Genomic DNA, 141,495 nt, shown 5'->3' with positions numbered 1-141,495 from the left:
TGACCACGGCGGCAGCGTGGGGGTGGGGGTGGTGGGGGTGGGGGGGTGCCTGGGACTCGTGGGCACTGGGAAGGTGACCCTGCTCAGGTAGGGGCGGTGGGGGGGCGGGGCTGGAGTGGTGGGGGGGGGGGTCGTTCGTGCGGGGTCACCAACTTGGCCTTCGCTTGTTTTGAGTTGTGTTTTGTCGTCGTGTTGGGCGCGTCACGGCGCGGGCCCCGGCGTGGGGCAGCCGACGGGGGTCGAGGTCGAGGGCCAATCGCGGGCCGGGCTCGCGGCAACGCCCCCCTCTGACCTGGCCATGCGAGCCGGGGCCCCGCGCTGCCCACACAGCCCCAACACACACAGCCCCAACACACATACACAGCCCCAACACACACAGCCCCAACACACACAGCCCCAACACACACACACAGCCCCTACACACACAACCCCTACACACACAACCCCTACACACACAGCCCCAACACACACAGCCCCAACACACACACACAGCCCCAACACACACACACAGCCCCTACACACACAACCCCTACACACACAACCCCTACACACACAGCCCCAACACACACAGCCCCAACACACACAGCCCCAACACACATACACAGCCCCAACACACACAGCCCCAACACACACACACAGCCCCAACACACACACACAGCCCCTACACACACAACCCCTACACACACAGCCCCAACACACACAGCCCCAACACACACACACAGCCCCAACACACACACACAGCTCCTACACACACAGCCCCTACACACACAACCCCTACACACACAGCCCCAACACACACAGCCCCAACACACACAGCCCCAACACACACAGCCCCAACACACACAGCCCCTACACAAACACAGCCCCTACATACACACACACAGCCCCTACACACACACACACACAGCCCCTACACACACAACCCCTACACACACACACACACAGCCCCAACACACAGCCCAAACACACACAGCCCCAACACACACACAACCCCTACACACACACACAGCTCCAACACACACACAGCCCCTACACACACACACACACAACCCCTACACACACACACACACAGCCCCAACACACACACACAGCCCCTACACACACACAGTCCCAACACACACACACACACAGCCCCTACACACACACAGCCCCTACACACACAGCCCCTACACACAGCCCCTACACGCACAACCCCTACACACACACATCCCTACACACACACACAGCCCCTACAAACACAGCCCCTACACACACACAGCCCCTACACACACAGCCCCTACACACACACAACCCCAACACACACAACCCCTACACACACAGCCCCTACACACACACAGCCCCTACACACACAACCCCTACACACACACAGCCCCAACACACACAACCCCTACACACACACACAGCCCCTACAAACACAGCCCTACACACACACACACACAGCCCCTACACACACAGCCCCTACACACACAACCCCTACACACACACAGCCCCAACACACACAGCCCCTACACACACAGCCCCTACACACACACAGCCCCTACACACACAGCTCCTATACACACACAGCCCCAACACACACAGCCCTACACACACAACCCCTACACACAGCCCCAACACACACAACCCCTACACACACACAGCCCCTACACATACACAGCCCCTACACACACAGCCCCTACACACACAGCCCCTACACACACAACCCCTACACACAGTCCCAACACACACACACACATCCCCTACACACACACAGCCCCTACACACACACATCCCCTACACACACAGCCCCCCTCCCAACCCCTTCACGTGGCGCTGCCTCAAACCTCGCCTCACCTGCGCGCGTGACACCACCTCACCCACTGCACACTCACCACAGGCATCACACTCACCCACTGCACACTCACCACAGACTGTTGGGCTAAAGTGCCGCTAGCGAGCACCTATTAAGGCCAGCACGACACACAAGGGGGTTGGTGGTCAGCGTGACCCCCAGCCGCCTATGTCTCCCTTGGGGCGACATTGGCACATCACCCAAGGTAAGCATTTAAGGTTGAGTCGACCGAGGCGAGGCGCAAAACCGGTTCAGATAATCGTCACTGGTGTTGGCCGTGCGCGGGGATCTAGTTGGGGTCGCTGGAGACGACGCACCGTGAGCGAGGAGAAGACGATGCACATGCCGCCAAAGCCGTTCAGCGACAGCGCCACGAAGATGAGCACGGACAGAGCTGGGGAGACAGGGTGAGGGCTGGGGTCAGGTCTAGCGTCAAGGTCAGGCTGGGGTCAGGGTCAGGCTGGGGTCAGGGTCAGAGCTGGGGGCAGAGCTGGGGTCAGAGTCAGGCTGGGGTCAGGGCTGGGGTCAGGTCTAGGGTCAGGCTGGGGTCAGGGTCAGGGCTGGGATCAGGGTCAGGGCTAGCATCAGGGTCAGGGCTGGGGTCAGGGCTGGGGTCAGGCTGGGGTCAGGTCTAGCGTCAGGGTCAGGCTGGGGTCAGGGTCAGGCTGGGGTCAGGGCTGGGGTCAGGGCTGGGGTCAGGGTCAGGGCTAGCGTCAGGGTCAGCGCCAGCATCAGGATTACGATGACGCCTGGAGGTTCGAGTCAGGGTCGGGGTTAGAATGTGGCGTAGAGGTCAGAATCAGCGCTTGGGTTAGAGGTGTGGCCTCTACTTGGAGCTCGGGTTGGGGTTGAATCCGGGTGAGGATCATTGCACACGCGCGCACACACTAATAACAATTATAATTGTTAACAAGGATAGTTGTTTGTGTGTGCCCCTGGCTGCGACGTGATCGCTGTATCCCGATCCACCCGCACGCCGCCACGACGCAGCGGCAGCAGCAGCAGCAGAGCGAGGGCCGCCTCGGTCCAGTACGGGGCTGCGTGGGGCTCACGGGGAGGGGGGAGGGGTGTGAGGGGTGAGGGGGGGTGAGGGGGGTGAGGGGGGGTGAGGGGGGTGAGGGGGGGAGCGGGGGATGGGTTCCGGGGTTTGGGGGTCGAGGACAGGACCGCGGTGGTCTGGGCAGATGGGGGGGGGTGGGGGGGTGTGGGCCCTGGGGGTCAGGGGTCAGGTATGAATCCCCGTGGGGTTGTGGTGGCTTCAGGGGACTCACTCTTGGGGTTGCTCGCTCCATACGCGATGAGAAGACACGAGAGCATGAAGCTTGAGCTGCGGGGGTGAGGGGGCGGCAGGGGGTAGCGAGTGACCAATGCCGGGCACGACAGCCACACAGCCGCTTGTGTGCACAGACCCCGTCCCTGGCTCTCTGCCGGGGGCTCGCGGGATCTTTGTCGAGAGCCAAACAACTCCAGAGGGGCCCACGAATAAAACATGCACTTGACATTCCCTGGGCTGTTTGTTCACCATCGACCCGACGGCGCGGCGAGGGGACTGCGAGTGCCTACGGAGGGGTGGTGCGGGTGCCGTGATTCGGCTCTGGTGTCCCGGGTGCAAAGCAAAACTGAACCATCAACTAATCAATGTTTACCAGGTAAGGCCCACTGAGCTGTATTAGCTCCCCAGCCCGCACCCTCCCAGCCCGCACCCTCCCAGCCTGCACCCTCCCCAGCCCGCACCCTCCCCAGCCCGCACCCTCCCCAGCCCGCACCCTCCCAGCCCGCACCCTCCCCAGCCCGCACCCTCCCAGCCCGCACCCTCCCAGCCCGCACCCTCCCCAGCCCGCACCCTCACCTGCCCACGAGGCGGATCTTGCGCGGGCCGTATCTGTCCATGACGATGCCGAGGGGCAGCGTGACGGCGCTGAGCAGGAAGGAGCCCACGGTGAAGGCGAGGTTCAGGACCTCGTCCTGATCGCGGCACACCGCCCACCCCCGGGCGTGCGCGGAGAGCGGGGGAGGAGGAGGAGGCGCGCTCGCGTTCCCGGCCAGCAGTGCCAGCACCGCCGATGACGGCGAGGAGGGCGAGGAGGAGGAGGAGGCGTTGCTGTGGTTCGCTAAGAAATGCAAACAAAGTCGTCGAGCGAAAGTTGAAGAGAGCCCGAGGCTGCAGAGTCACACGGCGGCGGCGGTCACCGTCCCCACGCGCATCATCCAGGAGAGGCGCGCTCAGTCTCAAGACTCACGGAGAGTCCCGCCAAGTGCTGTCTTTGCCCAATCAATCGACAAATTAAGTGACTAATGAATACATGTCAACTAATTAGTTTAAGAGCGAAGCTCTTGCGTGGGGTGGCGCAGGAAGTGGGTGGGGGGAGCACTGCGAGCTGCCTCGTGGACTTGTTGGCGGGTCTCTGTGTGAGTCTGTGGGTCTCTGTGTGAGTCTGTGTGTCTCTGTGTGAGTCTGTGGGTCTCTATGTGAGTCTATGGGTCTCTGTGTGAGTCTGTGGGTCTCTGTGTGAGTCTGTGGGTCTCTGTGTGAGTCTGTGTGTCTCTGTGTGAGTCTGTGGGTCACTGTGTGAGTCTGTGGGTCTCTGTGTGAGTCTGTGGGTCTCTGTGAGTCTATGGGTCTCTGTGTGAGTCTGTGTGTCTCTGTGTGAGTCTGTGGGTCTCTGTGTGAGTCTGTGTGTCTCTGTGTGAGTCTGTGGGTCACTGTGTGAGTCTGTGGGTCTCTGTGTGAGTCTGTGGGTCTCTATGTGAGTCTGTGGGTCTCTGTGAGTCTATGGGTCTCTGTGTGAGTCTGTGTGTCTCTGTGTGAGTCTGTGGGTCTCTGTGTGAGTCTGTGTGTCTCTGTGTGAGTCTGTGGGTCTCTATGTGAGTCTGTGGGTCTCTGTGTGAGTCTATGTGTCTCTGTGTGAGTCTGTGGGTCTCTGTGTGAGTCTGTGGGTCTCTGTGTGAGTCTGTGGGTCTCTATGTGAGTCTATGGGTCTCTGTGAGTCTATGGGTCTCTGTGTGAGTCTGTGGGTCTCTGTGTGAGTCTGTGGGTCACTGTGTGAGTCTGTGGGTCTCTGTGTGAGTCTGTGGGTCTCTGTGTGAGTATGTGGGTCTCTATGTGAGTCTATGGGTCTCTATGTGAGTCTGTGGGTCTCTATGTGAGTCTGTGGGTCTCTATGTGAGTCTGTGAGTCTCTATGTGAGTCTGTGGGTCTCTATGTGAGTCTGTGGATCTCAATGTGAGTCTATGGGTCTCTGTGTGAGTCTGTGGGTCTCTATGTGAGTCTATGGGTCTTTATGTAAGTCTGTGGGTCTCTATGTGACTCTGTGTGTCTCTATGTGAGTATATGGATCTCTGTGTGAATCTGTGTGTCTCAATGTGAGTATATGGATCTCTGTGTGAATCTGTGTGTCTCTATGTGAGTATATGGGTCTCTGTGTGAGTGTGTGTGTCTCTATGTGAGTATATGGGTCTCTGTGTGAGTGTGTGTGTCTCTATGTGAGTATATGGGTCTCTGTGTGAATCTGTGTGTCTCTATGTGAGTATATGGGTCTCTGTGTGAGTGTGTGGTGGTGAGTGTGGAGTGCTGGTGAGTGGTGAGTGTGGTGAGTGGTGCGTGGTGTTGAGGGTGGTGAGTGTGGAGTGCTGGTGAGAGTGGTGAGTGTGGTGAGTGGTGAGTGTGGTGAGTGTGGTGAGTGTGGGGTGCTGGTGAGAGTGGTGAGTGTGGTGAGTGGTGAGTGTGGTGAGTGTGGAGTGCTGGTGAGTGGTGAGTGTGGTGAGTGGTGCGTGGTGTTGAGTGTGGTGAGTGGTGAGTGTGGTGAGTGTGGGGTGTTTAAGGTGACCTCTCCTACTCGTAGCCCGCCTTGAGGGGGAGGGGCTGTCAGGGCGGGGCCCAGCATTGTGTCTTTGTGTCTTGTCCCAGGGGGCTAGGGCAGTGGGGGGCGGCATTGTCTCTTGCACCCTGGCGGGAGCGGTAGGAGGGCACTGGGGAGGGGGCGGCATTGTGTCTGGCAGTGGGCCGGGGGGCCGGGGGTGGAGATGGGGGGCGCTGTTGCGGTTACGGCCCTTGGGAAGATGCGTTCATACAGGGGGTGCGAGTGGGGGGCGGGCAGGGGAGGATGGGGGGACCGGGGAGACATTAGCTCATAGCTCACAGGGAGAGGTTTGCAGGCGGCACTGAAAGTGTGGGGGGGGGGGGCAGGATCCTGACTCGTAGAGTTGCGGTGGGGGGCTCCTTTGTCCTGGGGGGGGGGGGGGTACGGGGCAGTCTTCCTGCACCAAGCACGTCAGGTGGACTCATCCCCTCGCCTCTCTGTACTCACTGGGGTCACTCACCATCAGTGGGGTCACCATCACTGGGGTTACTCACCATCACAGGGGTCACCATCACTGAGGTCACTCACCATCAGTGGGGTCACCATCAGTGGGGTCACTCACTGAGGTCACTCACCATCACAGGGATCACCATCACGGGGGTCACTCACCATCACTGAGGTCACTCACCATCAGTGGAGTTACTCACTGAGGTCACTCACCATCACAGGGGTCACCATCACTGGGGTCACTCACTGGGGTCACTCAACATCAGTGAGGTCACTCACCATCACAGGAGTCACCATTACTGGGGCCACTCACCATCACAGGGGTCACCATCACTGGGGTCACTCACTGGGGTCACTCACCATCATACGTCACAACACTGCACATGAGTCCGGGGCTTCTGGCCACCAGTGGGGGGGGGGGGGGTAGAGTAGGGGGGGGCTAAAGTAGGGGGGGGCTAGAGTAGGGGGGGGGCTAGAGTAGTGGGGGGGGGGGGGCTAAGGGAGGGAGGGGGCGTCTTGAGATCGAACGCGGCGCTGGATCCCGTGAAGGTCGCTAGACCCCCCCCCCCCCTAGAACAAACACCGCCCCCCCTCCTCCTCCTCGCGTCTCCGAGTGGAGGCGTCAGGGCCTCGTGTTTGCAGAACCTGCCGGGGTTCCCGTGGGGGGAGGGGGGGGCGAAAAGGTGTCGAGGTCGTGGAGGTGAACTCGAACTTGAGTCACTCGCGGGCCCTGGGACGAGTCGGGGCAGGAGGCGACAAACAAACTAACAAGACGAGGTCTTTCTCTTGTCAAGAATTCGGCAACAAAATCTGAAGACGCGTGCGGCTCTTTAAAGAGCCGCAGGTTGCCACCCCCTAGGTTAGGGGGTCGGGGGGGGGTCTTCCCCGCCGCCCCCACCTCACCCATGAACCCCGCTCCCTATAGCCGCTCGGTACAGCCACGTGTACACGTGTGTGTGTACATGTGTGTGTACACTTGTGTGTGTACACTTGTGTGTGTACACGTGTGTGTGAGATGACCACCCATCCCCTCGTGTGCCGTGCCGACCTTCAAGGGTGCTCGCTAACAGCACTTGCCCCAACAGTCTGTTAATGCTATACGGGGGGGGGATATTTGTCTTTGTGTGTGTCACTGTGCGTGAGTGTCCGCTGTGTTTGTGCACGTGTCGGTGTGTCCACTGTTGGGGGGGGGTGTGCATTGTGTGTGTGTTCGTTGTGGTTATGTGTGTGAGCGCACGTGTGTGTGAGTGCGCGTGTGTGTGAGCGCGTGGGGGCGGATTCCGCTGAAGTATGCCGCCCTCTCTCTCACATCACCATGCACCCCGGAATGGCCTCTCGCCTCTCACAGATGGTTTCCTTCCGAGACACCGAGGTACAAGAAGAGCCACAGCGAGACTCGGAGACACAGGGAGACGCGGAGACGCAGCGAGACGCGGAGACACGGCGAGACACGGCGAGACACACACACAGATAGACAAGCAAACATGTGCCCGAGCTGAAGTGTGGAGCGCACTGGCCGTGGTTCAGTATTATGTGAAGAGGGGACACGGGGACACAAGAGACACCGGTTGGGACAAGATGAGACGGGATCCGGCAGCCAGGGTCGGGTCTCCACGCCCCTGGAACCCCACACACACCTGTGTCCCTACGCCCTTGGACTCTCATACATCTGGACCCCCGTACACCTGGGCCCCCACGCACCTGGGCTGTCGCTGCACAGGTGCGAGTAGAAGCCCTCCGACTTGAGCATGATGAGCAGGGACCCCCAACCCAGCAGCACGGCGCTCAGCAGCAGATTCTCCAGCACGGCGCTCACGGCCATCCACCAGCGCCTGCTGTGCGCCCGGGCAAGGCTGGGGGGCATGGCTGCCAGCTGCCCTCTCGAATGCCCTCTAACGACGAGCAGCAGGGGGTGCTCGGCCTGGCTCGGAGTAGTCGGGGAAGGAGGTGGGCGCAAGACGGGTTGGAGCGCAATTGAGGGCGCGCACGGATACACGCAGATATTGATACGCACGCACATATACAAAGACCCCCCTGTTTAGACTTACAGACTGTTGGGGCTAGTGCTGTCACCGATCACTTATGAATGACAAGACGGCACACGAGGGGGTGGGTCGCCGGCACTACGCCCGGCCGCCTTTGTCTCCTTGGTGGCGATGATTACACAGCGTACCAGCTACCAATTTGAGGCTGAGTCGACTTAGGGGAGACCCAGGACTCGGTTCAGAAAATCGGTGTTGACCGTGAACGGAAATCGAATTCTGACCGCCGGGTTCGCACGCAGCGTAGCGCCAACCGCACGCACGCGCACGCGCGCGGCACGCACGCGCACGGCACGCACGCGCACGCGCACGGCACGCACGCGCACGCGATCGGGCTTCACCGCCACGGCGCGAACTCTTAGGTAAGAGGCGGTTCCCGAGTTCACACAAAACACGCATTTGTGCCACCACGGCGATGGTACCGGGAGGATGCGTGTGCCCCCTACCCCGCACCCCCACCTCTCCACGCCGAGCCACGGGCACTCATTGCGCCAAATGTTCGAGCCAATCGTCAAGTATCCTTGAGTCGGCGCGCGAGGCGGTCCTAATTATTACCATTAGCGCGAGACCGTGCTCAGTTGTGCCACAATTAGCGCGCGCGGCAGGCCACGTGGACCCTTTAATTAGCGCGCACGCGGCAGGCCGTGGGGAGTGCGGCTCGCTAATTGGCCGGAGCCGGCGTTCTTCGTGGAAAACTGCGCCAATGAACTCGAGCCGGCGTCTTGCGCGGCTTTGATGATCGCGAGCCACGCGGCGCGACGCGCTCGGTGCCAATTGGGGGGCCCGGCGACTCCGTCTCGCCAAGGCAGGCGCGGCGTGGGCCCGCGAGGGGCCCGGGACGGGGGTTCATTCGGCCGCAGCACAGCCGAGAAATCAGGAACCCAGTGGACGATCCCCACCGGGGTCCTCCTCGGGGGCAAGGGGGGTGTCGGGTGGGAGGGCCACGAGACCTCGTTGGAACTCACCTGGATCGCACGAAGACCCCTCTTCAGCACCGCGAGGTGGGGCGGGGAGCAGCCAGAGACACGAGCTACAAAAACTAAAAACGAGAGACTCCGAGAGACGGAGAGAAGACGCAGAGGGACAACGAGACAGGGAGACAGCGGCGGGGAGAGAAGCACCGAGAGGCGGAGACACCGAGAGGCGGAGACAGCGAGAGATGGAGACAGCGAGAGATGGAGACAGCGAGGCGAGTGGCAGAAACAAATGTAGAGACGGAGGGAGAGAGACGGCGTCGCGGATTTCTTGAGGACTCTCCGCTCCCGTCGACTCCGCGCCGAGAAGTTTTGACTGCAACGCTCCTCGCAAAGAGCCGTATTAGGTTTAACGGGAGGGTGGGAGGTGAGGGTTGGGTGGGAGGAGGGGAAGGGGTGCAGGAGGAGGGGAGTGGCCGCACGTCACCCCTACAAGGCCAACTCGATCGAGCGGGGCGTGCGTACGCGGTCGTTAGCAGCCACGACAATTGAATAAAGCCAGAGGGCACCTTCGAATCTTGTCTTAAGACGCCAAATTTTTGGACGGGTTTCGACAACCTGTGTCTCATCAGCAGTCATGCTCGCTCGAACCAATTCCGGTGAATTGCCGGCTGTTGTAGACGAGGACCCTGATTATAAACGTTGCCAATACGACTAAACACACACGGGGACATGCGCAAAAACGCACGGAGAGGCGCGCGTTGGGAATTCCACTGAGGGACAGAGAGAGGGACACACGCATGTTAGAGACATAACCACACCGATTTTCATCCAGCAGTGGATAGATTATGTTTACTAGAAGGGGCGATGGCCACTGGTCGAGACTAACGATGGAGTGGCAGCCCAAGGACAGAACGCGCCCGAGACGACGTCCAGCGGGGAGATGGAGCCACGAATTTGGTAATCGCGCAGGTGTCGGGTCGAATTGTTGCATCGCAGGACGCGTGAGCGGTGGCTGAGGATTTGGTGAGGCCTTCACGCAGCAGTGGATAGATACTGACCGATGACCGATGATGGTGGTGGTGGTGCCGACGACGCGAATAGCGGTAAGAACGACGACTCTCACCTTTGCGGCGCCAGAGTTAGAGTCCAGGGTGTGTGCATATTGAGTCTATGCGTGTGAGTCTATGGGGGTGTGTGTATGTTGAGTCTATGGTGTGAGTCTATGGGGGTGTGTGCATGTTGAGTCTATGCGTGTGAGTCTATGGGGGTGTGTGTATGTTGAGTCTATGGTGTGAGTCTATGGGGGTGTGTGCATGTTGAGTCTATGCGTGTGAGTCTATGGGGGTGTGTGTATGTTGAGTCTATGGTGTGAGTCTATGGGGGTGTGTGCATGTTGAGTCTATGTGTGTGAGTCTATGCGGGTGTGTGCATGTTGAGTCTATGCGTGTGAGTCTATGGGGGTGTGTGTATCTTGAGTCTATGGTGTGAGTCTATGGGGGTGTGTGCATGTTGAGTCTATGCGTGTGAGTCTATGGGGGTGTGTGTATGTTGAGTCTATGGTGTGAGTCTATGGGGGTGTGTGCATGTTGAGTCTATGCGTGTGAGTCTATGGGGGTGTGTGTATGTTGAGTCTATGGTGTGAGTCTATGGGGGTGGGTGCATGTTGAGTCTATGTGTGTGAGTCTATGGGGGTGTGTGCATGTTGAGTCTATGCGTGTGAGTCTATGGGGGTGTGTGTATGTTGAGTCTATGGTGTGAGTGTATGGGGGTGTGTGTATGTTGAGTCTATGGTGTGAGTCTATGGAGGTGTGTGTATGTTGAGTCTATGTGTGTGAGTCTATGGAAGTGTGTCCATGTTGAGTCTATGCGTGTGAGTCTATGGAGGTGTGTGTATGTTGATTCTATGCGTGTGAGTCTATGGGGGTGTGTGTATGTTGAGTCTATGGTGTGAGTCTATGGGGGGGTGTGTATGTTGAGTCTATGGTGTGAATCTATGGAGGTGTGTGTATGTTGAGTCTATGGGTGTGAGTCTATGGGGGTGTGTGTATGTTGAGTCAATGGGTGCGAGTCTATGGAGGTGTGTGTATGTTGAGTCTATGGAGGTGTGTGTATGTTGAGTCTATGGAGGTGTGTGTATGTTGAGTCTATGGGTGTGAGTCTATGGGTGTGAGTCTATGGAGGTGTGTGTATGTTGAGTCTATGGGTGTGAGTCTATGGAGGTGTGTGTATGTTGAGTCTATGGGTGTGAGTCTATGGGGGTGTGTGTATGTGGAGTCTATGGGTGAGTCTATGGAGGTGTGTGTATGTTGAGTCTATGGGTGTGAGTCTATGGAGGTGTGTATGTTGAGTCTATGGTGTGAGTCTATGGAGGTGTGTGTATGTTGAGTCTATGGGTGTGAGTCTATGGAGATGTGTGTATGTTGAATCTATGGGTGTGAGTCTATGGAGGTGTGTGTATGTTGAGTCTATGGTCTGAGTCTATGGAGGTGTGTGTATGTTGAGTCTATGGGTGTGAGTCTATGGAGGTGTGTGTATGTTGAGTCTATAGTGTGAGTCTATGGAGGTGTGTGTATGTTGAGTCTATGGGTGTGAGTCTATGGAGGTGTGTGTATGTTGAGTCTATGGGGTGTGTGTATGTTGAGTCTATTGTGTGAGTCTATGGAGGTGTGTGTATGTTGAGTCTATGGATGTGAGTCTATGGAGGTGTGTGTATGTTGAGTCTATGGGTGTGAGTCTATGGAGGTGTGTGTATGTTGAGTCTATGGGTGTGAGTCTATGGAGGTGTGTGTATGTTGAGTCTATGGGTGTGAGTCTATGGAGGTGTGTGTATGTTGAGTTTATGGGTGTTAGTCTATGGAGGTGTGTGTATGTTGAGTCTATGGTGTGAGTCTATGGAGGTGTATGTTGAGTCTATGGGTGTGAGTCTATGGAGGTGTGTGTACGTTGAGTCTATGGGTGTGAGTCTATGGGGGTGTGTGTATGTTGAGTCTATGGGTGTGAGACTATAGAGGTGTGTGTATGTTGAGTCTATGGGTTTGAGTCTATGGAGGTGTGTGTATGTTGAGTATATGGGTGTGAGTCTATGGAGGTGTGTGTATGTTGAGTCTATGGTGTGAGTCTATGGAGGTGTGTGTATGTTGAGTCTATGGATGTGAGTCTATGGAGGTGTGTGTATGTTGAGTCTATGGGTGTGAGTCTATGGAGGTGTGTGTATGTTGACTCTATGTGTGTGAGTCTATGGAGGTGTGTGTATGTTGATTCTATGGCTGTGAGTCTATGGAGGTGTGTGTATGTTCAGTCTATGGGTGCGAGTCTATGGAGGTGTGTGTATGTTGAGTCTATGGGTGCGAGTCTATGGAGGTGTGTGTATGTTGAGTCTATGGGTGCGAGTCTATGGAGGTGTGTGTATATTGAGTCTATGGGTGTGAGTCTATGGAGGTGTGTGTATGTTGAGTCTATGGGTGTGAGTCTATGGAGTTGTGTGTATGTTGAGTCTATAGGTGCGAGTCTATGGAGGTGTGTGTATGTTGAGTCTATGTGTGTGAGTCTATGGAGGTGTGTGTATGTTGAGTCTATGGGTGAGTCTATGGAGGTGTGTGTATGTTGAGTATATGGAGTGAGTCCATGGAGGTGTGTGTATGTTGAGTATATGGGTGTGAGTCTATGGAGGTGTGTGTATGTTGAGTCTATAGGTGTGAGTCTATGGAGGTGTGTGTATGTTGAGTCTATGGGTGTGAGTCTATGGGGGTGTGTGTATGTTGAGTCTATGGGTGTGAGACTATGGAGGTGTGTGTATGTTGAGTCTATGGGTGTGAGTCTATGTAGGTGTGTGTATGTTGAGTCTATGGGTGTGAGTCTGTGGAGGTGTGTGTATGTTGAGTCTATGGAGGTGTGTGTATGTTGAGTCTATGGGTGTGAGTCTATGGAGTTGTGTGTATGTTGAGTCTATAGGTGCGAGTCTATGGAGGTGTGTGTATGTTGAGTCTATGGGTGAGTCTATGGAGGTGTGTGTATGTTGAGTATATGGGTGTGAGTCTATGGAGGTGTGTGTATGTTGAGTCTATAGGTGTGAGTCTATGGAGGTGTGTGTATGTTGAGTCTATGGGTGTGAGTCTATGGGGGTGTGTGTATGTTGAGTCTATGGGTGTGAGACTATGGAGGTGTGTGTATGTTGAGTCTATGGGTGTGAGTCTATGTAGGTGTGTGTATGTTGAGTCTATGGGTGTGAGTCTGTGGAGGTGTGTGTATGTTGAGCCTATGGAGATGTGTGTATGTTGAGTCTATGGGTGTGAGTCTATGGAGGTGTGTGTATGTTGAGTCTATGGGTGTGAGTCTATGGGGGTGTGTGTATGTTGAGTCTATGGGTGTGAGTCTATGGAGGTGTGTGTATGTTGAGTCTATGGGTGTGAGTCTATGGGGGTGTGTGTATGTTGAGTCTATGGGTGTGAGTCTATGGTGGTGTGTGTATGTTGAGTATATGGGTGCAAGTCTATGGAGGGGTGTGTATGTTGAGTCTATGGGTGTTATTCTATGGGTCTCGAGAGGGACGAACTCCCAGCCCCGTGCACCGGGCGGGCAAACAACCCGGAGCTGCTGCCCCTGCTGCTGCCCCTGCTGCGTTAGCAGGAGGTGGACAAGCAGTCAACACAGCCACGCAGCGCATTCCTCAACCACGCCGTGTGTGTGACCCGAAAAGGGAAACAGAGCATTGCAATGGGCAACGTTCCGGGCAATGGGCCTTCTTCATATCACTTTGGCCCCTGTACGTGTGTGTGCTCTTAAGAAGGGTCATGGCCCGAAACGTCGCCGAGTGTCTGTTTATGTTTTGTTCAATGTCCGCGTCTTCGTCACCGGTGTCGATCCGCGCGCTTCTCGCTCCACCCAGCAGAGGGCGGCAGCGGCCCGGGCCGCGGGGGGCCACGCGGACCGGGGGGGGGGCGAGGAGGTGGACGCGGGGAGGAGCCTCCCCGGAGCGTCTCCGCTCTCCTCGCCACGAGCTGGCCCAGCTGGGACCTCGCTCCCGCGCCTCCTCGATGCCGCCCACGGCAGAAGCTGGAGTCGCGCGACCCCTGCTGCCCCTGCTGCCCCTGCTGCCCCTGCTACCCCTGCTGCCCCTGCTGCCCCTGCTGCCCCTGCTGCTGCCGTCTCCATGTTTAATAGCAGCTTCTGCTGCTATTAAACATGGAGACGGCATCGCGGACACAGCCGATGATGCCTCCACCACCACCACACCTCCTCGCTACCACCACCACACCTCACTGCCACCGCCACCACACCTCGCTACCACCACCACCGCCACTACCATCACCATCACCACCACCACCACACCAAACCTCGTTACCACCACCACCACACCTCCTCGCTACCACCGCGCTCTGGCCTCCGCCAGGTGTCGCAGCTGCTGCGTAGGAGACCCGCAGCTACCACGACAATCTGCCCGGCAGAGGTCGCAAACGGGTTTTGATTCCTTACCCGTACCCGGCCGCACCAGGTCGCAAACGGCCGGGTACGGGGAGCCGGATATCGGGTAGGGTACGGGTATCGGGTACCCGATTGCGACCTCTGCTGCCTGACAGTCTCCCGCATCGTGAACGATGATTGTTGTTGATGACCCGCACCTCCGATTAGCACGTTTGGCTACGTACGGTGCGAAAGAGGTTCAACATACATACTGAGACACAGAGACCCATAGACTCACACAGAAACCCATAGACTCAGACCCATACTCGCACAGGGACCCATAGACTCGCACAGAGACCCATATGCTCACACACGCCCATAGTCTCACAGAAACCCGTAAACTCAAACCCATAGACTCACAGAAACCCATAGACTCGCACAGATACTCATAGACTCAGACCCACAGACTCGCACAGATACCCATACTCGCACAGATCCATATACTCACACAGAAACCCATAGACACAGACCCATAGAGTCACACAGAAACCCATAGACTTGCACAGATACCCATATACTCGCACAGAGACTCATAGACTCGCACAGAAACCCACACACTCGCACAGAGATCCTGAGCTTTGCCCCGAGCCTCCCACCAGTACTGCTGCTGCTGTTGTTGTTCTTTTAGTCGGCGACCAGAGCATGTGTCCGCATCCGGCACACCGCACCCTGTATACCTCAAGGGTTGTGCCAGCTGCTAGTCACGTGTCGTCGACCTGGAACATCTGGTGAGAGATTAGCCCCAGGCAGTCGCTCTCACCCCCACCCCGGCCCCTCCACCTCTTTCACCACCCTTTCATTATCCTCGTCTCGGTTCACTGGGGCCCATCAAGAGGTAATTGCGCGCACGCGGCCACACAGAAGCAGCTGCTAATCCCCCATCGTTCAGTGGCAGGTACGTTCATATATTCTTCGTATTTTAAACTAAAACATTTTTTTTATTTCACCAGGTAAGTCCCACTGAGCTGTGTAGCTCTTCTTCAGAAGCGACCTGCCTAGACATGATAGCTCAACGAAGTGGATTATCGTCACCATCAAGTGGAAATGTATAGCAGCAGCCAAATACTCTAAACGCGTGATGTTCATTCTAACTGGGGAGGGAAAAACGGGAAGATCCGGAGACAAATCCACACGACCACGGGGAGAGAGGCACGCAAACTACAAGTATACAGGTGGAGTGGTGGTGCAGTGGTTAGCGCACTGCGAACTTGAACTCAACCAACATCAGCTGCGAGTGATACATGAACCGGTTCTGGGCGCACACCGCACCGCCAACCCTCACCGGCCAGCACTGTGAAGTGAAACAATCGGCATGACCGACGCGGCGTGGATAGGTCCTCATCTAGCAGTGTATTTGATGAATAGCTGTGAATTATCACTGTAAATTATCTCCATGCATCTCTTAGAACAGAGCCATCAAGTTAAACAGTCCGCTCTGCCCTTCTATGAGGTGGGGAGAAGGAGGGGAGGGGGCAGAAGGGGGGGGGGGGGTCCCCACGAGGGGGGGGGGGGGGGGGGGCACGAGGAGGGTGCGAGGCGCGGTAGACGCAGAGGATGGGGGCATGTAACGATTAATCGATATACGGATAAAAATCGATTATAATCGCTCCGATTTCATGGACCGAAGTAGGCGTAGCCGTGAGTCGACTCGTGCAGCGCGAGCTGCTCTCTGGTTCCCGTGGGGGGGGGGGGGGGGGCAGCAGAGGCAAGGGGGCGGCAGTCACTGGGGGGGGCGGCGTGAGTGGCACATCGGATGTTGACGATGACCGCTGACAATGGGCGTACAGATCTGGCTCTGGATATCATTGACGTTTGGGAAAGGGTCAGGAATATGATTGGGATTGAGTTGGAGAGAGGGTTTGGGTTGGCGTCAGGGTAAACGCTAGGGTTATGACTAGTCCTGGGATCAGGAGGAACGGTGGGGAGAGAGGAGGTGGAGGAGGTGGAGGAACGGGAATGGCGTCGCTTGAGATGTGGGGGCGAGGCAGTGGGACTCGGAGAAACGCAGAGAGACACAACGAGAGACTGAGACAACGAGAGACTGAGACAACGAGAGACTGAGACAGCGAGAGAGGCACTCGCACTGCGTTAGACGGAGGCAGTGTTGGGGATAAACGTCGGGGTGGGGATTTGGGTGTGGCAGTGGATGGAGCAGGACGGGGTTCACCAGCCAGGGATTCGGTGTCCCTTGTGGGATCGCGCCTCCTGAGTCCAGGGGAGGAGAGGCTCGAGAGCGGACCCCGGGGGTGGGACCCTGGGGATGTGAGCCTGGGGGTGTGACCCGTGACATTCGAGACGCACTCGAGTCACTTCTGCGCGTATCCAAGGCCGGCGGGAAGGTGATCACAATACCCCCCAAACTTACCCAACTAACACGTTAACTATCCACCACCTCCACCCACCTCCCCACTCATCCACCACTGCTCAGGAACTCTACACCATCACCCATCAGTCTCAACACCACCAGCGCCGGCCCTCCTTTAGATTCCACTGTCTTCGTGTGGCTCCGCGAGCCTCGCCCGCTCCCCAGGGGTCTCATGACTCAAACACCCCTCCCCCTCTCCCAGGTCCACCAACACAGAACGTTGTTAGCAAAACCTGGACCAGATCACTACATTCCCGCTCCGCGCCCTGCCGAGTTTCCTCTGCAGCAGCGCCCCGCGTGTAAAGTCTCCAGAGCTCACTCGGCGCAGGGAATCCACGATGCAAGAGTTCCAGAAATCCATGTTCCGGGTTTTTGCAGCCGCTGAAATTGGCAAGTGAGACAAAGCCCTCCTCATGTGGGCACAAGGGCGTGTCGATCTGCCGGCTGGGCAGGGCCAGGCGGGGCTCATATAACAGCGCGGAGAGGCGCGCGCCGAGGCTGACTCTGGTGATCGCCGTCTCTTTCTGCGCCACTGCTCGGTGAGTCGCGCGTGCGCCCTGCCGCCCCCGGAGCGAGGCGGGTCCAGGGGGTTCCAGGGAGTTTCTCGGGGTCCCTGCTCCCAGACCGCCCGCCCTGACGCGAGGCGGAGACAGGGACCCACGCGATCGGGGGGCAGGGATAACAGAAGCTCGCAAACTGAGTTGAGGTGTCCGGCTAAGGGCCGGCGCTGCGCTTAAAGTGCCGAGCGCTGCGCGCAAACAGAACGCAGACACCCCCCCCCCTCACCGCTCCCTGCGCCCAGCGGCAGCGGCGGGCGTGGCACTGCGGGCTGGGTGTGCGCTGCGGTGGGGTGAGTCGAAGCGTGGAGCTGCAGCCGGGCGTGGGAGGTTACGGTGGTGGAGCAAGAGGCGCGGAATGTGGAGAGGGGGGCGCGGTGCAGGGGGGGGGGGGGAGGTGCAGGGGGGGAGGTGCAGGGGGGGGGTGCAGGGGGGGAGGGTGTAGGAGAGGGGCGCGCGGGGCTCGTTCACAGAACTTGCCCCGACAGGAACCGTGGGCTACTCGGGGGAGCTTTGCGTCTTTGTTGATACTCTGCGTGAGCCGTGGAAAGGTGAGCGCTCGTTCGGAGTGCTTTCACAACCGTCGGTACACGCCTCGTGACACGGCACAGACCCGGTAACAGAAACCATCTTCACCACAGTACACACAGTACAAACACCACAGTATACACACTACAGTACACACTCCACCTTCACCACTGTACACACACCACAGTACACACTCCATCTTCACCACAGTACACACAGTACACACAGTACACACTCCACCTTCACCACAGTACTCGAGCAAGGCTCGGGGTGGAGGGCCGACGCTTGAGTCGCGGTTACGATTCAAGAATCCATTCTGCGTCTCTGTTCAGTCTCGGTGGGGCGGATGGAGGGAGGGAGCAGAGTACGGGGGGGGGGGTTAGTGGGATGAAAGTTGAGTTTTGGGGAGGGCTGGGAGTGGTCGATGGGAGTTGGGAAGATGAGGGGGTTGGGGGGGAGTTTAGACTCCGGCTCCGCGGAGTCGATCCGTGCCGTGTGTTTTTTTAAATGCACGAAGCGTGGCCGCTGCGTGTGTGGAACAAGGGAGCAGAGTGCAGAGTACAGAGCGGATTGCACACATCCTGTCAGCCACGCGGCCTGCGGGGAGTGCAGAGTTTGCATCAGCATTGGTTCAACATTGGGTGTCTCATCCGCAGTCCGGCTTCGCGTGACCACACACGACGGGAGATCTCTTACCGGGCGCGCGTTTCGGTCATCCTCACCGGCGGAGGGATCCGCTCCGCGTTCTGCGCGTTCGGGTTCGGAAACCAGTTTTGTGTTGCAGGTGCGGCTGGGAGACTGGCAGAAGAGCGCCACCACCCCCACTCCACCCACCACTCCACCCCCCACCACACTCCACCCCCCACCACACTCCACCCCCCCCACCAAACTCCACCCCCCACCACACTCCACCCCCCCACCACACTCCACCCCCCACCACACTCCACCCCTCACCACACTCCACCCCCCACCACACTCCACCCCCCCACCACACTCCACCCCCCCCACCACACTCCCCCCCCACCACACTCCACCCCCACCCGTTTCCATTCCCTCATCGTCGCCTGGCCCAGGGCGTTGAGCGCGATGTTATGAGAGCAGTAACAGTCGTCACGGGCAGTAACAGTCGTCACGGGCAGTAACAGTCGTCACGGGCAGTAACAGTCGTCACGGGCAGTAACAGTCGTCACGGGCAGTAACAGTCGCCACGGGCAGTAACAGTCGTCACGGGCAGTAACAGTCGTCACGGGCAGTAACAGTCGTCACGGGCAGTAACAGTCGTCACGGGCAGTAACAGTCGCCACGGGCAGTAACAGTCGTCACGGGCAGTAACAGTCGTCACGGGCAGTAACAGTCGCCACGGGCAGTAACAGTCGCCACGGGCAGTAACAGTCGCCACGGGCAGTAACAGTCGTCACGGGCAGTAACAGTCGTCACGGGCAGTAACAGTCGTCACGGGCAGTAACAGTCGTCACGGGCAGTAACAGTCGCCACGGGCAGTAACAGTCGTCACGGGCAGTAACAGTCGTCACGGGCAGTAACAGTCGTCACGGGCAGTAACAGTCGTCACGGGCAGTAACAGTCGCCACGGGCAGTAACAGTCGTCACGGGCAGTAACAGTCGTCACGGGCAGTAACAGTCGTCACGGGCAGTAACAGTCGTCACGGGCAGTAACAGTCGTCACGGGCAGTAACAGTCGCCACGGGCAGTAACAGTCGCCACGGGCAGTAACAGTCGCCACGGGCAGTAACAGTCGTCACGGGCAGTAACAGTCGTCACGGGCAGTAACAGTCGTCACGGGCAGTAACAGTCGTCACGGGCAGTAACAGTCGTCACGGGCAGTAACAGTCGCCACGGGCAGTAACAGTCGCCACGGGCAGTAACAGTCGCCACGGGCAGTAACAGTCGCCACGGGCAGTAACAGTCGCCACGGGCAGTAACAGTCGCCACGGGCAGTAACAGTCGCCACGGGCAGTAACAGTCGTCACGGGCAGTAACAGTCGTCACGGGCAGTAACAGTCGTCACGGGCAGTAACAGTCGTCACGGGCAGTAACAGTCGTCACGGGCAGTAACAGTCGTCACGGGCAGTAACAGTCGTCACGGGCAGTAACAGTCGTCACGGGCAGTAACAGTCGTCACGGGCAGTAACAGTCGCCACGGGCAGTAACAGTCGCCACGGGCAGTAACAGTCGCCACGGGCAGTAACAGTCGCCACGGGCAGTAACAGTCGCCACGGGCAGTAACAGTCGCCACGGGCAGTAACAGTCGCCACGGGCAGTAACAGTCGTCACGGGCAGTAACAGTCGTCACGGGCAGTAACAGTCGTCACGGGCAGTAACAGTCGTCACGGGCAGTAACAGTCGTCACGGGCAGTAACAGTCGCCACGGGCAGTAACAGTCGCCACGGGCAGTAACAGTCGCCACGGGCAGTAACAGTCGCCACGGGCAGTAACAGTCGCCACGGGCAGTAACAGTCGCCACGGGCAGTAACAGTCGCCACGGGCAGTAACAGTCGCCACGGGCAGTAACAGTCGCCACGGGCAGTAACAGTCGCCACGGGCAGTAACAGTCGCCACGGGCAGTAACAGTCGCCACGGGCAGTAACAGTCGTCACGGGCAGTAACAGTCGTCCCGGGCAGTAACAGTCGTCACGGGCAGTAACAGTCGCACGGGCAGTAACAGTCGCCACGGGCAGTAACAGTCGCCACGGGCAGTAACAGTCGCCACGGGCAGTAACAGTCGCCACGGGCAGTAACAGTCGCCACGGGCAGTAACAGTCGCCACGGGCAGTAACAGTCGTCACGGGCAGTAACAGTCGTCACGGGCAGTAACAGTCGTCACGGGCAGTAACAGTCGTCACGGGCAGTAACAGTCGTCACGGGGCAGTAACAGTCGTCACGGGCAGTAACAGTCGCCACGGGCAGTAACAGTCGCCACGGGCAGTAACAGTCGCCACGGGCAGTAACAGTCGCCACGGGCAGTAACAGCGCCACGGGCAGTAACAGTCGCCACGGGCAGTAACAGTCGCCACGGGCAGTAACAGTCGCCACGGGCAGTAACAGTCGCCACGGGCAGTAACAGTCGCCACGGGCAGTAACAGTCGCCACGGGCAGTAACAGTCGCCACGGGCAGTAACAGTCGCCACGGGCAGTAACAGTCGCCACGGGCAGTAACAGTCGCCACGGGCAGTAACAGTCGCCACGGGCAGTAACAGTCGTCCACGGGCAGTAACAGTCGTCACGGGCAGTAACAGTCGTCACGGGCAGTAACAGTCGTCACGGGCAGTAACAGTCGTCACGGGCAGTAACAGTCGTCACGGGCAGTAACAGTCGCCACGGGCAGTAACAGTCGCCACGGGCAGTAACAGTCGCCACGGGCAGTAACAGTCGCCACGGGCAGTAACAGTCGCCACGGGCAGTAACAGTCGCCACGGGCAGTAACAGTCGCCACGGGCAGTAACAGTCGTCACGGGCAGTAACAGTCGTCACGGGACGGGCAGTAACAGTCGTCACGGGCAGTAACAGTCGTCACGGGCAGTAACAGTCGTCACGGGCAGTAACAGTCGTCACGGGCAGTAACAGTCGTCACGGGCAGTAACAGTCGTCACGGGCAGTAACAGTCGTCACGGGCAGTAACAGTCGTCACGGGCAGTAACAGTCGCCACGGGCAGTAACAGTCGCCACGGGCAGTAACAGTCGCCACGGGCAGTAACAGTCGCCACGGGCAGTAACAGTCGCCACGGGCAGTAACAGTCGCCACGGGCAGTAACAGTCGCCACGGGCAGTAACAGTCGTCACGGGCAGTAACAGTCGTCACGGGCAGTAACAGTCGTCACGGGCAGTAACAGTCGTCACGGGCAGTAACAGTCGTCACGGGCAGTAACAGTCGTCACGGGCAGTAACAGTCGTCACGGGCAGTAACAGTCGTCACGGGCAGTAACAGTCGCCACGGGCAGTAACAGTCGCCACGGGCAGTAACAGTCGCCACGGGCAGTAACAGTCGCCACGGGCAGTAACAGTCGCCACGGGCAGTAACAGTCGTCACGGGCAGTAACAGTCGTCACGGGCAGTAACAGTCGTCACGGGCAGTAACAGTCGCCACGGGCAGTAACAGTCGCCACGGGCAGTAACAGTCGCCACGGGCAGTAACAGTCGCCACGGGCAGTAACAGTCGCCACGGGCAGTAACAGTCGCCACGGGCAGTAACAGTCGTCCACGGGCAGTAACAGTCGTCACGGGCAGTAACAGTCGTCACGGGCAGTAACAGTCGTCACGGGCAGTAACAGTCGTCACGGGCAGTAACAGTCGTCACGGGCAGTAACAGTCGTCACGGGCAGTAACAGTCGTCACGGGCAGTAACAGTCGTCACGGGCAGTAACAGTCGTCACGGGCAGTAACAGTCGTCACGGGCAGTAACAGTCGTCACGGGCAGTAACAGTCGTCACGGGCAGTAACAGTCGTCACGGGCAGTAACAGTCGTCACGGGCAGTAACAGTCGTCACGGGCAGTAACAGTCGTCACGGGCAGTAACAGTCGTCACGGGCAGTAACAGTCGTCACGGGCAGTAACAGTCGTCACCTGCGACTGTTACCAACGCGACTCGCCAGCGTCGCCATTCGACTACTCGAGTCAGCTACGGCCACCTGGTCTGGTAGCTGCACGTCCCGCCCACCCCCCCCCCCCCCCCCAGAGTTATTCTCGAGCCGAGACACTCACTGCTCTATCCACTGCTGGATGAGGTCGTCTCGAGCCGAAACACTTCTGACCCAGAGGGCACGAAGTGTGGGCTCGAGACAATTAGAGTTCATTTTACAACAACACGGAACTGTGGCTGCTGCTGCATTGGCAGTGGTGCACAAACAACAACGCGTCCCTTGTCAATAACACCGCGTGTGGCCTTAAAATAAAATATATGATCGGTGACGTTTCGGGCAACGATCCTCCACAGCAGAGCGGTGACGTGTCGTCAGGCGACAGAGCGACATCACGCGCCAGTTGCTGGCGACAATGTCGCCTGGAACCACTGCGGCGCATCGCGTGCTCGGGGTGCGGGCAGTCGATATTCCGGCAAACAGGGGTCTGGGAAAGGGGGAGGAGACCCCCTTAGAGGCTCACAGGGGTCTGGGCAAGGGGGACGCAGACCCCCTTAGTCGCTCACAGGGGGACGAGGGGGCGGTTTGGAGACGGGGAACTGCGAGCGCGTGAGCTGCTCCGACTCCACATCCCGGGGAACGGGGTCGGCATCGGCCCGAGCAGCCCCGGGGGATCGCGGGGGTAGTCTGCGGGGGTAGTCTGCGGGGGTAGTCTGCGGGAGTAGTCTGCGGGGGTAGTCTGCGGGGGTAGTCTGCGGGGGTAGTCTGCGGGCGTAGTCTGCGGGAGTAGTCTGCGGGAGTAGTCTGCGGGAGTAGTCTGCGGGGTAGTCTGCGGGGGTAGTCTGCGGGGGGAGTCTGCGGGGGTAGTCTGCGGGGGTAGTCTGCGGGAGTAGTCTGCGGGAGTAGTCTGCGGGAGTAGTCTGCGGGGTAGTCTGCGGGGGTAGTCTGCGGGGGTAGTCTGCGGGAGTAGTCTGCGGGAGTAGTCTGCGGGAGTAGTCTGCGGGGGTAGTCTGCGGGGGTAGTCTGCGGGGGTAGTCTGCGGGGGTAGTCTGCGGGGGTAGTCTGCGGGGGTAGTCTGCGGGGGTAGTCTGCGGGGGTAGTCTGCGGGGGTAGTCTGCGGGGGTAGTCTGCGGGAGTAGTCTGCGGGAGTAGTCTGCGGGGGTAGTCTGCGGGGGTAGTCTGCGGGGGTAGTCTGCGGGGGTAGTCTGCGGGAGTAGTCTGCGGGAGTTGTCTGCGGGAGTAGTCTGCGGGGGTAGTCTGCGGGGGTAGTCTGCGGGAGTAGTCTGCGGGAGTAGTCTGCGGGAGTAGTCTGCGGGGGTAGTCTGCGGGGGTAGTCTGCGGGGGTAGTCTGCGGGAGTAGTCTGCGGGAGTAGTCTGCGGGAGTAGTCTGCGGGAGTAGTCTGCGGGAGTAGTCTGCGGGAGTAGTCTGCGGGAGTAGTCTGCGGGAGTAGTCTGCGGGGGTAGTCTGCGGGAATAGTCTGCGGGAGTAGTCTGCGGGGGTAGTCTGCGGGGGTAGTCTGCGGGAGTAGTCTGCGGGAGTAGTCTGCGGGAGTAGTCTGCGGGAGTAGTCTGCGGGGGTAGTCTGCGGGAGTAGTCTGCGGGAGTAGTCTGCGGGAGTAGTCTGCAGGGGTAGTCTGCGGGGGTAGTCTGCGGGAGTAGTCTGCGGGAGTAGTCTGCGGGAGTAGTCTGCGGGGGTAGTCTGCGGGGGTAGTCTGCGGGAGTAGTCTGCGGGAGTAGTCTGCGGGAGTAGTCTGCGGGGGTAGTCTGCGGGGGTAGTCTGCGGGGGTAGTCTGCGGGAGTAGTCTGCGGGAGTAGTCTGCGGAGTAGTCTGCGGGAGTAGTCTGCGGGGGTAGTCTGCGGGGGTAGTCTGCGAGTCTGCGGGGTAGTCTGCGGGAGTAGTCTGCTGCGGGGGTAGTCTGCGGGGGTAGTCTGCGGGAGTAGTCTGCGGGGGTAGTCTGCGGGAGTAGTCTGCGGGAGTAGTCTGCGGGAGTAGTCTGCGGGAGTAGTCTGCGGGAGTAGTCTGCGGGGTAGTCTGCGGGGGTAGTCTGCGGGGGTAGTCTGCGGGGGTAGTCTGCGGGGGTAGTCTGCGGGGGTAGTCTGCGGGGGTAGTCTGCGGGGGTAGTCTGCGGGGGTAGTCTGCGGGGGTAGTCTGCGGGGGGGGGGTCTATCTTTTTAGACGCTGCGATGGCGAGGAGATGTTAGCTTCCTCGCCTGCGACGAAGGAGGTGATGGGTTCGTTCGGGGACCCTCCCGACGCCTGTGCGCGGTGTCGTTGCGTCGTTCTCTCTCTCCACGTGGAGGACGCGTCGGTTCTTGTCCCGGGTTCCTCCGGTGTTGCCCTCCACATTGAGAAGAGGCGTTTGGATTGTTTGGCTGCTCCTATAAATGATCACAAATGAAGGTAACGTCACTGGATGACCTATCACAATGTGTGGCCAGATCCCTAGGTAAAGTGTTGCTTTACCTGGTAACATCGTTTCGTTATTATGTTGACGCAGTGTTCCAAATGCCTCTGTGATATATACAAGACACTCACCCTGTCTCTCGACGTGTCCGTGTGTGTGTGTACGTGTGTGTGTGTGTGTGCGTCTCATATCACCGTGTTTTGTATCCCCAAGTGTCAGAGCGCAGTGTTTATTTATGAGTTTGTGTGTGTGTGAGTGGGTGTCATGTATCCGGGCGTCTGAATGATCCGTGTATTACGGAGCGAGCGTGTGTTAATGCGTCTCAGCTATTGCTGTTTCTCTGTTTTCGTGTCTTTTGTGTGCGAGCTCATTAGCAATGCTGTCTGTGGCTCTGTGTGCACACATCGATCTGCCTCTGTGCAAGCGCGTGTGCATCTATTTGTAGATCTGTGTCTCTCTACACGTATCACTGCGTGTCTCGATGTATCCGAGTGTGGGTCTCCACACGTATCGAAGTGTCTCTCTCCACGTATCGAAGTGTCTCTCTCTCTCCCCATCCCCTGGCTGCATCCCAGACCTCAGTGAAGACCCCCCACCCCTCCCCCTACCCCCCTCCCCCAATCCCCCCTCCCCCAATCCCCCCTCCCCCTCTTGGCTTCTCCTCCTTCGCGAGCCCCGCGGCGCCCCGGGCGGGATGGGTAGGGGGGGGGCTCGTCACGTGCCCCCCGTGCCGTTTGGCTCGGACGAGACGCGGATTCGCGTTCGTGTTGTTCCTGCTCCTGCCAGGCCGCCGAGTCGTTTCATAATCGCGCGATTGTTCCCAGACCTCGTCCGGACCCCCGTGGCCGAGTGGGGATGAGTGCTGTCACACTCGGGGTGCGGCTGGGGGGGGGGGCGCTCCTGTCTCCCCCCCGCGCCTTCTCCTCCGCACCGGTGTCCGACTCGTGTCGCCGTGTCCCTGTGCGCGGCTGCTCAGGTCCCACTGCACGCTGCCAAGATGATGGTCCACGAGCTGATGAAGCACATGAACCGCGGCGAGGGGGACACCGAGCTCCCGGTGAGTCCCCTCGCAGGGGTCCCCCGGGACGGGGGGGGGGGGACTGCTTATCCTCGTCGGGTAAAAGGCGCAGCCCTGCAATTGCTCGCTCGCGCTACTGCTGGGGAAGTGGCCTCCGCGAGAGGGAGCTGCCGAGGGTATTTGGCCTACTCTTCCCACGCTGGCCAGACGTGTGGGAAGTACCCCCACACTTTAACCCACCGGCCACACGCGAACTGTGCCTCTGAACTTCTTTCGCACCCTACGTAGCCGACCGTGCCCATCGGAGGTGCGGGGCTAATCGCGGGCAACCCGTTTATAGTTTACCCCTCTCTCACCGCCACGCCGCAGATTCCCTTCACCTCGTTCCGCGGGGTGGAGAAGACCCAGCCCAACTCCAACGCCAAATCCGATGCCGAGGCCATCGAAGCCGCCATCAAGACCAAGGGTGCGCACCACTCGCCACAGCTCGCCACAGCTCGCCCCCACCCACACCTCCACTCACTCACTCACACCGCCACTCACTCGCTCACCCACACCCCCACTCACTCACTCACACCGCCACTCACTCGCACCTCCACTCACTCACCCACGCAGCCACTCACACCGCCACTCACTCACACCGCCACTCACCCACACTGCCACTCACTCACCCACACCGCCACTCACTCACCCACACCGCCACTTATCCACACCGCCACTCACTCACACAGCCACTCACTCACACTGCCACTCACTCGCACCTCCACTCACCCGCACCGCCACTCACTCGCACCTCCACTCACTCACACCGCCACTCACCCACACCGCCACTCACCCACACCGCCACTCACTCACCCACACCGCCACTTACCCACACCGCCACTCACTCACACAGCCACTCACTCACTCACACCGCCACTCACTCACACTGCCACTCACTCGCACCTCCACTCACCCGCACCGCCACTCACTCGCACCTCCACTCACTCACTCCGCCACTTACTCACCTCCACTCACTCACACCGCCACTCGCCACTGCTCACCCAGCACTCGCCCCTCCCCCGCGACCGACAGGAGTGGACGAGCTGAAGATCATCGACGTCCTCACCGACCGCAGCAACGTGCAGCGGCGCGCCATCGCGCAGTCCTACCAGCAGCTCTACGGCAAGGTGAGGGGGGGAGGTGAGGAGGGGGGGGGGGGTGAGGAGGGGTGAGGAGGAGGGGGGTGAGGAGGGGGGTGAGAAGGGGGGGGGAAGTGAGATCCTCTTCTTCAAAATCCAAATACGGGGCCCAAGCTGGGACGGGGAGTGGAGGCGCCGTGGCCTCGGGCGAGGAGCGACGCGGAGCCCCACGAGGAGCCCCCTCCACCTCTTCACGGGGAGTTCCTGACCCCTCACGGGCCCCCCCTCTCCCCCACCGCATCCCCGTCCCCCCCTGCCCCGCCCCCAGGACCTGCCGAGTGCCCTCAAGGCGGCGCTGTCGGGACGCCTCGAGTCCGTGGTGCTCGGACTCCTCAAGAGCCCCGCCGAGTTCGACGCTGACGAACTCAACTGGTCCATGAAGGTGAGGGGTGAGGAGGGTGAGGAGGGTGAGGAGGGTGAGGAGGGTGAGGGGGAGTGAGATGTTAAAGGGTGAGTGGAGGATGGATTGGGGTGGAGGGGGCGAGTGGAGAGGTGAGTGGAGGGGGTGAGGCGTGGGGTGCGGGTGTGAGGAGTAGAGGTGAGTGGCTGGGGGGGGTGAGGAGGGCGAGGGGTTTGCGTGGAGGTGAGCGGATGAGGTGGTGAGCGGGGGGTGGGGGTAAGGAGGTGAAAGGGGGGTGAGTGGGGGGGGGGGTGCAGGCGGTGAGGATTTGAGTGGTGGAGCAGGGTGAGGTGTCGTGAGAGAGAGTCGAGGGGGTGAGTGGACGGGCTGAGGAGTTAATGGCGAGGGTGGGTACGTGGAGGTGAGTGGAGGTGAGTGGAGGTGGATCAGGAGCCGTCGTCTCTGCTGGAGTCGCGGCTCTGGGTGGACCGCGTCACGCCCGCTTGGCAGCGCCGTGGGACCGTCGGTGCGATGTCGCCCTGTGCGGTGACTCCTCGATCCCAGCAGCCGCGCCCTCCACGAGGCCTCCTCACGGCATCGCAGCAGCAGCGGCGGCATCGCCGTGCCTCCTTCACTCGCCCAGACTCGCCTCTCGGAGTCACAAGACTCGTTATCAGGAGGGTTGGGATGTTGGCTATGAGCTCCACCATTGTTGAGAGGTTGGCTTCGTGTGGGAGGGAGCCCGATAACCCCTGGAGAGAACCCAGCACGCACAAGAAGTAGGGGTGGAGAGCGACGACCCTCAATGCTCCGCACAGATAGATGCAACGATCCATTGCGGTGCTGCCGTCCGCTGGCCTGTCAACGCTTACAGGACGAGCTGTGAAACCGGCCCGGGCAGTCTCTCCCATCGCAGCGCGTTCCGCGAGTCGCTGCCAGCGCATTGCGGTCACTGGCGAAGACCATAGGATGTAAATACCGTGGGAGCACACTGTACCATCAATCAGACTGTACCATCAGTCACACTGTACCATCAATCAGACTGTAGCATCAGCCAGACTGTAGCATCAGCCAGACTGTAGCATCAGTCAGACTGTACCATCAATCAGACTGTAGCATCAATCAGACTGTAGCATCAATCAGACTGTAGCATCAGCCAGACTGTAGCATCAATCAGACTGAGCATCAGTCAGACTGTAGCATCAGTCAGACTGTAGCATCAGCCAGACTGTAGCATCAGCCAGACTGTAGCATCAATCAGACTGTAGCATCAGCCAGACTGTACCATCAGTCAGACTGTACCATCAGTCAGACTGTACCATCAGTCAGACTGTAGCATCAGTCAGACTGTAGCATCAGTCAGACTGTAGCATCAGTCAGACTGTAGCATCAGTCAGACTGTAGCATCAGTCAGACTGTACCATCAGTCAGACTGTACCATCAGCCAGACTGCACCATCAGTCAGACTGTAGCATCAATCAGACTGTACCATCAGTCAGACTGTACCATCAGTCAGACTGTGTAAGATCAGAGAGACTGTGACATTCCGTGTTCAGTGTGTGCGTGGGTGGCGCACAACACCTGTCCCGTCACCTCCTGCCAGCGAGCCTCCGACGCCTCGTGGCCTCAAGGTGCACCCAGCCTGGCACAAACGCCGTGGTGACGTCACCACTTACTAGTTGAGTGCGTGGCGCGCGTGTGTGTGACGAAGAAGAAGACCTGGGTTCGACTCCCGCCTGCGAACATCTGAAGGGGTCCTGGGGTCGACTGAGCCCTGAACGAGAACCTGGTGGACGTCGCCACTGGGGAGACGCGGTGCTGGTCACGTGGGCCGGTCCGGCCGTGACCGCACTTGCCCGAACAGCGTCGTGTGGGCTACACGGGGGACGTTTGTCTTTGTCTTTGGGTGTGCCGCGCGTGCGGGTTGGGCGGGTGTGGGGGTCCGCGTCTGGGATGTCTCGACGAAAGACTGCGAACGCGACTCCGCGCGTGTGTGTGTGTACGGGACTAGTGTGTGTGTACGGGAGCCGTGGCACAGCGGTTACCGCACTGCACTACGAACCCGGCGACCCGAGTTGGATTCCAACATCAGTGTCGAATATTTTAAACGGTCCTCGATCTCCCTCGGTCTTCAACGAGTACCTGGTGCGATGCATACACACACAGGCACTGGGGAGACAAAGGCGGCTGGGCGTGTTGTTGTGCCGTGCGGGCCTTTGTAGGCGCTCGCTTAACAGCACCTGCCCCAACAGTCTGCTGGAGGCTATACGGATGGCCTTTGCCTGTATTTGTGGGTGCGAGTCGAGAGAGAGCGCGCGCGTGTGGATGTGCGTGCGCGTAAAAGGGTTTACGAACCCTTTCAACAGTGAATGGGTGTGCCCGCTCGCCCCACCGGTCGCCCCACCGCTCGCTCCACCACCTCGCCCCAACTTCCACACCCCCAGCCCCGCCACCGCTTATTCTGGACCCGACCCAGTCCAGCGCCTGGCTCAGCCCGGGCTCCCCGCGCCACGGAACAGAGCCCCCCCCGTCTCTCTCTCCCCGCGCCACGAGCAAAGCTGCCCGAGCGCGCCATCTCACAGCGCTCATCGCGGCAGGGTCGATGCCGCTTCACGTTCTACTTAAACACGAGACCGCCTCCAAGTCGGTCACTCTGTCCGCTGCTGACCCTCGACATTCCTATGCCGAGAGCAAGTCCATCCCCGACGTCTGGCTAACGTTCACCGCAAGTGGTGCCAAATAGCGGGGTGGGAATCGATTTGCTCTGTCGATGGTTTCCTCCAAGTTGCAAACATTCACCGCAATGTTAAACGCAACAGACCCCGCTCACAAGTCAACAGTTAATCGAATCGCCAGTCGGGGGGGGGGGGGGTGGTGGGAGTGGGCCGGGGGGGGGCAGGAAGGGAAGAGTCGAAGCACCTCGCACGATGCCCGCCTGCGTAGGGACGCAGATCAGACGCTGATGTAGTTCTGGCTGTAGCTGCTGTAGCTGCTGTAGCTGCTGTAGCTGTAGCTGCTGTAGCTGCTGCTGTAGCTGTAGCTGCTGTAGCTGCTGTAGCTGTTTCACATCTGTGTTGGCGCCACTGTACGCGGCCTCGCTCCGTTTCCTGGCAGTGAGATCACTGCCTGGGCAGCGGCGGCCCGACAGCCCGCGGAGGAAGCCCGGGGGGGGGGGGGGGGGTCGGATGGGTGGGGTGGGGGGGTCCCGCTCTGTGAAATTCCACTCCGGTCCCGTCCAGATTTAGTGGTTGGGACGAGAGTGGGGGTGGAGCGTTGCTCAAGCTGTAGAGAAACATTCCTACCCTCTCCCCTGCCTGCCCTCAATCCCTCCAACCCTCTCAATCCCTCCTCGCACTCGCAGCAGTGACGAGAGCAGCGAGACATTGCAGGGCTCAGAGGCGTAGCTGGGGGGGGGGGGGGGGGGGCAGGGGGGTACATATGTCCCCGGGCGCCAAGGTAAAGGGGCGCCAAAATGAGGCTTACAACGTCACATTATAACTTATTGCGGCGGGCGCGGCAGCCTGAAACTACTGCTGCACAAATCTAAACCTCAACCTAAAAAATTATATATCCCACCACACAGCCTACATGTCATGTAATTACATTTTGGTATGTGATTAAACGGGGGGGGGGGGGGGCGCCAATTTTATAGTTCGTCCCCGGGCGCAAAATATCCTAGCTACGCCACTGGCAGGGCTGCCCCTTCACCTTCGTAATTGACGTTAACCTCATCCCCCCCCCTCTGTCTCTAGGGCCTTGGCACGGACGAGGAGACGCTCATCGAGATCCTCGTGTCCCGCTCCAATGCGCAGCTGCGCGAGATCGGCAAGGTCTACAAGGCCGGTGGGTGCCGAGTGTTGCCCTGCGGCGGTTTGTCGCGGACTCGCGATCGTACTGGGACCCTCCGCACGCTCCCCGTTCCAATATTCGGTTTCCCTTTTGGAGTCCCCTCGCATCGTCTCGCTCCCTGGCTTCTCCGAGCAACATTTCGCGGTCTGCACTCACGACGTCGGTGCTCTTTGTTGCTGGCCGCTGGGCGCTTTGAGTTCCTGGCCTCTCGGTAACCGTGATAAATAAATATGCCCCGAGTCGGTTCTGATCTCGCGCTCTCCCTCGTTGTTCCCCCTGCCGCGTCCGCTCACGAAGTGAACAAGGTTGAGCTCGAGAAGGACATCAGCTCGGACACGTCCGGAGACTTCCAGAAGTTGCTGCTGGCGCTCGCCAAGGTGGGAAGCCTCGGCCACGCGGCCCTGCCGCCAACAACCTCCAGCTGCTGGGGGCCCCCCCAAGAGGCCCCCTGTTCCCCATCGTTCCCTCCTCTGATCTGTGCTCCTCTACCCCCCCCCCTCCCCCCTCCTCTCCAGGGGAACCGAGATGAGAGCAGCAACATCGACGAGGAGCTCGTGGAGCAGGACGCGCGGGTGAGACTCACACAGCGCCACACCCCCACACCACCACACCGCCCACAGCGCCACACCCCCACACCACCACCACAGCACAGCGCCACACCCCCAATACCACCACCACAGCACACCGCCACACCACCACAGCGCCACTCCCCCACACCACCACCACAGCACACCCCCACACCACCACAGCACACCCGGGTTCGCCGTTCCCTGCCAAGGCCTCTTTAACTGCGGACACGTGGTCAATGCTGCCGCTCTACCAAGGTGGACATCACCTGCCGCTATCAATACCCGGGATGGAGCACCCGTTACGCGTTACACGTTACCCGTTGCGTGCTGCGCGTTGCTGGCCGCTTGGCGTCGCGAGGCCTGCGAGGGCCGTGCCGGGCGCGCGAGTGATTGAGTGGAACCCCCCCCTCCCCCCCCCCTGCGCAGGATCTGTTTGCGGGCGGCCTGCAGAGGAAGGGCACCGACGTCCCCAAGTTCATCAGCATCTTCACCTCGCGGAGCCTCCCCCACCTCAACAGAGGTGCGTGGCCGCCAGTGGTCACCGCGACCTTGCGCGGGGATTGGGTCCCCCCCCGCCTTGTGATACGTCCTCTGACCACCTCCCCCCACCCCCGTGTGTACGTGTGCAGTGTTTATTGTCTACAAGAACTTCAGCGAGATCGACATGGAGGGCACCATCAACAAGGAGATGAAGGGAGACGTCAGGGACACGTTCCAGGCGCTGGGTGAGTGGGTGCCGTAGAAGCCAGACACACAAGGGAGCCTCCAGCCACCCACACAGCAGCACACTCACCTTGCCAACCCTCACCCTCACCCACCCACACAGCAGCACACTCACCTTGCCAACCCTCACTCTCACCCACCCACACAGCAGCACCACTCACCTTGCCAACCCTCACCCTCACCCACCCACACAGCAGCACACTCACCTTGCCAACCCTCACCCACCCACACAGCAGCACAGTCACCTTGCCAATCCCAACCCTCACCCACCCACACAGCAGCACACTCACCTTGCCAACCCTCACCCTCACCCACCCACACAGCAGCACACTCACCTTGGCAACCCTCACCCTCACCCACAGTAGCACACTCACCTTGCCAACCCTCACCCTCACCCACCCACACAGCAGCACACTCACCTTGGCAACCCTCACCCTCACCCACAGTAGCACACTCACCTTGCCAATCCCAACCCTCACCCACCCACACAGCAGCACACTCACCTTGCCAACCCTCACCCTCACCCACCCACACTGCAGTACACTTACCTTGCCAATCCTCACCCTCACCCACCGACACTCGCCTTGCCACCGACCCGAACCCAGTGACCCGAGCGGTGCGTGTTGTTGTTGTTGTTGCAGTGAAGTACATCCAGAGCCCGCCCGGCTTCTTCGCTGACAAACTCTACGAGTCCTTGAAGGTGAGGGAGGGCGGGGAGGCGTCTCAGGGGTCATCGCGTGCCTCCAGTGGCCAGGCACACGGACACGCTCGCGCACAAAGACAAAGATCCCCCGTGTAGCCTTAACAGACTCTTGCGGCAAGTGCTGTTAGCGAGCACCTAATGAGGCCGGCACTGCACACAAGGGGCTGGGTGACCAGCACTATACCCGGCCGCCTTTGTCTCCCTCGTGGTGGTATTTACACACTGCACCGGGTACTCAGTTGAGTCTGAGTCGACCTAGGGTAGGCCCAGGACCAGTTCAGAGGATCGTGACCCCGTGTGTGCGTGGCAGGGTGGACTCAAGGAGAAGGTGCTGACGCGTGTGATGGTGTCGCGCTGCGAGGTCGACATGATGGACATCCGCAAGCTGTTCAAGGACAAGTACGGGAAGTCGCTGTACTCCTTCCTCACCGTGAGTCCCACTCGGCAGCCCGATAGCCCCCCCCCCCCCCACCTTACAACGCGACCTCGCGGTGAGCCCCGACGGGCGACGATTGTGGCAATGGGCAGTCTCCGGAGCAGGGAAGGAAGCGACTGTCTCTCAGTGCAATGCCCCCAATGGTGAAGCAGCTGCTGGCGCAGTAGTGACTCCTCCTATCTGCTCTGTGGAGTGAGTGGTACTGTCGTTAAATGTCGCCTATTACATACACACGGTGCACGGATATTGTCACTGGTTAGCTGCAGTGTTGGCGAATCTGAGGCCTCATGATGTCCTGCACCACTACAGCTCCACGGAGTTGTTCCAGACTGATCGGCGAGTGACCCCTCCCCTCCCCCCCTGATGGGCGAGTGACCCCCCCCCCTCCCCGCCTGATGGGCGAGCGTGTGTCTGTGTCGGGGCAGGCAAAGACCAAGGGCGACTACCAGAAGATCCTGTTGGCCATGTGCGGCGGGGATGACCTGTGATCCTCCACGAGGGTCCAAGCTGCGGGGGCGGCCGTGGGGGTTCACGGAGCAGAGTTCGAAGAGGAGATGCACGGATCAAGATTCCCCCCTCCCGCACGCATACATACACGGGGCTCCGAGTCGCGCCCATGTCAATATTCAATTGTGTTCTTAGACTCGCCATCGACACCATCATCATCGCCATCATTGCCATCACCACCGCCGCTCTGCACCGTGGAGGCCACGTGGGTCAGGGCTCCAAGTCGCCGGGTGCTTTTTTTTTCGCCGATTATCCCAGCGATGCCGTCCTCGTCACCGCGTGGACTAACCGCGTGGCATCACCGCGCGGCCAGTCTGTGCGGTGATGCCATGCGGAGTCACCGTGGAGTTCCACAGCTTCCTTTGCCAAGACGCGAACAGGGGTCGTGGGGTCGCGAGGTTGCGGCTTGGGGTCTGGAGGGCGCCCACCGTCCGGTTGGCACCCTCTGTGGGTCGACGGCCACCGGGTAACCGACGCGCGGGTTCGCTCACAATCGCCACGTGGTCCCCGCGCGACGTCGTGAACCAGGCCACGGCGCCGTCTCGCTCACCGCTCCACGGAGACGGGAGCGTTGTCCGCGGACCAGAGGAGAGCACGTACCACGTGACGCGCCCGATTACAATAGCAGTCGTCACTCGCAACTCGCGTCACCGCTTCGCGGAACCTCTTGTCGCTGGCAACTGCCCCGTCGCGCAGACTCGATAGTGCCTCAATAAATCCTGTAACCTCCTCCTCCTCGCTCCAGTCTCGTGATGTCTCCACTGGACGGGACCAGCGGCCCCGCAAGTCGAGGGGGATTGGTGGGGGGACAGAGCAAGGAGGTGAGGGCAGCGCTCCCCAACCTTCTTGGCACCAGGGACCCGTTTCGTGGAAGACAATTTTTTCACGGACCGGGGGGGGTTCTTCATTGGGTCTTTCCCCCTTTTCAAAGAAGCTCTCCAGCGACGTTTGTTTTTAACTCCTTGTGGCTACTCGGGGTTAGAGCTTGTGGGCTCACCAACACTGTGACTGAGACGAGTGCGCCGTGTGGGAAAAAGGCGCGGATGGAAGTGGTGAATAATAAAACAATGGGGGGGGGGGGGGGGGCACGCGCGGACTCACCGCTCGCCTCCTGCTGTGCGGCCCGGTTCCCAACAGGCCACGGACTGGTACCGGTCCACGGGGTCTGTGTTTAAACTGCTTTTTACTTTAGCAGGGAAGGCCCACTGAGCTATGTAGCTCTTTTTGCTAGCACAACGAAGTGGCTCGTGTAAATGCATAGCAGCCAAATACTCTAAACACGTGTTTCTAAAAAGAGGGAAAACCCGGAGGACCCGGATAAAAATCCACGTAACAACCACAGGGAGAACATGCAAACTCCAAATATACAGCAGGCGTCCGGGTCGGGATCTAACTCACGATCTCCTGCATACCATGCGAGGGAGTCAACATCTCGCCACCGCGGCAGGCCGCACTGGCATCTAGCCCCTAACCTCAACCTAACCCCCAACTCCAGATCTAACCCCCAGCCCGACATCCGCACGTGTCTCCACCTCGCCATATATGAATCGTATACGATCCTTCCTCTATCCTTCCTCTATCCGAACCCTGAAACCCCCACAACTCTCACCCTGACGCAAGCTGCAGCCCTAACGAGTGGCGCAGCCATCGGGTTGCGGGCGCTGCAACTGCTCCGGGGCCCATGGGGCGAAGGGGCCCCGACCCCGGGCTACGAGAAGGGAGAGGGGTGCATGGGGCGCTCGGACTCTGTCGGGGTGGTGGACCACATTCCATGGCTCGCAGCAGGGCCCGTGGCCACCACGCGACGCCACTAACCCAGAGCCCAACTCCCGCACCTCCACCGGGTCACGCGAGTCCGTCCCTCGCCCCGTCTCTCGCTCCCTCCCCCGAGCACGAACCCCGCCGTGTCTCTGCGCCAGGAGGGAGGGGGGGCGAGCGAATCCCAGAGGCTGCGCCGCTCGCTGTGGACTTCCCGGAGAGGGATCGGTGGCCCCAGCGAACACGTGGGCTGCGGGGCACCGTGACGCCCGGTGCGGGAACCGACCCACGACTAAATTTAATATCTCATCGGCTTCGTGGCCTCGTGAGGCCGGAGACATCAAACGGCCCCTGCCAACTATATTTACCCCGTCAATCGCAAGAAGCCCCTTCGCGGCACTAATTGGATACCAGAAGGGAATTCCTCTCGACCGGGGTGGGGGGGGGGGTACAAAACGCACCACCTTGTTTGTGTCTGCTGCTGGCGCGCTCGGCACCAAGTTGCTCCCCCGCCCCCCGACTCGCAACTCCCCATCGCCCGCGGGGTCTGGTGACGCGCGGCGGTAGCGCACCACCTTGGCTCTGTGCGCGGGGTCGCACTCGGTGAGACTCCATATCAAGATTCTAGAAAAGGACTCCCGATCAGGTGCTCCCCGTAATCGCTGGAAGTCACGCAAAGCTCGTTCAGCACCCATGCGCTTAACCTTCCACAATGAGAGTTCGACTCCGAACACGTTTGGAGAGCTGAACGGAGTTCAACATAACTCACAAAAACCAGCTTGTTGTGATGGACCCAAAGCACAAGTTCCCTGGGTTTGATCTTCCACGAAGCTCATGGTCCACTTCAAACGACATCTACTGCACAAACAATGGCAGTAGATGGGGATAACTCATGTACAGTCGTGGTGCGACTGTGGTCATCCAGAACAGAGACCGTACAACGTATAACGACGACGCAATGCCACGATCCACAAATACGAAGGAGACATCACAGCGATGACGATGATGATGATACACTACGACCACTCCGCTGCTCCTGACGCTGTTGTCTGGGCTTGACCAGCTTGCATGTGAAATTGTAGTCGTTGCTCTGCGTGTATGTCAGCCATACAACATAAAAGATAAAGTTATCTCCCTATACGACTCTATAGTATAAAGACTCTCCATCAGACTCTCTGAGACTCTCCTCAATGAGACTCGCAATGAGGGGAGCCTCCACTGCGTGTGAGAGGCCGCGTGGAGCAGCGCAAACGCTCGCGTGCTGCCCGCTCCACGTGGCGCCCAACCGCGGCCACGTGGGCGGAGCGGACATCACGCGGCGGCAGGGCTCGAGATCGCGCCGGAGGTCACCGACTCCTCGCCTTGATCGAGAGCGCCACCGCGCGTCGCCACGGGGAAGAGGCCGAGCCGCAGCGCGCGACCGGTAAACACGGGGGATCGGCGGACCCAGGGAAAGGAGGGGCCCAAAGGGGGTCTCCAGGGTCAGGAGGTCACGGTGCCTCCGGTCCACGGTGGCAACTCACGGCGCATCCTTGACCCTGATAATGAATGCGGATGATGGTGATGATGACGATGAGAAAGAATGATGAGGATGAGGCAATGGTGATGATGATAGTCGTCGTGAGGATGATTTGTTGAAATCAAGGTGGGCAGCATAGACGTGGGAGCACAGTACAGTACAATATTTACCATTAAGCCCGCACCTGCCAAATCCCAGTGGCTCCGGACCCCAGCGCGCATTCCGCTCGAACTCACGCAAGGGGCTTTAACGCGCCGTGAATAATTGCGCAGATCACGGCGGACTGAGCGCAGCGGGCGGAGACGATCGATCGATGGCCACGGCCTCGTGGCGACCCCGTGGAGCCGCCTCGCCGCTCGGCATGCGCGCTCCGCACAAGCGGCGCTTGGGGACGGCGGCTGCGGTGGTGCTGGATTGGTGGAGGGCGGGGCGATAGAGACAGGGAGACGGGAAGCGGGGGGGGGGGGGGGGGAGGCCCCCGAATGAATTATGCAGCACCGGGGATTCCACGTCACTCTCCGGGAGATCCTGAGACGACCCAGCCGTGGGCTGGGGCCCTCGTCTCGGTCCTGTCCACGCGACCCTCGGTGGTTGTCACCTTTCTCGATTCACCGAGAATCGTTCTTTGTTTTTAGTGCGTCAGCTGTTCTGGGAAGTCTGCAAATCTTCTGGGGACAAGTCAAAGTCCCGCTTATTGACCGTTGCGCAATAATAACAACGCAACATTCAAGGCCGCGTCTTCCCGGCAGCAACTTCTCCCCTCTATTTCCCGTGGGATGCGTCGGCGTTTTGTACCTCGCTCGAGGCGGGGCCGCCTCTGCTGCCCCCTCGCTGGGCCCCGGGGTGCCGTGAAGCGCCCCGCGCCGCGCGCGCCGCAAGTGGCGGCGGTTCCACTCGACCCCACCTCGTCAGGGCGGCGGAGACGACTCCAATCGACTCGCGCCTCGTTCACGAGGAAGGCGTGCGCGTGTGCACGGCGCGTGGACGAGTTCACGCGCCGCGCGAGGTGCGGTCGCCGCCTCCCCGGAGCGCGACGCGAGCCGCGGGGCGGACCCTGAGAGGCAGAGGCAGTGGCCGCGTTGCGCAACGCGTTCCCCAAACATTGCGGTGCATCCGACGGGAATTTAAGAAACATTTTTTCCAACGAAATCGATTCATGCAACCCGGGCCACGGTTTCCGCTCTGCGATGCACGAGGGCCCAGCAACCCGATAGGCGCAAGGCGAAGAGCAGGAATCGGTACAGCCCAACCGATGTAGTCACACGGCCAATTCACGGCTTGATTCATTGGCCGTGTATCACGTGGACCGTGGTCACTTAATTCACCGTCAATTGGCCACAGAGAGAAACTGGATCCAGAATCGCAGACGAGTGAAATATCTCGTCTGGGCTCATCGACTTCCGGTTCAAAAACAAACGAAGTCGCGTCAGACGCTGCACGCGCCTGATGATTCAGGCGAGTGACTAAACCCAGATTCAGTCACGTGGCATGCGCACAGCGCGTCCTTGTCGAGCAGGCTTGTTGAGGCTTTCATCCAGCAGTGGAGTGGCCATGGCTGAAGAAAAAGAGTATTACTGTTAGTATTCACGTGCTTGTACCTTGGCCCGCGCTCTCTGCCCACCGCGTCTCGGCGCCACGAGTTCTATCTTGCTGGTGGCAGCAGCAGCAGCGCTGTGGTTCAAGAGCCAATGTCGAGGTCAGCTGCTCGCCACGACGAGAGGGCTTCAGCAGAGAGAGGGAGAGATAGTTCGTGTCGTTCTGCTATTCCACCTCCTCAGTTCAAATAGCGCTACTTTGGCTCGTCTCTTAAATGTTCCATTTATGAAAGAGATGCGCGTATCGACATGCTGCGGATGTCCTCATGCGGTCAATGCTTCCACCACCGGTGTCTTCGCAGAGGAATGCCGGGAGGTGCGATGATTTGTGGGTCTCGAAGGAGCTGTTTAATTCTACACGTCCGCGTTGTTCCACTCTGTTCACCAGCGTTCTTCACGGTTCCGTGTGACGGACCGAGCCGTGCTCCCTCGTGTCGCCTATCGCGTGCCACGTCCCACCGCGGAGGGGATTCACTCCACACGCGCTCGCGATGTGCGAATCCCCACCTCGCCGCGATAAGCCTGGAACTCCGGTTTGACATAAATCACGCATTTGTAGATGTATCAACGTGAATATCTGCATAAAGGGATGCGTTATAAGATCGCCTACAGCCTCTATGTAACCAGAAACTCACTGAACATGAAATACGTATAAGAGCCACTCGTTTGAATCGGGGATTTAATGAATTCACACCGCCTTGCCAAGAAGCTACGACTGAGTTGAGGGGTTTCACGGCCTTTCGGTCGCGGGGTTGTTTGACCATACTTCACCACGCTGGTCAAAACGATTTCGTGACTTGCCGGACCCAACAGCCCGGTCGGATAGCACTCATCACAGATTTTAGCCGTCGTCGGAAATCTAACTCAGGATCGCCGGGTTCGTTACCTCGCCCGGCGTGCGAACCAGTGCACCACCGCGTCCCACACTAAACTGGATTGTGTCGATTCAAACTTTCGTTGTCCAAGTCAACGAGCGCCGTGGACGCCGGCGTCTAATTGATGCCCTGGCGCTGAGGCTGCTCCGCTGCGGTCATAAAACGAGAGCCAGGCAGCGCCGCCACAAAGTGTGGGCGTCAGCAGCGGTGAGACAAAGACGACCGGGATTGGTGCTGGCCCCATCACCACCCTAATGGGTGCTCGCTAACAGCACTTTGCTCACTCTGCCCGGGCTAAGAGGGCACGCGATGATAAACAGCGACGACTTCAGAGCCCGGCAGGTTGTTTCCACGCGGGCCTTAATGGGCACAATCCAAAAATAATCCTCACATCACTATCATCCTCATCCCACGCGCGTGGCTCTCACGCCCAATTAATAATGAATCGCGAAGTTTCGCGTGGGCTGGGGGCTGGAGGGAGAGCGCAGCGCCTCGAGCCGTAAATCCCTCGAGAGCTCAACTCTTCCAAGGCGCCCCGGGTAGCCTGCGCAGACTGGTGGGGCAAGTGCTGAGGGCCGTCACAGAGCGTGCATCGATTAAGGTCGGCGCGAGGCACCAGGTGGTGTGGCCTGTACCACGTGTCTCCCCAGTGTTGAGCATATCTGATGATTACACACCGCACTCATTTCAGGTCGAGTCGTCCTAGAAGAAGTTCAGAACCAGGTTCGTATATTCGCAACATGTTCACTGTGGCTGGAGCGCAGTGCGCTAACCACCGCGCCACCGCTCCCAAGAAACACGACAACCCGTCATGACGTCACCACGCTCGAGGTCCTCACCGGCGCCTCTCGACGATGTATTGTTATTACTGCCACTCCGCTTGGTCACCCTGACAAGCCTGGCCGAGCCCAGAGACTCCCTTTCAAGAGGGCCCTGCTACGAGAGGTACGTGTTGTCCATTTCCGTTCTAATGAGCGTGTTGCGTGACGGATGACATCGTCGGAGCTGGAGAAAACCACCGCCACCCACGAGGAGATGCCACTCAAAAGATGTCCAAAGAAGGGTTCATCAACCTATTTGCCGACATTCCCTTCAGAGTTTAACTTCTCTTCAACAATGCCCATCACGTGGCCCCATCGCCTTATATCTCCCCCACCCGTCTAAACGAGGTTACGCGGCTACAGAGCTGGCTTCTTGTCCTCACAACAACCAAGCACAACCACAACAACATCCACGACCACCACTCGCCGTGGAAAGCAGGGAATGAGAATCAGTCAAGCCCGGTCCCGTGATAGCCTCCGCGAGGAGTGGGTTTTATTGCGCGCGGAGACACGGGGACACACGGGGGACACGCGGGGGACACGCGGGGGACACGGGAGAGACACGGGAGAGACACGCGGGGACATGGGAGAGACACGGAGAGGCGGGGCGCAGCGCCCTCTGCCGGAGGCGCGGGAAACAGCGGCGAGGCGAGGAGACGCGGGCGGAACCGGAGGCCGGGGTGAACTCGGGGTCACAGACGGGATCGGGATTAAGGGTGTGGTTAGCGGGCATCGGATCAGGATCGAGGATGGGATCAGGATCGAGAATGGGATCAGAGTTAGGGCTGAGGTCAGGGCCAGCATTCGGGGATATGATCGGGGTCAGGACTGGGGTCAGAGTGTAGGTTGGGCTTGGAGTCAGAAGTGGAGACTGGGGCAGGTCCAAGATGCGATTATTGAGGGGCATCAGGACAGGTGAATGGGCGGGATCTGAGTCAGAGAGACACCCCGGTCACGATTCTGCCCCTTCACGGCCATGCCGGAACGAGGCCAACGTCGTCGCGTGCGCCTCCCTCCACGCCGCGCGCGTCTCCCCGCCTCCGTTTCATCGCCAGCTTCACATCTCCACCTAACGGCCAAAACGCAGCGGTGCGCGCAGTCCACGGCGGAGCCGCCGGTGCATTTTCGGCAACAAGCGGACGAGAGGTGAACGTTCGCCGAGATGCGGCCCCAAAGTCTCCCCGGCGGAAGCCGCCCCCCGGCACGGTCGCCAAGCCCCGCGGGGGGAGTGCGACATCCGTCACGACGATAACTTAGCAAAGCGAGCGTGAGTCGGTGCAGGATATACAACCCAGCGGGCGGCGCGGGCAGCACCACCGCCCAAACGCCGCCCGCACGCATATACGTGTCAACGTGAGCTATGCACACACATTTATATATATACACACACACGCACGCACACGGAGTGTGACGCCCCTTGCAAGCGCCGTGTGCATGTGCGTTAAGACACCGTGAAACCGCAACTACGCCCACCGAGATCCTGGTGTCACCGAGGGCCCCACGGGGTCACCGAGCGAGAGGTCAGGATGCCCCTCGTAGCCGCCGCGGCCGCTCACTTGGCACGAGAGGCGCGGGGTGGAGAGACCGTGGGGCGGCGCGAGGGCTCTCGTGGTCGCCGGAGGCCCTACGGCCGGGAACCGGAACCCCAAACTCTCCCTGAGTGGCGTCGCCCATCCAGGAATCAAGTCACGGTGGCGCCCGATTGCTCACTCACGGCCAACTGGCGACAGCAGCAGCTGCAGCCGCAGGAGGCAGCGGTGCCAGAGCTGTGCTGCCAGGTCCTTCATGCGGCCGGGACGAGGAGCGGCTCGCAAAGTGGAGCACCACTTTTGGGTGAGAATGACGATCGTAGCATCATACCAAGCATATGGCTGCGTGTACGCACAACAACAACACTGCGGTACCGTAACTAGGATGGCTTTTGGCTTCAGTGCTTTGGCTTAAGAGTGACCTGGCTAAGAGTGACCTGGCTTAGAGTGACTTGGAGGTAGCGGGGGGGTGGGGGGCACCAGCGGCGGGGGCCGTGACGTCGGTGGCGGCGGCGGCGCCCCTCGCCGCCTGCACCTTCTTGAGGTGCTGGCAGAGCCACTGCACGTAGGTGAACACGCACTTGGGGTCGGGTCGCGGCCCCATCCTCAGCATGTCGTCCACCTCCAGCAGGGGGTCGCACGCCGCCAGCTTCCTGGGGAAGGGGAGGGAGGTGCGACGGGCCAAGGGGAGGGGGGGGGGCGAAGAGCGGAAGGGGAGGGAGGAGCGGGTAGGCATGGACAGAGACGGGGGGAGGGGAGCGAGGGGGATCAGCTTTGCTGAAGAGCTGCCCTGAGCCGTGGCTCGCGCGCTGACGAGAGCACTTCCGACTGCCAGACATTTGGGGTCGTGATTTAATGCCCTTAATTTGCGCTTTCCCAGGCTGCACCCCCGCGGGAGGAGGCGGTGGCGGCGCCCGGCCCCGCCGGTTCCCGGGAGACGCCGCGACGGCGTCACCGCGGAGGGCGGGTGGCCCGGGCCGCGGGGGACCGCACGACGAGGCGACGCGTTGCGAGTCGCGGCGGGAGCCAACGCGACCTGACAAACGGCCCCCCCCCCCCCCTAACTCGCGCCCCCCCGACTCGACCCCAAGCAGAAACGTCTGCTGGTAACGAGCGGCGAGTAGGGGGGGGGGGGGTTGAAGAAGGAGGCCGCCGCTTACAAATCGGCTCGAGATGGATGAGACGGGACGTGGGCACAGGGACCGGGTCCAAAGCGATCACAGTCTGGAGACTTTAGCAGGACACGCACGCACCTCGATCTGGCCGCCCCCCCCTCTCGGCAGCCCCACCCACTCAGCAGCTGTCCACGTCCACCGAGAGACTGGATTCGCTCGTTCTGACCCTGGCCCTGCCCACTGCTCGTGTAGCACCGCCCACTACTCGAGTTGCCCTGCCTACTGCACGAAGACAAGTCGAGCGTGAAGCCAGCACAATTTAAACCGGTGACAAAACAAACAGATTCGGGGGCAGAGGGGGTGGGGTGGAATCTGGGGCTGTCCTAGCCAAACCAGGACGTTTGGCCCATCCGGGCAAAAATCCAGGGACAATATTCACCTCTGACAGAGCTGAAAGGGACCCTCCCCCCCCACCTCCCCTTTTGAAGTCTCGCTGTGGATTGAGCCTGGCTGCCGATGGCGTAGGGGGTTGCTGTGCGAGGGCTTGGAGGCTCCGGCCGCGTGAGGGAGGAGCGAGTTGATTCAACTATTGATGCATTTTCGTCTCGTTTTCACCATCTCATTCGCATTGCTTCAAATCGGAAGGTTTGTTCCCAAGCGTTGGCCTAAACGCGTCTCACTCGCACGTTTCGCTCGTCGCGGGCAGCTCTAGAGTCGCGGAAACCGGCGAACCGCCGTCTCGTGAGCAGCGATCGCGGCGCCATGGCCGGCAGCGGAGGAGCCGGCGGTCGGGGTTAGAGACTGAAGAGCCGAGACGCAGGAGACCAAGCGAGGGGGCAGCTTCCCCCTCTGGCTGGCGAGGGGCGGCGCCCCTCACGGCCGCGCGCGGTGGCCGAGGGGCGCCCGTCTTGCGCGCTCGCCGTCCTCACCGTGTGCGCGCGCGTGCGTGGGCGCGCGTGCCCGCCCGCTAGGAGCGGCTCTTGGTCTTGACGAGGCCCTTCTCGACGAGCGAGCGGTACAGCTCCTGCACGTACGTGTACACGCACTTCCAGTCGGGCTCGCGCAGCAGCACCATATCCTCCGTGTCCAGTAGCTGAGGGCAGCCGACCTGCTTCCTGCTCCGGGCAGCGCCCGGATGCGGTGGCGCGCGAGGTGGCGCGCACGTGGGGGCAGCGTGTTCACGCACGCACGAGTGCGACACGCAACACGCAGCACGCAAAACACACACGTGCAGCACGCAAAACACACACGTGCAGCACGCAAAACACACAGTGCAACATATTAGTAAGACGCGCGCAACACACCCACGCACCCCGAACATACGGCCCATCGAGAAAACACGCGTAACATGCACACACAAATGCAGTTCATTAGTAGTAAACGCATGCGACACACGCGTGCTAATACACGAGCGCGCGCGTAACCACAGGCGGCACGCAGACGCGTGGCGAGACGGACGCACGCGCTCAACCCTGCGGCCACGCAGGCGCACACATACGCACGAGTCGCTTCCACTCGGTGGCACAGAGGGAAGACTCCGATCCAAAGTGAAACTTAATCCGCGGCAATTAGAAATGAACCCTGGCGGGGGGTGACCCCGCCGCACCCCTCCCGAGGGCTCCTCCTCGGAAGCGTCAAGCGCAATATGTCCCACCCGCCCCCCGCTGCCCCCCATCACAGACGACGTAGGGGGGCTGCGACGGCAGTGATGGCGAGGAGGGGGGTGGGTGGGCGTACTCGCCCAGTAGTTTTGCGCTGTTCCAGCAACTGGGCGGACGCGGCACGAGGTGGCGCTCGTCCCCGTGAGCCTTTAATGAAACCCGTTGAAGGCAACCTGCAGCTTTGTCTCTTTTGCAAGTGCGGCCACCAGGACGAGCGAAGGGCCCAGGGCAGCGGAGGACGTGGGGCACGGGAGATTGTGACATTCAGTGCCGCTGGTGGCATTGGTCAAACGTCCCAACGCAGGACCCTCCTGAAAAGGAGTGTCGGGACTCCGCGTGGCTCTCCTCTGCGAGCTCCGCCATGAGTCCCAGTGGCTGGGCCCCGACACGCGGCGTGACCGCGGCTCCGACTCCTCCGTTTGCTCTTCCTTTTACAGCCACGTTTGAGCCGTGTTTGAGCCGTGTTTGTGAGCCTTGACGTGCGTGCTCGAGGCGTGCGTGCCCGAGCGTGCGTGCCCGTGCGTGCGCGAGCCTCACTCGGCGGTGGTGAACGCCAGGTCAAAGTTGTGCCGGCGGTTGCGCGGTTCCAGCTCGGAGAAGTCGAAGGCCTCCGGGAAGAAGTGGTGGATGAGGGCGCAGAAGGCCAGCCCGTCGCTCCAGCTCGTCGAGAAGTTCTGGATGTCCACATGCTTCACCACGCAGGGCGGGGGACAGGGTGGCACACACACACACGGGACACGTGGCTTCGTCTGTTCGGTGCGTACAGGGAGTCAGTCAACCCAGAACACCCGGGTCTGTCCCGCGACCTCCTCCTGCCGAGGGCGAGCCCTCCGCACTCTATGCGATGGCCTTGAAGCCTGGAACGAGCGCCGTCACTCTGCGGCTATCGGCTATCGTTGTCGTCGTCGTGCCGTGCGCGCGTGCAGCACTGGGTGCGTGCACGGTGCCGCGCCGGCGCCCTACCTCGTATCCGCGAGTCTTGGCGCGGCACCACTCCAGCAGCATCTGCTTGATGGTCGTGGCCCCAAAGCTCCCGGCCCTCTGCAGCTTGACCGGCGACGCCGTCTTCTGCTGCCTGCAGGCCCGGCAAAGCGCACGCACACACGCGCGACTCGGCAGTCGCTCAGAACGAACGCCATCGGGGCGGCGGGGTCGCGCTGGGCGGCACCGTTCGAGTCACTCCACGCTGGGGGCGTAGGTTCCTTACGGCGCCGCTGGGAGCAGCAAGTGCCGGCCATCACGATTCTTTTATAGATGATTTGTTTAACACTGTGGTAAATGTAGAGCCCTCTACTGGCTGGAGGGGTCACGTGATATCGCAGACACCATTACGATCAATTCACTCCTGGATGAAGGCCTCCCAAAGCTGTCACCGTCACCCATCGGCACAAGCCAATTCCAGAATCGATCGTTCCGTCTCCCACAGTGGAGCGTCGTCCCGGGCGTGTTCCCTCGACGTTCTTGTACCACACACACGCAAAATCAAAAGACATCGATTCTAACGCACGGGATTTGAGGCAGGTTTCGGATGGAACGATCATAAATTCCATCCCCACGCTGGACGAAGACGCCCCCTGGTGGTGCAGGAGCGTGGCGCTCGCACGCCGAGCCGGCACTGCTCCGCGAATCGCCGCGATTCAATCCGAGCGCCCGTTATTTTGACGTCAACGTTGTACCGACCCGTCTCATTCGCGCCGTCTCACTCACCCGCCGCTCTGCCGCTCCAGTCGCTCCACGATGGCTCGGCGGCTCGGAGCCTGCGACCCCCCGGATCCGCGCGACCCCGCGAGACCCCGCGGCGTGGCCTCGCGGCTCCGGATTCCGGCGTGGGCCACCGGCGACGAGTCCTCGCGGTCGAAGATGCTGATGACAGCGGAACGGGCGGCACTCAAGTCGACCTCTCCTTGACACGCACTGCCCTAGCTCGCCCGACCTCCACCCCTGAGAGAACCAGCTCCCGCCCAGCTACAATTGGGTGCCTCGACCAGGCTGCTAGCGGTCCTTTCACGAGCTCAAGTCAAAATGTGGGAGCATCCAGCCTCCAGCGCCAACCCAGAGCGGTCCCTCCCGGCAAAGTCTCCACACTGAGCCCCCTTTCTATCCCCGAGTCTCGACAGGAGCGGTCAATCAGACGCAGCCACGAGCCCCCTCGGCCTCCTCCTCCACCCACGAGGTGCTCCAGCTCAGGGGGCCCGTTGGACGGGGTCAGACCGATGGGTAGCCCAACGTGGCTACCTGCAGCATTCCCCTATCACGCCAGAAGCAAAAGCCCCATCTTAGTTTCCTGCAGTAGCAGCTCGTACAGCTAGACGACCCGCACAGGCGAATCATTAACATTGACGATGAAGAGCGACCGACTGTCAAAACCCAGACAGGGCCTAGGGCTGTGCCCCCCCCCTCGCCCACCCCCCGTCACTCACCTCCCCACGCGGGGCCCGGAGCTGGGCGGGGTGGGCTGGATGCGCGCCGTCTGGCCCGTCGGTGGCGTCCGTGCGGTCTGCACCGTTGTGGCGCCGTCTGTTCCGCGTCAAAGGCGAGGACAACATCGAGAACGCAGAGTCGTCACGGCGGGCAGCACTCAGCTCACTCTACTCCCCTCCATGCACTCCCCTACCTTTCCCTCCCATCTCACTCTACTCCCCTCCATGCACTCTCCTACCTCTCCCTCCCATCTCACGGCACAGCTGTCACAGCGAGCGTCTCGCACTATCCGGAGCTTCCGGTTCGAGCGGGTGGCGGTGGCGTTTGCGCTGTGGACGTACTCAGGGCGGCCTTGGCCTTGTCTGCCGCAGTGGTGCCGGCCGTGGAGGTCGTGGCGGCGCTGCTGCTGCTGCGCCCTGCAATGTCGCGGACACAGAAAGAGAAACGCCGCTCGCTCGCCTGCGGCTTTCCTGTGCGGACACGAACGCTGCTGTCGATGCGATTCAAGAGCCGAATGGCTCACAGGGCTATACCTGATAAATTAACTGAACTGTGTCGATCCGCTGCTGGATAAGCATCTCTGCACTCCGTGTAGCACTCGGAGGTTTTCTGGCCAACTTTTCCCAGGCTGGGCAATGCGGGATGATGACGGTGGGAAGCGTAGATGGTGGAACATAGTGCAGTATAACAATTATATTGATTTTAGATCTGCTGCCTGCTGACGATGTCACGCCGCAGCAGCCCGTGACGCCGGTGTCATTCACGGCGGTTGCTAATCCGAGCAACGGGCAGTCACAACCCTGCCTAGCTTCCGAGATCTGGTGAGCTTTTGTCAAAGGCAAGCAGGTGTCAGCAAGCACTTATTAGGGTGCTAAGGGCCGGTTCAGATAATCACCACCGGTGTTGACCGTGGCCAGGAATCGAAACCGGGCCGTTGGGTTCGTAGCGCCACGCGCTAACCACTATGCTACCGCTCCCCACAATTACGTGCTTACATAAACACACACACATACCTGCGAATTCCACGAATTGCATCATCGGTCTCACAACCACGCTAGCTCGCACGCACGCTCACACATACGGTCACGAGGCGTGCACACAAGCACATGCATTCCAGTCTCACCGGACGTGGCGGCGGGGCTGCGTGCCACCCCCTGCCCGCCGGTACCCGGGGCAGCGCCGTCCCGCTTCCCCCCCCGTGCCTCCGGCGTCTTCGCTACGATCGCCGAACCCGGCGGCCGCGCCGTCCCCTTCTGTATTTGCTCTTTGACCGCGGACGGAGGAAACAAAAACAAGCGAGTGAGGTGACGTGACACGGCTCGCGCACAAAGCCTCGCGCTCGGCTACAGCCGTCGCGTGGCAAAGCAACCAGAACATAGCGCACGCCATAGATCACGGCACACGGTAGCTCAGCGCACACACATCACTGGCACAGCACACGGCAACACGGAATGGAACCCGCCAGTGACACGGAAACTCACAACGGCACAGGCCTCTGGCACGGTGACACAGCAACTGAACAGTGGCGCAGGCCGCTGACACGGCACACAGGAACTAAAGGACAACACATGCCACGGGCACAGCACACAGCAGCTGTACAGCAGCCAGGGTTAAGAACAGGGCCACCGGGCATTTACCCAATAAACCGGTTCTACTGTGGCTCAACTTACAAATCGTTTTCCAGCCGACGAGAGGTGAGATTTATGTCGTGGCGAGCAATTGACACCGCCACCTGCAGCGCCGGCTACGCTGCCGGGTCCTGCATTCCCGGTGGCCCGATCCGACCCCGCACCCCGCAGCTCCCCACCGGCTCCACGGCTCGAGCCCAACAATGAGAGAGCCCCCAGAAAAAGGATCAACGCCGACCCTCGAGGTCTCAAGAAAGAACGGAGGACAGAAAACGTGCACGGCAAGCGAGAGAACGAGAGAGGAGCAGACCGCTCTTCGCGTTACCTTCACTCTCCCCCTCCTCCTCCTCCGAGTCAGGAACATCGCAGCCTATGAGAAAGCAGGGGGCAGCAGAGGGTAGCGGTGAGACGAGGGGTGGCGGTGAAGCAGAGGCAGCGGCGGTGGAGGATTAGTGAAATCGTAATGAGCGGAGGAGGGTTTAGTGGCGTTGGCAGAAGACAGCATTCGGTCGGTTGGGGACCCCCACGGCGTCGGCTGGCGCACGGTATCGTCGGTACCCGGGGTGACAAACGGTAACCGTTTTCAGAATCGGTTAGCGGTTACGAAGGTCAGGAGCCGGTAACCGTTTTCCAGTGGAATGCAAGTGATGAAATGCGCCAAACGGTTCATTTCCCCTCGCGTCTCAACCAAAAGCCTTGCATGCGCCGCTGCTGGCAGAAGGGTCTCCCCGCTCGAAGGAACCAGACGTCGTGGAAGAGGTGGGGCGTACCCACGCTTTACCCCAGCACATGCCACGTGCCTATCGACTAACCGTGGTGTGCCCTTTTACACCGCTGTGTGGACGCACGTGCGGCGGGAGGGCGATTTAATAAACTCGCCCCATTGTGTAAACTGCCGAGCCGGTGGATGGAATGGAACTGGCGATCTCTGGACTGCAAGGTCAGCAGTGCGCTGCTGACCACTCCACCACCCTGGCAGCTCTCTTCGTTTCTCAGTTTAAACGCTAAACACGCCGTGTTTGTTGCTAGACACGTGTCCGTGTTTGCGTGTGCGCAAAACCAATGACCGGTTCGTTTACCGTTTGTTCCACGCGATTCTAACAACGCTCGTCAGCAGTGACCCCCCACTGTGTCGGCTGCCAGGGAAGTGCCGCCCCTGCTCAGTGGAGAGCGACCTTTTCGCGACCCCACGGCCGCTCCCCCCCCCCCCCCATCCCTGGCTCGTGAAAACGAGGTGCCTCACCTCGTTTCTTCTTCCGCAGCTCCCGCCGGGCGGCGCGAATCCGGCTGCGGACGTCGGCGTCGCGCTCCTCGTTCAACTGGGGGGGGGGGTATAGGTGGACACGAATGGGAGTAGGAGCAGTGTCATGTGACATGGGATTACCGATGCAATAATCCCAACCGTCTCTTCTGCAGTCCGTAAATCACCTTGTTGTTGTATTATTGTTATTATTACAACACCGGTGGTTCGCGCCACCAGTGCCATGCCGCTCTCCACACTCACCATCTTATCCAGCACCTCCTCGTCCTCGATGTCTCCCAGCTCCAGCTGCACGGTAGAGCCTGCGTCGGGAGTCTCACCACGCCCATTCACCTCCGTAGCGGCGGCGGCGGAGGCGGCGGTGGCATCGCCCCCGTCGGGAGACCGGGGCCTCGTCAACATCGCGCCGTCAGCCTCGTCTGCCCCGGCGTCGCCCTGCGCCACCGCCGTCACCGCTGGGTGAACGGGATCCTCTCCGGGAGCGGGGGGGTCGTCCTTCTTCGTCCCAAGCGCGGCCTCCCGTCCGTCGGCGGGGTCGGCCGTGCCCTCGTCCTCCTCCCCCTTCCCCGCCCGTTCGTCGCGAGCTCCCGCGGCGTCGCCATCTCGGCCTCCGTCCACCCCGTCGTTGGCCTGCGGAAGAGAGCAGCGTGGAATGAGACGAGCGGGAGGCGTGCGTCACGATGGCCTCACGCCTTCGAGCCGGGCACCCTAGAAGAGTCGCGAGTCCCAGGCCCGAGCGGCGGCATGAGCAGCGACGCGGGGCGCCCGTTTACGCGCCGCCTGTTGACGTGGCGCAGGAATGTTCCGCTGCGTTCAATTCCCCGGCGAGGCACGAAGGCTCCTGCCTCCCCCAGGGCGGTCGGATAAAAGGTCTGGGCTTTACAGAGGGGGACACGAGGCGCCGTCCTGCCCGCTTTGGGCCCCGTGCCAGCTCATCCTCTCGATTTACGGGGACGATGAGGCAGAGCGCTCCACCAGCCCACTCCCTGCACTCACTCAGCCCGAAGTTTTTACTGCGGCCGCTCCCAAAAGAGAGGGGGTCTCTACTCCAGCCGCCAAGGCAAACACAGCCATAAATATAACGGGGAATTTCCTACAAACGTTCAGGGTTTTCTGGCAAACGAACTCTTCAAAATGATCGCTCGCAGAAAATATTCCGGAATGTTGAGCCGGAGAGAGAGATAAAGAGACGGGGGCAGAGGGTTAATCTAAGCCGCAGCGGACACCAACCCATGCCCGTCCCCGTCCACCATGGTCGGCGACTGGTCCTGGTGACGGGACGTGGTGAGCGCGGCCGCGCTGCACTCGTCGTCCCGTCACGCTGGAGGTGGCTGGGTTGAGCCAACGTCGTCCAGCAGCGAGCGTGACCTCCCGCACCGACGTCGCCACCGCCCGTCAACATCGCCGCCGTCACGGCTATTCCGGGCCGTGTTGTGACGACGCCCACGTTGCCTGGTGCCACTCAGCTAAACGGCGCTATTTTTAATCAAAACAAGGGGACCTGAAACGAGAATCCCTGCATCACCGTCGCGTCCCGAGCGCCGTCGGTGGAGCGATTTGGTATCCGAGCGCCAATGAGCGGCGCGGCGCCTTGGAAAGATGCCGCAGGGCGTAGACGCAAAGCTGTCGGCCGCAAACGAGACGCGACCACGACAATTCCACGAAAGCGGTTAGTGGCGGCCGCTGGAAATGACAGCGGTTTACGACCACGGCACTTGAGCAGCCAAACGCGCTCGACTTTGACGGACGCGAGTCACGAAGGTGGCGCGAGACACTGCGCGGGATTGGGAGCGAGGGTCTGGAATCGCTGCCCGGAGCTCAGAACGAACGTGGGAACGTGGGAATGCATGCACGCGCTGTGTAAGTGCGCGTGTCAGGAAGGAAATTCCTCATAAATGCCAAGGGCAGTGCACGGCAGCGCAGGGGCAGGGCCGCTCGGGGAATCTACGCCCCGCAGTTACCGCACAGACGCGTAATTACCCCACGTGTGGCATGGCCACCGTGCCACCGTGCCACCGCGCCACCGCGCCACCGCGCCACCGCGCCACCACCACGCCACCACGCCACCACGCCACCACGCAACCACTACGCCACCGCGCCACCACCCAGGGCTTGCGCGGAGGGGCAAGTGCAGTGGAGGGCGAGCGTGGGGGACTCGGAGAAGCGGAGCTCCCCCCGTGGTCCCACGGCCGTGCTGGGGAGAGGGCGGCCCTGCTGACAAGCAGGAGATGAGCGGCGATCGCGCCGTCGCTAAACTCCCACGGCCACCACCTCTACCACGCCCCCCCCGTATGGTGGCGGAGGCGGTGGCCGTGGCCTTGAGCCACAGACGCGCGGCTGTGCCGGGTGTTTGCGAAAAACAAGGGGGCGACTTTTATAAAACAAAAGGCGAGGCTTAGTGAGAGGCAGTCGAGTGACCTTCTGCGTTTGTTTGGCTCAAAGAGGGGCTCTGTGAGTGGCCTTTCCCAAATCCGCCAGCGCCACCATCAGCGCCGCCAAGCTTGTCTGCGTGCAACCCCACTGGGGTGATGGGGTTGTTGATGGAGTGAGATGAGCTGTGATGATGCAGGGGTGATGGTCTGTGATGGGGGACGATGGGGGAGGTGGGGTGTTAGGGTGTGATGGGAGGTGATGCTATGTCATGGGAGAATAACAATAGGTGCTGGTAGACGATGAGAAGGGAAAAGTAGGACTGGTGAAGTTGAAGGAGCGAGTGTGGACGGAGGAGTGAGTGATTCAAGTTTATTTTGTTGAATCAAGTGAGAACTCAAGAGATCAGGGGATGAGTCTCCTTTGCAGGAGTAACCAGGGGCATGAGTCTGCAAGTAGGGGGGGGCGACAATGGCTGCTGTCTGCGGAACCCAATTAAGGAACTTGCGCTGTCATTTTCAAAGTCAGAAAAATTGGGTATCTGACGCCGACAGCAGTGAGACAAGGGAGCCGCAATGTCCACCTCCACCGCGCGTTCTCTGTACGTCCCGCGTGCACGTGTGTGCGCGTGTGTTTGGGCACGCATGTGTGTACGTGCAGGTGTATTTTTGGCAGGTGTTAGCGCGGTGACGGCGCGGCTTATTCGGAGAGACAGCGCCGGGCTTAGCGTGTTCCACGGGAGAGCCGCACTCTAACGCATTGTCGTTTCACATTACAAAGCACTGCAGATGTTTCACGTCCACAAAGCCGGGAGGGTGGGGGGGTTCCCCCTCCCCACAGGCCCCTTCCTCGGCCCAGGGTCACATTCACCGCTCCTAACAAATGCACATTGAACGTAAAATGAAATTCCTGCTCCTCTCCTGCTGTTGACTCAGTGGGAAAATACGAGAGTCCCAGTGGGCGGTGAGCCACGGAGTCCTAATAAATAAATTACACACCCGCGCTCTCTCTCTCTCTCTGGAAACACATCTGATGGGGGTTTGTGCGCACGCACAACTGCACATGCCGCCCTCTGCTCATGCCGCACGTACCAGCATGTATAAAAAGACAAAGATCCCCCATACAGCCTGAAAAAGACTGCTGGGGAAAGTGCTGGGAGCGAGCACCTATGAAGGCTGCATGGCACACAAGGGGGTGGGTGGCCAGTACCACTCCCCAGTGCCGATGCTTACACACTACTCACTTGAGGCCGAGTCGACCTAGGGGACGCCCAGGACCGGTTCCAATATTCGCCAATGTTATTATTGGAGCACGAGGTAGTGCTAACCACTGTGCCACGATCCCCACGTGTACATGTGGCACTATGCACAAGAAGGTCCTACTCTCTGGGAATGTTAGGCCAGTGAATGAAGTGTTGTACATGTGGGAAGAAAACTGGATGTGGAGAAAACCCCGCAGATTCAAGGCGACAACATTGAAAGCTTGACACGGACGGCTTCACGAACCCCCCTGCCGCAACGACCATTTCCCAACCGCCACGAAGAAGCCTGAGCGACTTTGGGAACCTCGCAAATCTGTGTGTGATCCACCAACCCTCGTCGGCAAACGTAGGATTCACAGGCGTGCATCGCCACCACGGCGGCTGGCTCAGCCGACCCCCCACTCCCGCCTCTTGCTCGCGCAACACCCCACCCCCGTCCCTGCCGTGGGCGGTAGAACCTTGGCACCGGCTACTCCGGCATCCGGCACAATTTCACTGCCGGGCAGCGAATGTGTTCCGACACCGCTTTCTCGGGGACGTTATGCAATGAGAGGCGTTTTCCAGTTTTTTTTTTCTCCCAGAGAGGGGCGCTCGGTCACGCGCTCCGTGCCGCACGCGCACCGCGGTTTGTTCCTGCAGCTGAGCCACCTCCCCCCCCCCACCCTGGCTGCTGCCCATCTCCGATCTCGAGGACCCAGAAAATATTTACGCAGCCCGGCATACCACAATCGGTATACCCCCTCTGATAGTCACGTGTCTACTACTGTCTATCAGCCACCCACAAACTCGTGAGTGCGAAATTAAGCCCTGGATGCGCCGATTCATCGGTAGAACTCGACTCTGGCGTTGACAATAAATGTGATGAATCTTGCCAATGAGAATAATCTTTTGCTATGAACTATACACATTATTTACTCACGATATGTCAATGTTTCCGCTCACGGAGGGGACAAGAGCTTACAAACAAGACGGGACCAAGGAGAAGGTGGCCCGTTCTCCTCCGCTGTCACTGTCGTCTGGAACTGCTTCCCCCGTGCCAGCCATGCCGTCAACTCCCAACCAAGTCCAGGCCCTTCTCTACCGCCTGTGACTCACGACCTCTCTCGCTCTCTGTACTGTATTAAATAAACACGCACGTCGTTTCTGCGCATCGTCTTGAGACGCGGTCTCAAGCGTTCTGTACAGATCCAAGAAATAAAAAAGGGGACCTTGACAAACGAGGCGAGAAACAAATCGATTGCCGAACCAAATCGCGGCCGAGAGCGGCGACGATTCACCGCGTCGCCGGAGAAATGGGAACACGGGCGGCACGTCACACCGTTCGCGAGCCGCGCGGATCATTCTGGGCATCCCCGAGGTGCCACGGGGGAGCCCGGGTGGGAGCGCCCGGACCCCGCGTGCCGGCGGCATTCCTGCCTCCTGCCGGAAAACTCATCGGCCCAGGCTCGGAAAAAGGCGTTCCTCCCAAGAGAGCGAGAAAAGTTCCACGAAGGGGTTCCGTCTTCCCCACGTGGGAGGTGGGAGCGGGCGGGCGAGCACGGGTGGAGGTGGTCACACGCTTCTCCTCCGAAGAATGCATCCGACCCGATCCTTCGGGTGATGCTCCCCCCACCCTTGCGTAGCACCCCCCCTCCTTCCCAACCTGGGGTGCGCGTCTGTGTTTGGCGGAGCTGTGTGCGTGTGTATATCCCCGCGTGTTTGCACTTGCCCCAAGAGTGTATTAAGGCTACACGGGGGATCTTTGCATAGCCGCGTGTTGAGGTTGGGAGCACACGTGTGCATCGGTGCGTCTTGTTGAGACTGCGTGCGTGTAGCTTCGTGTAAGCTGGGTGTGCATCGGAATGGGTAGTGGTGGTGTCGTAGCGGTGAGCAGCACGCTGCGCTATGAACCCAGGGACCAGAGTTCGATTCCCGCCCATGGTCAACACCAGTGATGATCATCTGAACCAGTGCTGGGCCTCCCCTAGGTCGATTCAGCCTCAAATGAGTACCTGGTGCTGTGTGTAAAATTATCGCCACTGGGGAGACAAAGGCAGTCCGGCGTGGTGTTGGCTACCCACCCCTTTGTGTGCCGTGCCAGCCTTCATAGACGCTCGCTAACAGCACTTGCCGTAAGAGTCTGTTCAGGCTCTACGGGGTCTTTGTCTTTTCGGTAAAGTCACGTAGGTGAAAATAAAAGAAATTATAAAAATAATAGAAATAATAATAGAAATAAAAGAATAAATCTTTGTCTTTGTTTTGTGCACTGGAATGGGGGGTGTTGATGCGCGGTGGCGTCAGGATGTGTGACTAGGCGGTACACTGGCTGTACGGTGGCGTCCGTCCGTGCTTGTGTGTTCATATGTGAGCGTGTTAGGGTGCGAGTATGCTGTTGTTTGTCAATGTGGGTTTGTGTTCGTTAAAGTGGTCGTTTTTTGGTACAAGTATGCGCTGCTGTATGTTAGTATTAGTGTGTGAGAGTGCTAGCCAGGAAGGGCATGCGTGTACTTTATGAATGTGTCGGTGTGTTTGTGTGGATGTCGTTTAGCGTATTGGTTAGTGTGGGTGTCAGTGTACATGCTAGTGTTAGTGTGCATGTGTGACAGCGTGTGCGTGTGTCTTAATGTGCGAGTGTGTGTGAGTGTTTTAGTACGGGCAGTGTGTGTGTGTGCGTGGCTCCGCGTGTCGCTGCGCTGACACGCCGCCTTATAAGGAGCCCTCTCCCCTCGCGTCTCTCCGTGGCGTCCAACTCATTTATCTACGTTTCGCTCACAACTCTCGATACCAAAACGGGCGAGCGACGCGGGCGCTTTATCTGCAAAAAACACTGCCGATCCGCATACCAGCGCTTATTTCATTATTATCCGCGACACCACGCGGACCCGCACGGCCCTCCTGCCTTCCGACGGCACCTCCCTGGGGACGGGACATCTCGAGGTGGGCTCCGAGGGGAAACTGTTGACGCGCGGGCCCCGTCGGTCCCCCTCGGCTGGCATCCACCCTACGACCCGCTGGCTCGCTCGCTCGCTCACCGTCTTTCTTGAAAGCAGAAAAGCATTTCTCACTTTGTCAGTAGTCTGAAGCCAAGATGCACCACCACCCCCCCCCCCCGGTCCAAAGGGAGGCGCGCTAGCCACCCGCGCCCCGAGTCTCTCCCCCCCCCCCCCCCCCGTCGCATCACACAGAGAGCCCGTCCCTGGCACGCGTCTCTCCGCCATTTACCGATTGAAAGGGGAATCAATGAATGGAAAGCACCACGCCGTGCCGCTGGGTTTGAAGGGCAATTGCGGGCAGTGGCGGCCACCCAGGGGCACCGCACACACACGGGGAGGGGGGGGCGATGACATCGCGCGCACGGATGGACCCAGGTGAACGCGCCGACTGTCACCTTGCACGCACGGGTACACATGCCTGTGCTGGGTATTTGTGTCTAGTGCATTTGTGTGTGCGTGTGTGTGAGTATTTGTGTGAGGGGTATGTGTGTGTAGAGTATTTGTATGTAGGATATTTGTGTGTGTGTGTGTGTGGAGATATTTGTGCGCGAGGTATTTTTGTGCGGGGTATTTGTGTGTGCGTGTTATTTGCACGTGTGATATTCAGAGAGTGCGTGCCCACCCCGTGACCTCTGGCTGCCCCCGACAGCCCAGGGTCACGTGGGGACCGTGCCACTAAGCCCTCTCGCTCGGCCACCGCGTTTGATCCGAGGCTAAACGCGGAACGACGCTCGCCTCCAAAGTGGATCTGGTGGGGAGGGGTGGGTGGGGAGGTAAGCCAGCAGGACACTGGGGGCACACAGGCAACTGGGCACCAGCCCGGGCACCAGCGGGTGACCCCGTAGCTCAGTGAGAGCCGATTTCTCTCGACAAAGTCGCGTTCAGCCGCTACGCAGTCAAACAATCAAAATGGTATCCTACTCGAATGACATTGAGGCATTGGTGCTCATCTCCTGCTTACAGCCCTGCCGAGCCAGTGGTGGAAATTCCACATTCCTATAGCGGGGACGAGCCTCTCGCTCTACCGCTTGAGCCACCCGGACGGCTCCAGGTAAAATGTACAGAGCTGCAGATTCTTGCTCGCAAAACTACTGGCGAAAAGGTCCACGTTGTTGACAGTTGTTGTTATTAGGCAACCGATCTGGGTGGAGTCCTGGCCAGACGCGCTACGATAAGTGTTCAGCGGTAGTCGTAGCGGAGACAAATATTATTGCGGCAGCCTTGTCTGTGTTGTGATAGCGCGCGATTCCCCGCACAGCTACAGGAACAACGCCAGACGGAGAGCGATGAGCCAGACAGACCCCCCCGTAGAGAGACAAAGCCGACCCCCACCCCGGCCATTAACAGGAAGAGCCGCTATGGTGCTGGGTGACAACCACGGCGTGTGAGTCACACCAGGTGCGCCGAGCGGACCGCGGGAAGGTGGGCGGTGGAGAGCTGGAGGTGGCCGGCCAGACACCACGTCGAGAGCGGTACTACCCACCCTTGCGGATCTATGCCAGACTGTTGGGGCAAGTGCTGTTGACGAGCCCGTATTAAAGTGGGCAAGGCACATGAAAGTGTGGTAGAACCAACGCCACGCCTGGCTGCCTTTGTCTCCCCAATGCTGATGTTTACACACCAGACCAGGTACTCATTTAACACTGAGTCGACCTAAGGGATGCCCAGTATCACTGTTTCTGGTCGTGAGTGGGAAACGAAGTCGGGTCGCCGGGTTGTTAACGCAGCGCGCTAACCGCGACTCGACCGCTCTCCCAAAGACGCATACACTCGCTGCCACAACCTCACGGGACAGATAACAACGGTGCGACATGAGGGGCTCCGAGGGGGAGGAGGAGGAGAGAGGGGAAGGGGCCGCATCTCTGTCTAAAGTTCACGGCGAGCACGGACAGTGGAGGACACGAGCCCACCGACGGTGACAGCATCCGCTCGGTGCGGGTTTGGTCACGAGCGGCACCGCACGGCTGCCTGAAGTCCGATCTTCACTACTGCAGCGCCCTCACCCCCCAGCCCCCGAAACAAGTGTGGGATCTCACCTCAGTCTCGCTCGCCGGTAACAGCCCCGGCACGGACTCTGTCTCCAACTTCGCCTGCACTGCCGTCTCCACCCCTGTCTCCGTTGTTGCCTCCATCCTCACCTCTCCCGTGCTCCCCTTCCTGACCCGGCGCGGCTCCAGCGGAGAGTGCGCCCGCCGTCACAGCTGCCCACACCGTTAGGTCTCCGCTCCCATCCCACTCCCGCCCTCGGCTGGCCCCGCCTGCCCTCCCTCCCTCCCTCTCTTCTTCTCGACTCCCACTTTCCATCCTCGGCTCCCACATCTCTGTGACTCCTCCCAAAATCACTCCTCCCCCACCTCTCCCCGTCACTCCGCTCTCTAAATCCGGCCGCGCGCTCCGATTGGCCGAGTGTGGGTAAGTGCATCACTTTGTCAAGTTTTATCTCCGCTGCTGATTTCCAGGGTCCCGAGCGCCGCTGACGCACGGGGTCACCTGTTGCTGCTGCTGCATCGCGTGTGCGTGCATGGGTGAGTGCGTGATTCGTGCCAACACACGGGAGGGCACCAACACCCTCAAGCAAGCACTCGTACGAGATCACACACTCACTCGGGATTACACATACAGCATCACACGCGCCCGCGCACACTCACTCACACGTGCTCACATATCACACAAAGGGATTACACACAAGCACATGCCCATACAAAGACAAATTTCACACGAAAAGCCTGAACAGACTGCTGGGGGAAGTGTGTTAGCGAGCATCTACGAAGGCTGACACGACGCATGACAGGGTGGGTCGTCACCACCACGCCCGGCTGCCTTTGTCTCCCCAGTGCGGATGTTGTTTACACACCACACCAGGCACTCAATTGAGCCAAATATTTACAACTATCACTGGTCGTAAGTGTGAATATAACTCGGGTCGCCATATTTGTAGCGCAGCGGGCAAACCACTGCACCCACCAGCGGGGCGTACTGCTGGCCACCCAGCCCCTCGTGTGCCGTGCCGGCCTCCATAGGTGCTACTCGCTAACAGCACTTGCCTCGAAATTCTGTGAAAGGCTATCCGGAGAAGATCTGACACGCAAAAACAACAACCGCTGTGCAATACGAAGTGGCGGTGACGTCACCATGGCACTTGTGCCAAGCTAAGTGCACACACACACACACACTCACGCACTACTCAAGCGTATGACACACGCACTCGCACGCACGCTCGCTCAGGCCGCCACCGTGCCCAGAGCTCGCTGCTTTGAATCACTTGGCGCGGAGGAGGAGGAATGCAGCGGGCTCTTGATTACTTAAGGCCTCTATGGTCCCTCGTGGAATTACGGGGCTTTGCCTCCACATACCAGACATTCTCAATCTGCCGGCAACTCGTCAGTGTGCCGAGTCCTGTGCGGACCACCGCTATGACATCACACGGCCTCTGAGCTTCTCACCTGCGCAGCCCCCACACCTGTGCCGGCCCAGTGCGGGGTCCCGCCATCGGTCCCCACAGGTAGCTACCGTCTCTCCAGGGCTCGGCTGCATCCCGTCTTACCCGCTCTGCTCTGGGTCCAAAGGCTTCCGCTCACAAAATCCCCGGAGTCCAGCTGCATTTGCCACGCATCCTTGTTGCACTTCAGGGCCCGATCATCTCTCTCACGTGTTCCAGTTAGACACTGGGGCCCAGCCGCCCCTCAACGCCGTCCCCGCTCACATTTGGTCGCAGCGTGTCCGACGTTCCGGTCCACGCGTTGGGGCTTCTTTGAAGAGTCTTGAAGAAGCTGTATCGTTCAGCTCCTTCGTAATTGTAAAAAGTCCCAGCAAAATTAAAGAAGCTCCCAGCATTTGGAGCGAAACGTCAGACTTCGTGCCGAACAAACCGTGGTACAACCCGAGCACGTGCTGCAGAGATGTATCAGCGTAGATATCAACCCCCACGGCACACACATTGGTGAACAACACCGAGGCCTGGACCCCCCCCCCCCCCACCTTCTTCCCGAGCCTGGAACCCCTCAATCCCCTGGGCTCCCTCTGCGGCACTTTGCCATCGCGTGGGACGGAATCCCTCTCGGTGCGGGAACGCTGCCAACTCTCGATTCCCTCCCCCCCCACCCCCACTTTAATCTACAAAAATAATATACCGTAATAATAACGTCATTTATTAATGCGGGAAAGCCTCGGTAAAGTCTCCAGGCTTCTTGGGGAGGGTTTCATGCCGCAACGTTTGGCCAATTGCTTCATAACTAAGGAGCGTTTTGTGTGGGAGGGAACGGGAGTGGCGGGACAGGAACCCCTGCACCACGCTGGCACGAGGAACTACTACAAGCGCCACGCAACCCTCCAGGTACAGCGCTGCCACCATCTCCAAAGCCACCACCGCCCAGCCCTCGGTGGGTGGCCCTCGCGCACGCTCCCTTATTTGGTAGCGAGTCCAATCGGCGTGAGGAGGGAGTCTTCGGAGGGGCAGGAGTTATCGGCTCATCGGCCGCTCCCCCCCCACGCCATTCCCGCACGCGACACCTGCGGCTCGCGCCGTCCCAGGACCGCTTCACGTCCCAATACGGCTCATCGCAGCCAGCTTGTGTCAATCTCGCCTGTGAGTCCACTTAGCATCGGCGCCAATTGCAAACGATTGTATCTTAAAATAATAAATTGATACGTGGTAGAATTACATTTTGAGCTGACTTGTCACGAATGTAATGTTTCGTATATTTTTGTGCCTTTTGTCATTTTCATAACAAAGGTTATTTTGGGTTAGATCGCGTAAATATAAATGTGTCATTAACCCATCACCACGCGACACAGCCAATTACTAAGGCTTGTGACGTAAACAAAATGTGCCAATTCGTTATTACTTCAGCACACCGTTGGAGAGTACACCAACAATATTGACAATTTGAGTACAACGTTTCGCTGGTGATTACAATCAGCAGCATACGGTCGTGATAAAGATACCTTCATTAAAAATGCTCATAGACAATAGTGCACCAACCTTGTACTAGAGGATGACCACTCGAAGTTAGCATGACAGGACAATGTACGAGGTGTCTGCAATCGCCTCTTGTCTACGTCAGATGGTGCCAACTTCTGGCGTGCCCTGCTACGGAGGCATTCATCACGTGGCAATCAAATGGAAATGTTTATATTTTTTCTTAGAGCTGGAATTCGCCAAATTAGGTGATAACCGAGTGAGCCATGATGGTTCCTTTGTGTGGACTTTGGTGAGTGGCCAGAGAACAGGATCCCGCTGCACTCGAGCGCCCGGTCTACTCACGAGTGACTCGGAGCGCAAACGCCGACGTTGACTGGTGGCAGCTGTGCCGGCTCGGCACCCTTGCCCGGGGTGAATCTTTGAGCCGTACAGCTTCGCACGGATCGTAGTCAAATGTTTTTTACCATAAACTCTGTGGAATCGCCCCTGCCGATCACTCCCCTCTCATCTCACTCAACTCCACCTCCACTGATTCTCCTATCTCTCCCCTCTCATCTCACCACACTCCCCACCTCCAAGCACTCTCCGCTCCAGCAGCCAAAGATCTCTGTCGAAGCCCCCAGTCAAACTCCACTCAGTGGGAGGCCGCTCATGCCACTCGGCGGGAATTTGCTTTCCCCAAACATCCATGCTGTCGACACCCTGCCCCTGTTCATGTCCTGCCTGAAGAACTTCATTTTTTCCTTCTGCCTATGGACTCACTGCCTCTTTCTTAGTCACTATAAACAAAACACGCTCACCGTTGCCACACGGCCTCTTGAGATGTGGTGGCATTTAGACACCGCACCCGGACTGCGACAGTTTTGTAGGTGAGCTGAATGTTATCACAGCTTCATGGCTCCCCTCCCCCCGGGCCGTGGGGTAGCGGTGGAGAGGAGGACGCGGGAATGTGGGCCGCGGCGGGACGCGGCGGCGAGAGACACGGGGGAGCCTTTAAGGGTGCGTAATGCAGACCCGCACCGAGCACACAAACCAACGCAGCGGCTGGGCTGCCGGGCGCTAGGCCACCGAGACGGCGGAATTGAGCTCCTCCCGCCCGGCGTGCCCCACGGGGTCTAGCGCGACGTGCTGCGCAAAACTCGACTTCTGAATCCCCGCGGCTGCCGCGTCTCGGTCAGCGTGTCCGTTGGCAGAAAAGTGGCCATGCGCCTATCGCGTAAACACGTGAGGGTACACGTTATATATATATAAACTAGGTCGTGTAACTGGGGCCTGCGAGCGCAGACCTCGAGCCCCTTATATAGGAACACTGTAGCCCGTCTCCAGATGATATCGGTCGGGTTTGTTTACGCACTTCACAGCAGTCAACGGCAACGCCCAGCGCGAGCAAACTCACGCTATCGCACCCCCCCCACCTCTCTCTCATCGCCCCACGTGCCCCCCACCACTAGAGGGAGTAACGATGCAAAACCACCAATTCATATGGTTCTTCCATACGATGCATGTGTCAAACGGCGTCGGAAGGTTTCCCCGACTCCCATAGCCAACCCAAGGCTGCTACGTTCACGTCACGACTCTTTAAGGGAATCGTGACAATTTATCGAAGATAATTGTTACGCCGCTATCCGTGACAGCTGCCACCTACCACAGGCGTGATCTACACTAGCTGCTGTCTGCCACAGCACCCGGTCAACCATGAACACAGCTTGCCACACACTCGATCTGCCACTGTACGGGCAAGGGGAGTGTGGCGGAATGGTATTACCGGGAATCGCAACTTACCCACGAATCTCTCGCCGGTCGGGACTCCCACCGGCGCACACCGCCACCTCCTCGCTGGTGCTGGAAGATCGTCTCGTCGCTTCGAGCGACACCGTCAGACCTGCTGGCACCGTCCATGCCGTCGCCGGTGTCGGCGGCTGGTACCGCCTGCTGTCGTCGCTTTGGCAGCTTTCGCCGCAAGTAAATCGCCTTACGCCGGCTCAGGTGCGAAGTGCCGGTGCGATCCAAGTTCGTCATATTCATACCCAGGGCCCAGGTCCTCTCGCCGTCCCGTGCATCACTCGGCTCCTCCGTGTCGTCGTCCTCCTCCACAGCACGATGAGGAGGACGCTCCACCTTGTCGGGAGGCTCCGACCGCCCGGGATCGCTACCCTCAGTGTCATCAGCGTTGTCCGTACGGCCTCTCGTCGCTTTCACATCCAGGTAGATGCAGCGTTTGGGGACGGAGCCCTGCGGCTGCGCCGACACCAGCTCAGCCTCCTCCTTCTCCTCCGCATTCTCCTCCTCCGCCTCCTTCGCTTTCTCCATCTGTGTCTCGGTGAGGAAGGAGCACCACGACTTGGGCCTGCAAATGCGAATTATCCGGGGCCCTCCTTTCCGGCGGAAAAAGTTGGCCGAGTTGGCGGCATCTGGCGGCGCACTGGCCGGTGGCGCGTCGGCCGGCGGCGCGCCTCCCGGTGGCCCCGTGACGGGTGGCACAATGAATGGTGGCTGCCGTCTGCTCGGCGCGGTTGTCCCCACTTCCCCTCGGCGCGGGGAAGCCGACTCTGGCGGTGCAGCAATGCGATCGCCGCTCGAGCCGTCTAGGCCGCCGGCGGCGGCGGCGGCGACCCCACGCTGCACGTCGTGGCTGCTCGTGCCGCCGCCGGGTGCGGCCAGGCCGAAGGTGGCCTTGCCGTGGCCGAGGGCCCCGTCGGGCCGGGCGTGGGGCTTGCCGGATGCGTAGAGTGAGTCGCCGTCGCTCAGCTTCTCCATCGCGTGGAGCGAGACGGGCCGGCGCAGGGTGGCGGCGTCGGAGGCCTCGCCCTCCTTCTCCTTGCGCAGCGCGTACTGGGACGCACTCCTCCTCAGCGCCGTCGAAAACTCGAGCCTCTTCCTGCAGGGCGAGTCCGCTCCACGGTCGCCCCACACGCGGCTGCCCCTCACTGAGGAGTTCCGCGTCAACGGTCTCGGCACCGGGACGGCCGTCGCCGTCGCGGAGTCTCCGACGGCCTCCGCGGCGACGACGGCCGCCTCCCGGCTGGGAGAGCTGGCACCTTGGATGCCATGCAGCAGCGACGAGGAGAGCAGGTCGTCCACGGTGAAGGTCGGGGAGACGTCTCGGACGCCGCGCGCGGTCGTACCGTTCCCTAAATGCTCACTGTAAAACCCGTGGAAGACCGCGCGAGCGGAGTGCGCGGCGGTGGCGTCGCGGGCGGACTGGGCGGCGCCGCCCGCGTCTCTACCGCTCGCGCCGCGCGCGATGGCGAGCTCGGAAGGGCGCACGCATCGTGCCTCCTCCACGTACCCCGATCCGATCGGGGTAGTGGCCGGTGCCGGACGAACAGCGGAGCGCGCGTCTCCGGGCCGCGTGCCGCAAGCGGGGGGCCGCGTCCGGGTTTCGGTCTCGCCCTCATCCGGGGCCAGGCGAACTTTAAACCCCCTCCGCGGGCTTTGCGAGAGGTCAGCGGTGGGCGGCTCTAGCTTCTGCGTTTCCATCTCCCCGAGCGACAGCCTCTCGCCGAGCACTCCCACACAAGCGCCCTCCTGTGGCAGCTGGGCAGAGGCCCTGGTCTGCCAATGCTGACGTGCACCGGCATCCCCATCCGGATGCGGCTGCAATTCACTTTGTACCTGCTGGAAACCGCCGCCGCCGGACGACTGCAATGTATTCTGGGGTTGCGGCAGCAAAGCACCGTGGGTTGAGGATTTCCATTGGTCACTGGAGAGGAGCGATGACTTGGTGGTCTCTCTGGAGGGAGGTAGAGATGATTTGTGGCTCGCTTTCGAGAGCGGTGGTGAAGGCTTCCAAGTCGCTCTGAACGATGATGGCGGAGATGATTTCCGGTCCTCCTTCAATGAGGATGGTGGTGGTGATTTCTGGCTGTCTCTGTATGAGGATGGTGGTGATGAGATCTGACTGTCTCTGTATGAGGATGGTGGTGATGACTTCTGGCTGTCTTCGTATGAGGATGGTGATGATGATTTCTGGCTGTCTCTGTATGAGGATGGTGGTGGTGATGAGTTCCGGCTGTCTCTATTTGAGGATGGTGGTGATGATGATTTCTGGCTTTCTCTGTATGAGGATGGTGGTGATGATGAGTTCCGGCTGTCTCTATTTGAGGATGGTGGTGATGATGATTTCTGGCTTTCTCTGTATGAGGATGGTGGTGATGATGAGTTCCGGCTGTCTCTATTTGAGGATGGTGGTGATGATGATTTCTGGCTTTCTCTGTATGAGGATGGTGGTGATGATGAGTTCCGGCTGTCTCTATTTGAGGATGGTGGTGGTGATGATTTCCAGCTGTCTTCGTATGAGGATGGTGGTGATGATTTCCGGCTGCCTTTGTATGAGGATGGTGGTGATGACTTCCGGCTGTCTTCGTATGAGGATGGTGGTGGTGATGATTTCCGGTTGTCTTTGGATGAGGACCGTGGTGGTGATGAGTTCCGGCTGTCTCTATTTGAGGATGGTGGTGGTGATGAGTTCCGGCTGTCTCTATTTGAGGATGGTGGTGGTGGTGATGAATTCTGGATATTTCTGTTTGATGATAACGATGGTGATGATTTCTGTCTGTCTTTGTATGAGGATTGTGGTGGTGATGATTTCCTGTTGCCTCTCAACCAGTTTGGAGTTGCTCGGTGCTCTGAGCCGCTCGGTGCGATCTTCTGCGATTGGGATCGAGCCAGGCCCAGTCGCTCCTTGTGCTCCAGAGTGTAGTCAGTGCCAAACTGGAAGGGCAATGATTCGTTCGCCTGGAACTTCTGCGCACGCTCACGCACGGAGCTGCTCCTGCCCAGAGTCCCCGACATGAGCACGGAGTCTGGGGGGCCAAAGCATCATCATTAGCAACATCATTCATTCGCATCATAATCATCACCACCATCGACCAAACATCCACATCAAAACAATCATCTGGGTGGGTTGAAATGCTTGTGAGGTGCTGGCAAAAGTCTAGAAATTCAGAATTTGTTCGGTGAATAATTGATATTAGTTAGAAATAAAAGAATAACTTCCAGGCCTTTGTCAATTCGTTGGTGAATGAAGGCATGGCGTGTGAGTCATGCAAGTCGACGTGACCTTACTTCACCGTACTTAATTCACCGCTTTGATCAATGTGGAGTGTCGAGGGACTCGGAACCGGCTAAGATATCATTCGCACCTGATGCAGGAATTGAACTCATGTTGGCGGGTTTACAGTACAGCATGCTAGAAACTGCACTATTGTTCATAATCACTTCCAAAATCACAATACCAAGTAATCAATTAGAAACGAGATCAAAATGTATGGGCAAAATGATCAGATTGTTACACTCGGTGCAGAACACTTGGCGATGTTAATAAACGAATTCTCAAGTCAGGCGGCTTCAAGGAAGAGTGTGTGGCTTCGCAATCGGAAGGTCTTGAGTTAAAATCCTGGTCGGAAGATGACTTAGCCAATAATTCCTCTAACTACCACTTTGTGGGGAAGTGAAGAGTGCTTGTCCTATGGTTAGACTTGGCACAACCACAGGAATTCGGAATCTCCACCACGAGCTCACTGCTATAAACAAGGACATTACTTTTGACTTTGAATGTTACAAGTGAGTAACCTGACAAACAAAATCCAAGGTGATGATGATGATGGTGGTGGACATGACTGATGACCTCATTACCTGTGTAGATGTTTCTTTTGCCAAGATAGGAGCTCATGGATGACTTGTCGTGACTCGCCTGGCCCATGTCTATCTGCAACACACACACACCACCAAGCCATGTGACACCACACCACTGCACACCACCCCATGCCACACACATACACCAAGCCACATCACATGACACCACCCCATACCAAGGCAAGTAAAACCAATAGATGTTATTACAAAAAACCTTGGAAACAAGATGTTTCATCTCAAGTTTTAATCCAAGTAAAATCATTTAATGATATAAAATGTACGCACCGAAACACGCGGAACCACACCAAATACTTGTAGGCGAATGGGAAAGTGTGCAACGTAGCACCAAGTACAATTATACACGAGTTCTTAATCTCCGTCCGGATGGATCCCTCCACTTCTGGGTAGCAAGCCCAGCTTCTTGTATCTTACATCGCTACTCCACTGCTCCACTGTCCAATACATCGATGCTTGGGGGGGGGGGGGGGTGCCGAGCCAGCCCGGCGTGGCTCAGGGAGGCTAGGGGCGCACGCAATGAACAAATCGAGACGCCTGTAGACAATGCGGTGACACTGCGCTTGAGTTGTATTGACTGACATCGCACGTAAGGAACACCAGTCGTTAGCCTCACCCTTGCCCTGCTTGGCCCAGAGCTAGATTCAGGTGCCTTGTGGGGCCAGCGTATCAGGGTTTGGTTGTGGCTCCGCATGGCAACGAGCCAGTGGAAAACAACCTGTACTGGAATGGCCCTGCGATGGCTCAGCTAGGATGTGCCAGTGGAAGAGGGGTGAGAACTCCCTAGAATCACTCACTCCACTACTAGCACCACCATAGCAGCAGCTATCGTTTTCGCGTCGAGACATGAACCACGACAGGTCCGGCGGAGACAGCCTCCCGGTCCGCGGACTCACCTGTGCACCGTGGTCCGTGGCCCGGGACCCTCCCTCCCTGCGACTCGCCACTCCGCCGCTGCGAGCCACGGAGGTGAGGAGCCACGTGTCGCCGTACCGCGAGCGGCCGCGGTGGGTCCTGGCGTCCCACCGCCCGACTGGCTCCTCGTCCTCGCTGGAGCCCCCGTCCATGGCCCTGGGCAAGTCGGTACCGCCGCTGTAAGCGTGGGAAAGTCCCAGCCCGTGGCTGGGAGCAGCGTACGCACCGCAATCTGGCTCCAACTGCGCGTCAGAGCACACGGTCTCCCGCTGCACGGCTCTAGATGGCATTTCTAGAGGACGAAATAATGGGGACAAAGAGGCACATTTATACACACGTGTGGCATCGACAGCTACCACCATCACCGTGACCATATCACCACCGCCGTGACTAAAAAAGCCGCCCCCCGTGACCTGATAAGCATGACTGCATCACCACCACCGTAACCAAATAACCCCTACTGTGACCGTATCGCGACAACCGTGACCACAACTCCACTACGGCTGTATCGCTGCCCTTGGTACAGAGGGGTGAGACACGAATACACAAGCTCATGCTGCAGAAACACTCCTCACAGCGCAGAAACACGCGGCGCATCAACCAGCCAGACGATACCTCCATACAACAACCTAGACAAAACCTCGACACAACACCCATCCGGTATGATCAGGACCGAACACAGCGAGTGGGAAAAAACCCTGTTTTGCTGGAGAGTATGGCTGTAAGTTTGTAAAAACTTTGTTAAATTGGTTGAACAGATTCTTCTGAAAAACTAATCTCACTCAAGACCAGGACTCGGATTTAAACATCATGTTTTTTTTTACGATGCAATAGATTAAAAACAGAAGACAAATTTTCATTTGTATAAGTATGTAGCGAGTTTTGCTACTTCTAATTTTAGCTTATTCGAGGACATTTACAGGCCAAGCGGTGGCACAGCGGTTAGCTCAGAGCGTTCTGAACCCCGCGACCAGAGTTCCCGTCCCGGCCATGGCTTGCAGCCATGGGGATTTTTATTTTAACCGGCCCTGGGCCCCCCCCACCTCATTCACCAACTTCCACTGAAAAGCACGGTGGAACATGGTCAACCACCACGACTGACACAGCAAGGGGCCTTCATCCAGTCGTGTTGTGATTCAAATTTGCTCCATTGTGGTGACCAAAGACACGCTTACAAATGAGGCTATTATCTTGGACTCTTGAATTCACACCCGGTTAAACAAAATAAACTTTTAATTAAAAGGGCCGTGAACTATTGTTGATGGCCTTCATATTAACCTGGTAAGAGTCCAGAGGTCACACGTGTCTTTTTAAGACCTGGGTTTAAGAAAATCCAACAACAGAAAAATACACATGTACCACCAAAGCATAGAAAATACACCATTCGATACATTATTATTATATGCTGATGTGAAATTCAGTCATTCGAAGTCTTAAGCCACAGGTGAGGAGAAACTTGTTACGGATTCATTGGCAGCATCAGGCAGCAGGGTGGCGCCGTGGCAAAGCTCGTGCCTCACAGCACGAAGGACCTGGGTTCGATTCCCGACTTGGGCTCCTTTCTGTGTGCAGTTTGTATTCTCTCTGCCTGTTCTGCATGAGTTTCCTCCCATAGATAAAAAAAAACATACTACCATGTAATAAGGTTGGAAAAAAACGTACCACATGGACAAACCCAAACCATAAACACGGTTGAATTCCAAACAAATAAACTGAAAAAGAGACGTTTAATTATGCGTGTCACCTTATGAAACGGCTGCATTTCTGCTTGGCAAATAATGAATTGAAACCTGAACGAGACGCAACACGAACGCGCAGAAAGGACAGACGCAAGAGCATTCCAGGTGTGGGTGGGGAGGGAGGTATCATCTACCGATGTACTAGCATTTGACAAATTTAGCCCTCTAATTACTTTTGGCCAAATTTATCGTTAAGTAAATTGTCACTGGGGACTCCCCCACCCACTGCTAACATCAGTGGGGAATTAGGCTGCCACCTTTTCCCACAATACCAACGCAGACACATTACTCAGTGGGCCCAGGTCTGTTCTCAAGGCTGTGCAGTCTCCTGTAGTAAATGTCACACGCCAAAACCGGTGCCAGGTCCCCCAAGCGCACATGCTGATGCCAGGACTATCCGTGTCAAACCCGGACAGGTGGCAACCCGTGGTAAAGTGATATCTAAACCGGTCTTGCCCCGCCTTCACCCCAAGCCCCCCAACTTCACCTACTCGCACTGACCAATGTGGTGAAGTATGGTCAAACAAGTCCCATGACTAATACAGTGGGGAGAGGCCTTCATCCAGCAGTGGACTTAAAAACGGTTGTAATTGATTATTACTACTAAGTGTACATCTGGTGAATACGGCTGTACACGGCGCGTGTGGTGCGTGTTTAATGGGGGACAGACACAAGAGACGGGCAGGACAAAGTGAATGGTGCCCCCTCGTGAAGCGATTCCAAGCTGCCGCTAGTGCAAGGTGCGAGAGACGCGGTCGGGGCTGGCGACGTTTGGCGACCTCTGTCCGGGGTTGCCAATTGGCAACCCTCGACTCACAATGTGACAATCGCCTCCGCCATCAGCGGGAACCCAAGGTGCAGCAGCATCGCTACCGAAGGGACATGACAAGAACAATGATGTCGGCAGGGGGGTTACGGGAGGATAGACGATCCTGCCATTGTGTGGTTAGTGTTGAGCCAGTGTAATGTGTGTAGTGTGTGTGTGTGCAATGTGTGTGTGTAATGTGTGTAGTGTGTGTGTGTAGTGTGTGTGTAGTGTGTGTGTGGTGTGTGTGTAATGTGTGTGTGTGTAATGTGTGTAATGTGTGTAGTGTGTGTAATGTGTGTGTGTAATGTGTGTAGTGTGTGTGTAGTGTGTGTGTGGTGTGTGTGTAATGTGTGTGTGCCACAGAACCGGTAACACAGCGGGCGTGACGGGTGTACAACAATGCGTGGCACGGGAGGGAATGTGGTGACGGCGGTGTGGGGGGTGATGGTGGCGGTGTGTGGGGGTGATGGTGGCGGTGTGGGGGGTGATGGTGGCGGTGTGTGGGGGTGATGGTGGCGGTGTGTGGGGGTGATGGTGGCGGTGTGTGGGGGTGATGGTGGCGGTGTGTGGGGGGTGATGGTGGCAGTGTGGGGGGTGATGGTGGCGGTGTGGGGGGTTATGGTGGCGGTAGTGTGGGGGGTGATGGTGGCACTGTGTGGGGGTGATGGTGGCGGTGTGGGGGGTGATGGTGGCGGTGTGTGGGGGGTGATGGTGGCGGTGTGTGGGGGGTGATGGTGGCAGTGTGGGGGGTGATGGTGGCGGTGTGTGGGGTGATGGTGGCGGTGTGGGGGGTGATGGTGGCGGTGTGTGGGGTGATGGTGGCGGTGTGGGGGGTGATGGTGGCGGTGTGTGGGGGGTGATGGTGGCGGTGTGTGGGGGGTGATGGTGGCGGTGTGGGGGGTGATGGTGGCGGTGTGGGGGGTGATGGTGGCGGTGTGTGGGGGAGATGGTGGCGGTGTGTGGGGTGATGGTGGCGGTGTGATGGTGGCGCTGTGGGGGGTGATGGTGGCGGTGTGTAGGGGTGATGGTGGCGGTGTGTGGGGGGTGATGGTGGCGGTGTGTGGGGGGTGATGGTGGCGGTGTGGGGGGTGATGGTGGCGGTGTGATGGTGGCGCTGTGGGGGGTGATGGTGGCGGTGTGTGGGGGTGATGGTGGCGGTGTGTGGGGGGTGATGGTGCCGGTGTGGGGGGTGATGGTGGCGGTGTGGGGGGTGATGGTGGCGGTGTGGGGGGTGATGGTGGCGGTGTGATGGTGGCGCTGTGGGGGGTGATGGTGGCGGTGTGTGGGGGGTGATGGTGGCGGTGTGTGGGGGGTGATGGTGGCGGTGTGTGGGTGGTGATGGTGGCGGTGTGGGGGGGTGATGGTGGCGGTGTGATGGTGGCGCTGTGGGGGGTGATGGTGGCGGTGTGTGGGGGTGATGGTGGCAGTGTGGGGGGGTGATGGTGGCGGTGTGTGGGGGTGATGGTGGCGGTGTGTGGGGGTGTGGGGGTGATGGTGGCGGTGTGGGGGGTGATGGTGGCGGTGTGGGGGGTGATGGTGGCGGTGTGGGGGGGTGATGGTGGCGGTGTGGGGGGGTGATGGTGGCGGTGTGGGGGGTGATGGTGGCGGTGTGGGGGGTGATGGTGGCGGTGTGGGGGGTGATGGTGGCGGTGTGGGGGGTGATGGTGGCGGTGTGGGGGGTGATGGTGGCGGTGTGGGGGGTGATGGTGGCAGTGTGGGGGGGGGGGGGGGGCGCTGCCTCGCGTGTGGATCAGAGAGGACTCCGGTCGATGCTGTTGCCCCACAGCTGAAACTACCAATGCCCACGGCTACCGCTAAACTTACCCAGCGTCAACATAAAAGATTGTGTTGTGCCCCCGGGTGGGTTTTAATTAAAACAAGGCGTTAGAATGTGATCTCAAGGGCCTTGAGTGATAACAAGAAGCTCAACAATAAACCACGACCAAGACTACGGCAGTGTGACAAACACTGTCGCCTCAGAATCAGAACACTCGACCTGCAAGTGCCCCAACAACCACGACCAACACAGTCACCAACAACATGAACACGGCAACAACTTCTAAACCAACAACCACCAACACAGCAACCACCATTACAACAACCACCACCATTACAACAACCACCACCACCACCATTACAACAACCACCACCACCACCATTACAACAACCACCACCACCACCATTACAACAACCACCACCATTACAACAACCACCACCACTGGACCCGTGCACCGAACCCGGCCGCGCTTTTGTTTCCTCGGCAGAGGCCCCGTCGCCATGGAGACGCCCGCGCTGCGCCGCTGCTCTGAGCCCCAAACTCCCCACGCACCCCCCCCCCACGCACCCCCCCCCCCCACGCACCCCCGCCACGCACCCCCCCCACGCACCCCCGCCACGCACCCCCTCCACGCACCCCCTCCACGCACCCCCGCCACGCACCCCCCCCCCCGCACCCCCTCCACGCACCCCCGCCACGCACCCCCTCCACGCACCCCCGCCACGCACCCCCTCCACGCACCCCCCCACGCACCCCCGCCACGCACCCCCTCCACGCACCCCCCTCCACGCACCCCCCCCACGCACCCCCGCCACGCACCCCCGCCACGCACCCCCGCCACGCACCCCCGCCACGCACCCCCCCCCCGCACCCCCCCCGCACCCCCCCCCGCACCCCCCCCGCACCCCCCCCCACGCACCCCCTCCACGCACCCCCCCCACGCACCCCCCCCACTACCCCCCCCCCACTACCTCCGCCACCCCCTCCACTACCCCCCCCCCACCACCCCCTCTACTACCCCCGCCACCCCCTCCACTACCCCCACCACCCCCTCCACTACCCCAGCCACTACCCCTACCACCTCCTGTTATACAAACACAGACATAACTTCAACCGTGTTGATGGGTACAAACTGAGTAATCATTGGAAAGATGTTATTAACCATGTAAAAAAGACTTAACTACACATATTTGGACCATCTTATTTGACAGGCACTATTTTACTTTACCGAGTGTTGACATCCCCAGCGTTTAACAGCACTCTCCCTTTTTGTATTTGGATTGTCAACCAACACCGGGTACGACTTGTACTACTGTTGTTCTCTTTTAGCCCCTCCCCCAACACGTTCCATTCATTGGCTACCACATTCAGATAAGCCCCTCCCCCCTTAACTTGTATTTAAGAGCTCGTCTCTTAGAATTTTGCCTCACTGGTTACAGTAAATCTAGCTGTGACGGTCCCAGTTGATGACGGAGACTTGTGTTGCCTCCGAAACGTCGTGATTTATAATTTTTTTTTTTTTTTTCTATTATTATTTCTATTATTTTTATTATTTATTTTTACCTACGTGATTTTACCGAAAAAACCTAAGAGCATGAATCCTTGCAGTCACGAAAGCTTCAAATCTAGAACCACTTCATCAAACGCAACTCTTTTAGAACTACCGCCACTTCCTCCTCCACTTATACAGCCCCCTCCAAACAAAGATCCCCCCTGTAGCCTTCACAGACTGCTGGGGCAAGTGCTGTTCGCGAGCAGCGCCTATGAAGGCCGGCACGGCACCACCACCACCTCTTAGTTAGTAGCCTCTACGACGTAGACACAGGCAGGAGGGGTCCTGTAGACGCACGGCGAGACACGATACGAGGGACAGGTGGCAGGCAATGAGACACACAGAGACAGGGAGACAGAGACAGGGAGACAGAGACAGGGAGACAGAGACAGGGAGACACACAGAGACAGGGAGACACAGAGACAGGGAGACACACCGAGACAGGGAGACACACACAGACAGGGAGACACACAGAGATAGGGAGACACACAGAGACAGGGAGACAGAGACAAGGAGACACACAGAGACAGGGAGACACACAGAGACAGGGAGACAGAGACAGGGAGACACAGAGACAGGGAGACACACAGAGACAGGGAGACACACAGAGCCAGGGAGACAGAGACAGGGAGACCGAGAGACACACAGAGACAGGGAGACACACGGAGACAGGGAGACAGAGAGACAGGGAAACACAGAGACAGAGACACACAGAGACAGAGAGACACAGAGACAGGGAGACACACAGAGACAGGGAGACACACAGAGACAGGGAGACACAGAGATAGGGAGACACACAGAGATAGGGAGACACACAGAGACAGGGAGACAGAGACAGGGAGACCGAGAGACACACAGAGACAGGGAGACACACGGAGACAGGGAAACACAGAGACAGAGACACACAGAGACAGAGAGACACACAGAGACAGGGGGGCACGGACGCTGGGGAACACGTGGAGATTGGCGCAGACAGTAAGGGGGGGGGGGTGCGAGGGGGGCACTGTTACGCGCACTTTGTCGCACGCGTTCGAGACGGCACCGTCTACAGCAACTCTCTCCACCTCCTCCATAACCTTCACCATCTCCTCGGGCCACAACGACACCACCACCACAGCAATATCCTCAATCATCTCCGATAGCGACGTCTACACCGCCGCAATCACACACCTGTAACCATGGGAGCGCGGCTGCCACGACACAAAGTCTATCATCTCGCTCTGCAGATAACAACAACAATGGCAACAGCAGCAGCAGCGGCGGCAGCGACTTCCCTCAAACCCTCCCGTGGCCCCAGGGAGCAAGGCGCCGCCTTACCTGGGGGCCTGCAGCCACCACCACCACCACCAGCTCCTTCTCGCGGAGCACGAAACGGAGAGCTCCGGGGGTCGGGGGGGGGGGGGCACAACTAGACACGGGGGGCCCGAACCCCCTGGACGGAACCCGTCTGGGCCCCCGAGTCGCACACGCGGACAGCGGCGCGGCCCGGGGCGACGGGGGGAGGAGGAGGAGGGAAGCGGCGTCGCCTCTCGGCCTCCCGCGGGGCCCTTTTGTGCGAGCCCCCCTCGGCCCCTCCCCCACACCCCCAGCCAGAGCGAGAGGCTCCGCGGCGCCTACAGCAGCAACACAAAGACGATGGGTCCCCCCCTCCTCTCTCTCTCTCTCTCTCCCCGCTCCCCCTCCTCCTCCTGCCCGCCGCGCCTCCGGGACCCCGAGGCCCCGAGGCCCCAGCACGGCCCAGCGGGGCCCGGCCCCCGTCGCCGAAGGAGCGAGGGATTCGGTCGTCCAGGGGAGCCCATCACACATCCTGGTTTGCCCAAGAGACGTCGTGCTTTTGAATTCGCGGTCCTGGACAATCCGGAAGTCGTCTCCCAACACAAACAACCACGAAAAGTCGAGACGCGTGTCAAGTTAACCCCGTGGGGACTCGAGGGACCGGAGTCGGTCACATGGCGTGCTCCCTTCTTCCCACGTAATGCCCCCCGCACTTTCATCTCAGCAGTGGCAGCCACCAGCGGGCAGTGCGGCACTGGGGGCCCATGGCCGCAGGGCAACCTTAAGCCGATTTGTGCTCCCCCCCCTCCCTCGAGCCTGCGGCCACTCTCTAAGGTGGACGGGATTCAGTACCGAACGTCCCAAGCCTCGAGACTCAGCGAGGCTTGCCTGGAACAACACCAGCGGCACCGTCAATAAACACCAGCGGCACCGTCAATAAACACCAGCGGCACCTTCATTGCCGAATGGGGGGGGGCCTGCGGCTCTCGGTGGCGAAGTGTGGCCGCTGAGTGCCGTGAAGTTCGCTACCAGACACGGGGGGGCGGGGGGGGGGCAGCTGAGCACACCGACACAACGCGGCGGCGGTGTCACCAGCTATGTCAACAGCTATGTCAACAGCTATGTCAACAGCCAAGACGACGGCGACTGCTGCTGTAGGGCCACTGCGGCCGAACCCGACACCGGAGAGGAAGCACACAGCCCACACACCCAGCCCACACACCCAGCCCACACACACACACAGCCCACACAGCCCACACACCCAGTAACTCACACACACAGCCCACACACCCAGCCCACACACCCAGTAACTCACACACACAGCCCACACACCCAGTGACTCACACACACAGCCCACACACCCAGTAACTCACACACACAGCCCACACACAGCCCACACACCCAGTAACACACACACACAGCCCACACAGCCCACACACCCAGTAGCTCACACACACAGCCCACACCCAGTAGCTCACACACACACAGCCCACACAGCCCACACACCCAGTAACACACACATAGCCCACACCCACACACCCAGCCCACACACCCAGTAACACACACACCCAGTAGCTCACACACACAGCCCACACACCCAGTAGCTCACACACACAGCCCACACACACAGCCCACACCCAGTAGCTCACACACACAGCCCACACACCCAGTAGCTCACACACACAGCCCACACACCCAGTAGCTCACACACACAGCCCACACACACAGTGACTCACACACACAGCCCACCCAGCCCACACACCCAGTAACACACAGCCCACACCCACACACCCAGCCCACACACACAGCCCACACACCCAGTAGCTCACACACACAGCCCACACACCCAGTAGCTCACACACACAGCCCACACCCAGTAGCTCACACACACAGCCCACACACACAGTGACTCACACACACAGCCCACACACCCTGTGACTCACACACACAGCCCACACACAGCCCACACACCCAGTAACACACACACAGCCCACACACCCAGTAGCTCACACACACAGCCCACACACCCTGTGACTCACACACACAGCCCACACACCCAGTAGCTCACACACAGCCCACACACCCAGTAGCTCACACACACAGCCCACACACCCAGTAGCTCACACACACAGCCCACACACCCTGTGACTCACACACACAGCCCACACACCCAGTAACACACACACAGCCCACACACCCAGTAGCTCACACACACAGCCCACACACCCTGTGACTCACACACACAGCCCACACACCCAGTAGCTCACACACAGCCCACACACCCAGTAGCTCACACACAGCCTGTGAAAGGGCTTCGGTCTTTACCTCCCTCTCTCTGCTAGGGAGCGAGGATCCCGGCGAGGTAAGACGGGATGAGACACCCGTGAGCCTCACCTGGTGAGCGAGGCGAGCGAGGTGAGCCTCACCTGGCGAGCGAGGCGAGCCTCACCTGGCGAGCGAGGCGAGTAAGGTGAGCCTCACCTGGCGAGCGAGGCGAGTAAGGTGAGCCTCACCTGCGACTCGCGGCCTGGGGAGAAGCAGCGTGCGGCGGTGACAGCGCCTCCAGCGGCTGTGATTGGCGGCTGTGACGTCACCACTCGCCTCCCTGTCGCCTCCCTGCTCACCTGCCCCCCCCCCCCCCCCTGTCTCGTCTCACTCTCCTGCCCCCCTGCCCCCCTCTGTCTCGTCTCACTCTCCTGCCCCCCTGCCCCCCTCTGTCTCGTCTCACTCTCCTGCCCCCCTGCCCCCCTCTGTCTCGTCTCACTCTCCTGCCCCCCTGCCCCCCTCTGTCTCGTCTCACTCTCCTGCCCCCCTGCCCCCCTCTGTCTCGTCTCACTCTCCTGCCCCCCTGCCCCCCTCTGTCTCGTCTCACTCTCCTGCCCCCCTCTGTCTCGTCTCACTCTCCTGCCCTGACTCCCTGCCCCCCTGCCCCCCTCTGTCTCATCTCACTCTCCTGCCCCCCTGCCCCCCTCTGTCTCGTCTCACTCTCCCGCCCTGACTCCCTGCCCCCCTCTGTCTCGCCTCACTCTCCTGCCCCCCTGCCCCCCTCTGTCTCGTCTCACTCTCCTGCCCTGACTCCCTGCCCCCCTCTGTCTCGTCTCACTCTCCTGCCCCCCTGCCCCCCTCTGTCTCGTCTCACTCTCTGCGAGGTTCCGTGGACGCGCGCGCTCACGGACTCGGGGGAGTCACGGGGCCACTCGACTCCCCGCAGGTGAACAAGACAAAGGTCGCCCGTATAGGCTGTTGGGGCAAGTACTCCAAGCGAGAACCTATTACGGCCCGGAGGTCAATAAGACAAATACACACGCGTGTGCATAACTCGTGTACCAACACACGTGTACAAAACAAGACAAAGATCCCCCGTATAGCCTTAATAGACTGTTGGGGCAAGTGCTGTTAGCGAGTACACAGAACGCATGTACACACACCTATATACATTGCACACACGAGTACGCTCCGCACATACACGTGTACAGTACACAACATACCCACTCGTGTGTGTATATATCCATACACATACGCCGGTGTATACAAAGACAAAACACGACCTGTTTACACCTGTACAAACACGCAAGTGGACTGTACACACAAAGACAGAGACATCCCGTGCAACTGGTGGGGCAAGTGCTGTGTGCGAGACCACCTGAGGTCGGGGCGACGCACGAGGGAGTGGTGCGACCGATGTCATGGTCGGCCGTCTTTGTCTCCCGCGTGCCGACGTTTACACACCGCACCAGGAACTCATTTAAGGCTGAGTCGACCTCGCGGAGGTTCACAGGATCCCTCGTCTCGTCACTGACGCTAGCCGTGGTTGCGAAGAGAACAGATGGCGAGGTTCACAGGGGGTGCTGATGGTGATGATGATGAAAGTTGTGATGGTGTGAGTTGTGATGCTGGTGGTGGTGGTGATGTGTGTCGTGTGGAGTCAGTGATGTTGACTCAGGTTTCGCTGTTTGTTCAGCGGCAGCCGTGACGTCACCCTGACAGCTGACGGGTCCACGACTGAGGCTGGACTCAGGAAGGGAGCAGGGGACGACCCCTCAACACCACAAGCCAGACTCGAACCACTGCTGGATGAAGGCCTCTCCACGCTGCAACGACAACTGCTCACACGGGCTGCCCGTGTGAGTTCGGGTTGTGATGGGCTAAAGCGTGGCGACTCCCGTCTCTTCCAAGCCGTGGAAGAAGAGACTAAAAATAGCCTCCAGAGCTCCCTCTAGTGGAGCCTCTTCGGCCAGCAGCGGCGCGAGCACGTTCATTGCTGGCCTGCGCCTTCACCACAACGGGGACGACAAAGGGCGACTGACTGCCTGAGCGAGGCCACGCTGACACGCGTGGCGCGGGCGGCTCCCCCCGCATTCCTGGAGCCTCCCTCTCTCTCGCCTCCAGCCTCGGCAGCAGCAGCAGCTGCTGCTGGAGTCGAGTTTAAAGTTGGCTTCAGCTCAGCGGCTGGCGGAGAAACAAAATAGAAGCACGTGACGCGACGCCACGAGGCCATAACCTCCCCCGGGCCCCGCACCCACGGGTGCCGGGGTGGTGAAGGTGACGCCGGCACACAGACAAAGGTGCCCCATGTAGACTCGTAACAGGCTGCTGTTGGGGCAAGTGCTGTTAGCGAGCACCTAAAGAAGCCGAAATGGAACATTTGGGTGGGATGGGGGGGCGAGCACGATAACCCAGCCGCCTTCGTCTCCCCAGGTGGTGAGTGGCCAACACCATGACCGGTCGACTCCGTCTGATGTTTTCACACCACACCAGGTACTCATTTAAGGCTGAGTGGACCTATGGGATAGAGGTGTAGGACCGGTTAAAGTATACGTCACCGATGTCGGTTGTAGACGAAAAATTAACTCGAGTAACAGAGTCCGGAGCGCAGCGCGCTAACACGCGCGTGTTTGTGTGTGCGGGGCATAGCACAGGCAGACTCATCTTCACGCGAGTACCAAATTCGGTCTGTTAACAATGAGCACTGGGGGAGACAAAGGCGGCCGGGCGTGGTGTGAGCCACCCACCGCCTCGTGTGCCGTGCCGGCCTTCATGGGTACTGCTCGCTCGCGGCTCTGTCTCTAGCAGCTCTGTCTCTAGCAGGCAGTTACAGGTTATGGGGGGCGGGGGGGGGGCACCGTTGAAGTGGGCCAGGGGTCGGCGACCTTTCAAAGCAGAAGAAGTAGCAGAGCACGCAGAGATACTTGTGCACGAACACAGCAGCTGGTGTACAGCAAGATGACAACAACAACAACGCACATTCTCACTTAAATAAACTAGATAGGTGATGGGATAAACTGCGTCCATTTAGTTTGTCCCCCCCCCCTTAGTTATGCGTTAACAACACAGTTTGTACAAATTGTTGTCACCAAGACATGCCATCGTCATCCATTCCCTGCCACAATGAATACATTATCTTTACGTTAAATTATCTTTAAGATTTCAGTTTCATAACAAAGGCTGCTCATAAGGGGCAGCCAAAGAGCTGCAGGTTGCCGACCGCTGAACTCGGGACCCCCCCCCCCCGTGTCCGTCGCTCGGCTACAGCCCCTGCACCGCTCCTCCGCATCTCCGCGGGGTCAGCTACCGCCCGACCTCGCACGCGGGAAGTGCTTGGGGTCACTCAGGACCCTAACCCGCACCGGGGGTCTGCTTTGGGGTTAGGTTAGGTTTGGGGGTAGAGTTTGAGTCAGGGCGTTGTTCTTCTCTCGTACGGATATGGATTGAGTAGCAACTTGAAATCGGAGTCCGGGTCTTGAGTCATGCAGCTACTGCCTCGGGAGCCCAGCCAGTGCGGTGGACACCGCTCGCCGTGGCCGTGAGTCCACCACGAGTTCACCACGACTCCACCACGAATTAACGAATTCACCACGAGTTCACCACGAGTTCACCACGAATTCACAAGTTCACCACGAGTTCACCACGACTCCACCACGACTCCACCACGAATTAACGAATTCACCACGAGTTCACCACGAGTTCACCACGACTCCACCACGACTCCACCACGAATTAACGAATTCACCACGAGTTCACCACGAGTTCACCACGAATTCACAAGTTCACCACGAGTTCACCACGACTCCACCACGACTCCACCACGAATTAACGAATTCACCACGAGTTCACGACTCCACCACGAATTAACTAATTCACCACGAGTTCACCACGAGTTCACAAGTTCACCACGAATTCACAAGTTCACCACGAATTCACAAGTTTACCACGAATTCAGCACGATTTCACGAATTCACCACGAGTCCACGAATTCACCACGAGTCTACGAATTCACCACGAGTTCACCACGAATTCACCACGAGTTCACAAATTCACCACGAGTTCACAAATTCACCACGAATTCACCACGAGTTCACCACAAATTCACCACAAGTTCACCACGAGTTCCACTGTTGCGGTGCGCTGTCTCCTCGTTTGCTGCCACATCTGATCAACAACCTCTTCTGCCCCCCCCTTCTCTCCACCCCCCTCGCCTGCAGCGGATGTATCTATAATGAGTCGCTCTTTATGGCTCCGCGCGTTACTCATTAGCGAAGGGCGCCGGACTCGACCGCACGGGTCAATTGTGAGGATCGGGAGACCCCCCCCCCCCCCCCCCGCAGAGAGGGGCCGTACAAAGGGAGATCCGCACTACTCAGCGGGGGTCCCAGCCCCCCCCCCCCCCCGAGGCTTGACACGGAACGCGCTCAAATATTTGTGATGGTGGTGGTAACAGTGATAACGATGGCCATGATTAATGTTGGTGATGGTCGTGGTGATGATGATGCTGTTGATGTTCATGACATTGATGATGATGGAGATGACCCGTCCCAGCGTCGTCATCTTTGTGTTGCATCAGACATCACCAACCACGACCGCCACCACCGCACACCCCGGCGCGTAATTGAGACTGACAGCTCCTCCATCATCGCGGCAGCGCAACGGCACGGGCGGTGAGACGGCGCGAGAAACAGTACTTACAGCACGTCAGTTCGTGTACAGCACGGAGTCAGCACGGAGCAGTTCGTTGAGATCACAGGGCAGGTTGCGGGCAGCACAGGAGTCGGCACGGCGCGTCTCTTCGCGTGTCGCCGACAGGTGAACGCGGCGGTGTGATTGGTTTTACCTTGACTCATGCGCACCCCACGCCCCCATCACGCAGGTATCACGCCCTCCACCCCCCCCCCCACTGCCCACACCGCGATGGTTTTCACCCCGGAGCCTCGGGGTTCAGCACTGGGGCGTCTGGTCTGGCAGCCTCGCGCACATTAACTCTGTGCCTGTGCACTCAGAGTGAGACAAAGATCCCCCGTAAAACCTGAGCATACTGTAGGGGCAAGTGCTGTTAGCGAGCACCTATGAAGGCCGGCACGGCACCTGTGGGGGTGGGTGGTCACACAACACCTTTGTCTCCCGAGTACTGATATTTACACACCGCACCAGGTTTCAAGTTTCAAGTTTCCTTTTATTAGGTGGAGCCCTGTGAGCCATGCGGCTCTTGAGTCGGGTGCAACCGCAACAAACAGAATAAGAACAGAGAAACATCTTAAAGCGACGACGCGCAACAGAAACATCCTGGATAAACCAGCAAATCTTCCATAAAAACAAACCACCGTATTACAACGCTGTGTGCAAAAATCCCAGTGTGATGCAAGTCAAACAATAACAACCATGAGACAATTTAGATTAAAGTTATCAGGCCAACTCCGCACTTCCGCAAGAAATATGGCTTAACCATATGTTTTCGGAATCACCAAATTAAAGCTATAAAAACAATGTAACAACAGTAATCATAGGAACTGTGATTCAAATGTAACAATAAACGATATACATAACATGTACGACCAAACTTGCAGCCATAGCTGGCAGCATGACACTCCCAGTGTATGATATGTGAGTGAGTCAGTGGTAGTGTGAGTGAGTGTATGATGTGAGTCAGCGTATGATAAGTTAGTCAGTGTATGATGTGTGAGTGTATGATGAGTGAGTGAGTCAGTGGTAGTGTGAGTATGATGTGTGAGTGAGTCAGTGTATGATGCCTGAGTGAGTCAGTGTATGATGTGTGAGTGAGTCAGTGTAAGATGAGTGAGTGTATCACGGCCTCCTCCACGCCATCGCGGCCTGTGCAGCTCAAGAAAGCGATTACTCTCGCACGTGCCACCGCTCCACGCAGCAATGGGCTCTTACAAGGTACTCGCTTTAAGCTTAGTCGACTTAGGGGAGGCCCAGGACTTTTTCAGATATTCGTTCCTGGTTGTTGGCCGTAAGCGGGACTCGAACTCGGCGTAGTGCAGTGCGCTGACCGCTACACTACCGCTCCCCACGGAAGCACGAGACGCGCACACACGACACCACGACACCACGACACCCACAGTGCGACACAGTGCGGGCGCAGACACACTCACGCCTCACAGCCAGAAGCGCCCGAGTTCGATTCCCGACTCGTGCGCCTTGCTGTGTGGGGTCTGTATGGATGCATGGGGGTTTCTCCGGGTGCTCCAGTTTCCTCCCATAGCTAATAGACGCACACACACACAATGCAACTGGTATTGAACAAACATCCTAATGCTGAAAAGTTACCTGTAAATTACTCAATTGGGATCACAGAGCAGCAGCATCGCCCCCTAATGCCAAAACTTGGCAGGACCCTCCTGAAAAATAACCTTGAGACTCGGTGAGGCTTTCCAGGGTTAACGCACCTAAATACAATACATAAAATGTTGAAAATATTGACCAGCACATACAAATACAGATACCAATATCCATACACAAACATACAGAACCACACAAAAGAGTGGCATAATATTCTGCGCATCTCCCGTTTACAGCCCTGAGCCAGTGGTAGGGATGCCACACGCCTATGGTGGGGAGCGAATCTCTGATAGAACCACCACTGTTGACTTCCCCAAAGAGCAGTACGAGTTCTATCGACCCCCGAGCGATTTGGACTCGCAACCTTCCAATCGCGATCAGCTCGCCCTCCCACTGAGTCACCTGGCGGGTTCACACGCACACAGACAAAGATCCCCCGTATAGCCTGAACAGACTTTCGAGGTAAGTGTTGTTGGCGAGCACTGATGTTCACAAGCACGCAAGCACAATTTCACACGCAAATGACGCACCGACACACGCGCTCGCCCACACGTCCACACTCAAATAGACACGCGCGCGCACACCTATTAATAGTAAGGTTACGCGTGTTTACCCAGGAGAGCGTCGCCGAGTCTCAAGAATGTCTCAGGAGGGTCCTGCCAGGTCTTCGCAGGCTTTCCTCTGTGAGGCACGGCGTGAGTAGCCACTGAGCGGCCCTGCCGCCCACTACCTGGGCCAGGCAGCCGCACCTGGCTGGCCTGGTGAGTCGCGTAAACTCGCCCCATTTGCTTGTTGCAGGTCGCTGTGATTGCAACGCACGCGTGAGCCTTGAACCACACAGACGCAATCACACACGCGGGCATTAACACGCACCGGATAAGTGGCGGTGACATCACCACGGCGCTCGTGCCAGGCCACGTGCACTTAACTGCTCTCTCACACACAAACGCAATCTAAACAGCTAACGAGGATCTCTCGCACTGGCATGCAAACCCATGTGGCAGGCTCTGTAGCGAGCACCTATGAAGGCCGGCGCGGCACACACACCAACACCTACACAACTCTCACGAACGTCAATATTTTCCGTATAGCTTTAACAGGCGGTGGAGGCAAGTGCTGTTGAAGAGCAACGATAATAATCCCCCACATGACGGCCGGTGCGGCACACGAAGGGGGTGAGTGGCCAACACTATGATCGGCCGCCTTTGTCTGATGCTTACACGCCGCACCAAGTACGCATTTAAGGCTGAGTCGAGCTAGGGGAGGCCCAAAACAAGTTTATATATTTGCCACTGATTATTTGTCTTGAGCGGGAATTGAACCCTGGTTCGTAGCGCAGTACGCCAACAACGACACTACCGCTGAACAGACAAAACAAAGCCACACGTCCACATACACGCGCACAGACACCCACAGCGACACACACACCTCCCCCACGCGGCACAGGCGTGTCGGGTCGCTAATGGGTAATTGCCGGTGACGGCTTCGCGATGAGCTCATTCCGATCTCGCGTGGAAACGGAACCAAAGTGCAGCAGCTCGCGGGGCGCCCCGGCGTGCTGTGCGGCCCAGGTGTGCTGGTTGCCGAGCCCTGCCCCCCCCCCGGTGTGCGGGTTGCCGGGCCCTGCCCCCCCCCAGGTGTGCGGGTTGCCTGGCCCTGCCCCCCCCCAGGTGTGCGGGTTGCCATGCCCTGCCCCCCCCCAGGTGTGTGGGTTGCCTGGCCCTGCCCCCCCCCAGGTGTGCGGGTTGCCTGGCCCTGCCCCCCCCCCCCAGGTGTGCGGGTTGCCGGGCCCTGCCCCCCCCCAGGTGTGCGGGTTGCCTGGCCCTGCCCCCCCCCCAGGTGTGCAGGCTGCCGGACCCTGCCCCCCCCCCAGGTGTGCGGGTTGCCTGGCCCTGCCCCCCCCAGGTGTGCGGGCTGCCGGACCCTGCCCCCCCCCCAGGTGTGCGGGTTGCCGGGCCCTGCCCCCCCCCCCAGGTGTGCGGGCTGCCGGGCCCTGCCCCCCCCCCCCCAGGTGTGCGGGTTGCCTGGCCCTGCCCCCCCCCCAGGTGTGCGGGTTGCCGGGGCCTACCCCCCCCCCCCCAGGTGTGCGGGCTGCCGGGCCCTGCCCCCCCCCAGGTGTGCGGGTTGCCGGGGCCTACCCCCCCCCCCCCAGGTGTGCGGGCTGCCGGGCCCTGCCCCCCCCCCAGGTGTGCGGGCTGCCGGGCCCTGCCCCCCCCCAGGTGTGCGGGTTGCCTGGCCCTGCCCCCCCCCCAGGTGTGCGGGCTGCCGGGCCCTGCCCCGCCCCAGGTGTGCGGGTTGCCGGGCCCTGCCCCCCCCCCCAGGTGTGCGGGTTGCCTGGCCCTGCCCCCCCCCCCAGGTGTGCGGGTTGCCGGGCCCTGCCCCCCCCCCCCAGGTGTGCGGGTTGCCGGGCCCTGCCCCCCCCCAGGTGTGCGGGTTGCCTGGCCCTGCCCCCCCCCCCAGGTGTGCGGGTTGCCTGGCCCTGCCCCCCCCCCAGGTGTGCGGGCTGCCGGGCCCTGCCCCCCCCCCCCCCCAGGTGTGCGGGTTGCCGGGCCCTGCCCCCCCCCCAGGTGTGCGGGCTGCCGGGCCCTGCCCCCCCCCCAGGTGTGCGGGTTGCCTGGCCCTGCCCCCCCCCCCCAGGTGTGTGGGTTGCCTGGCCCTGCCCCCCCCCCAGGTGTGCGGGTTGCCTGGCCCTGCCCCCCCCCCAGGTGTGTGGGTTGCCTGGCCCTGCCCCCCCCAGGTGTGCGGGTTGCCTGGCCTTGCCCCCCCCCCAGGTGTGCGGGCTGCCGGGCCCTGCCCCCCCCCAGGTGTGCGGGTTGCCATGCCCTGCCCCCCCCCCAGGTGTGTGGGTTGCCTGGCCCTGCCCCCCCCCAGGTGTGCGGGTTGCCTGGCCCTGCCCCCCCCCCCCAGGTGTGCGGGTTGCCGGGCCCTGCCCCCCCCCCCAGGTGTGCGGGTTGCCTGGCCCTGCCCCCCCCCCCCCAGGTGTGCAGGCTGCCGGACCCTGCCCCCCCCCCCCAGGTGTGCGGGTTGCCTGGCCCTGCCCCCCCCCCCAGGTGTGCGGGCTGCCGGACCCTGCCCCCCCCCCAGGTGTGCGGGTTGCCGGGCCCTGCCCCCCCCCCCCCAGGTGTGCGGGCTGCCGGGCCCTGCCCCCCCCAGGTGTGCGGGTTGCCGGGTCCTGCCCCCCAAGCCACCACCAGGAGCTCTGCCCCCCCTCCGCTTCCTATTCAGTCAGCTCATTCCGCATGCTTGGGGGGTAGGGGCACCCAGCCGTGCCGCGCGCACAGTGTGCCCGGGTGCGAGTTGGGGGAGCCGAACCCCCCACTCCTGTGTCCGCCCTCGCGTGGCCCCGCACCTGTGAGCGAGCGACTCGGGCGCGGTTGCGGAGGCGTTGGGAGCCGGAGTTCAGTCGGGTCCGCGACCGCGACCATGGACACGCCCGGCACACAGCGACCCCAGTCGCCTCACCCCCACCCCACTCGTGGTTTGGTCTCTTCGTGTGACTCCGAGCCATCGCGCGACACCGTTGCGATTGTTGTGATTTCACTTTCGTTGCTGTAACGTTTTATCCGTCTTTGCTTTTGTAAATGATGGTGACCCACATCGCTCTTGCAAACGAGACCCAGATTTCCTGTTCCGCTCTCTCTCTCTCTCTGGGGTCTCACGCTGGTTACACAAAATCACTGTGCCACGTGAACCCACTGCGGTCTCCCAGCGACCCGCATAACATTCAGTGGGGAATTCAACTGCGGGGTTTTTCTCTCTCAAGGTCAACTGGAAGAGGTGACCAGGGTTTGTGCTGTTGATGACAACACCACGACCACCAACAGCACCACGGCTATCACCGTCCCCGTACCTCGCCATCGGTCCCTTCCCTCTGCCAGAACCTGCAACAGCTGCGCAGTTCGGAACTCGTGACTTCCAGGTTCTACTCTGACGGCCTCATCAGCATCAATGAGCCGAATATCAAACCCCTCGGAACGCGTCCGACCTCGGCACATCTCGGGAGCTAAGCAGGCCTTGAGCCTAGACGGGTCACCAACAGGCATAGCAGGTGTTATAGGCTGCTGCGACTTAACGCTCGTCATCAGAATGCATGGCGTGAGGAGGCCTTCATCCAGCAGTGGAACTCGAGCGTGACGTAGCACCTGCTCAAGGCGGCCCCCAGCAGCCCTGCTGCTGTTGTGGGGTCTCGTGACCGAGAGCGCGTGGGGCGAGATGTGAATGATTGACTTCAACCACCAGAGCCAGAACAAGGATCCCCGTGTAGCCTGAACAGAATGTCGGGGCAAGTGCTGCTAGCGAACACCTGCAAAGGCCGGCGCAGGGCACGAAGCGGTGGGTGGCTAGCACCACGCTCGACCGCCTTTGTCTCCCTCATGGAAATGTTTACACATCCCAGCATGTACTCATTTGAGGCTGAGTAGACCTAGAGGACGCCCAGGACCGGTGCAGATATTCGTCAAAGGTGTCTGTGGCCGTGAGCGAGAATCGATTCGTAGTGCAACGCGCTATGTACTGTATATTGAAGTTCTTTCGCACCGTACGTAGCCAACCGTGCTAATTGGAGGTGAGCTAGCCGCTACACTACCGCTCCCCACAACTATACATCACACCTACACACACACATGCACAGTCTCACACACATTCTTATGCATGCAAACTAACGCACACGGAAACTGCACACATATACACATTCTCACACACCCTCACGCACATTCTCAAAGACAAAAGACGAAGATAAAGATCCCCCGTATAGCCTCAGTAGACTGTTGGGGCAAGTGCCGTTAGCGCGCACCTATTAAGGCCGGAATTGCACACGAGCCGATGGATGACAATAACCACTACCAGCCGTCTTTGTCTCCCTAGTGGCGATGTTTACACATCGCACCAGGTACTCATTTGAGACCGAGTCGACCTAGGGGAGGATCAGTACCGGTCGAGATAATCGTCACCGGTGTTGGGCGTGAACGGAAGTCGAACTTGGGTCGCTTGGTTCGGAGTACAGTGCGCAAACCACTGCGTCACCGCTCCCCACACTCTCACGAACTCGCATCGATGGCCACACGCCACTTAGTGGCGGTGACGTTACCATAGTGCTTGTGCCAGACTAGGTGCACTTTGAGGTCACGTGATGTGTCGGAGGCTCGCTGCTGACAGGCCACGTTGCAGATCCGGGTGCTGTGGGTTGACCGACACGCTCGCACGCGGGCTCATACACTCACACACACTCTCACACACTGTCACACACTCACGCAAACACACACTGTCACTCACACACACACTCACACACATTGTCACACAACAACCGCCATTCGCCACTAAGTGGCGGTGACGTCACTACGACGCTTAGGCCAGGCCATGTGCACCTTGAGGCCACGTGAAGTGTCGAACGCCCGCTGGCAGGAGGCCACGGGGCAGACCCAGGTGCCACGGGTCGACTGACCGAGATGACCGAGATGACTGACTGATGTACCACCTGTGCCCCCTACTGTACCAACTTGCTGTGCTTTAGCCACCCGGCGCTCCACTCATTGTTGTGAGCGTCGCTCCTCCGCCGTCCGTTGTTGTTGGAGGGCGACTGCCTCCAACTGCCCAGTAGCAGCGTCCTTCACGAGCCTCCTCCACAGAGGCCGATCTTGACACCGCTGGTACCAGTCATCGGCAAGTCCACTCAGCTCCACGTCCTCCTGTACCACATCACTTCATCTCTTCTCTAGCCCGTGCCGCGCCCGTTTAGCCCCCTCGATCCGGCCGAACAAAAGCTGTTGAGGCATGCGGTGGCTGGGCATGCGGGCTACATGACCCAGCCAACGCAGCCTTGCCTGCCGGAGGAGCTCACCGATGGGACCTTGCCCAGATCTTTCAAGGATTTGTGAGCTCCTCACACAATCCAGCCTGGTTAAACCCAGGATGGATCGTAGGCAGGCCAGCCTAAATGTTTCCAACCGGCGAAAATGCTCCATTAGGGGGTCCACGATGAAACAATATTGCCGATCGACTGATTCGGAGTGAGACCTCTGCTGTTAAACCGGAGCTGGTCATAAGCACACTGCCCAGGTATGGGAAACTCTCCACTCTCTCCACTACTGCCCCATCACCGATTGGGAGTTGTGGGGGTGGAGTGTCCGATGGTACAAAATACCCAGGCAGGTGCCGAGTTTTGGTGGAGCTGATGGTAAGGCCCCACCTCTTAGTAGCACGCTCCAGTTTTAGCAGCAGCGTCTCCAAGCTGGATACAAGCGACTGCGAGAAGCCTCACTGGGGTCCGACCCCGGGCGAGAGGGGGGGGGGGCATGCGGGGACCCTCAGGTCCGTGCCCCCCACTGCCCCCCCCCCGTGTGCTCCAAGACCCCAAGTTCAAATCCGGTTTGGGGAAAGGGGGTCGACTCGGCCCATCATCCCTGGGGGGGGGGAGGAGAAAATAGGTACCTATTGCTTTGTGGGGGAAGTCAGCAGCGGATGTCATATGAAAAGACTCGCCTCCGCCATACCAACGTGGAATCTCTCATCACTGGCTCAGGGCCGTGACCGAGAGTTGAACACGAATGCCTCGAAGCTCGCTGCCACGCTTCACGGAGGAGCCGCGTGGGGACGCGAACTGTGCCGCCCCCTGGTGGACGGCCACGGCTCGGGGAGGGGGGGCACGGGCGCTGAGGGAGGCGATTCCGTCGGCTCCGTCATGATTCGTATCACCCAGAAAAGCCTTGCCGAGTCAGGTGCCACCCCCAGGCTCATGGATAAAGTGGGTGGGGGTCGAGCGGCTGAACGGGACACGCGACACGAGGCCGCCGCGTCCGGTCCCGACGTCCGGGGCAGCGACGCGGCCGAGCGAGCGGAGGGGCACCATCACCCGCTCGTCCCGCAGGTTTGCAGTTCGAACCCAGTGGCCGCCCTGGTTAATGCTGCAGTTGTGTATTAACGATAGAACGCTACGTGCCGTCTGCCTCACAGCGGGCTCGGCTTGACAGATCATGTGATGGCGTTTGCCAGCGTCACCGTCGCTCTGTGTTTCTCACCTGGTGCACAGAAAATAGATTTGAACAGTCCCAACATCCCAAATGTGAAAGATTGACAGCGCGCTACTCAATTGGGCAACACCCCACAGCGGCAACACCTCCACCGTGGGGCAGGCTGCCTCGCGCTCCACCACGATGGCCCCAACACCAAACGAAGCCCAGAACGTTTTGACGAGAGGCGCAGATAGAGGGGACGCGACGGGGGATCCTCGGACTGAGCCGGCGGACGAAGACAACGCGGAGATTGCAGCGGAGACGACACACGGGACGGATTACACGGGAGCCGGAACCAAAAAACAGAAGACGCCGGGCCGTTGGACCGCACGGAGAGCCGTGGTCGCACGGCCCACGCAGTGGTCACGCTCGCGCCTCACAGCAACAAGCGCCTGGATTCGAGAGAGACAAAGGCGGCTGATAGTGGTGCTAGCCACCCACCCCCTCATGTGCTGTGCCGGCCTTCATAGGTGCTCGCTAACAGCACTTGCCCCAACAGTCTGTTCAGGCTATATAGGAATCCGTTTTTTTTCTCCAGTGATCGGGAGTCAATCGTTCTCTCTCCCCCCGGTCTGCATGGGGATTCCTCGGAGTTCTCCGGTTTCCTCCGGAAGCTAGAAATAAAAACCAAACCCTTTACAATGTAACCCGTACTGGACAAAACATCCCACTGCTGACAAATGACTCAACTCGAATCACCTGCAGCAGCAACGTGGCCCATGACTGCGAAAAATTGGCAGGATCCTCCTGAAAAGCAGCCGAGACTCGTTGAGGCTTTGCTGGGTGAACAAGCGGAACGACGACAACGGGGCGACGCGGGAAAGGCCGTGCCGCTCCGATGCGATTCTGCGTCGTGCCGAGCAACGCCAAGTTTCACTCCACGTGTCGGCAGCTTCTTTAGGAACGAAACTCAAAAACGCACGAGGGTGCTGAGAAAAGGACGGACGAGAGAATTCTGAACAGGAGAACTTCTGGATGGCACGCGATGCTGCAGAACGAGGTCGGTCGGTCGGCCGCGTGCGGGCCCCTCGTGGCGCGGGGCTCACACGCGGCCTCACCGCCGTACCTCCTCGGGAAGGGCGAGGGAGACAAAGACGGACGTGGTAGGTGACATCGACGAGTGAGTGCTTGTGTCAAGAGGCAGCGCTGGAACCGGCTTACGGGAGCCGACGTGGCCTAGAAGACGGCACACGAGAGCACGACGGCGTCTCAACACGCCGGACACAGATGATGGGCGGAGCTCTCCTGCGGAGGAGAGGCCTTCAGCCAGAGTGAAGTCTGACGTATGGACTTGGAACAGGGACAGCCGACTCCATTCCACCGTCCAGGCCCAAGGCCGTCTCCCACCCACACGGCGTCTTGGCGTGCCATCCCGGTGCGCGGTGGCTCGTTGCTCCGAGGGAGCGGCGCTCCCACAGGCTCCATGGATCCACGCCAGCCAGAGGTGGCTCGGCGGTTGAGCGAGCGGCTCGCAAGACGCACGTTGGGAGTTCAAATCCTGTTTGGGCTCGACTCATCCCATCGTCGCGCTGGCAGTAGATACGAGTACCACCTTATAGGGAAGCCTAGTGTGTTCCTTCTCGACGGACTCGTCCCCGCCGTAGGAATGGGAAGGGTTGAGAGCTGCAAACAGGAGACGAACACCACCTCAGTGCTTATTTGAGTGAGGAAATTGCCGAGCTAATCCGACGGTGTTGCGCTCATAGCACTGGTGTAGCGAGCTTGGGCCCCTCTCGCAGTGGCCCCCTCCGGGACCTGCCAAGTCCCAGTTGCACCGCCTGCACACGACGGCTCCGCCGCCGCCAGGTTGCATCGCATCCCACACGCCGACCCAAGGCCCGGGTCCTGCCTCGATGCAGCCCCAGGGCCCCCTTCACAAAGCACCAGCAGCCAGCATCAGATCAGCTCTTTATTTGCATTTATTATTTTAACGTACTTATTAACGTAGTATTCTTATTATTCTTATTATTATATATTCTCGTGTTCACGATGTCTCGATTTGGTTCCGATTATTGGGAATTTCACGGCCGCCGCGTGAAGCAGGGCGCCAGCAGTGGCACCGCGGGCGTCCCGGCGAGGGCCCCTCCGCTCCACGTGGGGGTGGTGCTGCCGCTGAGCCGGCGCCCTCAACAGAAACACGAGTTGTAAACACGACGAGGAGATGCATTTGCACGATTCAAGCATTGATCAACAGCCTCCATCCTCCTCCTCCCCCCCAACCCCCCCAGGCAACTACAGCGGTACTCCAAGAGCGGTGGCAGCGGCGCGCGACGGCGTCTCCCGTTTGGTCAAAAAAATTAAACGATTAACTTAACGATCACAACTTAAAGATCACATTTTAATTAATGCACCTACGAGTAGTAGCTTACGCTAATAAGCCGGTCACAGCATGAAAAGTACAGGATTAAGGCTAAATCTTCATAACAAAAAGAGACGATCCAATCAAGTGTTAATAACTGCTGTCGCGAGGGCAGCTCTGCTTCCCGCGCGCACCTGGGGGGGCAGGGGGTGGGAAGCAAGTGAGTGAGCAGCAGGGAAATGCGCGCTAGGCAGCACGGGGCAGCAGGGAGAGGTATTGCTGCACCCGGCGGCAGCAGCAGCAGCACATGCAGGAAGCTGCGTGGGCGCGCTGCAGCGAGAGGGCGAGGCGGGAGGTGCGGAGGAGATGGGAGAGGTGCGGGGTGGGGGGAGGGTATTGAGGGAGTGGCGGGAGGGCTTGGGGTAGGCGACGGGGAGCAGTGTGACAGGGTGGAGCGAGGAGAAGGGGGGGGGCGGTTCGGGCATGGTGGGGGGGTGACGAGGGATGGTGGGGGGGGAAGGGGGACGCCGCGGCACGCCCGCCCGCGCTCGCGTTCAAGTGTGCAGGATGCTGGAGTGATATGTCGTCGTACTGGCAACGAGTGCAAAGCGCTCTACATTCAGCACGGGCCGGCGGCTGCTGGCTCCTTGCTCTGCCCTCACGCTGCTGCCCCCCCCCCCCCCTTCCTGCCCCCCCACGTGGCTCTCCACACCGCAAGGCCGGTCCCAGTATCCCCCCTCCCCCGCCCACTACCGCACCACCGTGTCCCGTCTCGCTCCGGCACGACGCCGCGCATTAGGATCGAACGTGAGGTAACGTTCACGTCGGAGCGCCAGCCCCACCGCCGCCTTCGCCACCTTCGCCACGTGGCCACGGGCGAGGGCGCAGGCAACCAAACCTAAATCGCGCAACTCGAGGGCCCTTGAGCCCGGCCCGCGTGTGCGGAGGCGCCGGCCCCGTTGGCTTCCTCGACCGGGACCTCCGGGTCGTCCCGACGTTACAGCGAGCGCACGCGCGGCGGGAGCGGATGGGCGTCGGACACCGCGGCGTGACCCCCAGACTATCGCGAAGCCCACGCTGACGGGCCGGGTCTAGCTGGGCCCGGGCCACCCCCCGTAGCTTTCGGAGAGGCTCTGTGTGGGCACCCCCATGTGTTCCATCCTCTCGGGGCCCGACAGCCCCCCCACGTGCATGCCGCTGGGAAGGCCGTCCCTCCCCGTCGGCCCGCCGGCCTTGCCCCTGCCCGCGACGCCCTGCGCGGAGGAGGGCAGGCCCGGTCCCCCGTACGTAGTCGGCATGGGCATGCCGGTGCAGGTGGGAAGGGACAGGTGCGAGACCTGCCCCGGCATGCCCAGGGAAGGGTGGGACATCTGCGCGGCGGGGTGCAGGGACAGGGCGTTCTGCGACGCCAGCGAGTGGGCGTGCAGGGCCACGCTGGACCCGGCTGCCGAGCCGGGGCAGTGGTGCAGCTGGCGGTGGTGGTGCTGGTGGTTGTGGTGACCCTGTGCTGCGGCGGACGCCACCTTGCTCCCGACGGAAGACGGCGGCATGAACGAGTGCTGCACGTGGTGGTGGTGGTGGGAGGGGTGCAGGAAGCCCTGAGCGGATGCGGCGCCGAGGCCGGCGTCGGTGAGCTGCGCCGGGCCGTGGCCCAGCGACAGGGCCAGAGGTAGACTCGTGCTGGGCTGTGCGTTCACATCCCGGCAGCTCTGCCCCAAGGGCCCCACGCTGTTTGTGTGCAGCTGCTGCTGCTGCTGCTGTTGCTGCTGTTGCTGGTGCTGCTGTTGGTGCTGCTGGACCATGGTACCGCCGCATGAGTGGCCCGCGTGGTGGTGGTGGTGTTGGTGGTGGTGGCCGTGGTTGTGGTGGTGGAAGGCGGAGCCCACCGCCGCCCCCCGGCTGGGCCCCGGCTGGTTGCCGCCGCCGTGCGCCGACATGAAGCCGTTGCTCATGCCGACGGACTGAGGCACGCTGGAAGGGGGGGGCGGGAAGCCGGAGCCGCCCGTTTGTTGCTGGTAGCCCTGAGCCGAGGAGGGGGCGGCGGGGAGGGGGGGCATCCCCCCGTGCCAGTGCGGGGACGGGAAGTGGAAGCCAACGCCCGCCGGCACGTTGCCCATCTCCGTGGAGAAGGACAGGAGTCTCTCGACGATCGACTCGTCGCCTTGCGCGTCCGATGTCGCGCCGAATTGGGGGGCGCCCCCCCGCGAGGACGGGTCTCCGGAGCCGAGCTCGGGACCCATCAGCGAGCCCAGCGGCCCGCCCAGGCAGTCCACGGCGCTGGGACGCCCCCCCTTCTGCTGGTCGTGGCCCTTGAGCCGCATGTCGTCGATCTGGCACACAGAGGTCTCGCCCTGCTGCGAGGCCTGCGCCAGGCTCTGCGCCGTGATCTGCTTCACGACGGCGTCGATGGAGGGGAGGTTTGCGTAGAAGGGGTGCGGCGTGTTGCGCGGCAGCGCCGAGATGGTCACATTGGGCGGCATCAGCGCCGGGTCGAAAGGCTTCCCGCCGCCGACCGCCCCGTACGCCGAGTAGAAGACGGCGCGCGGCTTCTGCGCATCGTACGCCATGCCCGCCCCCCCCGCCGCTTGCCCCCCCGCGCCCAGGTGCGGGAAAGGCAGAACGTGCGCGGGCAGCGCCGACTGGCACAGCGGGGGGAGGTGGATCGCCTTGAGACCGCCGCTGCCGCTCGCCTCGGGAGGCTTGGCAAAGTGTCCGCCGGGGTTGTAGGAGACCGTGCTGGACTTGCCGGCGTAGGCCCCCGGCAGGCCGCCCTCGCACAGGGCCGACACGCCGTGGGACGCGACGGCGGGCGGCGCGGCCACGGCGCGCGGTACTCTGATGGGCGCCACCTCTTTGGCGTCCATTTTGGGGAAGGCGTTATTGTGCAGCGTCTGCACGGCGCCCGACTGCAGCGAGCCGCCGGCCACGGCGGCAGGGTGGCGGCCGGCGCAAGGCAGCGCCAGCGAGGCCGCCGCCGCCGCCGCTTCGCGCGTCCTGGCCTCGGCACTCGCCTTGTCCCTCCCGCCGACCCCGCCGGCACCAGAAGTCGGCATCGTGAAACCCGACGACGGAACGTTACCCGCTCCGGGCAGTGACATGTCTCGGACTCTCCTGCCGTGCGACGACGAAGACTTGGGTGCGGAGGCTTGCGGAACGGCGGTCACCAGCGCCAGCAGGCCCTGGTAGCGGCTCCCAGGCGCCGGGTAGGGGCTGTAGCGCTGCGCGCTGGCGGATGCGCTGGGCACCTCGAGGCCGTTGACGCGGCGGCGCGTCACCTTGCGCTGGGGCACCTTCACGTTCCCTGAGAATATCTTGACGGTGAGCGGGCGGTCGGCGACCTTGCGTGCGTACGCGTCGAGCTCTGCGGGGCTTGGCAGACGGCAAGTGCCCATCTCCACCGCGCGCTCACCTGCACGGCAACAGGCACAGACGCGCACAAACAAACACATACGCACACACAGAGATGCACATCACCACGGGCAATATCAGTTATAACCAAACTCATCCTCAGCCATGGTCAGCGACAATGCTCAATGAAGGCCCTGCCCAAGTTTCCGCCATCCTTCAAGGTTCCACGATACGAGAATCCACCCAGCACCTGTGCAGGAGCCGTTCCCATCGCTCAGGGGCGCTTCCTCTCCCGTAAGGGCCCATCCCAAGCACTATCCAGACTCAAATCTGCTTAGCTTACGACGACAAAATCACGCGGCATTTTAAAGTAAACTTTGGTTGTGCACCTGATAAGCTAGTATGTACGCATGTACGTGTGGGTGTCAAGAATTGTCTACTTTATTGACACTGGGCACAGGTATGGCCTGTGTCTCCAGCGAATGTGGTATACCCAGTAGTTGTTTTGTAAAGAGCCAGGAAGTCTCTTTTAAATAATCCAACTGCACCAACTCACTCCGTGGTGATCACTCTGCAGCTGTTCTGAGCGATGACATATAGAAGCCCTGTGTAACCCAATTCCTTGATGAATACTAGGGCTAAATTTCTGGCCGCATATTTTTCTGGGTTGCCTGTTGACGGGAGGAGGTGGCACGAGACGAACAGTGGCCACGGCTGGAGTGAGATTTCCGGTCACCACCCCGGACCACCCCGACCAAAATGAACGTTGGGATAGAATCCCTTCTCTCCCTGCGGCCACTGCGAGCGAGGGTGGGCGCTGGCTCCCCTGCCCTCCGCTCTGCTCGCCGCACCTCTCTGAACTCCGACTGAACTCGGCGCTTTGTGCCGACACATAAAAGCTTTTTTGTTCCCGTTTCCCAATTCATCACAACTGGCCCCTCAAGAAGCACGTCACACCCGCTCTCCCGCCTGCCCGCCGCACAAAATGCATCCTTTGGCACGGTGACAAAAAAAACCCGAGAGGCCGTGGTGGGTCCGGCGCAGTGAGTGGCGCGGAGACGGTGCGAGTCTGTGAGCGGCCTCTCCCTCCAGCGCGCTCGCACCGAGGCCACACGAACCAAGCGAGCGGGCCCACCACAGCTGAACCTCGTCATAAACCCAGCGCACTGCGGCTGTGTGGAGGAAGCCCTTGCCTAGGGAGATGTCGATCCTGGCCAAATAGCAGTGGAAAAATAATCAACGTTGGTTCTTACGCTCACGACACGCGAGGGCACGGATCCGGATTATTTACTCTTGGCCTCTTTTTTTGAAAAGACAAAACGCGCGGATACTCGAAGAGTGTGAATACGCGTACATTCCGTGCTCAAGTCACAACACATAACCCGAACCCAGAGGGGCGCGGTGTGTGCTTCCCGTTGTTCGTCGTTGGCCGGGAAGACTCGGGGAGTGGTGGGGGGGGGTCCCCTCACTCCCACGAGCGCTCGTCATTATTCTCACGAACAATCGCGTTGCATTGTCCCCGGAGAGACGAGGGCGGAACGAGACTTACCGCCGGGTCACTCCTCTATCAGGTGACTGGGAAACCGGTGTCGTCGCGCGGCAGGACGAGCGCGCGCGTGCACACGAGTGACGGGGCCCGTCAGGGCTGCCCGCAGCGTGGCACGGGCCTCTGCCGACCTACGCTGTCGCCACCTCTAATTAAACATTTCATCAATCGTTAGCGCCGGCGAGTTTCACGGGTGTTAATTACTAGCGCCGCTCGGCTTCTTTTGCCGCAGCGAGCCTGACATGTCGGGAACCTAATTACATCCTTTTATCTTTTCTCTGACTAAGCGGCTTTTAAGGCCAACGTATTTGCATTTCATTCATCTTCCTCAAGCCGACTCGGGGCTTCCTGTAAAAATCACGAGTTGTGCTCTCTGTAGAATGGAAGGTCATTATCTATTCCACTACGCACGGTTGCGCCCTCCCACATCTCCGCTCTTGATGTACATGCGCTATTCGCGTCTCGCTGTAAATAATTCCTCTCTGGCACTGTACACACGCCCGCTCGCTCGCCCGCCCGCCCGCCCGCATCTCCGCGTTCTCTCACCGGGGCCGATAGCTGCTGCCGTTACAACAGCAGCGGCTGTTAATGCACAACAGAGCGGCGCGCGGTGGTGATGGCATGCCAACGAGTCGCAGCGACAGAGCCCTGGGTATTGCAGGTCACACCAAACGGAGTCGCGGCCGTACCGTGCTCGTTGTGCATGGCCAGCTCGACCGCTGCTACCATCGCTGTCATCACCATCGCTAATACTATCACAGTTACCATCACCGCCACCACCACAGCTACTACCATCACCATCGCTAACACTATCACGGTTACCATCACTATCACTACCACCACTACCATCACCATCGCTAACACTATCACGGTTACCATCAGTGCCACCACCACAGCTACTACCATCACCATCGCTAACACTATCACGGTTACTATCACTGTCGTCACCACCACAACTACTACCATCACCATAAACAATATCACTACCACACCGCTTTCATCATTGTCATTATAAAAACCATAGTAATAAATACCACAATCACCACTACGGTTAAAATTACTATGACCACCACCAATATCATTATAACCATAGACACTATCACCTATACCACCACTATCTGTCTCTTATTACAGAAAGCACCCAATGGCATCCCTCCCTTTAAAGGCCCTTCCTTTTTCGATTTAAAGCTTTCGTGACTGCAGAGATTCATCTTCTTGGTTCTTTCGGTAAAGTCACGTAGAAGGAAAATAATAAAATAATAAAAATAAAACATAATAAAATAATTCTCACGACGTTTCGGCCACAACGCAAGCAGCCGTCTTCAGGTGGAGAACAGGGCTGTCAAGTAGACAGAGTCTGTCTACAGAGTCTGTCTACAGAGTCTGTCTACTTGACAGACCTGTTCTCCACCTGAAGAGTCTGTCTACAGAGTCTGTCTACTTGACAGACCTGTTCTCCACCTGAAGACGGCTGCTTGCGTTGTGGCCGAAACGTCGTGAGAATTATTTTATTATGTTTAATTTTATTATTTTCCTTCTACGTGACTTTACCGAAAGAACCAAGAAGATGAGGCCCTTCCTTGTACCATATCTCACTGGGTCCACGCGGGCCCAGGTGCCTCTGCACACCGAGCCAGGCGCTTGTGCAATGGCCAACGTGGCATGCCTGCAACACTCACTCCAACCTCGTAGTGGCACGGTAGCTGGGCATACTTCGCCCCACGGCGCAGCCAACTCGGCCGTGCCTGCTCAAAAGGCCCACTCGGTGGAAATGGGTGGGGCGGAGGGGGGAGTGGTGGGGGAGTTAGGGTTTAAGTTTACACAGAGTCTGCGAGATTCCCAGCCTCGGCAGAAAATCAGGAGGAAAAACAAAGTCCGGTCGAAACAATTTGCCAAGGTCCAAGTGTCTTTAAAGGAGGGATCGCATTCCGCAGGCTGCAGCAGACAGAGCGACCCGGGGCTTAGTGGAGGAGATGGGCGAGGTGTCGCGCACAGCATTACGCGGTCAGGGGTAGACTCCACCGCCACTGGCCATCCCATTCATACCGCGTCTCGGATGACAGCCGATCACGCACACATGTATGCACGCACACACTGCCAGGGAACAGAGCTTCCTCCAGGCTTTACATCACGGCCCACTCTGTCACGCAGAGTGAGGGAAGCGGGGTGGTGGAGGGGGCGGGGAAGAGGAGGAGGCCTGCGGCGTTTCTCGGCAGTGTAGACCTGGGAAGTTACTTTGTTTAGACAGGGAGCAGGGTCAGGCTTCACAGCTCCAATCCCGACTGTTTCCGCTCACCCCTGCTCGCCTGAGCAGTGCTCCGCGGCTAATCTGCGCACAGTGTGGCTAAGCGGTTCGCAGCGACAACGCGCGGCCATCAGACAGCCTGGATAAACACATTTGTCAGGCACGGGAAGGCCCTGAATGGCCACGTACAGCCTCAAATAATGAATGCAAATGTTTGAATAGTAACCGAGTACATTCTTATTGCGCAAGGCCATCGAGAAGGAAGGCGCCGTTCACACAGTCTGCAGTTGCTTCACAGTAGGGGGCAATGTTGCCACGTAATCTTAATTGAGCAACATGCAGGCACTGTTTCAAATTTGGAGTATGACGCCAGCACACAATGGCCTTCTCTTTTCGAATGACGTCACGGGGCCTATAACAGCGAGGCAGAAGGCAGGTCGTACATTACGGTCCGTGTACCCGCAGTGATAACCAGGGTGGCCTATCGACTGAGAACTGAAAATTTCTGCAAACATGTGGCGAACGCGCTGCAGCTGGGCCATGTTACCGCGTTGCAAGAAGTTCGACAAAGCACCGCTTGTGCACCACTCGCACACTATACACATGCGACATCTAAACGACGACAACAAAGACGGGCAAAGAACGTCGGTGACCGTGTGGCATGGGGGAGATAGCGCTAACCCTCGATCGTAGCGAACCTCCGCTGCTATCAGAGGGACGGTTCTGGCTAAAATCGTAATTAAGCGAACATGTGATGTGCGGCCCCTAAATCACGACGGCTGCTGTCTGTGTGACAGCGACAACAAGAGCCACATTTAGGTGGCATCTTGGGTGTTAAACAGGTCATGGTAATGCACGCACATGCATGCTTTTAAATGCATGCGCTTGAGTGTTCAAGCCAAGCGTTAGGTTAATTTCGCACAAGGTGATTTATCAGTCTAAATAAAATAATCCTGCATCTGCCATCGCTGCACCACCATGCATCAAATCCGAGCCAAAATCAATGTTTTCTGAAACCTGTTTTTTTTCTTATTCAAATGCCGCATTAATTATTTCTGCTGCTTTGCCTGGAAGGTAGAATGGGCGGGCGAGGTGGTGGGAGGGGGGGCGTTGTGCAGTGCCAGGCGGTCATGGGGCCTGCGCCCCGCGGGGCACCGTGGCACTGGCAGTCCCCTCGCCCCCCCCACCCTCAACTACCTCCCCCCCCTCCACTACCCAGCCAGCCGGCCGGCCATCCCAACAGCAACGGCTACTCTCAGGTCCCTCTCCGCATTCCTCGGGCCTCTCGTGCGGTCACACTCGTGATGTCACTTCAAGGGCACCCACTTCACCCGTCAACCACCACCCTGGCTCCCGCCACCTCCCCACACGCCGCCATCAACACCGCAACCCCCTGCCGGCTGCACCACCTGGGAGCACCTGCTTTGTGCCCATCGGTTGCGCTGTCTCTTAGTCCCCCCCCACCGCCTACACACGCAGATTTTGCTTCGGAAAAAACAAGCTGTGGCCTCTCTCTTGTTTTGAGCGCACGCGTGTGCGTGCGCGATCTGTCTTCTCTCGGTCTATCCCGACTGCGCGAGTCGCCGTGCTCCCAAAGAATATACTCGGAACACTCGGAACTTTCGACCCTCGTCGAGTCACAAGACGAAGGGGGCCTGTTTGGAAACCTCACGAAGCGGTGAGCCCCTGGGTGTCCGCTCTTTGCGGTGTGCCGACACACGAGTGAAACACTGAGCCCCGCGCAGGAGAGTAAACTACCCTCGTAACGGATTATTACCGGAAAGCCAAACGACCTTAAGGATGCTCCTCAAGGGCCAACTCCGCGGCGAGCACGCAGGCAGGACGTGGCGCCGTGTTCTCTCTGCCAAGCGGCATTTTCTAACTGTAAGCTTCAATCTGCGCAGCTGTTGCCTGTAGCTCAAGGCTTCGGGGCCTGTGGGACGAGGGGTATAACTTACAAACTCTTTTGGCCATTGTTAGCGAGGTGGGGAGAGAGGCCGCAACATCCGACGCACAAGGACATCCTCTCCCCCTCCGCATCTCAGTGTCGTAAAGGAAAATACATTGGTACACACCCACGTACACAACAGTACATTTACACTCACGCCCACATACCCTCACACACAAACACAGCCGCGCACCGACACACCCACACAATTAGAAACACACCCACACACAAAAACCATGTCTCAGTCATCGTCAATCCAACTTGATAGCCAACAACGATCACAAAAACACCCACACAGACACCCGCACACCTCTACACACAAAAGGCTGCACACCAAAACACTCACCAACGATTGCACACAACCACACGTGCAGCTGTCCGCTTCTCGCATTGTGATTGTATCAGCAACGCAGTGAACTGCAAACACATTCCATTGGGATGTTGCTGTGTGTGTGACTTCAGACCATGACAGGGCACGGCTGTAGTGGTTCACCACCATGGAATGTGGTTAGAGCATCGTGCTGCATGGTTCTAGATCAGGATTTTGTACGATTGTAATCGTGCTCTGTGGCTGTGCGATTGTAATCGTGCTGTCTGCAGTTGTCCGCCATGGTGGTAGGCAGTTGCAGAGCACGCGTGTGGCTTTAGACCGTTTTGTGTGTAGTTGTGTGCTGATGTGTAACTGTGGTCGTAAACCTTCGGTGTGTAGTTGTAGTCGGTGATGTCGTGTTGCCGTAGATTATGATGGTGTGCGGTTGTCGGCCACGTGTGGTATTAAAGAAAAGGAGACTAACAAACTGCGGGTACTGCACACTCCACGCTCGTCAATTCACACTCAAGCGCAACCCTCCACAAACACGCACACACACCCAACCACTCACTCAACTCGCACGCAACACCAACACACGAACTTAGGCGCACACCAAGCGGTCATCGTTACACACGCGACACGCAGTCCCTGCGCTCACTCATCCACAGACCACTCAGAAAACTTACTTTGCAATCATCGTTGTTTTGTCTTGGCCGGGAACAAAGTGGGGGGGTTCCCTTCCTGCAAAAAGCAAGAGGCATGGTAATTTCTCGCAGATCCAACAGAGCCCCCGTCTCATCTCATACCTGCCCGACAAGGAACCCCAACTTGTTTAAAGGGGACCTTAATCACAGTGGCTAGATCACTGCCACCGAGACGTCTCCCGAAACCACCAGAGTGGGGGTCTCTCCTTGGCCCCATCTCCCACCATCTTCCACCGACAGGAGCTGGGCTCCCCTGTCTCGCCTCCCCCATCATCTACAGGTGCCCGGAGAACTCCTGGGCACCTGTTTGTGTTTGCAGCCCAGGAGACCGGGTGCCTCGAGGACATCGGCAGGCAGCAGTTTGTGGTCGCGGCTCGGGCAGAGCAGCACGACAAAGCCATCGCCAACACGTGACGGTGGTGCGATGGTGATGATGGTGATGTCATTGATGACTACGATACTCAAGGTGCGCTGATTGTTGTAATGGTAGTGTAGATGATGATGATAATGGTGGAGTAGTTGATGGTGGTGTAGTTGATGATTGTAATGGGGTTGAGGTGAATGATAAAGATGGTGGTAATGACGGCGGTGATTATAATGGTGTGATTATGGAGAGCACACGTACAGTAACATAACCACCGACACAATTACTAACACAAAGCAGTTAGCACCACAACAGGCACAGTGACACAACAACCGCGCACACAGCAACATCAGCACACAGCAGAACACACCCGACTCACATCCACAAACACCAGGCACACACACTGCAAACACGCACACACAGAGCAGAACCGCACTCACCCTGCAATCACCGAATCATCGCTCGCCCACGACGCAGAAGCCGACACGCACCCGCACCCCCGGCGGCTTCCACCGCCCATCACTCACTCCAGAGGGGGGGTGGGGGGGCATCCACCTGCTTTGCGGGGACCGGAGGGTCAAGAGGGGGGTTTAGAGGCCCAGGGCGACACTGGAAAGTGGAAGAAGGGGATCTATGGGGTCCCCCGGATCCCGTATGATCCGCTGGATGAACCCTTGCAACCCCCGATCCCATGAACTGCGTGATCCCTCATCTCCTAGAGCCCCAAATTTTCGGAATCCCTTATCTCCTCAATCTCCTGGACCCCGTAATCGCCTCACCCCCTGGATACCACAATCCCCCGATGCCACGAACCAACCCTTGATACCCTGAATCCAGCTACCCCCCTGAATCCCTTATCCCTGACACCCCTGTACCCCGTGAATCCCTGATGCCCCGATCTGGTGAATTCCTCACACCACTTATCCTCTAAACCCCGCGACCCCCCCTCCATGCCCTAATTACCTAAAACCCCTGATGCCAGGGACCCCCTCTCTGATCCCCTTGTACACCGTGAACCTCTGATCCCCTAGATTCATAATCCCAAAGACCCCACTGTTACCCCGCGATTCTCCGAACCCCTGATGCCATGGACTCCCGATTACCCGACATCCCTTAAACCCCTATACCCCACGAATCCCTGGTACTCCTATAGAGTACCCCCGAACCCCCTGATCCCACAAATCCCCGCATCCCCTGTGACCCCATAAACCCATAATCCCTATTTCCCCTAAATCCCCGAACCTCCCCTCATGCCAGGGATGCCCTGACCCCCTGCAGCCTCATAAACCCCTGTACCCCCGCGATTCCCCGAACCCCCCTGACCCCCCTGGACCCCAGTGCGCCTCCTCTCCCCTCTCCCCTCTTCCTCTCGGGGGGCCGAGGCCGCGCGTCGCGGGGTCCGGAGCGAGGGCCCCAACTCACCGGGCCGACGAGATCCCGCACCACGACGGGTCGGGGCCGAGGCGAGGAGGCCTCTCCCGTCTCTCGTGCCGCTCTCCTCTCTATCCCCTCCGCTACCCCCTCGCTACCCCCTCGCTATCCTCTCTCGCTATCCCCTCTCCTCCTCCTCCTCTCGCTCAGCCTCTCCGCGCCGCCATGGCGCCGCGCTCCGCCTCGCCCTCGCCGCGTCACGTGACCGCGGCCGCCAGGACCCCGGGGGCTGCCCGAGCAGCGTCGCCATGGCACCCCCTCCGCCTGTTAAAACTGGCACTAATTAATGACGCTCAGATTAATTGATGCAAATGTGCACTATTGCAATCGAGCAGAAGATACAACTCATTAGGATACATCTGTCCCTAAGCATAAAAATAAGTGTTTTGTACTTTTCCAATCAGCCACACAATTTCAGCAACATTGATTCAATACAAGCAAATCTCTTGATTGGTTTCGACATGCAGCGTCTCATCAGCAGGGCTGGTCGCCACGATGGTGAGATGTTAACTCCCTCGCCTGGCACGCACCAGGGGACGGGTTCGATCCCGACCCTGTCGTGTATTTGGAGTTTGCGTCTCTCTCCCCGTGGTCGCGTGGATTATTCTCTGGGTTACCCCCTCCACATTTAGAAACATGCCTTCAGCGAATTTGTCTGCTATAAATGTTCACGTGATAAGCCACTTCGTTGAGGTATCACTTGTGGCCAGGTCGCTTCTGAAAAAGAGCCTTGCCCGGTGAAATAAAAAAAAGTTTCAATTTTTTTTTAATCTTCTCGGTACTTTCGGTAAAGTCACGTAGAAGGGAAATAATAAAATAATAAAAATAAAACATAATAAAACACAATCCTCACGACGTTTCGGCCACAACGCAAGCAGCCGTCCTCAGGTGAAGAACAGGGCTGTCGGAAAGACAGCGTCCGAATTAACTATTTTTGTTATTTCCCTTCTACGTGACTTTACCGAAAGAGCCAAGAAGATGAATCCCTGCAGTCACGAACGCTTTAAATCGAAATTCAATATGTTTTAGTTGATGTGCGTGTTAACTCGAGCTGCACACACACGCACATACAACGGAGTGGCCCCGTGTTGTCTGAGATTGCACGCGTGTGGACCACGCGTCTGTGTTGTATTGAGCCGCTTCGCATGGGACGAGCAGTCGCTGGAGGCCGGGCCAGGTGCCCCGCCAGCGGCCAGCGAGAGCGAGGAGCCACGTGCCCTCCCGTGAACCTGGGCCAGGTGTCTCACCCGCCGGTGCCACCTGATGTGGCATCGCTTTAATGGTCCCACTTTAGAGTATTCACTAAAATAAACCCATTTTTTATTTTACCAGGTAAGGCCCGCAGAGCTATAGAGCTAAATTTCGATTTAAAGCTTTCGTGACTGCAGGGATTCATCTTCTTGGTTCTTTCGAAAGAACCAAGAAGAGCTATAGAGCTCTTTCTCAGAAGCGACCTGGCCACAAATGATAGCTCAACGAAGTGGCTTATCATCACGTGGAAATGTATAGCAGCCAAATATTATAAACGAGTGAAGTTGATTCTAAATGTGGAGGGGAAAACCGGAGGACCCGGAGAAAACCATACGCGACCACGGGGAAAGAGAGAACATGCAAACTCCAAATATACGGGCGTCAGGACCACGACTTCCCGCGTACCAGGCGAGGCAGTTCGCATTCGCCACCGCGGGGCCCCAGGGAACTTTCCGGGCAACAACAGTGAATAGAGTGATTGCCATTTCAAAAGAGCGAGGCTCTCAAGCCAGTCCCTCTCATCAGCCGCGGAGATAAATCACTGCGAGTTCTGCTCCATTAAGTGCCAACAACTTCTGCCGTGGTGGCGCAATTCAATTTTAATGGGATCGCCACCACCCACCGTGCCAATCGAATAATCAGGGCACCATTCGTTACCCGCACGGATTCACAACTTCTCGTTGGAAATTATTGTTGTTGTTTTTTTTACAGGCGGTCTGTGGCCTGCAAATAGGGGACGACTCGTAGAGCCATGGCGAGGGGCGGCATTGTGGATGTGAGATGCCGGCCGCTGGGACATTTCTGGCTGTCGCGCGCGCGGATTGGCACGGAAATGAAAGTATCGATTACCAGCGGTCCCACACTCGTGTCGTGGATTCTTCGCATCGATTACCCTCAGTTACATTACTAATCAGTACACCCCCCCATGAACAGGAGTGCACCCCCACCCCACCTGCCTTGCTCCACCTTCATTCATAAGCAGCTCCTAGGGGGGTGGGGGGCTGAGGAGAAACTACATTTATTTTCTTCATGAGCCGCCCCCCCCCCCACTAAATTAAAATACATATAAGCCCCCGAATGCATATCTTAAAGACCCCCCCTTATTATTCATGAGATATCAATATCATGACCCGCTCCGACTGGACCTCTGTGAAAAAACCTTCATAGCTCATCGGGTTCCTTTAGCCTAAACACAGATTCTGTTTCTGATATCTCTGTGAGCTCCCCTCAAATAATAGCATCATTGATGCCGTAATGTTTCTCTACCCTGTCCCACCGGCTCGACCTATTGACCGGTACATAAACACGAGCGCCTGAATGAGCAACACGTTCAGCAGGGCACATCTTCTGGATGCCACGGCTGAGTTTTAAAACGCGGATTATTGCTTTAAGCACTTACGTAATGGCCTAGCAATGAATCAAATTGGACGGTACATTTTCAAGCCATTCGCTACATAATGAAAACCCTTCGAAGAATATGAGCATCGGCAGGTCGTGTACGGTGGGGTAAAGTGTGGGTATTCGCACCGTCCTCTGAAGACGTCTGGCCTGCGTAGAAGAATATGCCAAACTCGCCTTTTGCCCATCCAAGGACGGGTGCATTGCAGTAAATCTGAAACCTGCAAGCGAAAAGCAGAGCGCGACGTGATATCCATCGCATCAATGCGTGTGCACTTTGTCAGGGCGCCGTGACACAGACCTATGTCATTTAAAGGTTATAATCCTTGTTCATCATGACGTCCTTTTTACTTCGATGTCTCAACAACAGCGTGACGGAGATCGCGTGATGACGTGAGGGTGCTGCCTTTGAAGTGAGGGTTCTAAGTTGACGCCGAGGAGGGGGGAGGAGGCGCCTCGGCCCCCCATGTGGAGTGACGTCACCTGCTCATGATTAATAATGAGTTAATGAGGCGGGGTCCATGTGGAGGACGTAATCTGTTCATGATTATTAATGAGGGGGGCTGGTCGACGTGGAGTGACGTCACGAACGTTGCACACAGACATTCTTGGCTAATTATAGTCGCTAATAATAATGGGGGGGTCCATTTGGAGGACGTCACATGCTCATGATTTAGGGTGGGCTGTTCGATGTGCAGTGACGTCACTTGCTCATGATTATTAGTGAGGGGGGGGGAGTACTCCATATTGAGTAACGTCACCTGCTCATGCATATTAATGAGGGGGGCTGATCGATGCGTAGTGACGTCACGAGCGTTAAGGACATCCCTGGGTGATTAGGTAGACCCTCCAAAGGAGCTGTCGAGTGGAGGCAACTTCCGTAGACTGAGACTCTCCCTTGACATTGACTCTGCAGACGCCAATCGGCAGGCGTGGTGGCGTCTCCCGCTGGGAGAGACGAGAGGACCCAATCTGTGGAGGGGACAATGGTTTCTTGCGGGTGTCATGGGTGTCCATCGTCGCCACCCAGGCTCTATCCACCGCACGAGGAAGGGCTCTCCAACGCCGTTGCCATCTCTCGCGCTGTTGCATTGCTCTTCAACGTCCCCTCCAGCTCGCCACATAACACGTTTCACAATCACAAGTCGCATGCAGCTTGTAACCCTACAGTTCCCGTGGTAGACCGCGAGGACTGCAGTTTGAGAAACACCTCGAACTTGGACAGAGTGGCAGCAAAGGATTGGAACGCGTTGGAGAAGTACGTCCCACTGTGGAGATGGAGCAATGTCATTTGCTCGTGTGCTGGTTGGATCGATGGATTTTAAACCGCGAGATGGCGACGATTCCACTTGGAGGCCTGATCATGACTGGTCATGGCTGATGGTGAGCTCGAGCCATCCCTGATCTCGGCTCCCCAGGAGAGGGTCTCATCCCCACGGCCGCCAGCAGAGGGCAGCCGCGTGTCGGCGTCGAGGCCGGGGGCTCGTGGCTGGGCTCTCGGCTTGCGTTTGCAGTCCTTGTTGGGATGGGTCACCACCGAGCATAACAGGTGTTACAGGTCGCGGGGCTACGTGGAGGGCAGCAGAGGGCAGTGCAGCAGAATATCCCCTCGTGCTGGACTTCCTTGGTCTCGTGCGACTGCTCCCGGTTTCACTGACCAGCGTGGTGAAGTATGGTCAATTAGCCTCCATGACATGCACAAAGTGAAGAGGCCCTCATCCAGCAGTGGACTAATCGAGGGCTGTGCAAGTTTACGTATGCACGTTGTATGTTGAACCTCTTTCGCACCGTACGTAGCCAAACGTGCTAACCGGAGGTGCACGTTGCTATACATTGTGCAGATGGTGCTAATGCTCCCATCAGCCGTGATTACTCAACTGCTGGATGAGCACCTCCACAAGCCGCCGCCATCCCCTTGCGGTCCTGCGATGCAACAATCCAGCCGGCGCCTCGTGCACGCGGGCCCACCTCATCGCTCCATCTCCCCGGAGGACGTGCCTCTCGCACACCGGTCATCGTCCCTTTCCCAGGGCGGTGGATATCAGTTGTTAGGCTCACGGTGAATGGGATTGCGATATCTCACTCTGTCCCATCCCGTGCTCTATGCTCTGAATCGCTCCTATTCTTATTTGTCTGACTCGCCCTGCGCCCAGTCTCGCTCTTCCTTTCTTGCGCCCCTTCACTGGAACAAACTCCCACTGCACATACAACAATCATCCTCACTGTCACCTGCTTCCCTTCCTCCCTTAAAACAACCCCCATCTCTTCTACCTTACCCATCCTGCTGATACTGCCTGCCCCCGCCCCCCAGCTGCGACCAGCCCTACCCAAACCCTTGTCCCTACCCCTATCACTACCCCAACCCCTATCCATGCCCCTATCATTACCCCAGCCCATATCACTACCCCTACTTCAACCCCTCATGAACCACTCCCACCTATTCTCCTATCACCATAACGACACCACCACTGTAAATAACCCCACGCTTTATTGTAATCACTATCGCCTTATGTACAATTTTATAGTTGTTCCAAAGCGCATTGAATTGAGGCGCTATATAAACCTAAATAAGATTGATGGCCACTTGTGCGGTGGGTGCATGCGACTGTTTCTGGCGGAATGCAAAACCTCAAGGTCCAGGATATCGAGCTAATTTTGGGCGTTGGTGGAGGCCCCGAGTAGCTCCTCCCCTTCTCCGTTGGGCGATCTGATCGGGCTGTGGGTTAGGATGTTGGTCCACGTTGGCACTAAGGTGTCCTATTATAATAATTATGTATCGGCTACTCTATTCGTGCGGCCCCCTGCAGGGTTGACTGCGTGCGACTTGCAGCGACTCGGAAGTGGGGAGCGCTGAGCCGGCAACGCCCAGACCCTGGGTTCAGATCCACGTTTCAGCCACTGTCCGTGATTGAACCGGGTTCTTTGAGTGTAGCGAGTTGAGTGCACAAACAAAAACCCGTCGCATTAAATATGCGTCTGCACTTAATTTGGCCACTAAATTTGCTTCTTTGAATCGAGGGCTCTGGCTGCCGCCTGGCGGGAGAGTTGGGTAATGACCATCGGCACGCGTGCCGCCTCCAGATGGGCTGCCTGACAGGCAGGAAGACGGCAGTGAATAGAACATGTCCTCGCAATTCCCTCTATTAACCATGGTGGCTCTCGAAAAAAAAGTACCCAATGTGAGCCAAACTATAGTCAGCAGCTGTGTTGCTGTCGAAAACTCACATCACGATATTTTGCTAAACTAAAAGTTGCAATTGTCGCTCATTACATTCGCACAATGTATCGCAGAATAGAGGCATTCCCAATGTTTATTCGGCTTTGGGGAGCGGTGACGCATTGGCTTGCACGATGCACTGCAACCCCGGAGAACAGAGTTCGACTCCCGGCCATGGCTAAAATGAGTGGCGAGTGACACGGGAACCGGTTCAAGGCCTCCCGAAGGTCAACTTGGTTCCAAACAATAACAAACATCGACACAGGGGAGACCAATGCGGCCGGACATGGCGCTGTCAACCCCCTTGTGCAGTGTCGACCTTACTAGAAGCTCGCTAACAGTACTGTGTTGGTTGGTCGCGGGGGTGATCTGTTCAACTTGGCACGAGGTAGGGGGTGATCCGGGCGCTTTCGTGAATCCAGTCGTAGTGCATTCTCACGCTGTGTATGCATCTGCGAACCCACGCGACCACGTGTCACCTGTGACCCAGCGCTGTTGGAGGTAAGGGTTGGTGGAACACGTCGAGACGTGTTAGACTCTGTAACCCCCTGGGCTGTGACGTGGTTAGGAGATGGCAGTACAGCAAGTGGATTCATCACAAATTCATCTGTGCGGACCTCTAGCGCGTTATTCCCTCGTGCGCGCGATGGGTTTCCTTCCGCACACGAAGTGCAACTCTCAATTAATATAATTCACAAAACATCCCAATGTTAGCAGCACCCTCCTGAATGAAAAAGTCTTGATACTTATGAGGATGTCCTAAATATCTTAATCCAGCAGTGGATAGATGATGGCTTGCAGTGCTGAGATAATCACTGGGTTAAGGTGTCACAGGGCGAGACGCTGCTTCTCGGGGTGGTTTGCCTTGGCTTGGGCAGGGCACAGGGGTAGTTGGAGGACATTTCCCCACGCCCGGCGAGGGGATATGGGTCCAGTGCTTGCGGCGCGCTGCCATGTAGGGGCATTTGCAGGGTCGTGGTGTGCGGGGTGGGGTCCGGGTGGCCCGCACACCTAGGCGTGCCCCGGCGATTAAAAGCGGTGGAGTAAACAGGAAGGTCTCCTGGACGGGGGCCCACGGGGGCCCATAGGGACCCATGGCCTGGGGCTCCCCTACCCCGATACCAACAACGTGTGCCATGGCACGTGTGCCAATAGCTGCCCCCTGCTGCATGGACGCGTGACGGGGGGGGGGGGTCGTCACACCTGGAACTTGCACCTCCTGGCGTAACAAGCCACGGCCACTGACAGATGACCGATTACACCACCACAATGAATGAGCTGCGCCGGGAGCCCCCCCCCCCCCTTCCCCCGCAGCTCCACCACGATTTGATCCCCGCGCCCTCCCGCTCGGAGTTGATGATCATCGAGGAGTTGAGATCGCGCACCTGGGTTCTTGCGCGAAGGGTGGGGCGCTCGGAGGAGGCAGGGTGCAGGGAGAGGGGAGGGGGGTGCTGTTCATTGCTCTGCTTCCCCCCACCCCCGTGTCCGTCCCCCTAACGGAAGACCCCCCCCCCCAAATCGTTGTTGTTTTAGGGAGCCCGGCAGCAGCGCCCCCTCGCAATCACCCGGGCACTTTCCCCGTGAATGCGTTTCCTATGACCCCCATTACCGCATCCTGTGTCGCCCGCTTAATTGCGGCTGAGTGGGGGCCGGTTGGGAATTGCGCGGGGGGGGGCGAGTTTGTGACCGCGCGCGTGCGTGTCTGCGCGTGCGTGTCTGTGCCCGCTGAGTGTGCGGTGCGTGTGCACTCGACGTTGCGTGTGGAGTGGTGGCCGCGGTGGTTTGTTCGATGTGCTGCCCTGCAAACCCTGCGGCCTGGGGTCAATTCTCGACCACGGCTAACATCAGTGGCGAGTGAGATCTGAACCGTGTCTCGGCTCCTCCCCTGACTGGCCTCGGTGGCCTCTGAGTCAGAAAGAGCAGTACCTCGTGCGGTGTGTAAACATAAGCCCTGGGGATCCAAAGACGGTCAAGCGAGGTAGTGACCACCACCCCCCCATACCGGGCCTTCACACGTACTACACGCTAACAGCACTTGCCCCAACAGCCTATCAAAGGCTACACGGGGGATCTTTGTCTGTGTGCGCGCGGCACGCGGCCGTGAATTCCTTGCGCTGCCCCCGCGTGGCGCTCCGCGTTTTCTCCGCGACTCGAATTCGCGTTTCCCTCTCGCCTCGCCTCGCCTCCTCGCCCCCTCGCCTCGCCTCCTCGCCTCGCCTCCCCTCGCCTCCTCGCCTCGCCGCTAATGCGATTTCTGCGCGGCGCATTAGCCCGCGATTTCCTCCTCTGCTCTGGCGGGTAACAGGGTTGGCGCGGCGCGGGGAAATGGAGACACGGAGCGCGGCTGCGGGGAGCCGTCAGCACCGATTAGGGCCCGCGGGGGGGAGGTACTGGGGGCGAGTGGTGGTGGTGGAGGAACTGGGGGCGAGATTGGATGAGGAACTGTGGGGGCGAGATGGGGGTGTAATCTGTGGGAGGAGCCGCGCGTTTAGGATGGAGGAGCACTCGCAGTGGAGTGGACCCGCGCTGCGCAATTAACGCGCGGTGATGGGCACCCCCCCCGCCTCCCCGAGGCGCCCGTGGGTGGCCCCGTCACGGGCGGGCGGGTCGCTGTGGGTCACAGTCGATGTTGGGTCACAGCTACATGGGGTAAGTCACGCGCCGCTTGGGGGCTGAGTAGTCACGACCCCGCGTGTGTGAGAGCTGCACACTGCCAGAGTTGACGCCTCGCCTGGCACCGTCACCCCGGAGACTCCGCAAACTCCCTCGCGACGAGCTGCGCCGCGTCGCGAAGCCTCCCCGTGCGCGTCTTCTGCTCCTCCATCATCCTCCATCCTCATTCATCCTCACCGACAGCGTCCATCATTCACCGTCTGTGCTCCAGCGGGCGATGCCCTTGAGTGAGAGATCGCGGCGGAGGGGGTCATGATGAGACGTGGCCCGGGAGTGAGGGGTCCCTTATTGGACTTGGAGACCCCTTTCGTAACCCCTTCCGTTTGTCCCGTGAGACTCGACGGCCCCCCGAGTTAGACAACCACACTCGCTCACACTCACAAACACTCTGGCATCCCCCTCGACACACTCGCTCACACTCACAAACACTCTGACATCGCACTCGACACACTCGCTCACACTCGCAAACACTCTGGCACCCCCCTCGACACACTCGCTCACACTCGCAAACACTCTGGCATCCCCCTTGACACACTCGCTCACGCTTGCAAACACTCTGGCACCCCCCTCGACACACTCGCTCACACTCGCAAACACTCTGGCACCCCCCTCGACACACTCGCAAACACTCTGACACCCCACTCGACACTACCGCGCTGCAGACACCTACGTACAGCGCAGGCGATTCAAGGAGGGGACGGGAGGGAGGGGCACGTCGGGTGAGGCGGGGTGATGGGGGCATGGAGGCGAGGGGCGGGGTGGTTTGCATGAGCTCTGCCCTGGCGAAGTTTGCGAGTGCAACGTTGTTCACCTCGACTTTAACGAGTGACCATTCGCGTTGTTTGGCCGTGATGGGCGAGGGGGGCGGGGTTGGGGAGCGGTCTGGGGGCTCGGGGGACGGCGCGCCTCTTCTGATGGCCGTGACGAGTGGTGGAGGCGCACGTGGAGTGTGTGTGCCATCTATTTATGAGCGGTACTCTAGCGGTTAGCGCGCTGCACTACGACTCTGGCGACTTAAGTTCGAGTCTTGGGACTCTCCTAAGTCGACTCGGCCTCATATGAGTAGCTGGTGTTACGTATAGACATCATCACTGGGGAGACAAAGGCGGTCGAGCGTGGCGCGGTCGACGCCACCTCCCTCTTGTGCCGCGTTATGGCCTTCGTTGGAGCTCGCTAACAGAACGTGCCCCCTAATAATCTGTGAGGCTATTTGGGTATCTTTGTCTTTTTGTTTATGAGTACATGCATATTATGTACGTGTGTCTTTGTATACGTCTATACGCGCGTGTGCTTGTGTGTGTGTGTACGTGTGTGTGTGTGTACGTGTGTGTCTGTGTACGTGTGCGTGTGCTTGTGTGTGTGTGTGTACGTGTGCTTGTGTACGTGTGTGTGTGTATTGTGCCGTGACTACATCCGCATCTCGTCTCCGCCGGGACTCGAGTCGCGTTATTCCGCCCGGGTTGTCGCGGAAAGGTCGCGCGCGTCTCACGCACGCGCGGCGCGCCACCTCCACCATGAGACGATGGCTCCCCCCTCCTCCTCCTCCCCTCCACCGCTCACCCCGCCCCTCCCTGTCGCGCCCTCCACTGCAGACAGGACCCCACTTCCCTCCCCGCGCTGACGCCGATGACGGGGGAGGCGATAGAGGGGGGGGGGGGTCCCTACTTATCCCCTAGAGGGTCCCTATTTATCCTTGTGGCTCCCCGTGTTCTTCATCCCAGTTGAGCCCCGGTAGAGCGGGGACACGGGGCGGGCACTCGCCGTGCCTCAAGCGAGAGGCTCCGTGTCCGCACGCGGAGACACCAAACACGTGCCGATGATGCGACTGCTGTTCATTTGCCCCCCCCCAACCCCCCTCCATCAATCGTGTCACTCACTCCATCGCATCCTTTGTACCCAGGTGAGACCCCCCCTCCCCTCTGTCCCCTGGGTGAGAGTGCCCGAGATGAACACGAGACGGGAAGGGAGGCGGCGCAGCCGCACAGCGGCGTGAGCGATGCGAGGGGACGGGATCGATCCGTCCGAGACGCGGGAAGGGGGAGAGGAGGATCGATACTGGGGGTCTAAGTCTGCAGCGGCGCGGGTTCCGGGGGGAGGAGAGGCGCAGTCCCCCCCCCCTCCCCCCCCCCATGTTCTTTCTCCACCCTTCATCTCCATCCATCGTCATCTTCCTCCATTCTCTCCTCACACTTCCTCCATTCTCATCGCTCCCTCCACTCCTCTCCCGTGCCGCTGACCCCGCTCTTTAACTGTGCACCCATTGGGGGGGGGCAGGAGCCCCCCTCCCTCCACCACCGCTCGGTGAGGGGCGATGGTGGTTTCTGACGGTGGGGTCCTCGCCTCGCGCCTCGCATTCAAGGCCTGTCCGCTGGTGGGTGGCTGAGTGCAGACATCGGAGTGTGGGGGGCCTTTCAGTGTTACGTGTGCCAGAACCTTCCGCCAGCACCCCCCTCCTACCCCCCCCCCCCCCCCACTTAGTTTTGGCATCTGCAGCGAAATCGAGCTGGACTCCAACAACGCCGTGAGTCAGACCTGTAGTCAAAGTTGAAATGACTTCCAAGGCCATCGTTATCATGATCAGCCTCAATTATCATCATCAGCCATCATCATCATCCGTCATCACCAACATCGCGATGCGCTCGCCGCTGGCGAGGAGTGCGGAGTGCCGCCACGTGGGGTCACTGTCCGCCTGCCTCGAGTCGCGGCTCCGAGGCGCAGGGCAGGAGGGGTGGGGGCTCTAGAGGTGAGGGGAGGTATGGGGGGGGGGCTGGGTTCGTGTCTCTGGGATGAGCGTGGTCATTCACCTGCGGCCTCGTGAAGAACGCCACGTGACTGATCCCTGCTTGTCAACAGCGTCCCGAGAGCGTTGGGGTGGAGTAATCACGGGGTGAGAGGTCAGTGGTGAGGCGGGGGGAGGTGGATCGGTACCGTTTGCACCTCCTGAGGAATACAGGAAGGTCCGATCGACTGGTTCTGGCTCTGGTCACCACGAAGGGTGAAGAGTCCTCAACTCAGTCCTCCACTCCGGGCACGACACCGTCAACATCGGACAACGCCGAGTGAATTTCACTGAGTACGCGATTGAAGGAGGCGTAAGAAGGTGGAGGCGAGGTGTGGGAAGCCGTCAGTCCCAGGCTGTTGTTGGATCGCCTCGCCAACAATAGGAGGCGAGCCGTGGTGGTTGTCTATGTCCCAATTGAATGTGAACGCCGGTGGAGGGACGCAGGCAAAGCTGGCGAGTCCGATGCCTTCCATGACATTCTGTCCACTGTTGTTGGCTAAAGTGGCCCCTCAGGACAGAGTCATCTGATTAGATGACTTTAATGCCCGAGTGGGTCACGACACGAGCACTTGGGCAGGAGTGATTGGAAGGCGTGGGCCAAATCGGCTCAACAATAATGGTATGCGGTTGTAATATTTCTGTGCAGCCTATGGGCTTTTAATCACTGACATCCACAAAACATCTTGGGTGCACGCCATGGCCAAGCAAGGACATCTGCTGTATCACGCAGTGGTAGAACGTTGATCAAAGTTAACTGTATCATGAAGAGACCAGAGCTTACGGGTTATTATTTGTGCTTTTTGTGCGTCTGTGACTCCTCTGATCATCATCATTAAGGGCCTTCAAGATGGTGGACAGGCCCGGGTGAAGTTGCGCGCCCAGGAGTCTGATCCATTCCCTGTTCACTTCAGGGTGCGACAGGGATGTCCTCTGGGCCTCGACACTGTTCAACATCTCCTTTGGGTTTACCGGTGGAATGTCCAACTGAGATACAATGAGAGGCTGATCGATGCCCAGGTGCCATCAATCATGCTATCTATGCTGATACACTGGTAATTGCTGCTTACTCTGAGAAGGATTTGGTGACTCTGCTATTGAGCCTGGAGCGTGCCACCAAAGAGGTGGGGCCTTACCATCAGCCCCGGCAAAGCACCCGAATTAGTGAGCTGTCGTCAGGCGTGAGTGATATGTGGTGCACGGTTAGGGGTGTGCCTGCTGCATCCTGTTGTGTGTGACTTGGTAGTGGTGTGACTTGGTAGAGGTGTGTGTGTGTGTGACGTGTTAGAGGTGTGTGTGTGTGACGTGTTAGAGGTGTGTGTGTGTGACGTGTTAGAGGTGTGTGTGTGTGACGTGTTAGAGGTGTGTGTGACGTGTTAGAGGTGTGTGTGTGTGACGTGTTAGAGGTGTGTGTGTGTGACGTGTTAGAGGTGTGTGTGTGTGACGTGTTAGAGGTGTGTGTGTGTGACGTGTTAGAGGTGTGTGTGTGACGTGTTAGAGGTGTGTGTGTGACGTGTTAGTGGTGTGTGTGTGTGACGTGTTAGAGGTGTGTGTGTGTGACGTGTTAGAGGTGTGTGTGTGTGACGTGTTAAAGGTGTGTGTGTGTGTGACGTGTTAGAGGTGTGTGTGTGACGTGTTAGAGGTGTGTGTGTGTGACGTGTTAGTGGTGTGTGTGTGTGACGTGTTAGAGGTGTGTGTGTGTGTGACGTGTTAGTGGTGTGTGTGTGTGACGTGTTAGTGGTGTGTGTGTGACGTGTTAGAGGTGTGTGTGTGACGTGTTAGAGGTGTGTGTGTGTGACGTGTTAGAGGTGTGTGTGTGTGACGTGTTAGAGGTGTGTGTGTGTGACGTGTTCGTGGTGTGTGTGTGTGACGTGTTAGTGGTGTGTGTGACGTGTTAGTGGTGTGTGTGTGACGTGTTAGTGGTGTGTGTGTGTGACGTGTTAGAGGTGTGTGTGTGTGACGTGTTAGAGGTGTGTGTGTGACGTGTTAGTGGTGTGTGTGTGACGTGTTAGTGGTGTGTGTGTGTGACGTGTTAGAGGTGTGTGTGTGTGACGTGTTAGAGGTGTGTGTGTGTGACGTGTTAGTGGTGTTGCTGCGTTCCGCTCCGTGTGCGATCTGCAGGGTGCTTCGCGTCCGGTGCCCTTTAGGCGTGCGGTGTGCTGCGTGTGTGGCGTTCGCTCTGCCGGTGAATGCAGAAGGGAGGATTCGCGGTGGGGGTGGGGGGGTGGGTACGTGGTGGGGGGGGGGGGGGTCCCCCGCGCTGCTGATCGAGGGGACCTGGCGCCGCGCTAAGTGCCCGGCGTCCCAGTCGCGCGCTTTTGTTGGCGCTTAAATTGATTCCAGAGCGGCGCGCGATGCAGCGCCGCGTCTAACGCACAGCGCGGGACGGGGGGCGGGGGGGAGGTTGGGGGGGGGCGCAGTCGTAGCTCATGGATTTATGCGGTTAGAGCCACCGCCGCGGTTAGAGCCACAACACGAGTGAGGGGATGGGGGGGGGGGTCTCTTTACCTGCAGGGGTCCGAGGCTGTGATGGGGTTTCAAGAGGGGTGGGGGGTGGGGGGTGTCACGTGTCACGTAGGGGCCCGTGCTTCTCCCCCTTCCCCCGAGTAAACAGAATTACTCGCTCGCCCCGCTGACTCCCCCCGTGAGCCCCCCCCCCCCCAATCCGGCTGGGGAGACATTCAAGTTGAGGTTAGCGAGGTCACCACGGACAGTGCAGGAGACATTCAAATGCATCGCGCGCACCTCGCCATCGCTGCCTTCTCTCTGCCAGGCCCCGCAGCAGCTGCGCGGGCGGCTCGCCGTGACCTCCACTCCTCTGCCGTGACCTCCACTCCTCTGCCGTGACCTCCACTCCTCTGCCGTGACCTCCACTGGCGGGGGGGGGGGGGGTCATCGGACTGGAGAAGTCCCCGCAACAGCAGCGGGACCTGGCGCAGGGCCGTGGCGAGGGCGAGAGGTGGGGGGGGGGGCATCGGGATTCTGGCCACGACGGCGTCTTCGTCTCGAGTGGGCCACAGCAGGGAACGAGCAGAATGGGTCTTAAACTACCCAGGGGGGGGGGGGGCTAGGGCCGGACCCCCCTCATCCCCTCCGCGATGCTCCCCCCTGTCCAGAGCGACAATGCCCCTAGGCGCGAGAACTCTAAACAGCGGGGCTGTCAGGATCAGCCACATTGCAACTCATCAGCAGTGTTTGGTGCGTTTTTGTTTCTTCCAGAAGCGCCACCGCCACTTCCTTCTTTGTTGTTGTGGCAGAAGCAGCGAGATGAGCCCCCCACGACTTCCCCCGCCCCCCACTCTCCTCGCCCCGCCCCCCACTCTCCTCTCCCCCCACTCTCCTCGCCCCGCCTCCCACTCTCCCCTTCCCGCCCCCCACTCTCGCCGCCCCGCCCCCCACTCTCCTCGCCCCCCACTCGCCCCGCCCCCCACTCTCCTCGCCCCGCCCCCCACTCTCCTCTCCCCACCCCCCACTCTCCCCGCCCCCCACTCTCCCCTCACCGCCCCCCACTCTCCTCGCCCCGCCCCCCACTCTCCCCGCCCCGCCCCCCACTCTCCTCGCCCCCCCCCACTCTCCCCGCCCCCCACGCTCCTCTCCCCCCACTCTCCTCGGCCCCGCCTCCCACTCTCCCCTTCCCGCCCCCCACTCTCGCCGCCCCGCCCCCCACTCTCCTCGCCCCCCACTCGCCCCGCACCCCACTCTCCTCGCCCCGCCCCCACTCCCTCTCCCCACCCCCCACTCTCCCCGCCCCCCACTCTCCCCTCACCGCCCCCCACTCTCCTCGCCCCGCCCCCCACTCTCCCCTTCCCGCCCCCACTCTCCCCGCCCCCACTCTCCCCGCCCCCCACCTCCTCTCCCCCCACTCTCCCCGCCCCCCACTCCTCCCCTCACCGCCCCCCACTCTCCTCGCCCCGCCCCCACTCTCCCCGCCCGCCCCCACTCTCCTCGCCCCCCCCCACTCTCCCCGCCCCCCACTCTCCTCTCCCCCCACTCTCCTCGCCCCGCCCCCCCATCTCCCCGCCCCGCCCCCCACTCTCCTCGCCCCGCCCCCCACTCTCCTCGCCCCCCCCCCCCCCCCACTCTCCTCGCCCCCCACTCTCCTCGCCCCGCCCCCCACTCTCCCCGCCCCGTACCCCACTCTCCCCGCCCCCCACTCTCCTCTCCCCCCACTCTCCTCGCCCCGCCCCCCACTCTCCCCTTCCCGCCCCCCACTCTCCCCGCCCCCCACTCTCCTCGCCCCGCCCCCCACTCTCCCCGCCCCCCACTCTCCTCGCCCCCCACTCTCCTCGCCCCGCCCCCCACTCTCCTCGCCCCCCACTCTCCTCGCCCCGCCCCCCACTCTCCTCGCCCCCCCCCCACTCTCCTCGCCCCCCCCCCCCACTCTCCTCGCCCCCCACTCTCCTCGCCCCGCCCCCCACTCTCCTCGCCCCCGCCCACTCTCCTCGCCCCCCCCCCCACTCTCCTCGCCCCCCACTCTCCTCGCCCCCCACTCTCCCCGCCCCCCTCTCTCCTCGCCCCCCACTCTCCTCGCCCCCCACTCGCCCCGCCCCCCACTCTCCTCGCCCCCCACTCTCCTCGCCCCCCACTCTCCTCGCCCCGCCCCCCACTCTCCCCGCCCCCCTCTCTCCTCGCCCCCCACTCTCCTCGCCCCCCACTCGCCCCGCCCCCCACTCTCCTCGCCCCCCACTCGCCCCGCCCCCCACTCTCCTCTCCCTGCTCCCAGCCGCCACCGCCGCCGCCGCGGTGTGCGTCTGGTAGACGGAGCCGCCGCCGCGTCATTGCTGCTGCTGCTGCTGTAGTCATCTGTTACAGCCGCGTTTGACGCGGGAGGAGAGGAGACAGGCGTGGGGGGGAGGGGGTGGGAGGGGGAGGGCGCGCTGTGTGTAATAAACCCGGGGAGGGGGAGGTTGCTCCTCGTGTGTAGTGTAATATTGTTAGACCGGCGCGGGGAGGTGGAGGGACACGGGTGCTGGTGGGGAGATGGTGGGGAGATGGTGGGGAGATGGTGGTGGATGCTTGTTCTAACATCCTGGTGGAATGTGTGGTGGTGGTGGTAGATTGTGCACGACTGCTTATAGGGTTGCTGGTGCTGCTGGTGACGGTGGGTGCTCAAGGGGAATTGAGGATGACTGTTGGTAAAGGAAGTGCCCTCTCGCCCAGGTTCACACTCGAGTTTGTCACTTGTGGAGTGATGTTTGTCGCTGGCCGCTTGGTGTTCGGCAACTGTGTAAACACAGTTTGTGCATATTCACACACAGATAACACACTTGTAGGCAGACACAAGTCCTAGACGTGTACATGTTATCGGGGGGAATGCTGTGAGCGAGCACCTATGAAGGTCCGCAATGGCACGCCATGGGGTGGGTGGCCAAAAAAACGCCCGGCTGCCTTTATTTCCCCAATGCGGAGGGAGGCCCATAGTCGGTTCAGACTTTCGTTACCGATGTTGCCACTGTGAGCGATAATCGAACTCGGGTCGCCGGGTTTGCAGCGCAGTGCGCTAACGGCTGCGCCACTGCTGCCCACTCGTACACTCACACACACACACCAGCACGCACACACGATGTCTCCTCGCACACACACGTGCGCACATTCGCTCATGCTCACAACCATCCCCCGTGTAGCCTTTACAGACTGCAGGGGTAAGTGCTGTTAGGGAGCACCTATGAAGGCCGTAACGGCACACGAGGGGTGGGTGGCCAGCACCATGTCCGGCTGCCTTTGTCTCCTCAGTGGCGATGTTTGCACATCCCACCAGGTAATCATTTGAGGCTGAATCGACCTAAGGGAGGTCCAGGACCGGTTCAGATATTCGTCGCTGGTGTTGGCCAGGAGAGGGAATGTAACTTGGGTCGCCGGGTTCGTAGCGCAGCGCGCTAACCGCGACACCACCGCTCCCCACACGCGCTCACACACACGCGCACACACACGCGCACAAACACACGCACACGCACAAACACACGCACGCGCACAAACACACGCACGCGCGCGCGTCTCGGGGTGGAATTCCTGGCCGCTGAGGTTTTGTTCATTTCCTGGCGCGAGTCGCAGCATGGAGCCGGGATCCGCGGCTCCTCCTCGCGGCTCCATCTCCCCCAATCAAGATCCACGCCAATTTGTGGCGGGCGCGTAAGGTGGGGGTGGGATGTGGGATATGTGAGAGCAACGTGGGGGAGTAGGGATGACAGGAGAAAGGAGGTGAGAGAGGCGAGGATAAGAGGTCCCTCGCTGAACCCCTTCGTGGCATTCACCAAAAGCACTCCCTGCCCGTGTCCCTGTGCCACTAGCCGTGTTTCCTTTGCCACTAACCCTGGTTCCTGTGCTACTGTCTGTGTTTGTGTGCCACTGCCCGTGCCACTGCCCGTGTCCACGGTCCCTGTGTCACTGCGCGTCCTCTTGTCACGCTAAGTGCCGCGCGTGCCGGTGAACGTCGCGTCTCGGCGCGCGCGGGACGCGACAGCTGATGGATGCGATGGGACTCGATCCTCGGCTCCCGCCCTCCAACCCCCCAGCCCCCAGCCCCACGTCGCATTGTTGCGAGCGGCAAATGTCAGGGTTCGGGGGCGGGGAGGATGGTGGGGGGCGGGGGGTCTGACTTTTTACACAAAGGTCTGAGGGTCGCGTGGCGGACCGCTCCGTGTCCTTATTAGATTCCCGATCCTCCGCGTCTCGCTCTGCCTCCTCTTGCCCCCCCCATCTCTCCCCCCTCCCCCGCCCCCTCGAAGTCCCGCTCCCACCCCCGCCCGCTCCCCCCAGCCCGAGGACTGAAGATTAGATCAGATCGCCGCTCGGGATGAATAAAACAATGGCCGCGTCTGAGTGCGCGCGACACCCTCGCACTCTCCTCCTCCTCGAGCAGCACGGAGGGGAAGAAGGAGGGGGAGGAGGGGAAGCAGGAGGGGGAGGAGGGCACCGAGGGGGTGGGAGGGGCGGTGGTGAGGGTCGAGGGATGGGGGCCAGGGTAGAGTGGGGTGGGTGGTGGGCAGAAATAATTCATGGCAGTGGCTCTCGGTCCCAAACACCTCGCGCTTTTTCCGGTGCTCATTGTTTATTAACTTCGAATTTAATTTTTGATTAATTTCCTCGTGTCGTGCCGGGCAGGTGGCAGCGGTAACGGCCATTTCAGCACGCGACTCCAACCGCAGGGAGAGCGGAGGGGGTAGAGGTGGTAGAGTGCTCATCTCTATTTTAGGGGGGGGGGGGGTAGAGATGGTAGAGTGCTCATCTCTATTTTAGGGGGGGGGGGTAGAGATGGTAGAGTGCTCATCTCTATTTTAGGGGGGGTGGTGGGGTAGGGGGTGAGGATTGCCGGGGGGGGGGGTCGTGACAGGCTGGGGTGTCGCGGGTAGCGAGGTGGATTGCGTGAGGTGTGAGCAGGAGGGTGAGGAGGGAGTGTGGGATGTGGCTCGGGTATTGGGAGGAGAGGGTAGTGGTGCGGTGAGTCGTGGTCATGTTGGCTGGCTGGTGGTTGTGGTGGCGTTGATTGGGCTCTGGCTGGGTGGTGGTGTTGGTTTGCATTGTCTGGTGGTGCTGTGTGGGCGGTATCCCCTGGGCCCTGTGTGCTGGGTGACGCTGCGTCTGCCTGTACTGACCACTCACTGTTGTATCGGGGGTGCTGTGTGCATCCTGTGACACAGGGTGGCGGCTGGGGTGGGTAGATGTGTGTGGTGTGGTGGTTCTGTGGGTCGAGCGGCATGTTTTCATTCGATGCGTAATGCTGCGTGGCAGCTACCTGGTCTGTGGCTCCACACACAAAGCTCCGGGTCTTTTCGGCTCCAGTTATGCCTGCCCTTATCGCTGCTTGCGAAACCTGGACCCCTCTGAAGGAACATCTGCGTCTATTTGAAACATTGTGGCCGGTCTGTTTACGATCCATCCTGGGTTAATCTAAGGTGGATTGTGTGAAGAGGTCACAGATCCTTGAAAGATCTGGACACAGTCACATCGGTGAGCTCCTCTGGCAGGCGAGGCTGCGTTGGCTGCGTCATGCCCAAGCAGCTTCTGTTTGAGTGGATAGAGGGGGTGGGGGGGCTAGACGGGCTACAGCACGGGCTAGAATAGGATGCTGCGGAGCTGATTTAACTTGCCGATGACCGGTACCAGCGGTGTCAAAATCTGCCTTGGTAGAGGAGGCTCGTGACCGACGCTACTGGGCAGTTCAAGGCAGTCGGCCTCTAACATCGTAAGAGGGCAGCGGAGCGACGCTCACAACGAGCGGAGCGCCGGGCGGATAAAACGCAGCAAGTTGACACAGTAGAGAGCACAGGTGGTCCACCTGCCGGTCATCTCAGTCAACAAATGACACCTGCGTCTGTTCCGTGATCTCCTGCCAGCGAGCATTTACCTCGAAGTGCACCAGGCCTGGTGCAAGCGCTGGGGTGACGTTTCTGCCACTTCGTGGCGAATGGCGGCTGCTGCGCGTGCGGGATGAGTGCTGGGTGGTGGCATCGTCCTTGCGACGAGCGCGTCCCTGGCAGGGTTGCCGGTTGGGTGTTTGGTGGGCGTTGTGTCGTGGTGGCGGGGGTGCATGGCGGGGTGGAGGGGGTCTGCCTTCTCGGCTGTCGCCTCTCGTTACCGGCGCGCGCTCCGCTCGCCTCGCGGCCACCTCGCGCGTGCGCGCGCGGGAGTCGCGGCCGCGCGCGCGCTTTTAGCGCGGCCCCACGGGGCCCGTCATTAGATTACCCGCGCCGCGCAGCGCCGCGACCCGCTAATGAACCGGGACGAGGCGGCGGTGGCGGCGGCGGCGACTCCGCGTTTGGCCGAGCGGCAGCGGAGCGCCGCCTGTCACGCGCACTTAGCGTCGGCACGCAGTCCCCTCTCTCTTTCTCTGCACTCGCTATCTCAGTCTCTCTCACCCCACGCCCCCCTCCTTTCCCATCGCGCTCCGCTTCGCTCTCTCTCTCTCTTGGCCATCTCCCTTCTCTATCCACCGTTTTTCTCTCACTTCTCCCTTCGCTCTCTCCTCGGTTTCGCCCCTCGCTATCCTCTCTCCCCCCCCCCTTCTCTCTCTTTTCCCTGTCTCCGTCCCCTCTGTCCACTCGCTATCTCATTGATCTCCCCTCTCTTCCATCTCCTCCTCTCCCCTCTCTTCCATCTCCTCCTGTCCCCTTCTCTCCCTCTCAACTCTCTATTTTGCCTTCCCTCTCTCCGCGCTCCCGTCCCATTCTCAACGTCCTCTCTTCTCCCGTCTTGTGCCGTGCGTTTCTTGTAACGCTCCTCTCCCAATGCTCCGCGCTCTCCCCGTTCTCCCCTGCTCTCCCCGCTCTCTCCGCGCTCTCCCCGCTCTCCCCGCTCTCTCCGCGCTCTCCCCGCCACTGGCGCGCGGTGCGGGCCATCAGCAGTGCGCGCACGCGTCCCCCGCGCAGTCACAAACTTTGGTGCACAGCGGATCTGGGGGGCGGGGATGGGCGCGCGTGACCCAGTCGTGCCCCCCCCGTCAGACAATCGAATCGCTCCCCCACTCCATCCTTGCCTCCCCCTCCCCCCGACGGCTCCCCCCTCCTCCACACACCGCGCGGTCACACCGAGTCCTCAGCTCTCAAGCCTCGCAGGTCCGCGCCCCACGCGACCTGTGCTGCCCCCCCCCACCCCCCACGTCCTCTTCGCCCCCCCCCCCCCACAACTCGTGCCCCCACCCCCGCTCCCCGCCTGGTATTTACTGCTCGAGATATCACAAAATGTGACGCTGACGGGCTGACATTTATCCGCGGACCCAGCCTCGGCCGGCTGCCGCTCGCCGCCGCTGCCTCATTGCCTCCGCGAGTCGCACCTTCACTGCCCAGGGGCAGCGCTGCCCTCAGTCTCTGCCCTTTACAGTCCGGCTCGGCCACGTGCTCGGGATGAGGCGACTGCCACCTTACCCCCACCCCTGTCCCCCGATGAGCGGAGAACGCGCGGAGGACGCGCGGAGGAGGATGAGGGGGAGGAGGATGAGGGGGAGAAGGAGGGGGAGGAGGGGGATGAGGAGGAGGAGGAGGGGGAGGGGGATGAGGAGGGGGAGGAGGGGCCGCATCTCCCCGCGCATGGAAAGGTTCGGCCCCGAGGCCGCGCGGCCTTGTCCGCGCTCATATCTCGTGCGACCACCGCCGCCACCACCAACCCCTCCCCCTGCTGACCGTGCAGGTCCGTGAAGGACCGTGAAGGTCCGCAGTCTCTCCCAGGGCGGGAGTGGTGGGGAGCGGTGGGGGGGCCTGGCCGTCCGCGTGACGCGTGGGGAAGTGACAGTCGCGGCCCGCGGCCACGTGTCTGTGCGTGAGTGTGGGGGGCCTTCATCTCCATCGCGGCCTTCATCTCCACCAGGGCTTCACCACTTCCTTGTCCACCACCACGGCATGCACCACCACCACGACCTTCATCGTCTTCTCTGGGGTATGGTGGCAATGGACGTGGCTGTCATCCAGCGCTGTAGAGGTCAGGTTTGGTGGATGACATTGAGATTGTATGAAACTTCCTAATCTCGCTCGGCTACGAGGTGGTGGCCATGGGATGGAAGTGCCGCAAGCAGGTTGCTTCGTGAACCCGTCTGTACGGACCGTAAGTGGCATCCCCTCGTGTGAGTGTCGTCGGCTGTTTCAGTGTCTCCCATGTGGGGGGGGGGGGGATGGCCAAACATTCCAATGCAGGACGCTCTTGAAAATTGACGTCGAATGAAGGCATCGTCGTGTACCCAGGGTGCACAGGTTCTGAATCAACGACTGTGGGATCACGGGTGCTGGGACATGGACGAAGGGGGTCCTAGGGGAACCTGGGTGTTTTGCCGAGGACTAAGGGAGACCCCAAGAGACCCTGGCTGATGTTATCGGGATCTCGGGGGTCCGAGGGGACCCTGGGTGTCGGATGCGTCGTGTGTAGACGTGGGGGTGCCGCGGGCTGTGTTTGGACGGGACGAGGTGGGGCACGGGGAGTGATAGGGGTGGGTGAGGGGGTGGGGGGAGGAGGGGGAGGGGCTGACGGGGCCACATGTCGCGACTTCTGCTGCCTGTCACCTCTCCTTACCGTGACGCCACGCGCAGCACGCGCCACAGATGGCGGCGGCGGAGAGTCACAGCCCCCACCTACCCACCTCGCTCCACCACCACCACCCATCACCACCACCACCCATCACCACACCTCGCTCCACCACCACCACCACCACCACCCATCACCACCACCACCCATCACCACCACCCATCACCACACCTCGCTCCACCACCACCACCACCACCCATCACCACCACCACCCATCACCACCACCACCCATCGCTACCACCACCATCACCACACCTCGCTACACCACCACCACCCATCACCACCACCATCCATCACCACCACCACCCATCACTACCACCACCATCACCACACCTCGCTACACCACCACCACCCATAACCACCACCACCCATCGCTACCACCACCCATCGCTACCACCACCACACCTCGCTCCACCACCACCACCACCCATCACCACCATCACCACCACACCTCGCTCCACCACCCATCGCTACCACCACCACACCTCGCTCCACCACCCATCGCTACCACCACCTCGCTCCACCACCCATCGCTACCACCACCTCGCTCCACCACCCATCGCTACCACCACCACCCAGCACTACCACCACCACAGCTCGCTCCACCACCCACCACCACCACACCCGCTCCTCGCTCCACCACCCATCGCTACCACCACCTCGCTCCAACAACCATCGCTTCCACCACCACCACCACCACACCTCGCTCCACCACCCATCACCACCACCACCACACCTCGCTCCACCACCCAGCACTACCACCACCACCACACCTCGCTCCACCACCCAGCACTACCACCTCCCACCACCTCCACCGCCAACACCCACACCGCTTAACGGCGCCATTGCCACCGGTATTGTCACGACTGCCATCACCACCACCACCAACCACCGCAGCTTTTACCGGCACGATCACCACGACCACCGCCACCTCGCTGCTTTAGCACCACCGAAGAAAAATATCATCCGTATAGCCTCCCATACGGCTGGGGCGAGTTCTGTTAGCGAGCACCGAATGAAGGCTGGGACGGAAGACGAGAGGGTGGGTTGCCAGCACCTCGCCTGGCAGCCCTCGGCTTCTCAGTGCACACGCTTGCACATCGCACTGATGGTGATACATCTTCCTTGTAATGACTTTCAAAATCATATGCGCAGTGTTCTTCAATTCGAAGCTGTTCAGATATGAGGAAATAGCTTCACAGGGTGGAGGCTCACCTGACCGACTGCCCCAGCAGCTTGTATTCACCCCAAATTAAACGGAGCTAGCCTCCTGGTGGTAATCATGTTGCTGGCAACGATGTTGTTGTTGTTGTTATTGCAGTTCGTGTTGCTCTGTTTAGCTCGGACTGCGACAGTAGGTAAAGCAAGTTGCATTCACGTCTCTAACTGCGCAGCAACAAGATTTGTGCTTCACAGGATGAAGCTCCTGGGTTCGATTCTCTCCTTGGTTGCCTCTCTGCGTGGAGTTTGTGTCCCCCGCCCCCCCCCGTTCTGCATTGACCCACAGACTCCTCAATCGGGATCACGCACAGCAGCAACATCTCCCCCTACTGCCACGACTCGGCAGGACCCTCTTGAAAAATAGTGAAATAACACTGAACACGATTTCTTTGTTCCTGGGTCGCGTTATTTCCTAATTGCTTGTGCTTCAAAAGTACAGAAAATGGCTATTATTCACCCTAAACTTTTGTGACCAGGACAGTGATATTTTGAAATTTACCTATTTTCCAGAACATTCCAGATAGATTCAGTGCTGAGTGAACTTGGAGACAAGAGTGAAAACGCTTTCTGTGGAAGTATCTGCTAAGATGTGTGGGGCCTACAAGGCATATTTCTGCATGCATGTCGGGGATCAAGACAAACCCTGGGCACCTCATATCACCTGCGAGCAATGCAAAAACACTCTGGAAGGTAAGATGGACAATTGTTCCTCGGAATTTTACGTTATAAAATTTGTTACATTTTAAAAATTGTGAAAGTTTATAATTTGAAAATGTTGTACAATTTTCAATGTTATTGAAAAAAATATCATATATTAGTCATGGGTGAAATAAATGTATTTTTGTAGGATGTTACAGAGGGGAAAAGAGAGCCATGAAGTTCGCTATCCCAAGAATTTGGCGGGAACCCACTGACCACTCAAGCATCTGCTACTTCTGCATGGTGGACCCTTCCAAACGTCGGACTGGCAATAATGCACCTGCCATTACGTATCCGGACCTTCCTTCATCCATCGCCCCGGTGCCACACTGCCATGAGCTCCCCGTACCCACTCCTCCGGAGAGAGAGCAGCCGTCTTTAGAAGAGCGCAGCAAGTCAGAAAGCGAAGAAGACGTTGTAGATCCAGATGACAATTTCAGAGGTGGAGCTGAGGAGAGAAACCCATACTACCCCAACCAAAAAGACCTCAACGTCTTGATCAGAGATCTTTGTCTCGCCAAGTCCAATGCTGAGCTTTTGACGTCTAGGATCAAGCAGTGGAACTTGTTGGATAAAAGTGTGCAAGTCGCAGATCAGAGGAAGCGTCACCAACCTTTTTGCAGCTTCTTCACCCGTCAAGATGGGCTCTGCTTCTGCCACAATGTGACCAGTCTGTTCCGAGGCAATTGGAATCGCCTGCAACCAGAATGAGTGGCGCCTCTTCATTGACAGCTCATCCAGGGGCCTCAAAGCCGTGCTGCTCTATCATGATAACAAGTACCCGTCTCTTCCCCTGGCTCACTCGGTGCACCTCAAAGAGGATTACAACAGCATCAAGACCTTGCTGGACGCCTCGAAGTATATGGTGAGTACGGCTGGGAGGTTATCGGATAATTCAAAATGGTGGCATTCCTGATAGGTCTCCAAGGCGGTTTACCAAGTTTCCCTGCTATCTTTGCCTTTGGGACAGCAGGACACCAAGGCGCACTTTGGTGTCCCTGCTGCGAGTCTCCGCGATGAAACCACGCATCGATGTTCGTGCTTCACGGCGTCGTGAGCGTAGCGGCGAATAGCGGTTGCCTTGACCATACCTCACCACGCTGGTCGATGTAAGCCGGTGAAGTCGGAGCCCCGGCCAACATCAGCTCGCCGCTGATGTTTGCCGCGGACTGGAAAAGGAGCTGAGCTTTGCTGCGTTGATGGCGCAGTGCTCTAACCACTGCGCCACCACTCCATCCATAAACGAAATCAATGCTGCTGTAATAATACTTATTTAGTAATCCTGTGATAATTCTGTAGTACGGTAGGTAGTTTTGATACTGGCAAAAAAACCCCATATTTTAGTACGGTAGTTTGTTAATTCTGTGAGGGTTTATCATAGTAATTATGTAAATGTCTATTACCGTAATTCTGTGGTAGTCTATCGTCATTGTGTAGTAATTTCACGTGCGTAGCCTCCAGCTGCGGCGACGCTGCAGGGCTCTCAGCAGTCCGCCAGGTGGGGGCCGCACACTGCAGGACGCCGCCGCCTGCCGGCCGGCCCCCACCTCCATCCCTCCCTCGCCCCCTCCGTTCCCCCCGGAGGCGCGCGGAGGTTTAAAAGGAGGGGAGCATGGGGAGGGGCGGGAGGGAGGGGCGGGGGGTGAAGGGGGAGGGGGGCAGGGTGGAGGTGGAGGGGGAAGGGTGGAGGTGGAGGGGGCAGGGTGGAGGTGTAGGGGGAGGGGGCAGGGTGGAGGTGTGGGGGCAGGGTGTAGGGGGGAGGGGGAGGGGGCAGGGTGGAGGTGTAGGGGGCAGGGGGGAGGAGGCAGAGTGGAGGTGTAGGGGGCAGGGGGGAGGGGGAGGAGGCAGGGTGGAGGTGTAGGGGGCAGGGGGCAGGGGGGAGGGGGAGGGGGCAGGGTGGAGGTGTGGGGGCAGGGTGTAGGGGGGAGGGGGCAGGGTGGAGGTGTAGGGGGCAGGGGGGAGGAGGCAGAGTGGAGGTGTAGGGGGCAGGGGGCAGGGGGGAGGGGGAGGAGGCAGGGTGGAGGTGTAGGGGGCAGGGGGCAGGGGGGAGGGGGCAGGGTGGAGGTGTGGGGGCAGGGTGTAGGGGGGAGGGGGAGGGGGCAGGGTGGAGGTGTAGGGGGCAGGGGGGAGGAGGCAGAGTGGAGGTGTAGGGGGCAGGGGGCAGGGGGGAGGGGGAGGGGTCAGGGTGGAGGTGTAGGGGGCAGGGGGGAGGAGGCAGAGTGGAGGTGTAGGGGGCAGGGGGCAGGGGGGAGGGGGAGGAGGCAGGGTGGAGGTGGAGGGGGAGGGGGCAGGGTGGAGGTGTAGGGGGCAGGGGGCAGGGGGGAGGGGGAGGTGTAGGGTGGAGGTGTAGGGGGAGGGGGCAGGGTGGAGGTGTGGGGGGAGGGGGCAGGGTGTAGGGGTGTAGGTGGAGGGAGGAGGCTGCCCGGGCTGGCTGGCACCTGCCCGCCCGCGTGTTTGTCGAGTTGGGATGTTGGCGGCGCGGATCGGCTCCGAGTGACGGCGCGCGACGCGGAGTTTGCCGAGGCCGTCGCGTCCCGGCAACCCGAGCCTCACCCCCACCCCTCACCACCCCCACTCCGCTGTGCACCCCCTTCATCACGCTGGCGTTCACACCCCTCGCCGCCTCACAATGGGATTCAAACCACTGCCCCTGGACTCAGCCCGGGTCCTTCACATCTCACCTTGCCACAGCCCCGCCCCTCTCACCTTGCCAGGGCCCTGCCCTTCTCACCTACCCTTGCACGTGACCCCAACCCTTGCACGTGACCCCAACCCTTGCGCCGCGGTGGGGAACTTGGGAGGGGCGGGTGTTGCTCGGCGCCAGAGTCAACGACAGCGGGTGTCGCCTGGGTGGACTTGCCCCCTTCAGCAGCAATGTGGAGTTCCCAGCACTGGCTCAGGGCTGTAAGCGGGAGACGAGAACCGCCTCCAGATATAACTTTGACTTTTTGACTCGTATCATGAAGTGACAAATAAACAAAGTCAACATCCCCGCCCCTCTCCATTCCACCGTGCTCGCACACCTCTCCCCAGCCCCCCACCACCACCACCACCGAGGAGCGCAATTAAACACCCACCGCTCCTCCCCGCCCCTCTCATCTTGCCACAGCCCCGCCCCTCTCACCTTGCCACAGCCCCGTCCCTCTCACCTTGCCACGGCCCTGCCACTCTCATCTTGCCACGGCCCTGCCACTCTCACATTGCCACAGCCCTGCCCCTCTCACCTTGCCACAGCCCTACCACTCTCACCTTGCCACAGCCCTGCCACTCTCACCTTGCCACGGCCCTGCCCCTCTCACCTTGCCACAGCCCTACCACTCTCACCTTGCCACAGCCCCGCCCCTCTCACCTTGCCACGGCCCTGCCCCTCTCACCTTGCCACAGCCCTACCACTCTCATCTTGCCACAGCCCTGTCCCTCTCACCTTGCCACGGCCCTGCCACTCTCACCTTGCCACAGCCCTACCACTCTCACCTTGCCACAGCCCCGCCCCTCTCACCTTGCCACGGCCCTGCCTCTCTCACCTTGCCACAGCCCTACCACTCTCACCTTGCCACGGCCCTGTCCTTCTCACCTTGCCACGGCCCTGCCCTCCTCGCCTTGCCACGGCCCTGCCACTCTCACCTTGCCACGGCCCTGCCACTCTCACCTTGCCACAGCCCTGCCACTCTCACCTTGCCACAGCCACGCCCCTCTCACCTTGCCACGGCCCTGCCCCTCTCACCTTGCCACAGCCCTACCACTCTCATCTTGACACGGCCCTGCCCCTCTCACCTTGCCACGGCCCTGCCACTCTCACCTTGCCACGGCCCTGCCACTCTCACCTTGCCACAGCCCTACCACTCTCACCTTGACACGGCCCTGCCCCTCTCACCTTGCCACGGCCCTGCCACTCTCACCTTGCCACGGCCCTGTCCTTCTCACCTTGCCACGGCCCTGCCCTCCTCACCTTGCCACGGCCCTGTCACTCTCACCTTGCCACGGCCCTGCCACTCTCACCTTGCCACAGCCCTGCCACTCTCATCTCACCTTGCCAGAACCCTGCCCCTCTCATCGCACTCTTTAATTGAAACATGACAGTTCATGAATGGCCAGGGGCAACGAGAGGCAGCCGTGTTGGTCTCTCCCGAATAGAAACGTCAAAGCAGAGCAGCAGCGCCTGTCGCGGAGGGGGCGGTGCGGGTTGGGGGGGGGGCCCGGGACCCACGTGACCGCGGCATGCCGCCACGAGCCACTCGACTCGTTTTTCCTCTGCGCGGCGCCCGCGCGCCTCGCACCTTCCCCAGGTGAGCCCAGGCGCCGTGGGCACGGGCGCCTCGCCGCGCGCCGAACACGTCGTGACGGGGTACAGGTGCAGCCCTGCAATGCCTTGCTGCCTCCAACGTTGTCACTCGGGGAACCACACGCGGCGGCGGGATGACGCGTCCACGCCAGGCGTGCCTCATTCACCCCAACACCAACGCAGAGCGGCTCGCCCCCCCACCTCCCCCCCACCGGGTGAGAGCCAGCGACTCCCATACGGACCCGCAGACTCGCAGGGAAAGTCACAGACTCACGCGGAGCTGCGATCACCCCGGCTTCTGGAGCCTGGGCCCGGGCAAGTCCCGGCAGTGGGAGCCGCGCGTGTGGCTGGCCGGGCGGCACGGCACACCACATCCACACGGCTCGGCCCCGACTACGGCGGGAACGGGAGGGGAGCGGCAGGGCACCCAAGCCCCCCCCCCCCCCCCCGTTCCCCGCCTCCCCATCCCTACCGTCCTCCCCACCCTGCAACTCCAAATCGTGATTTACGAGTTGAGATTTCGCACAAGAGTCAAAGTCTCGAAAAGCCGACGGAATGAAGACGCGAATTCACACCTGTAACCGACGAGACATCTGAACAGTGGTGGCTATGCACGCGGCAGCCTGATATCCAGCACTGTCGAGGCCGCAGCGAGGATTGGTGGATCGAACGCACCGATATACCGAAACCCCTTCCCGTGGCTGTCCAGGACGTGCCGTGCCCTGGCGCTGCCAGAAGGCAGTACTGCAAGTGGACTAATTGCTATGTTGTTTCCATCTGTACGGGGATCGTGTGTGGCCCCCTCGCATGCGTGGGTTTTTTTCCCGGGTGCTCCGGCTTCCTCCCACGTTTATAAAAAACACAACTCATCGTTAATTGACTGATAACATCTTAAAACTATAAATCCCATGTAAAAGCAGCAGGACCCTCCTGAAAATGAATCTTGCGACTCAGTGTGGCTCTCCTGGGTAAAGAATTCAATGTCGTCGCAGCAGCAGCAGCAGCACGCCTGCACGGACAGATTTAACAACACACACGCACACGCAGATTTAACAACACACACGCACACGCAGATTTAACAACACACACGCACACGCAGATTTAACAACACACACGCACACGCAGATTTAACAACACACACGCACACGCAGATTTAACAACACACACGCACACGCAGATTTAACAACACACACGCACACGCAGATTTAACAACACACACGCACACGCAGATTTAACAACACACACGCACACGCCGGCGTGCGCCATCGCATGCCACCAGAACTTCCTCGGCCTGAACCAACGACAGCAGAGCCACGTGACGTGTGGCTCTACTCTCGTTGAGGCCACCGGGCAGCCCGAGGAGACGCCGCGCCAGAGTGGAGTGCGCGGCGCACGTGACCCCAACCCTTGCACGTGACCCCAATCCTTGCACGTGACCCCAACCCTTGCGCCGCGGTGGGGAACTTGGGAGGGGCGGGTGTTGCTCGGCGCCAGAGTCAACGACAGCGGGTGTCGCCTGGGTGGACTTGCCCCCTTCAGCAGCAACGTGGAGTTCCCAGCACTGGCTCAGGGCTGTGAGCGGGAGACGAGAACCGCCTCCAGATATAACTTTGACTTTTTGACTCGTATCATGAAGTGGCAAATAAACAAAGTCAACATCCCCGCCCCTCTCCATTCCACCGTGCCCGCACACCCCTCCCCAGCCCCCCCCCCACCACCACCACCACCGAGAAGCGCAATTAAACACCCACCGCTCCTCCCCGCCCCATCTCTGCAATCAAACGCGGCGCGGCGGCAGAAGCGGCCGGTGCCAAACAAAACAACGAGAGTCCGCGTGGCAGGCGCCACGGCGGTGACAGCGCCCGGGTGACGGGTGGGACAGGTGACAGGTGTGTGCGTGTGTGTGTGTGTGCATGCGTGTGTGCGTGTGTGTGTGCTTGTGTGTGTGCGCGTGTGTGTGCGTGTGTGTGTGCGTGTGTGTGTGTGCGTGTGTGTCCCCGGCTGCGCCACCCACCAGACCCGGTGCGCCCGATCCCGCGTCTTGGCGGTGGCGCGAGTCGCGGACTCGGTCCCGTCCGATCCACGTGGCCGCGCGATTGGCGAGGGGGGCAGGGGGGCGGGGGGAGGAGGCGGGTGCAGGGGGGGGGGCATTGAATTATTTGGCGGGGACATCGCCGCCCCCCCACTACCCCATTTCTAAACTCTCGCTAGAAGCTCCGGGGCGACTCGCGGCCGTGCGCGTCTCCGCGTTGCTGGTGCGTGCGGGGCGTGGGGGGGGACGTGCGGCCGTCGTGGGCGCGTTGTGCGTGTGGGGAGGGGGGGGGCCAGGCGGGCTCACAGAGCGAACTGCAACACCCCAGCAGCTGCGGGGCGCGGCACCTTCAATGGCCCTGGCTGGCAGCCACCTTCCCGCCACACATTACCGCTGCCACTCAGCAGCCCCTCCCACAGCTCCCCCTGCGCCCCCTTGATCCCCTTCCACGCCCGCCGCAGGTGTCAATACCTTAATTACCTGGGTCACAAGCTCCCACCACCCCCCCACCCAGCGGGTGCGTGAAACCACTGCCGCCACCTCTCACGCATTCCTCCTGGGAGCCATCACCATCGACATCGTCGTGTTATTATTGCACGCGTTGTCATTGAAAACGCACGCTCACAAAGACGCGAGCGCTTGAAATGTCACCGAGAGAGAAGGAACGGAGCGCGTGGAGTCGGGGGCATCGGTTTTATCTTTCAGGAACAGTGGGCTAGGCAGGTCACGTGGCTCTGCTGGGTGGGCGAGACGCAGCTCAGAGTGGCAGGCAACGGAGAACCGCGCCCGCGAAGGCGCCCACAGCGGAGATGGAGCGATGAGATCGGTTCGCGTGCGAAAGGCGCCGTGGCGGGGGCGGCGACTTGCGGACGCATTCACCCAGCAGTGGATTCATCATGGCTGACGATATTCCTCACGACATCACAATGCGTGAGGAGTCACCATCCCTGTGAATCCGTCACCTCCACGTCCGTGCCAGTCGCAGTGCGGGCGGCGAGGAGTGTCGCCTGAATGATCAGGTGTCACGGTGACACGGCGTGGAGAGAGAGAGAGAGAGGGGGGGGCATCATCCAGCAGTGGACTGACAAAGGCATGGACATTATTACCATGTTGATGTGTTGTGAATGATCGGTGATTCATCGCCTACAGTTAAAACAGCTTTGTGCAAACATAAAAGCGTTAGGACACGTGGCGTGTGTGTGTGTAGCATAGGGAGTGGTGGTTTAGCGGTTAGCGCGCTGCAAACCTAGCCAACCGAGTTCGACTCCCGCTCACGGCCAACCCAGTGACGATTATCTGAACCGGTCCTGGGCCTCCGCTAGGTGGGCTCAGCCTTAAAATGAGCACACATAGCAATTATTGCGCTCCACTCCTAGACGGTCAGGTTGGGATTCGCCCAGTAGCGCACAGGGCCAGCTGCCACCGGGGGTGCCCCTCTTGGATGTGTTCCTCTGAGATGTGACGATGCAAGTCGCTCGTCGCGCTTGTAAAGGACCCATCATCAACACAACTCCATACACAGGAGTGTGCCCTGATGCGTGTACTCTGGTGTGTGTGTGTGCTCTGTGTGTGTGTACAGGTGTGTGTACTCTGGTGTGTGTGTGTGTGCTCTGTGTGTGTGTACAGGTGTGCGTGTACTCTGGTGTGTGTGTGTGTGTGCTCTGTGTGTGCTCTGTGTGTGTGTACAGGTGTGTGTGTACTCTGGTGTGTGTGTGTGTGCTCTGTGTGTGTGTACAGGTGTGCGTGTACTCTGGTGTGTGTGTGTGTGCTCTGTGTGTGTGTGCTCTGTGTGTGTGTACAGGTGTGTGTACTCTGGTGTGTGTGTGCTCTGTGTGTGTGTACAGGTGTGTGTACTCTGGCCTGGGGATGTTGAACTTCTTTCGCACCGTACGTAGATAACCGTGCTCATTTGAGGTTATGTGTGTGTACAGGCGTGTACTCTGGCCTGTGTGTGTGTACTCTGGTGTGTGTGTGTACAGGTGTGTACTCTGTGTGTGTACAGGCGTGTACTCTGGCCTGAGTGTGTGTGTACTCTGGTTTGTGTGCACAGGTGTGTACTCTGTGTGTGTGTGTACAGGCGTGTACTCTGGCCTTTGTGTGTGTGTGTACAGGCGTGTACTCTGGTTTGTGTGTGTACAGGTGTGTACTCTGTGTGTGTGTACAGGCGTGTACTCTGGCCTGTGTGTGTGTGTATGTGTACAGGCGTGTACTTTGGTGTGTGTGTGTACAGGCGTGTACTCTGTGTGTGTGTGTGTACTCTGGCCTGTGTGTGTGTGTGTACAGGTGTGTACTCTGTGTGTGTGTGTGGTCAGGCGTGTATCTGTGTGTGTGTACTCTGTGTGTGTGTACTCTGTGTGTGTACAGGTGTGTACTCTCTGTGTGTGTGTACAGGCGTGTACTCTGTGTGTGTGTACTCTGTGTGTGTGTACTCTGTGTGTGTACAGGTGTGTACTCTGTGTGTGTGTGTACTCTGGCCTGTGTGTGTGTGTGTACAGGTGTGTACTCTGTGTGTGTGTGTGTGTACAGGCGTGTACTCTGTGTGTGTGTACTCTGTGTGTGTGTACTCTGTGTGTGTACAGGTGTGTACTCTGTGTGTGTACAGGCGTGTACTCTGTGTGTGTGTACTCTGTGTGTGTGTACTCTGTGTGTGTACAGGTGTGTACTCTGTGTGTGTGTGTGTGTACAGGCGTATACTCTGGCGTGTGTGGGCTCTTGACGCGTGTACCTGCTGTGCACACACACGCGGCTTAATCTGTCAAACAAATGCATTCAACTCCTCGGGCTGCGATACGACAGCGAAACTCGATTCAGCGAGACACAAACACGGGTGGGGTTGGGGGGGGTTCGCCCACTGCGAACATCTCGTCCCCCCGACACGGCTGCCTGCCGTTTGATATTGCCCGACCGTGGAACCCGGAGTGGTTCTGGGCAGGGTGAGATTCGTCATGGTTTTTGTTGTTGTGACGGTCGATGCGAGATTTGGTCCGGTTGTTGGGTGGTGGGCCCAGAACCCTTGAAAAACAACGGCCGTTGTGGTGCTTGCCACTCTCTCCCTTGTGTGTGCTGCGCGCCACCAGAGTGAGTGAGTGTCTGCGTGTCGAACCTCGGTCTCTTAAGGCCATTCAGGGGATCTTTTTTTCACGCCGGTCATCTCGGTTAGTTCGCCCATAACACCCGGGTCTGTGCCGTGGCAGCCGTTCACACTTCACGGCCTCAAGGTGCACCTAGCCTGGCACAAGCTCCGTGTTGACGTCACGACCACTTAGTGGCGAATGGCGGCTGTTGTTGTTGTTGTTGGTGTGTGTCTCTCATCGCGAGGAGGAGGCGGGCGCCCTGTGTATGTGTCGCCTGTGACGATGAGGGCACAGCAATAACACTCGTGTGCTTCGAGGCAATTAGGGCGCTCTCCCAGAACACAGCGGGGACACCGCGCCGCTTGCTCTCTACTGCGGAGGGCCCCGATGAGTGTGCGTGAGTGTGTGTGCGTGAGTGTGTGCGTGTGAGAGTGTGCGTGAGTGTGTGCGTGAGTGTGTGCGTGTGAGAGTGTGCGTGAGAGTGTGTGTGAGAGTGTGCGTGAGAGTGTGTGTGTGTGTGTGAGAGTGTGCGTGAGAGTGTGTGTGTGTGAGAGTGTGCGTGTGAGAGTGTGCGTGAGTGTGTGCGTGAGTGTGTGCGTGTGAGAGTGTGCGTGAGTGTGTGCGTGAGTGTGTGCGTGTGAGAGTGTGCGTGAGAGTGTGTGTGTGAGAGTGTGCGTGAGAGTGTGTGTGTGTGAGAGTGTGTGCGTGAGAGTGTGCATGAGTGTGTGTGTGAGAGTGTGGGTGTGTGTGTGCCTGGGTATTTTGTACCATCGGACACTCCACCCCCACAACTCCCAATTGGTGATGGGGCAGTTGTGGAGAGAGTGGAGAGTTTCCCATATCTGGGCAGTGTGCTTATGACCGGCTCCAGTTTATCAGCAGAGGTCTCACTCCGAATCAGTCGAGCGGCAATATCTTTTCATCGGTTGCGTAACGCTGTGTGGAAGCTACCTGGTCTGTCGCTCCGCACGAAGCTTCAGGTCTTCTCGGCCACGGTCATTCCCTCCCTTCTCTACGCTTGCGAAACGTGGACCCCCCTAATGGAGCATCTTCGCCGGTTGGAAACATTTAGGCTGGCCTGCCTACGATCCATCCTGGGTTTAACCAGGCTGGATTGTGTGAGGAGCTCACAAGTCCTTGAAAGATCTGGGCAAAGTCCCATCAGTGAGCTCCTCCGGCAGGCAAGGCTGCGTTGGCTGGGTCATGTAGCCCGCATGCCCAGCCACCGCATGCCTAAACAGCTTTTGTTCGGCCGGATCGAGGGGGCTAAACAGGCGCAGCACGGGCTAGAGAAGAGATGGAGTGATGTGGTACAGGAGGACGTGGAGCTGAGTGGACTTGCCGATGACTGGTACCAGCGGTGTCAAGATCGGCCTCAGTGGAGGAGGCTCGTGAAGGACGCTACTGGGCAGTTGGAGGCAGTCGCCCTCCAACAACAACGGAGGGCGGAGGAGCGACGCTCACAACAACGAGCGGAGCGCCGGGTGGCTAAAGCACAGCAAGTTGGTACAGTAGGGGGCACAGGTGGTGCATCAGCCAGTCATCTCGGTCATCTCGGTCAGTCGACCCGTGGCACCTGGGTCTGCCCCGTGACCTCCTGCCAGCGGGCGTTCGACACTTCACGTGGCCTCAAGGTGCACATGGCCTGGCACAAGCGTCGTGGTGACGTCACCGCCACTTAGTGGCGAATGGCGGTTGTTGTTGTTGTGTGTGAGAGTGTGCGTGTGGGTGAGAGTGTGAGTGACAGTGTGCGTGAGTGTCTGTGTGAGAGTGAGTGTGAGAGTGTGGGTGAGAGTGTGTGTGTGAGTGTGGGTGTGAGAGTGTGCGTGAGTGTGTGTGTGTGTGAGAGTGTGTGTGAGAGTGTGTGCGTGAGAGTGTGCGTGAGAGTGTGTGTGTGAGAGTGTGCGTGAGTGTGTGCGAGAGTGTGTGTGAGAGTGTGCGTGAGTGTGTGTGAGAGTGTGTGTGAGAGTGTGCGTGTGTGTGAGAGTGTCCGTGTGAGAGTGTGCGTGAGAGTGTGTGTGTGAGAGTGTGCGTGAGTGTGTGTGTGAGAGTGTGCGTGAGAGTGTGCGTGAGAGTGTGTGTCTGAGAGTGTGAGAGTGTGCGTGTGAGAGTGTGCGTGAGAGTGTGCGTGTGTGTGTGAGAGTGTGCGTGTGTGTGAGAGTGTGCGTGTGGGTGAGAGTGTGAGTGACAGTGTGCGTGAGTGTGTGTGTGAGAGTGTGGGTGAGAGTGTGAGTGACAGTGTGCGTGAGTGTGTGCGTGAGAGTGGGAAGCGGTATTGTCACCCGGCGACCCGGGTTCGATTCCCGTTCACGGCCGACACCAGTGACGATT

General features: G+C 59.4%; 4 protein-coding genes across 7 annotated transcripts in view; 1 reads left to right on the top strand and 3 right to left on the bottom strand.

Moving 5' to 3' along the window:
- The window catches only part of LOC133348271 (large neutral amino acids transporter small subunit 4-like), a 27,388-nt gene extending 16,979 nt beyond the window's left edge, over positions 1-10,409 (bottom strand). The window contains exons 1-5 of the mRNA XM_061560993.1: positions 9,146-10,409; positions 7,840-8,059; positions 3,681-3,942; positions 3,103-3,158; positions 2,149-2,225 (exon numbers count right to left, since the gene is read on the bottom strand). Of these exons, the coding sequence (XP_061416977.1) occupies positions 2,149-2,225; positions 3,103-3,158; positions 3,681-3,942; positions 7,840-8,002 (558 nt within the window). The 5' untranslated portion in view covers positions 8,003-8,059; positions 9,146-10,409. The remainder of the gene's footprint in view (positions 1-2,148; positions 2,226-3,102; positions 3,159-3,680; positions 3,943-7,839; positions 8,060-9,145) is intronic.
- Positions 10,410-17,309: 6,900 nt separating this feature from the next.
- LOC133348272 (annexin A2-like) lies at positions 17,310-35,060 on the top strand. 4 transcript variants are annotated; one of them, XM_061560995.1, is made up of 13 exons: positions 17,310-17,461; positions 25,981-26,061; positions 26,392-26,488; positions 27,097-27,191; positions 27,472-27,585; positions 31,296-31,386; positions 31,690-31,769; positions 31,908-31,964; positions 32,388-32,481; positions 32,591-32,686; positions 33,326-33,384; positions 33,698-33,817; positions 34,249-35,060. In XM_061560995.1, exons 2-13 carry the CDS (start codon positions 26,002-26,004, stop codon positions 34,309-34,311), a joined length of 1,026 nt encoding a protein of 341 aa, XP_061416979.1. In that variant the 5' UTR covers positions 17,310-17,461; positions 25,981-26,001; the 3' UTR covers positions 34,312-35,060. The 4 variants fall into 4 exon arrangements, with proteins under 4 accessions (XP_061416979.1, XP_061416981.1, XP_061416980.1 ...); XM_061560997.1 differs by lacking the exon at positions 17,310-17,461 and adding an exon at positions 17,929-18,030; XM_061560996.1 differs by lacking the exon at positions 17,310-17,461 and adding an exon at positions 17,968-18,095.
- Positions 35,061-41,347: 6,287 nt separating this feature from the next.
- Positions 41,348-78,305, bottom strand: LOC133348269 (uncharacterized). The gene is made up of 14 exons (XM_061560991.1): positions 78,269-78,305; positions 68,586-68,896; positions 67,675-67,747; positions 63,820-66,842; positions 50,757-51,143; positions 50,496-50,571; positions 49,578-49,622; positions 48,748-48,888; positions 47,966-48,040; positions 47,624-47,720; positions 46,911-47,066; positions 46,167-46,278; positions 45,741-45,892; positions 41,348-43,080 (listed from the first exon to the last, which is right to left on the bottom strand). Exons 2-14 carry the CDS (start codon positions 68,892-68,894, stop codon positions 42,870-42,872), a joined length of 4,857 nt encoding a protein of 1,618 aa, XP_061416975.1. The 5' UTR covers positions 68,895-68,896; positions 78,269-78,305; the 3' UTR covers positions 41,348-42,869.
- Positions 78,306-93,232: 14,927 nt separating this feature from the next.
- On the bottom strand, positions 93,233-105,799 carry LOC133348270 (SKI family transcriptional corepressor 2-like). Its single transcript, XM_061560992.1, has 3 exons — positions 105,523-105,799; positions 103,719-103,773; positions 93,233-97,044 (listed from the first exon to the last, which is right to left on the bottom strand). The coding sequence occupies exon 3, from the start codon at positions 97,025-97,027 to the stop codon at positions 94,727-94,729; it is 2,301 nt and encodes a 766-aa protein (XP_061416976.1). The 5' UTR covers positions 97,028-97,044; positions 103,719-103,773; positions 105,523-105,799; the 3' UTR covers positions 93,233-94,726.
- Between the last annotated feature and the right edge of the window lie 35,696 nt (positions 105,800-141,495).

The sequence above is a fragment of the Lethenteron reissneri genome, chromosome 27, assembly GCF_015708825.2.
Source record: "Lethenteron reissneri isolate LAM-NWPU_2019-01 chromosome 27, ASM1570882v1, whole genome shotgun sequence".
Classification (NCBI taxonomy): Eukaryota; Metazoa; Chordata; class Hyperoartia; order Petromyzontiformes; family Petromyzontidae; genus Lethenteron; species Lethenteron reissneri.
This window is presented reverse-complemented; position numbering and strand designations above follow the sequence as displayed.

Excerpts from the sequence above, each read along its gene's own strand:
- LOC133348272 (XM_061560995.1), top strand. The coding sequence starts at position 26,002 with ATGATGGTCCACGAGCTGATGAAGCACATGAACCGCGGCGAGGGGGAC. Across the intron at positions 32,687-33,325 it reads GGACACGTTCCAGGCGCTGG|TGAAGTACATCCAGAGCCCG; the intron begins GTGAGTGGGTGC and ends TTGTTGTTGCAG. Across the intron at positions 33,818-34,248 it reads CGCTGTACTCCTTCCTCACC|GCAAAGACCAAGGGCGACTA; the intron begins GTGAGTCCCACT and ends GTGTCGGGGCAG.
- LOC133348269 (XM_061560991.1), bottom strand. The coding sequence starts at position 68,894 with ATGCCATCTAGAGCCGTGCAGCGGGAGACCGTGTGCTCTGACGCGCAG. Across the intron at positions 50,572-50,756 it reads AGGAGGTGCTGGATAAGATG|TTGAACGAGGAGCGCGACGC; the intron begins GTGAGTGTGGAG and ends CCCCCCCCCCAG. Across the intron at positions 48,041-48,747 it reads CAGCCCCGCCGCCACGTCCG|GGCGCAGCAGCAGCAGCGCC; the intron begins GTGAGACTGGAA and ends GCGACATTGCAG.
- LOC133348270 (XM_061560992.1), bottom strand. The coding sequence starts at position 97,027 with ATGGGCACTTGCCGTCTGCCAAGCCCCGCAGAGCTCGACGCGTACGCA.